The sequence below is a fragment of the Pseudophryne corroboree genome, chromosome 2, assembly GCF_028390025.1.
Source record: "Pseudophryne corroboree isolate aPseCor3 chromosome 2, aPseCor3.hap2, whole genome shotgun sequence".
NCBI classification, from domain to species: Eukaryota; Metazoa; Chordata; class Amphibia; order Anura; family Myobatrachidae; genus Pseudophryne; species Pseudophryne corroboree.
Window position 1 is genome coordinate 830196686 of NC_086445.1, and position 144179 is coordinate 830340864.

A 144179-nucleotide genomic window follows, 5' to 3' on the forward strand; every position below is an offset into this window, starting at 1 on the left:
CCACAACCAGGAAACAGCTTGGAAAACACAGGAGACACATGTGAGAGTGGCTTTATAAACGTTTAAACGGGAAAAACACGGAAAAAAATGGCGTGGGGTCCCCCCTCCAAAGCATAACCAGCCTCGGGCTCTTCGAGCTGGTCCTGGTTCTAAAAATGCGGGGAAAAAATTGACAGGGGATCCCCCGTATTTTTAAAACCAGCACCGGGCTCTGCGCCTGGTGCTGGTGCAAAAAATATGGGGGACAAAAAGAGTAGGGGTCCACCGTATTTTTTACACCAGCATCGGGCTCCACTAGCTGGACAGATAATGCCACAGCCGGGGGTCACTTTTATACAGTGCCCTGCGGCCGTGGCATTAAATATCCAACTAGTCACCCCTGGCCGGGGTACCCTGGGGGAGTGGGGACCCCTTCAATCAGTCCGCGTGTCAACATAGGTAAGTATGTGTGTGTCGGCAGTGTGTAATAAAGTTGTACTTGTCACGGTGTGTGTCTCCTGTTTTTATTTGGGTATTTTTCCCCCAGTAGTACTACAGGTACCAGCGGGCCCGGTTTTCCTCCGCATGCTGGTACTTGTGGTTCTCCAAGTACCAGCTTGCGGGGGAGGCTTGCTGGGACTTGTAGTACTATTGGAAAAAACAATATTCTGTCATTTTACTCAAGGCTATCAGCCTCCCATCCGCAGCCAATGGATGGGGGGGACAGCCTCGGGCTTCACCCCTGGCCCTTGGGTGGCTGGGGGGGGGGGCCTCTTGATTGAAGGGGTCCCCACTCCCCCAGGGTACCCCGGCCAGGGGTGACTAGTTGGATATTTAATGCCACGGCCGCAGGGCACTGTATAAAAGTGACCCCTGGCTGTGGCATTATCTGTCCAGCTAGTGGAGCCCGATGCTGGTGTAAAAAATACGGGGGACCCCTACTCTTTTTGTCCCCCGTATTTTTTGCACCAGCACCAGGCGCAGAGCCCGGTGCTGGTTTTAAAAATACAGGGGATCCCCTGTCAATTTTTTCCCCGCATTTTTAGAACCAGGACCAGCTCAAAGAGCCCGAGGCTGGTTATGCTTTGGAGGGGGGACCCCACGCCATTTTTTTTCTGAATTTTACCATTCCATCTAAAAAAAAATAATTTTAAAAAATATATAAATAATACTTGTGCCTTCAAAAAAGACAAACCAAGTACCTAATCCCTTCTAATATAAATAGATATGCTTTAAGCTGCTGGGTTCCATCGTACGACTATCCAAATTATTAATAATGAATTAATTAATAATTATTAATAATGTGTGGGCCAGAAAAGTCCATTTATAATGACAACCACTGTTTTCTATGGGTGAAACGGGTTCAGTGTGAAAGGTACCAAAACGGTAATGAAATGGTAATTTACTGGTTACAACATGAGATGTGAAAGGGGTTTAACTGCTCAGACCCGTTTTAAGAACCGTTTCAAATACCATTTCAAAAGCAGGTTTTGCGATGTGAAAGCAGCATGAGTTACATCTAGGCATATAGGTGCGCGTGCGGTGCTGCCCCAGCAGAGAACGCATGAGCCGGAGGTGCTCTCTGCAGGCAGGAATAGTTGCTGCTGGCTTCCAGGGCTGTAGTGTGCCACCGCCACTACTGTGCTGAGCCCCAGTTGACAGTCCTACGACTGCACCACGGTTATTGCCTTGGCTGTGTGTGGACAGGATAGCAGACGGCTGTGATGCTCGGCATTGGAGATGATGACAGGAGGAAAAAATATTCCTGTCATGTCATCATTGTCCCAGCACTTCATGCTATTGTGGGCCTATTTTGTGGATGGGCCTGGAGCTGCAGCTCCACCCACCCCATTGTTAATCCGGCCCTGGGGATCATTACAGCAACATTATTTGTCAGCAGATAATGCTATCAGTTATTTACATAACACATACATACAGAGAATATTTGGCCATTCACATCAGCTTCTTTCCCAGAAGAGCTTACAATTTATTTTCCTTTCTACATGTACACACACATACACACTAGGGTTAATTTTTGTCAGGAGCCAGTTAACATACCAGTATAACATTTGAATGTGGGAGGAAACTGGAGTACCATGCCAGTAGGTAGAATATATAAACTCCACACAGTTAGGGCTGGGGTGGGAATTAAACCCACAACCCCAGTGCTGAAAGTCAGTAATGCTAACCATTAAACCTGTTCAAAAGTGCTTTCTATTGAAAGTATAGCTCAGATGGAATTCTAATCAGTCTTTACTGCCATCTGGTGTCTGAGTGTTATACTTACACTAAAAATTTAAAAAGTGTTTATATTTTTCAAATTCTAAATGTCCAATCATATATATTTCAAAATATTTTGCAATATAATTCTTAAATAAAGCTATCCTTTTTTGTAATGATTTTATTTATAATGTTATACAAATAAGCAGATGCAGAGATAAGTGCATATGCATAAAAATTAATGACAAAGTACATGAATAACAGGTATAACTGTACACTTAAGTACGTGTTAACATAGATTACTCTGGTTACTATGGAATCAAGCTACGGCGTAGGGCATAAGATTCATAGAAAAAGAACGCTATGAATCAACACGCTTAGCCCAGGATATCAAGTCAAAACAATAATTAATGATAATTAACCTGAGAGCTTAAAAGAGGGGAGTAGAGTAAGCGTATAGAAATGAGAGAGTAGAGGGGCAGGGAGGAAAAGAAGAAGGAAAGAGTAGACAGAGAGAGTTAGGAAGTAAGGAATAGTAGAGAGAAGATGACGAAAGAAGAGAGAAAGCCGAGTCCTAATCCAGATCGGTATTATAGTTGTAAGAAATAATAAAGTGAAGGATAATAATAACTACTTCTAGGAGGGGTTTAAGAAAGAGAAATATCTATCAAAGCAAGAGGTCTGAGAAGCCAGAGGAGAGAGCTCCGTGTGAGGTAGGGTTATTGCATAGAAACCAATCACACTAAACCGTAAGGAATTTATGGGAGGTGTTGTGGAGATAGGCCGATATCTTCTCCATGGCTGCCACGTGCCAAATTTTGTTTATAAGTTGTTGACGAGAGGGGCATCACTACGAGCTGCATTCGACAACGAGCTGCATTCAAAATATGCAGAGAAAGTTTATCTGCATGTTTATTAAGACCTGCCATTGGGCAGCCAAGGCGAAAAGACCAAGATGACTTATTTAAAGGAAATTTGAGGATCTCACATAAGATATGGGTTACTCATTGCCAAACCGAGACATTTTGAGGTATGACCACCTCCAACATTGATTTGAAGCAGAACCATACATTATACGTAATCGTGTAGGTACTAAGTATCATCTATAGTAAATCCTGTAAGCATTTTCCTTACTTAAAGTGGAAATAGATGCTTTAGAGATCCTCTCACGAATTATGGTCCATGATTCCTCATCTGGTGGGTTTCCCAAATCCTTTTCCCACTGAAGCTCATGATTCAGAGTAGCTGGGAGCAAATAGTTGTATAGTGCTGAAATGACACTTTACGAAGGGGATGATTTTAATCTGATGTATTCTATCAAGGTTAATGGTCTAGTGATTGAGTTAAGGGGGAGACAATAAAAAAAATGGCAAATTTGAATATAAGTAATGCAATTAATAGTGGATAGACCATACTTGATCTGCAAAGAATCCAGAGAGGCGCAACTGTTTGAATCCAGTAAATCATATACAACTCTTATACCCCCTTCGAGCCATGGAGAGAAACGCCTGTGCTTGAGACCTGGAGGAAATGCTGGGTTGTGCCGAAGGGGAGTGATGGGGAAGGGGTAGGAAGTGATTTCAAAGTGGGTTTTGTAGTGATCCCAAATTCAACAGGTAAAGGCAATAACGGGATGTGTTTGTGTGAGTACAGGCCTATCTGAAGGAGCTAACCCTATGCTAGAGGACATTGAGGAAACATTACATGAGTTAGCCTCCACTGAAACCCATCTAGGTACTTGATGCGATTGCCTAGCTTAGGTGAATTGCGTAGTAGTAGAAAGTGATATCGGGGAACCCATTCCCGCCATTGGAAGTAGGACGACGAAGGGTTTTGAAGTTGGTACGAGGTGGTTTAAGCTTCCATACAAATTGTATAGACCATTTATTTAATTGTAGTAAGGAAGATCTAGGTACCTGGACTGGTAGAGTCTGGAAGAGGCAGAGTAGTCATCTTGATCGTCACAATTCTACCTAACCAGGAGATAATGAGGTCCCTCCATCGGAGAAGATCTAGCTTAATCACCTTAAATAGTGGGGTGAAGTTGGCTGCATAAAGAGTGTTATAATGGCTAGTAAGCTTGTAATATAGATCCGCAGATATTTAATTTTGGAAACATGCCATGCAAAATTATAGTTGTGATGTAGAAGATTTAGAACTGCTGGAAAAATATTAAGGGCTAGTGCCTTTGTTTTTTCCTTAATTTTTAACATTAAGTATAAAGATACACAAATGTATTTTCAAAGCTGTAATCCCTCTAACATCACAGGTCATGCTGATGACTCTGTCGGAGGCACGCAGTGGCGCATGCAGGGGGGGTTTCCGAGCACCCAGAAAAAACCCCTCCATTAAAAATAATAATAATATATATATATATATATATATATATATATTTTTGGCTGCATTTTGCGAGCCGAGTGTTATTAATGGCTGTCTAGTGTCCTCTGCAGCCTGCTGTCTTCCTGGTGGCACTTGTGAGTGCTTAATAAAAGTTTACTTTATTTTAATGATAGTACATATATATCCATGTGCATATATATATATATATATATATATATATACACACACACATGTATATACATACATATAAACACACACACATATGATATATATACATGTGTATTTATATACGTGCACTGTATGTGTATGTATATATATATATATATATATATATATATATATGTATGCATGTTTAATATGCTATGTGTGTATATATATATGTGTGTGTGTGTGTGTACATACAGTATATATATGTGTAGAAATGTATATGTGTGTGTGTGTTGAGACTTTGTGATAGTGTAGGACCTGCATGAAGGTGGGGTACCTTGGCGAGCGGTTTGCAGGCTTCCGTGCATTGGCCAATTCACTAACTAAACCCCCATCATTTATTTATTGATGTTGTGAGGATAAGTGAGCTTACTATGGTGAGTGCTGAACTTTCTGTCTATATATATATATATATATATATATATATATATATATATATACATATACATACATACATACATACACACACACACACACACACACACACACACACACACACACACACACACACACTAGTTTTACGGACCCAGCATTTACTGGGTCACCTCAGTCCCCACTCCTGTGCTTGGCTCCACCCAGTTCCGGAAACCCCCCCATGCAAATCCTGCGTTTGCCACTGGCACGGGTTTGGTATATTTTGTTGACAGCATGCCGACATTCATCATGACATTCATGCTGACAGTGTTAACAGTTAATAGTGTGGCAATGCAGCTGTTCCTGCGGTAAATACCCTAACCCTAATTTTAAGGCGATACCTGGAATAAAGCCTAATGGCCCATGGTAGCTAATATTCCGGCAGTCGCGGCTTTACTTGCAAGTTTCTCGCTAATTTTACAAACTGTGGTTGCGGAAATATAGTATGTCCCTAAACCTAACCCTATTTCTAATCCTAGCCCCAAACCTAATGTCAGCATTTTGCAGATTTATTTTATTTATTACCAGTTATTTATATAGCGCACACATATTCCACAGCGCTTTACAGAGAATATTTGGCCATTCACATCAGTCCCTGCCCCAGTGGAGCTTACAATCTATATTCCCTATCACATGTACACACAGACACATTCACACTAGGGTTAATTTTTGTTGGAAGAGGGGAGCTGCAATCCAGGTCAGCACTGATCCAGACTCCATAATCAACTATTGCGCATGCGCGAAAATATCTAGCCTAGGCAAATAAATATTTGCTTTTAAACAATGCTTATGCACACTAATTCCTTCAGCTGAATCACTGAGTCAGCTGCAGTAAAATAGCTTCTAGGGCTGCACAGTCTGCAGCCCCTGATGCACAGTACAGCGGTGAGTCAGTACAGAGGGGGCTTCCTGCTGGAAACTCTTACTGTGCTAATTACACTCTGGACTGTCAGTGCATGTTAAGGAAACTAAGTAGCTCTGGAGTTACGTTATCATCCATGTCTCAGTGGCTATATGTATTAAGCCTGAAGTTTGAGAGGTTGAGATAATTTGTGACTGTATGTCAGCTTTGCTGGGGATGTTTGTGGTTTAGATCAGGCTGGGGAGCCAGTGGAGTATGAGGAAGAGAGGTTTTCCAGCCTAAAGGACTCTGTGCAACCTGTGGTGTGTCTGGTTCCTGGCTTCTTTGTTCTGGAAAGTTCCTTCAGGAAAGTACTGTGATGACTTATTGTGACCGTGCCTGTTTCTTGCCTTTCTGCTACTGTGTTCCATTTCCTTTTCTCTCATTTATGTGTTTGTGTCTGCTCTTTTCTCTATTTTGCTTTCAGTGCTGCTGTTACTGTGTCTTTTTTTTTACATTTTTCTCTCTCCCCTGTCTCAGTTTGTTACCGTTGTTCTTGTTAAATGTGTGAGTATGTCAGTGCAGCCCTACCTGCAGTGTCTTGAAGAAGATGGCGTGCACAAGGAGCAATGTTATCTACATTTTACAATAGGAACTACTGTATGATAGATAAGACCTGGATACATTTATATATAATATGTCAGTACCCACCTGATGAAGTCACTGTGACAAGGTATTTCGGCTCTCATTGTGCCAAAAATTGTGCTAAGAACCTCAGTTTTTCTCTATGCTAAATTGTAGAGTTTATTACAATTGCTCTGATTACCAGCGTTCTTAGTTCTTGAAGTGTGCACCTGCATTTAAAATAGTAAAATGAAGTTGTGCAGTCAAGCCCCCTCACCCCTCTTTTATAACTAACAGGTCCAAGAAGGCAAGAAGGAATTGGTGGAGATTAAGGACAGAGACGATATGGGTGAGGATGCATATAAGTATATTATATCAACTAGCACAGAATACATGCATCATCTAAAGCGCTATGGCCAATTATTGCTTTGGATAACGACCTAAATGCTTTAAAACTAAAAAGACCTCTAGCCATTTTCACTAAAGGCAGACGCTTAAGAGATATGGTGATATATACAAATATAACCAGCTTGACAATGGACAATACTGCCAGGAAGCTATAGATGGCCAAACTGCATCACATGCAGACACATGGAAACAGGCAATACTTTTAAACATCCACACACAGGAAAAAATATAAAAATATACGGCATGTGTTGTCCTGTAATTCATCATGCGTGGTTTCAGTAATCATCTGTCCTGCAGTTTTTAGTACATAGGAAAATGAATGAGAACATTCAGAGAGCGCATGGTACTACATCATTTAGCCATTAGACCAGCAGCTGGAGGTAAAATCATAGCGCAGTCAGTAGCAAGAAATTTTCATGACATTAATCATAGTATAGCCTCTATGAATCAAACAATCATTGACTTTTTACCAATATCCATCAGGGATGGAGATCGGGCTGGAAAATGATTAAGACTGGAGTCCAGAAAAATTCATGAACTGAACATTATGACCCCCATGGCCTCAATGATAAAATTGCTTGGGTAGCTTTTCTATAACATACAGTAGCACTCCTTTCCTTGTCTACTCCTTAGTTCATTTCATATACAGCCTTTCTGCCAGTGTCTTCTGAGAACAGGGAAGTTGCAGGTGACTCGTGAGGCTACAATACAATGTGTGTTTCAGTGAAGGGTAAGGTGGTGGTGGGGCGGTAATTCTGAGTACGAAAATGAATTTATTGTCATCAGCAAAAACAAAATGAATTAGCAGATGAAATTACATTGTACAAAAGCACACCAGTGCAATAACCAGCAGGTCACAGAAAACAAAAAATGTAATAACCCCTCTAAAAACACACAGGCTAAGTTAATACATTCTTTCTATGCAACAACGTACAGCAGACGGGGAAAAAAACTGCAAACGCCCCGTACGTGCCATCAGTGTTGCATGGAAGTCTGAATGCCACTACATGCTTTGTGGGCTGCATATGCCTCTTTAAGTACTTAGGAGCGATACTGACTCGTATGCTGCTCAATCTTCCCTCTGCAGAATCCAGGAATATAGTAGCTCTGGAATTTCTTTTACGGTGGGTCTCCGAAACTGCCGTCACATTATGTGCACCTCAGAATCAGGCCCACTGTGTTTCTAGAACATAAATATGGTCTGCTCTTTATTATGTGACGCACAGTATCACATAACTGTAACCTCTGGGGGTTAGCCGCACAGTCCCATAGGTTCCACCAATATATGTATATGGCTGAATTGAGAGCAGTCATAAAGGGAGTTGTGTCACTCTAAAAAATTATGTGGTCTCATAAGAGGGACGGCCTGTTTCTTCTGCATGTCCAGCTGTCTTTTTTCCATAGATTGTGCTCATTGGGGGTCATTCTGAGATGATCGGAGCTGTGCTAAATTTAGCACAGCTACGATCAGTCACACTGACATGCGGGGGGACGCCCAGCCCAGGGCTATCCCGCCCCGCATGTCAGTGCCAGCCCCCCCGCAGAAGTGCAAAGGCATCGCACAGCGGCGATGCCTTTGCACTTCAAGAGTAGCTCCCGACCAGCGCAGCTTTAGCGTGCTGGCCGGGAGCTACTCATCGCTCCCCGGCCCGCAGCGGCTGCGTGTGACGTCACGCAGCCGCTGCGGCCTGCCCCCCGTTTGGTCCGGCCATGCCTGCGTTGGCCGGACCGCGCCCACAAAACGGCGGCCAAACTCCGCCGTTCCGCCCCCATCCAGCGACCGCCTCTGCCTGTCAATCAGGCAGAGGCGATCGTAGCGTCCCGATGGCCTTTAGCCGTTTGGCATGCGCCATCGCTCTGTGGCGCCAGCGCATGCGCAGTTCGGACCCGATCGCACCGCTGCGATAAACTGCAGCGTGCGATCGGGTCAGATCTGGTTTTAGAAAGTTACATCATTGGTCTCTTTAGCACATCATCTCAAACACCAGTCTCAAGATCACTTAACTATTCAAGGCTTGTATTTATAATTACATATTAGAAAATCCTAGTGCCATGAGAATTTTAAATAGAACATTGGGCCTAATTCAGACTAGATGTCTGCAGCGGCAGCGATCGTAGTCTGAAGCCCTTTGCGCGTACGCACCCTCGGGAGCCCTGTGAGATGCTAAAAGCAACTCAGGTCTGTGATCGCCTCTGCCTGATTGACAGGCAGAGGTGGTCGTGGGGTGGGAGGGGAAATTCCATCGGCGTTGTAATGCCGTTGGTGGGGAGTGGTCCAGACAACTCAGGCGTGTTCGGACTGTTGCAGGGGCTGGCCGCAGCGGCTGCATGATGTTACATGTATCCGCTGCAACCCGGGACGCAGCGGGTAGCCGCCTGCTAGTGCGCAGGAGCTTCACTGGCAGGAAGCTACTCGCCGGTTGCAAAAGCATCGCCGCCGTGCAGAGCCAGACATGCGGGGCGGACTAGCCCTGTGCTGGCAGTCCCCCCTGCATGTCCGAGAAACTGATTGTAGATGTGCTAAATTTAGCACATCTACAATCAGATCTGAATCACCCCCATTGTACAGAACATGTGAGCTATGTGTCTAAAATGTAGATAAATATTTTGTTTGTTGTGACCAATAAGCCTCAAAACAGTCCTAAATGATGGGGATATACATTTCTTATCAAACAGTTTATAGTCCTTATCTGACTCTCGATTGAGGTCTTAGCCAAACCTTGTGTGTGCTGGGTGTACTTTGAGTTCTTGGAAGCTATGCTATGAGTCAGACCATTCTGAGACTGAGTTTTACTTCACTAGTGTCATATATTTATCTTGCTTACACTTGTATTTATAGTAATTACCTGGGTAACAATCTTATTTTCCTCCTGTACTATGCACTGAACCTATTTCCTCAAACTGATTCAAACATACTCGCATTAGCCCTATGTATACTCGCATTATCCCTATGAATACTCACATGGGCCCTTGCTCGCTAGCTACTTTTCGCAGCCCTGCAAACGCATAGTTGCCGCCCACGGGGGAGTGTATTTTCGCTTTGCAAGAGTGCGAATGCCTGTGAAGCCGAACAGTACAAAAACATTTTGTGCAAAACAAGACCTGCCCTGTAGTCACTTATTCTGTGCGATGATCGCTGCGACGAAGGTCCCAGAATTGACGTCAGATACCCGCCATGCAGACGCCTGGACACGCCTGCGTTTTTTCAAGCGCACCCAGAAAATGGTCAGTTGACACCCATAAACTCCCACTTCCTGTCAATCTCCTTGTGATCGGCTGTGCGAATGGAATTGTCGCTAGAAGCAATGCAAAACAACGATGCTTTTTGTACCCGTACGCCGCGCATCGCGGCCCATACGTATGCATACTTTTGCCATTTTTTTAAACGATCGCTACGCAGCGAACAACGGCAGCTAGCGATCAACTCGGAATTAGGGCCATTATCTCTATGGATATTCACATTAGCCCTATGGATACTCACATTAGCCCTATGGATATTTACATTAGCCCTACGGATACTCGCATTAGCCCTGTGGATACTTGCATTAACCCAACAGATGCTTGCATTAGCCCTATGGACACTTGCATTAGCTCTAGTGATGGATACAAGCATTAGCCCTATGGATGGCTACTGTTATAAGCTTACAGATACTAGCATTAGCTATACAGATACTCACATTGTCCTTTACACACAGAGGTGTAGCTTGGTGCCATGGTGCCCAGATCAAGGGTATGTTTTGGCGCCCCCTCCCCTGTACTGAATTGGGGGTCAAGCCAACATGTGGTGGCATCTTACATTTGAAGAGAAACAATATTTAAAGTTCTAAATTGATGACAGGGCTGGTTCTAGACCTTGTGGAGCTCAGGGCGAAAGTTTACTTTGGGTGTCCCCATGTTTAAAATTGGGACAGTGCGCACCAAAGGCATGGCTTCTTTGAGAAGGGGCATGGCCACAGAATAGTACCAAATTAACATGACACTGCACAGTAGTGTCTATTATTCACATTACACAGCACAGTAGTGTCTATTATTCACATTACACAGCACAGTAGTGCCTGTTATTCACATTACACAGCACAGTAGTGTCTGTTATTCACATTACACAGCACAGTAGTGCCTGTTATTCACATTACACAGCACAGTAGTGCCTGTTATTCACATTACACAGCACAGTAGTGTCCATTATTCACATTACCCGGCACGGTAGTGTTTGTTATTCCCATTACACCGCACAGTAGTGTCTGTTATTCACATTACACCGCACAGTAGTGTCTGTTATTCACATTACACCGCACAGTAGTGTCTGTTATTCACATTACACGACACCGTAGTGTCTGTTATTCACATTACACAACACAGTAGTGTCTGTTATTCACATTACACAACACAGTAGTGTCTCTTATTCACATTACACAACACAACACAGTAGTGTCTGTTATTCACATTACACAGCACAGTAGGACCCCTTATATATGTTATGTCACACAGTCGAGCCCCTTATAGACATTATGCCACACAGTAGAGTCCCTTATACACATTACATTACACACTAAGTTGTTGTTTTTAATTATTTACCTGTTTAATTAAAATAAATTAAAAGCCCTATATATTCCCCCGACTAACCTGACCTCACAACCCCCAATCTCTCAATGAAAATAATGCCCTAAAACAGACCCCCCTCCCAAATCTGATAATCTTCTAATGCCTCAAAAATAATGACCAAAAAGGGACCCCCCAGACCGGAAACCCCCCAAACTCTCATTGAAAATAATGCACCAAACTGACCTCCCCGAGTTGATAATTCCCCAATGCCTCAATGAAACTAATACCCTAGAATTGCCATCCCAGACCTTATAATCCCGCTATGCCTCAAGGAAAATAATGTCCAAGAATTGTCTGAGAGGCAGAGAGGCTTGTGCCATAGCAGAGGAAGAGAGCTGCTGCAGAGAGAGGTGCTGCAGCAGCTAGGGCAGAGAGAACTGCTACAGCATCTGAAGTAGAGACATACGCTGCAGCTTCCAGGAAAGAGAAAGGTGCTGCAGCAGCGGGGGTAGAGAATGATGCTGCAGGACAGAAGTAACCCTGCTACACAGCTACAAGCAGACAGTGTGACACATGGGTGGTCATTCCGAGTTGTTCGCTCGCTAGCTGCTTTTAGCAGCATTGCACACGCTAGGCCGCCGCCCTCTGGGAGTGTATCTTATCTTAGCAGAATAGCGAACGAAAGATTAGCAGAACTGCTACTAAATATTTTCAAGCAGTTTCTGAGTAGCTCCAGACCTACTCCTAGATTGCGATCAGCTCAGTCCGTTTAGTTCCTGGTTTGACGTCACAAACACGCCCTGCGTTCGGCCAACCACTCCCCCTTTTCTCCAGACACTCCCGCGTTTTTCCCTGACACGCCTGTGTTTTTTAGCACACTCCCGGAAAACGCTCAGTTACCACCCAGAAATGCCCCTTTCCTGTCAATCATTTACCGATCAGCAGTGCAACTGAAAAGCGCCGCACGAACAACAGCAAAACTGCTAAGTTTTTAGTTAAATAACTTAGCACATGCACGCTGCGTACCATGCGCATTTAGCAACAAATCGCAGCATAGCGAAAGTCGGCAACGAGCGAACAACTCGGAATGACCACCATAGTAACATAGTAACATATTAATTTAGGTTGAAAAGAGGCAAAATGCCCATCGTGTTCAACCTGTATTCTGTATTAAGTTGAGTTGATTATAATGTACCTGCTGAAGTAATGTTTTATGACTAGTTAACAACTATAAATCCTGTTAGACCCGGATTAACAACGTCAATAACTTAAATCTTGTAACCTTGGATATCCTTTTCAATCAGAAATTCATCCAATCCTTTTTAAAATGCATTTACAGAGTCCACCATTACCACTTTCTTTGGCAAGGAATTCCAAATCTTGATTGCCCTAACGGTAAAGAACCCTTTTCCTCCGTTGCGTAGGGAATTTTTCTTTCTCCAGCCTCAGCGAGAGCCCACGTGTCCTAGACAGAGTTATTTTAATAAATAATTCCTCTGATAACTCTTTGTAGTGCCCCTTTACATATTTGAAGACATTAATAATGTCTCCTCTTAGACGCCTCTTTTCCAGTGTATACATATTCAACCTAGTAAGCCTTTCCTCGTAATCCAGTACCTCTAGCCCTTTAATCAATTTAGTAGCTCGACTTTGAACCCTTTCAAGTTCCCCAATATCTTTTTTATACAGTGGTGCCCAAAACTGAGCACAATATTCCAGGTGCGGACGTACCAATGATTTGTACAGCGGCAGGATGACATCCTCGTCCCTTGTCTCATTTCCCCGTTTTATGCACGCTAGCACCTTACTTGCCTTCTTTACTGTGCTTTGACATTGTATACGGTTATTAAGCTAGTTATCAATGAGTACCCCTAAATCGTTTTCCAAAACTGTTACCCCTAGACTTTCCCCGTTTAATATGTAGGATGCAAGTTTGTTTTTAGTCCCGAAATGCATAACCTTGCATTTTTCTATATTGAACCTCATTCCCCATTTAGACGACCAGATTTCAAGTTTAAATAAATCATTCTGCAGAGACTCCACATCTATTTCTGAATTAATTACCCTGAACAGTTTAGTATCATCTGCAAAGATTGAAACGTTGCTTTCCAGGCCTATTTCTAGGTCATTGATAAATATGTTGAACAGTAGTGGCCCGAGTACGGACCCCTGTGGTATTCCACTGATTACTGGTGTCCAGCTTGAATACTTCCCGTTGACCACTACTCGCTGTACCCTGTTGTCCAGCCAGTTACTTATCCATGTACAGTTTTTCTAGGCCAAGCTCTTTTAATTTGATGATTAGTCTCCTGTGAGGCACTGTATCGAAGGCTTTTGCAAAATCTAAGTAGACCACATCCACTGCTTTTCATTGGTCAAGATTGTCGCTCACTTCCTCATAGAAGTTAACTAAGTTAGTTTGACATGATCTGTCCCTCACAAACCTATGCTGGTTCTTGCTAATAATCTTAGTAGTCTGCAGATACTCCTGTATGCTATCCCTTAGAATTCCTTCCAATTTTTTCCCCACTATAGATGTCAAATTAACCGGTCTGTAGTTTTCCAGATGATTTTTTAATCCCTTTTTAAATAATGGCACTACATCTGCTATACGCCAATCCTTCGGTACCATGCCAGATCTAATTGAACTATTGAAAATCAAGTATAAGGGTCTTACTAGTTGTGACCTAAGCTCCATAAGAACCCTTGGATGAAGTCCGTCCGGGCCAGGTGATTTATTAATCTTTATTTTGCATAGTCTCTCTCTGACTACTTCTTCACTTAAACAAGTATCTAACCGAGAATCATTACTGTCACTATCGCTATGCACTTCTACCCCCATCAGTTCTTCTCTGGTGAACACTGATGAAAAAAAATGTATTCAGTATTTCCGCTTTTGATTCGTCATCATTTATTTATACTCCAAATTCATCTTTTATTGGACCTATGTTCTCCTTTTTTAATCTTTTGCTGTTTATTTAAAAAAAAATCAGGATTGGATTTACTCTCTATAGCAATTTGCTTTTCGTTTTAAATTTTAGCTGCTCTTATTGCTTTTTTGCATCTTTTATTGCATTCCTTTTTTGCATCTTTTATTGCATTCCTTTTAGTACTGGAATGTATCATCCTTTCTATTAGATTTAAATGCTTTGAAAGCACGCTTCTTTTTATCGATTTCTGCCTTGACCTACTTGTTAGGCCACATTGGTTTAAGTTTTGTATTCCTGCACTTACTGCCCATGGGAATAAATTTGTGAATATTGCTAAAAGGGGACTGTACCTGCCGTAATGAGTAAAAGGAGACTACCTGCCATAATGTGTAAAAGGGAGCTCTACCTGGCATAATGTGTAAAATGGAGCTCTACCTGGCGTAATGTGTGACAGGAGCTCTATCTGGCATAATGTGTGACAGGGGCTCTACCTGGAGTAATGTGTAAAATGGGGCTCTATCTGGCATAATGTGTAAAATGGGCTCTGCCTGGTGTAATGTGTGTAAGTGGCGTTACTGTGTGATGTAATTTGAATAATGGAGGCCACTGTTCAGCGTAATGTGAATTTGTCACACCCCTATATTTTTGGCACACGCCTATGGTGCGCACTGGTCCTATTTTGGATATGGGGTTGGGGGGGCGCCAATGCTGTTTCTTGCACACAGTGCCAAAATGTCTAGTTACGGCACTGAGTCTCTGCACCCCCTCTGCTCCTCCTCCTCCTGTTCTGCAGCTTCCTGTACAGTGGCCTGCGGTAAGGGGGGGGGGGGGGATGAGCAGCAGTGCGCTCTCTAACGTTTTTGGTGCCTGGAGCTTGCGCTCCACCGTAGCCACTCTCGCTGCACCCCTGCTTACAGATATTTGCATTAGCCTTATAGATATTTGCGTTAGCCTTATGGATACTCACATTAGTCCTCTGAAAGGATACTAGTATTAGCTATATAGATAGTTACTAGCATTAGCTATATGGATACTCGCAATAGACCTACATATACTTTCATTAGCATAAGTTAGTAAAAATCTGGCTTCCCCAGCTTCATGCATTTACAGCCAGTGACGTGCGGTCAGGGCAGGCAGGGTCTCACCTGTCTTACCCCACTGTACTCCCTAGTTTTAAGTATGGAAATGATTAGAATAATACAAAGAAAATATTTATAACTTATAAATATCATCTGTGTATTATTCTAATAATTTTTATAGTCACAACTCACCACCAAATTGTATACTGTATGTGTACATCTGGCTCTGATACTAGCCAGTGCCTCACCAGCTATTGACCTCACCGCACCGCACTGATAAAGCCACTTACAATCAGGCCCTATAAGTGAGCTATAAGTGAGCTGATCACAATTCTCTTTCTACTATGGAAGCAAACTAACGAAAAAGCCCAAATTATGTAGGGTGACAAAATACAGAACTGTGCTGTCTGCCTATTGGAAGTCTCCGCATGCTTTCACTAAGTCCAGACCAGAATGTTGAATGTTATAATGGCAACATGGCTAAAATATCAACAGCTGAAAAATACCGACTTTGGCAAAATGTCATATATATTGTAAACATTGTGTAGTCAACATAATGTATTTTGGCATTTTCCCCGCCAACATAACCTGTGTATCACTGGAACATGTAATTGTATATTGGAACATGTCAGAACACTGTGCTTCCAAACTTTATAATATTTTGAATAATCTTATTGCCCTGTATTTTTAAACAAAGATCCAAAAGGTGTTGCACTAGATATTTTTATTGTTATTTTTACATGATGGAAATGAAAATATGATACTGGAAGGTTCATGTAAAAATATTAAGGGGCCTTTTCATAATCACTTAAATGACACGTTACACATGTGGAAACACTGGTTTTCCCAATATTTTATGTAATGGGCCGCTCATCACTAGGGGTCCGGCAGGGCCCCCTATTATTCAGCATACTCCAAAAACTTGAGGTTTTTGGAGTTTGGCTGTGAGAACAAATGCTATCTTTAGAAGGCGCCTGTTCTCAGAGCCCTGTTCCTTCCTATGGGAAGGAGTTTCGGGGATGCTAATAGAGATCCGAGTGGATCCCTCCACTGCCTCATCACTGCCCACTGGTTCTATGCAGGGTTGGACTGGCCCACAGGGGTCCTGGGAAACCCCCGGTGGTCCCGCACCTCCACCTCTAGGGATCAGGTTCTGCACTGTGCACTTAAGTTATACATTACACCAGAGCCGGCCCTAACCAATATGATGCCCTAGGCAAGATTTTGGCTGGTGCCCCGTAGCGCCACTGCTGGTTCCGCCTCTGACCTTGCACCTCTTTCCCAGCACCATCACCCCTCATCTATAGCAGTCCTTATTTTGGTGTTTGTACCCCCTATATTTTAAATAGGAACAGTTCGCACATTTGGCGCACAGCCCAAAAAGGGGTGTGTTTTTGCTGGCAAGGGGCATGGTCACACAATAGTAACTCCAATTCCAATTACGCCACACAGTACTGCAACTTTACTCACATTTGATCATGCGATAGTGTCCATAATTCATATTACATCCCACAGTAGTATTACTTTACCTTATAAACATTACTCCTCACAGTAGAGCCCCTTATTCACATTACATCACACTGAATTGCTCCTTATTCACATTACACCACACCCTATTGCTCTTTATTCATATTAGACGACACAGTAATGCCCTTTCTATACGCAACGCCACATAGTAGAGCACCTTATACACATAATGCCACACATTAGTAATGCATTCATATACATAATTCCACATAGTAATGCCCCTTACACATTATTAATGTCCTTATAAACATAATGCGTCTTACACATTATGACAACCTTTATTAATGCCCTTTTACACATAATGTCCCTTACATATATGCTGCACATTATTAGTGCCCCTATACACATAATGACACACATACAGTAGTACCGTTACACATATGCCGCACATTACTGATGCCCTTATACACATAATGACACACATAGTGCCCCTTACACATATGTTGCACATTATTAATGCATTTTTACATGACACACATAATGCTCCTTACACATATTCCGAACACTACTGCACAACCAACCTACTCACATGCACACACCACTCACACTGCCACTAACACTGTGACCTCTGCTTGGATACAGATGTGTCCTCATAAACCTTGCCTCAATGCTAATGTCGGGCACCTTTTTTTATGAAAATGCATCTTATTTGCATTGCTATGTGGCTAGGATGCACAAGCAGATTCTGCTGATTAAAATGATATGCAGCATGCCTATATATTGTGTGAGACTGTGGCTGTATCTGCATAAGAATTACCACATACAGAATATAGGCATGTCGCATATCATTTTAATCAGCAGAAGCTGCTGATGCCCCTAGGCATATCAAATGCCCTAGGCAATTGCCTAGTTTGCCTATGGCCTGGCTCTGCATTACACGGTACACATATGTTACCTTATACTGTACAGGACTATGGTGTATTCCCTACAGTGCATAACTGTTATTAATGTATTAATGTTATTAATGTAGTACATTATCATGCATGCACTAGCAGTATTTACTATACAGTATATATTTAATAAGGAGCCAAAATCATGCACTCTTTAATGGTTAGTCACACCTGTGTGGTGGCTGGCCACACCCCCTCTGGAGGCTGACCACACCCCTAAACATGTGCCCCTACCACTACATCCCCACGGTGGGCCCTTCATCCCGCTGGTCCGACACTGGCTCTACGCATGCGTGACCTCAGGTCCCACATGCGCACAAGCCGACAACAGGGGTGGAAAGTAAAGCTGCTACTAAAGTAGCAGTGTTACTGATCTCAGGACAGCTGCATTGCAGAGCAACTGTCCTGCACCGGAGCAATGCTTCATTTCTCCGGTGAAAAGTATCATGGTTCACGTTTTTCTGGTTTATCCATGGATGTTATACTGTATACATGTTATTGAGTGTATTACACAATTGTGTCAATTGTCTTTTTTAAGCAATAATATACAAGATTGATAACGTCAAACATAAAATGGTATCCTGCTTAATTGTTTCCCTGAACCCTCTGGCATCTTTTCTTCATTAAATCTTTCTTCTCAGCTACCTCTCCTCTTTATCTTATACCCCCAAATCAGTCAAGCCCTCTCTCCTGTGCTCAACCTTAACCAAAATCTATCACCTCTCTCTCTCTCTCTCTCATATATGACTAGTGATTTTACATACAGATTTATATAAATCTATATACTATATGTGTTGCATTTATTCATGTTTTTTTGAGGGACAAATGTCTGTCTCTTATTGAGAAGTATAACTTGTGGATGTGTTAGAGCAGCTTTGCTTAAGTTAACACTATGTAAGAAGGATATTAAGCCATTTATAATGGGTAATCCTACGCAGTGCGCCTAAGATGGCTGCCGCACCTGGTGCCTTGTGAGGGTGGAATACACAACCCCTGGAGGTTATTACTCAAAATGCCTACACCAATCATGCATTATTCTTTCTGTGTGGTTTATCTTTTGATGTAATACTTAAATCTTCTGTATTATGTGCATTGTGTGAGTTCTAGTTGGCGCCGCGGATGGCTGCCTCGGTGCTGCTCTGCCAAGCAGCCTTAGTTTTTAGTCTTAAATGTATAATATGTCTACTGTACAGTTGCATATGTGCAGTATGAACTCATATGTGTAATGTTTGTAATGTATGCTACATTTTTCCTCCATGTTGCTGCTTGGCGATGCATTGTACCACAAAGAATTCCTAGTGTACGTGAGTACACCTGGCCAATAAAGCTGATTCTGATTCTGTACATCTTACCAGTAAAACTGAGATCTCAATTTTATCCATTACGCCACTGCAGTGAGTTATACAGTACATTCAAATTGATTGATTCATTGAGCAAACATCTAATGGCATACAGGATAATCCACAAAAGACCTGTCACTTACTTATTGATTGCTGTTGTCACAGCAAAGATAATTACATGTTCAGTATCCCATCTCCAAAATGCTTGGGACCAGAGGTATTTTGGATATTGGATTTCTGCATATCGGAAAATATTTGCATACCATAATGAGATAACGTGGGGATGGAACCCAAGTCTAAACACAGAATGCATTTATATTTCAAATACACCTTATACATATAGCCTAATGATAATTTTTTATACAATATTTTTAATTTTGTGCATTAAACAAAGTTTGCGTACATTGGGGCCTGATTCAGATGTGGTTGGAGCAGCTATTGCTGCTGCTTACATGTTACAGTTATCTAGCTGATCTATTGATATCGGGGCGGATCGGCCAGATAAGTGTACCATGTATGGCAAGCATTACTTATAATGAAGATAAATAAGAGAATGTCCATATGTTCTTGATAACGGTACAATCTCCACAGTAGATGGCAGGTTTGTGGTGTAAGATCTATCTAATTGCGATACTGTATACAGGTTGAGTATCCCTTATCCAAAATGCTTGGGACCAGCGGTATTTTGGATATGGGATTTTTCCGTAGTTTGGAATAATTGCATACCATAATGAGATATCATGGTGATGGGACCTAAATCTAAGCACAGAATGCATTTGTGTTTTATATACACCTTACACACACAGCCTGAAGGTAATTTTAGCCAATATTTTTTATAACTTTGTGCATTAAACAAAGTGTGTCTACATTCACACAATTCATTTATGTTCCATATACACCTTATGCACAGCCTGAAGGTCATTTAATACAATATTTTTAATAACTTTGTGTATTTAAACATAGTTTGTGTACATTGAGCCATCAAAAAACAAAGTTTTCACTATCTCACTCTCACTCAAAAAAGTCCGTATTTCGGAATATTCCGTATTTCGGAATATTTGGATATGGGATACTCAACCTGTATTTAATATACAATTATTCTGAAATTATCTCATGGGCCTTACTGCACACAACAATGATAACTGTTATACTGCAGTTCATTCATGTTTTGCATTTGTTATGCAAAAGCACCAAGTACATTAATTTTGGCAATAAACAAAACCAAAATTTTTTATCTTTAATATTTTATTAAAATGTTTTCATGTGTTATAATTTCTCGTTTTTGTATGGTATATTGGCATAGAAAAAAAATCAATAAAATATGGTTTTAAAATTTAGATGTATGGTTTGCTTTTCTTTAATACATATGTAATCGGGTGGACAGTAATTCTGTAGCATTTTTTACAATGGTGATTTAATACTAATTTTAAAAACAGACATACATACTGTACATAGATACATGTGGTAGCTATAATATATTAAAGATGGATAATGGATGGCTGACCACTTTGTCTAATACTTCATAGTACAGTATGACTTTCTGTTCTATTACATAACTATTACCGCTACATCCATAATTTATTTGAACTTTCAGGTGTATATTATCCAATGTTTACTGTGTCCAATAAATGCAATCAATGAATGCTCAGTTTGAGAATTGGCATACCTACATGAAGCTATATATGAAACAGACTATTATTTAGAAAACAGTATAGGTAATGCTATTATACCTTACTTTTGACTCATATTTAACACCAAGGTATATCAGGTTGCAGTAAGACAATTTTGAGGAAGATTTTATGCATAGTATCGATAATGAAATTGCTTTGTTCACAAAAATAAATAATACAATCTATCAACAACCACTAGACTGTAGCTATTACATTAGTAGGACACCTATATGGACAGCACACAAGTGGGAAAGTCTACAACAGGGGTTCTCAAATTATTTTGCTCTGAGAACCCCATCAGACAATAAAAATTATTACAGGAACCCGGCAAGTTACTGCAGAATGGCTGTCACACATGTATGGTCAGCAGACTGCACATGCACTGCAGCATTGCGGAGGCACAAAACAGAAGTGAAGTGACTGCTAATGTGATCACTTCATTTCTTACACAATCACAGGGACGAGCCAGGCGAGACAGTGAGTGACAGGGAGAGACACTGGATGGCAGAGGGTGATGGGAAGGCTGAGGGTGGCAAAGAGAGGGAGGGGGTGGCAGTGGAAGAGAGGTTGAGGCATTGGCTGGCAGGGAGATGCAGAGGGTGGCAGGTAGAGGCAGATGGTGACTGGGAGGCAGACAGTGACTGAGAGACAGAAGGTGGCAGAGGGTGACTAAGGAGAGGCAGTAGGTGACAGGGGGTAGAGGATGACAGGGTTGATGGGTGGGTGACTAGACAGAGGCAGTGGGTGATTATGGGGGAGGCAGAGGGAGGCACAGGATAATGGGGAGGCAGAGCGTGGGATGGCAGAAGTTCACAGGGGGGCCAGGGATATGCAGAGTATTGCAGTCGGAAACAGGTTGAGGCAGTGGCAACATGGAGATGCAGAGGATGATGGAGAGGCAGTGGGTGACAAGGATGGCAGTGGGGGAGAGGGGAAATGCAGCAGGTGATAGGGGATGACAACGTAGAGGCAGAGGGTGACAGGGGGAGACATAGGGTGGTGGGGGGTCAGTAGGTGACAGAAGATGGCAGGGGGGTAATATAAGATAGCAATGGGTGGCAGGGTGATGGGGATGGAAGATGGAGGCAGTGGGTGGCAGAGAGTGACTAGGGAGAGGCAGTTGGTGTTTAATTAATTAGTTTTTCCTTGTCCCACTCCACATCCTACACAGCTCGTCTGTTCCCCCACATCCACAGACACAGTCCATAAAGTCTGTGCTCAGTGCTCCCCTCTTTTCCCCTCATGCTCCCCTGCGTTTCTTCCCGGACCCCCCAATGCTGCACTTACATACAAGGGGTTCTTCACAGACTCGCTGAGAGCTGGCTCCTCTGAGTCTGACTGCGGTCCACTGCTGGCTGCCTGTTTCATCTGCAAGTTTCCTACAACTCTGAAACCCCAGGACACAGGTGCACCCTTGCGGCTAGCTGTGTGCCCCCTAAGAACATCTGCATGTGGATGAGGGAGCCAGGAGTGCAGCCAGCTGGTTGCAGCAGCTGCATCAACAGCGGCTGCTCGGTGGGACATGAGAGGCAGAGCTCTAGGGTGGGGGCAGAGATGCCGGATGACTCTTCAGATCTCTAAGTAAGTGATGCTGGGAGTCTAAAGTAACAGACAATTCAGCTGATTTTCAGACTCCTTGAGACTGACTGAGAGATCAGAGAAGTCATCAACCTGACGGTCAGCAATATGGAGTTGCGACCCCATGCTGAGATAGTCGTGACTCACTTTGGGGTTAGGAACCACAGTTTGAGAACAACTGGTCTAGATTATTCCCACTGCAAAATACAGAATTGATTTGAACTCCGATGTTAGGTGCCATTGCCCTGATATGACTCTTGCGTTCATTACACTGAATTGTTAGACAGAGATGAAAGTGAAAATGTAGAAAATATATCTATATCTATCTATTGTACTGACTATTATATACAAGAATATATATATATATATATTTATAGAGATGTATTTATAATCCATCCAATATAAGTTCAAAAAGGTGGAATGGTTTCTCAATACATCAAGTGAGAAAAGTTTGAGGTTCTATTGCTTTCAGCTAGTGCATCCTCTAAGCCTTTAGTAGGCCATCATCTGCTGCTTTCCCATTGAGACACATTGCGCTGTTATGCAGATTATCTTTAGCTGCCTCTTTGTCAATAGACTGCTCCTCATATCTCCTTCGATACAGCATTCGGCAGAGCATAGTAGTGATGAACATTTCCATGATCAGGAGCTGCTGATTCATGTCTGAAATAAACATGATATTCAACAAATACAATATTAATTGTAGCCATTTATGCTCGGACTTCTGTACAAAAGACAAACTGGAAAGCAAAACTGACAAAGTTCTCACATTTATGGTGATCATGCCATTTTGTATATAACTATATTATACAGTGCAAACACCAAGAGAGTGCTTATGGGAGCTGATTCAAAGGTGGACGTTATTGTTGTCACCAGGGGTGTAGCCAGAACTTTGTGGGCCCCATAGCACCATTTTTGAAATGACTCCTTCCCCCTTCTAAAGAGACACCTCTCTCTTCAGCAGTCGTTGATTTTATGCACCATAGTAGAGCCCTGGTTAATGTTATGCCCCGAAGCAGTGTCCTAGTTCACATTATACCACACAGTGCCTCCAGCTCATATATGCCACACTTAGCTTAGTGAGCAGTTGCGGGAACCTGGTAGACAACTTTATGACCTGGGTGCAGGGGAGTCAGGCCGCAGATAAGCCTCTGAGCAACGTACGTACGTACGTACGTACGTACGTACGTACGTACGTACGTACGTACAAAGCAGCTTTGCGACAATATACCCTAAGGTTACTCAGCTGCTAAGAGGAGCGGGCCCATCCGGAGCCTGCACATGTGCCCCCTCTTCTGTTGACACGCCCCTGCATTTAGGTTAGGGTTGCCATTAAGGTTAGAGTTGCCGTTAGGGTTAGCGTTAAGGTTAGGGATTCTGTTAGAATGTTGACATTCTGGTTTTCAGATTATTCTATCCCGAACCCTAACAATGTTGACTTGTTCACTGTCAACATCATGAACATATCGACATGTTCAATGTCAACATTACGACCAAGTCTGCAAAATAAATGTCCACATTGTGATTGTCTATCATATATAATCGTAGGCAGTAGTAAAATGAAAAGGAACTCACAAGATGCTCTGGATGGGCCGGGAAGCGGTGGAACACAGGATATCACACCAGTGGTGCCAAGAATGTTGATGATTGACGTTTGTAGCTGGCTCAGAATAACAATAAACTGCAAATACAGGACATAAAACAGTTGCACCGATTGTATATACAATGTACTTCCTACAGTATGTCACTGCTAGTGCTGTATAGGGTCATACATTATGAATACTGTATATAACGTGATCTAGGGCCTGATGCAGAGGTAATGGCAATATTTGTGGATCTGAGCAATGTTTTTTAAACTACGCATGCGCCACAGTCATACGCGGCGATCGACTCACAAAGTGATTGAAAAATAGTATTTGTGGGACTTAACGGGGGGTGGCTAGTCAAAAATAAACGTGACTATTCATGAAAGTATTCATACGCAAGGCTCCGGTGGCTTACTTGCCACCATAGGGTCACTCAGAGGTCCACTCTTGAGACCAATGTGCAAGCGATGGGTTACTCTATACAAATCCCTATAGCAGCGTCATTAGCATATTTTCGCAGATCCACGGAATACACAGGCCCTTAGATTCCACTGGGGAGAAGAACAGATGTGTGGTCATGGTATTTGCTGCTGCTACCTGTGAGTAATGAGTACTAGCATCAGTAATACTGCATATGTTATATTAGTTTTCATATAAAATCATAAAATAATAAAATAGAATAGAAAACAGAACTCCCTTAATACAGCCACTAATTCAGAACACAAGGGCATAGTAGCAGCAATTTTCTGCCAATTTTGTTTGTTTGTTAACAAACTATACTAAAAGATAACAGTCTGAAACTGGTTGGTTTTTATTGGTCACATTAGATTTCTACATATTGCACCATTGTATAACTAATTTTTATGTCTCAAGCCATTCATATTAATACATGCTTATATGTGTGCGTAATATGTTTTACAGAACATGACCTTACTATAAGACAAACCGAAGTCTGATTTAGAATAAGGGGCAAATCCAGCCTATTTGTACCTGGACAGACCACATTGCAATGCAAGGGCTCCATATGCATGAGGGAAAATGCTACTTACTTACTTACTTTTGCATGCTGTACACTAGTGGTTCTGGTTCGTGTTTTCCAGGTCACCTAGCAGTTGAACAGGTGTATTCATTACTCACTGACACATTATAAAAGACCCACAGGTGGAGCAAATTATTTCACTTGCAATCCTGTGAGGAGTCCTGGAAAACATGAACTGTTGGGGGTACTTGAAGACCGAGGTTGAGAACCACTGCTGTACACAATGGGCTTGATTCTGTGAAAATGGGTGCGTCTCCCATTTCTGAGTCGACTGTGTATGCATGCAAATAGCAAAACAAAGGCTGGCCATACGCGGTAAGATTTCCTGTCCAACCAATAATTTGCTGGTTGGAATTAAAATCTGGTAATGGATAGGAGCAAATGACAATCAACGATTTGCTCCCAAACAATGGAAAATTGACAAAAACGGTTGTTCAGACAAATTGGATTTAAAGTATTTGTTTAAAGGACAGTTTTTGTCAATTATCCAGCATTTGGGAGCAACTGATCATTTGTCCCATATATTACCAGATTTTCATTCCAACCAGCTAATTGGCTGGCTGATTGGACAGAAAATCTTAAGGTGTATGGCCAGTTTAAGTATGTGCATGCTTCGTGCGATGTGCCCAAAGTTGCAAATAGGGGTGTGCCTGCCGCCTTTTGTGTGAATGGAAACCAGCGTGTGTAGGCGTTCTGGACGGCAACTGGGCAGTGGATACCAAGCACACAGAGTAGCAATTTCTAAGGTGAGCCATGGGTGTTTATATGTATCTATGATACCTTTTTCAGCCAGAAATGTCTGAAAGTCCTGGCAATTACCCGGCATTTCAGTGCCGGGTAGTTTTGCCGGGACCTGCCTGACCCCCCCCTTTCACACAGACATGCAAATTACCAGGTCGAGAATTTCGACCCGGTAATTTGCAGATCAACACGGGTATTTTGTCTGTGTGACAGGGTCAACCCGTGTCATAATTCCCGTGTCTCCGACCCTGGTAAATTCCAGGGTCGAAGTCCCGGGAATTACAACACGGGTTGACCCTTTCACACATTAAAGGACCCGTGTGTTTCATGAAATTACCGGGTGGAACTGCTTCACCCGGTAATTTCATTTTCTGACTGAAAGGGGAATGAGTCATGTATATGGGTAAGGGACACTTTAATCAACTATTTAAAATATTGAGCAACAGTCCCTCCCCTTTTTGTTTCTGTCTGTAGTCCCCACCCTTTCTCTTATGTTTGTGTTTTTGTCAATAAAAACATTGCTGTTAACAAAATACTGAACAACTATAATGAAATATGTTTGTTTATTGTTCAATATCTTACCTGGTAAGCCGCAAATTTTGGAATAATATTCTTATCTGTTAAGGATGGTCTGACATGGTTAAACATAATTCCCACTGCCCAAAGTGCAGTAATGGTAATCACACCAACAGTCACATTGATCCAGATTGTAGCTGACTCTGCACGTGACTGCAAGAGAAAAGACAGCCCTAATTAAATTAATTGAACAGTGATGTTTCAACTGAAGCACAGAGGCCTTTGGCAAAACTAATTGTGTGATTGTGGACCAGGGACAGCACTGACATGTAGGCAAGGTTTGTAGCTGCTGTGGTTATCAGTTGGTTCTAGGGGCCATACGTAACCATCACCTTGTAGTCCAATCTGTTTCCAAAGCCTGTCCCTTTCTAACTACTTTTGGTGGCATACTGCCCTCTATCCCCGAACTCTACCTTGGATGTGTAAACATATAAAAGACCAGATCTACCATCAAACCAGTGCTGGGATGTGGAGGAGGTTAATACAGAAAACTGCCAGTGTCAAGCTGTTTTGGTATGCAGTGTTACTGTCATGCTAGTAAATTGAGGATCCTATGTTATCAGCTAGAATAGTTACTACCTCTGACAGATCTACTGGTCTTCACCAGTCACCCCGCAAGGGAATATTTGCTATGCTGTAAGTGACACAGAGATCATGGCCCCATGCCCAGGGTCCTTAAATACAGGCTGATAAGACAGAAGCCAACAGGGAGTATTAGTGAATCCAGCTTAGTAATTGTCAGGCAAAAAAATTACAAAATTGATAAGAGAATGAACGCACAATTTGATTCCGGGGTCACAAGTGAAGGTTCAGGAACAAAACTGAGCTCGGAGGTTCTTTGTACGGTAATGCAATTTCTATTAGGCAGATAAAGAATGTAGAGGTGTGTGGTGGTAATAGTTATGGCAGGTCTACCCAAGAACACAGGTCCAACCAATTATCTTGATAGCTGAAATAAAAATCCTCAGGAAGGTTTCCATATCCTGGTTGACTCTCTTTGTCAATTTGACTGTGGGTGATAAGCCTGGATTTTGAAGCTTTTACCCAGGGACCTCCAAAATTGGAAACGAGAGCTACCAAGGAAGGAGAAGATGGTAGGCCATTATGAAGGAATAAAACTAGTGAATCTGGAGACACAGTCCACAACAAACAAAATGATACAGTACCCTTTGCTGGAAGGTACTGTAAATTGTAGATGAAATCCATTGACATGTGGGACCAAAGACAGGTCTTTCTGGGATAGGTAGAGGTAGCAATGGACTGAGAGGAAACTACTAACAAGTCTTATGTTGTGCACAGCAATCGCAAATTGAAATAAATTCCACCACCGCAATTAAAACATGTAGGGAATGCACAGAGTTTATTCAACACCTGAACGTTTACTTAAAATGGGAGGCAGGGAAGACTCCAAATGTCCCAAGTGTAATTCATTGGATGCCACATTTTGGCACTTAATGTGGTCCTGTCCCGTTGTCAACGCATTCTGGAAAGAAGCTATTAAAATCATAGCTCAACGGGGATTCCATTAGATGCATGCACCCCTACAGTCTGTGTATTAGCATCCTTTGAAAATCATGCGCTTGATAAAAATACTCAACGGTATATAGTCAACTTATGCACCCTGGTAAAGGTATGCATAGCTAAATTGTGGTTGGCACCTACTGGGCCTAACATAGGTGCATGGATAGCATTAATTATTGAAGTTGTAAAACATGAAAAATTTGTATTTATATCCCGGCAGGCGGATAGTATGTACTACAAAATCTGGGACAGATGGCTGGAGTCTACTTTTATGCAATACCATGGGAACCAGGATTAAAGGTACCCTAACAAGTCTCTAAAGAAGTTCTCATGTTTGCAAATGAATATCATTCTGGGTTAGGTTGTGATTATAGTATGTACGTGATGGCCAATGTAGGGATGCTATTATTCGTGTATGAAGACAATGCATGTATGATAGCGTATGTATTGAATTGCAAGAGACCATAACTGAAGAAGTAATAGCAAATGTTTATTTCTCTTTTTGACAATGTGACAAAAATAGTATTGTTAACATATACAGTGACAAGTTATATTTGTTAAGAGGGTTTATTTTGGATTGTACTAGAAAATGCCAAAAAACGTTTTCTTTCAATAAAAATTATTGAATGAAAGAAAAAAATGTAGAGAAGTGTTTTGCCTACATACTAAATAGTGAATGACCCTTGTGATGAAGGTGGTTTTCCATTAGCAACCTTCCTTACCCAATTCAGGTTATATGGAGCTCAGAAATCTAATTTGAGTAGGATAGGATCCCTTTTTTGAGATTGTATAATTCTGAAGATAGCATTCCCTCACTTTGATGACATTAAGCCCATGATAACATACATGAGCACATTATAGGAAGATTTATGGATAAAGTCTTGCTTCAGCTTCTTCCTTATGTAATCGGACATTTCTAGAGAGCGACCAGGTAAACGAGACCTTGATGCTGCATATGTTGATTTCGATCTTTGTTTGACTTTTCCTATAAGATGTTGTAAGAGGTCTTGTGAAGAAATATTAGTAGAAGGATCAATTTTCAGCTTGCTAGTAATTATTATAATTCTTGGGCATTGTTATCTGCTGGTTATCTTCACATTTATTTACCATAGAGCAGTGAGTAGCAAAGTATACACAGGGAAATTGTCACTGGTCAATAAAATAAAATTGTAGTTCCAGCATTTAACCAGCAATGATGCAGAGGTGTAGATAAATACTTGTGATGGATGAGCAGTTCATATGCAGTTTGTAGTACCAATGTTTGGCCAGCAATAATCTGGCAGTGTAGTAGAGAAGTAGTGATAGTAATGTACTTAGAACTGGTAAACCAAAATTAGTTTGAAAAGCAGAATGCCAAGTAATGTCCAGCAAAGCAGGAGTTACCTGTTTGCCAAGGATCACCGCATGTGCAAACAAGCATCAGAAGATCTTGAGAAAGGTCCTATCAATAGACCACTACAACCCATTAATACCATGTGTCCTTTGGCGTGTGTCCTTTTTCTGTTGTTCATTGTTAAATTAAATTCTGTCATCATCAATAATATTTATAGTTGGACAGGCCTGTTTTAGTGCAATGCCCATGTTTTATCTGAGGTCATTTTACATCACTGTATTTTTAAAATATATTTGTTGTATTATTTGTTTACTCAGTGAGCAATACAATTGTATTGTTTTCATGTAAGTAATAGTGGGCCTAATTCGGGTCTTGTTGTAGTAGCAGCGCATGCCGCAAAGTACCAATGTTCGGAACTTTGCGCATTGCACCAGACCCGTAATGTTTATGAGCAGTATGGGTCTTCAGATCAGTATCAGAATGTTCCTCTCCCAGATGGTGTGAGAGAATAGGTACGTACTGAGCCACTTTCAGATCAGGATTTATTTTCTAGAAATTATGTGTTGAAGCTCCGGGTGCAGCACACGTGCCAGTGGTGATTGGGCAAGGCACTCTAGGGCAAGTGGTTACTTTGTACCAACCCCACAACACCCTTCAGCACTATTGGACGGCAACGGTCTCCGTTTCTCAAAACAGAGGTGTGACGCTGCTGCAGTGGGGTAGGAGTGAGGTCAGGATCTCCATCCGGGGATGGAGATTTCCCGGCCTCTTTGTTGCTGAAGCTGCCAGCTTGCATGACTCCATGGGTCATGCAGCCGGCCGATAGTGTCGCAGATAATTCAATGCTGCGTACTAGGGCACAGCTCGGATCAGTAACGCTTGAAGGAGGTGTGACACCTCCTGCTGCATTACCATTTTAGTGTTATCGTTGCTGTTTCCATGTAAGCAGCAGCTATAGCAACTCCAACCACATCTGAATAAAGCCAAGTGTTTTAGGAGGTCCTGACATGTTTTTTTAGCTTGAGGAACTCAAAATCCTAGCATCTACAGTACCCAATGGAAGTTTTACAAACTTTGAATATTCTGAAGTTGGTTTATTCAGACTTTACGGTATGTTTCACCAAATCTGTACTTCAAGATTGCGTTCTACAGTACACACATGCACACTATATAACTTACAAACATCAAGGAGACATAGCCTGTAAGGCACCAGTGCTCTAGAACAGTGCCACTACATTGCTCTGCAGTCCCAGCTGCACCACAGATGTATTTTGAATCATCATAGAAAGAAGTCTCTTGTATGTATCTCAACCAATTAAATATTTAAATACTCACATCGCCTATGGTGTAAGTTCCATTAGTCCAAAGGACAACTGCCAAAAACATGAGTATTGGTCTCAGGACTGCAAATTGAAAAGTTCCCAACTTCAGGATAAGTAAAGATCGACTGTACAAATAGAAACATCACAAAACATTTCTGTTATCGGTTATTTATCTACATATTTTGTATTTTCTAGAACATTTTATAGTAAGTCAATTTAGACTATCTTCCAATCACGTAGTGCCCAGTTTTTCAACTGTTACTGTTAGTATAGCAGGGATAATCATGTATAAATGTAAGGCTTTGGCCAGAACACGGATGACAATGTAAAAATTAGCTCTCACCAAAAAGACCATGGGGTGTATTTATGAAGTTTTAAAACCCGGCGCTTCTGATTGTGTTTATGCCTGATATTTAGAAGGGAGAATCTTTTACTAGCAAGACATCGACATGTAAAATAATTGCCCTTTTAAATACCATGCATAAGCACAATCAGAAGCGGCCGGTTTTACAACCCAATGCTTTGTAAATAAACCCAAATGTATGTAATATATCGAGAAATATACTGTAAAACAAATCATGGCACCCTAGAGAGTCAGCATATTTTCGCAGCACCCTTAGGCCAAACGATTCTTGTAGAGCTAATCAGTAAAACTGATTAAGTAACTTGTGCTTACCGGTCATCCTTACAGTAGGTTTAGTTATGCATTTATGCTTCTGTTGGTCTACGTAATTTATCATTGTTGTCTATCACACTAACCATAAATCATTTTGATTTGGGACTGGTCTACCAACCCTAGTGCCCTGTGGTGCCCAAGGGGTGCCCACAGCACCCAGTTTGGGAACCTTCGCTGCGAGGTGATTAAAAGGCATTCACAGCAATAGGGTAAAAAAGCTTATTAATTCAAGACGTCTCTCAACATGCTCCAAGCTAGTACAAAATGACCATACATAAGTCATTACCACACAACCATCAGATACCAAATACAAACACATGCAATGGAGTTGTTTATTACTTTAAAATCCACATAAAGACACAAAGCAGTTTCAAAGTTGCATTTTAAACAGCAAAAAGACAAAGGCTGGGTAGACATTAGACCATAGGTCTGCAAACTCGGTCCTCAGGACCCCACACAGTGCATGTTTTGCAGGTCTCCTCACAGAATCACAAGCGAAATAACTAACTCCACCTGTGGACCTTTTAAAATGTGTCTGTGAGTAATTAATACACCTGTGCACCTGCTGGGTTACCTGCAAAACATGCACTGTTTGAGGTAATGAGGACTGAGTTTGCAGACCTATGCATTAGACAATGTGTACCCTAGCCAACAGCATGACCGATATAATGATATATAAGCCGTGCCGTATACACTAAATTATATATATCGCGCGACCATACAATATATCGTTCGCGGTCACTTTTAGGATGCATGTTGTTGTTACCAGGATCGTCTCATTGGGCATGCAGCATGCCCTACGGGATGACCAGCAAATGACCCGCGGGGGAGCACAATCACGAGTACACACTAGATGATATGGCCGATATATACTGTTCTAATGTATATCCAGCCAAAGACAAACAAAGTACTTCACTGTGTATTTCTTTAGTTTTGTACTGAAATGTGTGAGCTGCCAGGTGCTTTGACCAACCTGTTTACATCCTTCAGTGGCAGGCACAAACAGCAACAGCAGAATGGACCGGTGCTGAGAGCGAGTTTTGTTTGTGCAAACTTCCTGAGGAATTCTCTCCTACCACCGCACTCCTTCACAAGCATCATCTGAAACTGGTGGATGAGCACAGCCAGAAACCTTGTACCGAGAAACAATAAGATGTGTATGAGATTTAAATATATTAGTGGCATATTGTATCAGAAAGTCAAAAATTGTAATGACATCAGATTATACTGGCTGGAAGGGACCATGCTATAGTCTTGTGAAATAGTCCATTGATATGCTATAGATAGAATCACCCTTGCGGAAGTATTTTTTATTATCATGGCCAATCCTCATCTGTTTTAGGATAACTGGGATTGTATTTTACCAAACAACAATTGGAAGATTTAACAGGCAGCCTCACATGGCTGAAGTAGCTATAGCTGACCTACAACTGGCTATTGATGTAACTGAGGTGGCATTGCCATCCAATCCATCTGACGTAGTTGGAAGGGTGGGAGTTCCAGGACAAAGATGAATGATGCTCTACTCAGTACTGTGAGGGGCGTCCTGCCTTAGGATGTCAGGCAAGGTGCGCAGGCAAGGCTGCCAAAAAGTTCCTAAACTGATTTACTTCTGCTATACCACTACCTTATGTATCAAGTGGTAACTGGGCCACTTAAACTGGGTACACACTATAATATGAGATGCGGATCAGAACGATATACAGGATTATACTGGCTCACAGGGTTACAGGGGAAACCCCTGGTGGCCCACACTACCTAGTCCATTATGCATGCACTGGCATTATTTACTGTATATATGTATCAAGGGGCCCGGCCCATGCACTCTCTAATGGTAAGTCAAACCAATGGCCACTGCATTACCCCAGTGTTCCCTTCATGCCCCAGTCCCACACTGGCAATATATCATACATATCGTATAATGTCTATGCCCGGTTGTGCGCTCACAGTGGTCGTTCATCACATCATTCCATCTGATGTGCTGTATGTCATATGGGACAATGCAATGAACAACGGTATACACTTACATGCATTCTGTAACAACACATCGCACCGCCGTACACCAGATTGTGTATTGTTACATTGCATCGCACCATCAGATGGATCACATATCTTGCAGTGTGTACCCAGCTTTAGATATAGGGCCATCTTTACCCTGTGTTTCATGCAGAGAGGATGTGCATGCTCACGGCACGGTTGATAGTAGGCTGAGTAAGAGGGAACTAGAATTACTGATGTGCACTATTACCAGGAAAGTATGTTTTCTGGAGCACTCAGTTAAAAATGTCTTAAGAAACAATGGGGTGTCATTCCGAGTTGATCGCTCGCTAGCAGTTTTTAGCAGCCGTGCAAACGCATAGTCGGGGAGTGTATTTGCACTTTGCAGAAGTGCTAACGCTTGTCCAGCAGAGCGCCTGCAAAATCGTTTTGTGCAAAACAAGACCAGCCCTGTAGTTACTCTTCGTGTGCGTTGATTCTAATGATGGAGGGACGGCTTTTGACGTCACACACCCGCCCAGCGAACGCCCAACCACATCTGCGTTTTTTCTGCCACGCCTGCGTTTTTCTAAGCACTCCCTGAAAACGGTCAGTTGACACCCAGAAACGCCCACTTCATGTCAATCTTCCTGCGTTTGGCCGTGCAACTGGAATGTCCATTACACTCTGTGCAAACCCACGATGCTCATTTGTACCCGTATGACGCGCCTGCGCATTGTGGTGCATATGCATGCGCAGAAATGCCGATTTTTAGCCTGATCGCTGCGCTGCGAACAACGGTAGCTAGCGATCAACTCGGAATGACCCCCAATGAAAGAAAGAAAATTATATAAATCATATATTATCACTCAGGGATAAGTTAACTACCAGCAACGTTGAAGTTAAAAAAAACAGAACAAGAATAACAAATATTAATATATGCATACATACACAGCGGCAGTAAAGTCTGTAAACATTGTACTCCTAGGAATCCACATCCCAACACAGGATGTTATAGCAATTATCTGTAAAATAATTAAAAACAATTAAAGTAAACTCATTAAAAACAGGGAGACATAAGTATGGTTCATATTGTGCTTCTAATTGCATCATGAGAACTAGATGGCAATTAAAATCATAATCAGTAAAATACTGTATTGTTATATTCTTGTATAAATAATGGTTTTAAATACATTTTATTTGACATTTATTACATCCCGGCACCTAGGGTATATTTACTTAAGTGCGGGTTTTCAGAAGTGGAGATGTTGCCCATAGCAACCTATCAGATTATAGCTTTTATCTTCTAGAAGGTGCTAGATAAATGATAGGATCTGATTGGTTGCTATGAGCAACATCTCCACTTCTGAAAACCTGCACTTTAATGAATATTCCCAGCGTCAGACTGGTTGACCGAGGAACCGGTCCCGGTCCATTTATGCCGGAACAATGTTTAGAAGCACCCGGCTCTTTACACACGTTACCTGCATCGCAGGTGATTGCAAGTGCGAGTTCAGAGAAGCGGGTGCTTCTAAACATTGTCCCGGTATAAATGGACCGGAAGCGGTTCCCGGGTCAGCCAGTCCGACACAGAATATACCCCCTACTCTCTAACGGCATAAGAAACTGTCGATAATACTGTACAGTGCAGACTCCAATAATGTACCCATCTCAATTATGTACTTTAGCAAAGTGATCTAGCCTTAGTGGTTGTATAATTATAATTTCTGTGGTGAAAGTTAAATTGTGATATTTTCACCCAAGACTGCCAAGTGTACTATCACCAGTCCCAAAACATCACAGGTAGCTTTGGGGGTTGCAACTGCATGCCCCTGAAATTTACATGTTCATTTTCGGCTTCCCACATACCTAAAGAAGAGTGTGACGCAATTGGTCTAAGCATCAACTTCCCATAGTTTTTTATGTTTATGTAGCATCTACAGATGGGTCCACGGTTATCTTGGCTAATTTGCTGCGCCTAGGCACAACATGGTTTATTAACATAAACCTTTCATCTATTATTCTCAGCTGCAATACAATACAGAGAACAATACAGCAGTGGATTAAGTCATTACAGCAGGTGATAAAGGTGGTCATTCCGAGTTGATCGCAGCCAGCAACTTTTTGCTGCTGCTGCGATCAACTAGTCCACGCCTATGGGGGAGTGTATTTTAGCTTAGCAGGGCTGCGACCGCTTGTGCAGCCCTGCTAAGCTAAAAAAAATGTCAAGTAAAAGACGACTAGCCCTGAACATACTTCTCCTGTGCGACGATCTCTGCGATGCTGGGGCCGGCTTTGACGTCCGACATCCGCACTCCGTTCTGCTGGAACGCCTGTGTTTCCTTCTCCACTCCCCGAAAACTGTCTCCAACAGTTCGGTGACGCCCGGGTACGCCTTCTTTCTGTCAATCTTCTTGCGGTCGGCTGTGCGACCACTTTCTTCGTACTCCTGGACGTAACCCGGCAAGCCATCATCGCGCACACGCAGTGCGGTCGCCGCGCATGCGCATTCCGGACCCGTTCGCACCGCAGCGACAAACCGACTGCCCAGTCTCAGTTAATCCTATTAAAGGTCAAGATAACCATGGACCCATCTGTATTAGCAGCCGCCCACCTGCAAGTTTATGCAAACGGCCTACCAACTTGTTCCACTGTGTACATATGTGTGGCTAATTGTGCAAGGACTGAAACACCCACTCTTATGGTATGTGCATGCTGTAATACTGATTTGTGTGTCCTTATATGCCACCATCAATCGCACCATAGAAAATTGCTCCAGCCCTATGACAGGTGCAGTTTATCCATCTCACCATGGCCTCCTATTTCTGTGGCTGTGCGTCTCTTAACACAGCCTCTTGTATCGACACTCCCATAATATGCGAACTGAAAAGACTAGTTTTGCACGCACAGTCACCACCCAGGAACGCCTCTCACTTTTTCACCACCTTTCTGATCTAAATTGATTGCAACAGCACCTTTGTGCATACACTCTGTGTAACACATGCGCTGTGTGGGTATTCAGAAATCTTCGCGCATGCAGAGTTGCAAATAATCGCTCGAGTTTGTGTGGATTGCGTGATGCTCTGAATCAGTCCCATAGGGTTTTGGATCCCCCTCACTATTATCTACCACTGTGGTCCCCCACGTGAGGGAGCCCCAGCCTGCTCCGCGGACTACCTCCTCCTCTTAATTCCCGTACGCAGCGGATCAGCAAAAAATATGCTAATCTCCCAGCCGTGGGCATTTGTGCATAGACGCCTACTGGCGGTTTCTTTGTTCTGCTGACTTAGTACATCATCCGTCGCACATCCGTTGCACCATCAGATGTCTGAGCCACCCTATGGTTGCTGAGAATGTCTGTCGCAAGTAAGCCTTTGGAGCCCTAACAACTGCAAACAAAGATACACTCAGACATGACTTCATTTGACTTGCCATCCTTCCCATTGTCTCCCAAATGCTCACTACTGTACCTGTCACTCACTTTGTAAATAAAACCTCACTGCCTCTGTCGTCGCTAATTAATCCCCGTAGGTGCACAGTGCGAATCTCTGACACATGAGCAGTACAAAATAATCGCTCAGTTGCGCAAACATTGGCATTACTCAACGGCCCATACTCAGAAAAATAACAGTAAATTAGAAGGAGACATTCTGTAGCTTTCCAGCATAATCAAATCCAAATTGCTGAAGTTTACTGCTTTCCCAATTATTTTTTTTCCCAATTAATGTAAAATACGCAATACTGTCCAATTTTTATGGAAAGTAGTGCATAACTGTGGACGTTATAAGTTCCTTTTTCATAAAAATCTATTGTGAGAGAGTAATCTACACATACTGTAGCTGTGGACAATGGATGAACAATGTATTGCCTTCATGTATTTGTTTTTCAATTGGATTATTGCATTGATTTTGCGGCAGTGCTACATTTGCATTCTGTCACTTAGGAATAATGCCTTGCATCTACACAAAATGCCTATCTGCTTGTATTGTAAATGATAGTAAGCAGGTTCTGTGTTGCACATACCGGAGCAGCGGCATTTACCCAGATGATAACTGTCTTTTTGGCGCCAGGTATTTTGTTGTACATGTAGTATGCTTCTTCTAAGAATACCAGTGTTGTGACTGCTGTCATAGTTGTTAAAATAGCAAACAGCAATATTCCGGTGATATCAAGCTCTAGAAGAACAAAGGACACAAAGTGATTGTTACTAGTGATGTGTCAATGTTATACAACCTGTTAAAGAACTGCACAGTGCTAAGTTATTGTTTTAAGAGCATTGAAGAGTTTACTGGATAGAATTAGATGCAAATCTTCAGTTGAAGACAGGTCATTTGCTATAGTAAACATTTTATTACCGGCAAAGGGTTCTTTACTGCAACAAACTTTGAGATTATTATACATACATGAAAACATGCACAAATATATACTGTGTATATGACTTGTCGGAAAAACTGCATTTTCCGACTTTTTTAGGTCGAATCTGGAGTTAGGTATTCCATCTTGTCGGAAAACACGTGGATCGGTGGATTAGCCGCGGATCCATGTATTTTGTTGAATTTGCGGGTGTTTCTGACAGGGTTTTGGCCCGATTCCGACAATGCCGATCCGACTTTAAAAAAGTCGGATCGGCATTGTCAAAAACAGGCAAAAACCTGCCGGAAAGGAGAGAGGATGTAACAATAATTGAATAGACCCCATAGTAAAAATACAAACTGTTAATTGCATAGTGTGCCAAAAAATAAGATTTTACTTACCGGTAAATCTATTTCTCGTAGTCCGTAGAGGATGCTGGGGACTCCGTAAGGACCATGGGGATAGACGGGCTCCGCAGGAGACATGGGCACTTTAAGAAAGAATTTAGTTCCTGGTGTGCACTGGCTCCTCCCTCTATGCCCCTCCTCCAGACCTCAGTTAGAGAAAGGATTTTGTTAATCCAGGGCAAGATTCATACCAGCCACACCAATCACACCGTATAACTTGTGATAACTACCCAGTCAACAGTATGAAAACAACATATCATCAGTTCAAGACCGATGCAACTATAACATAACCCTTATTGAAGCAATAACTATATACAAGTATTGCAGAAGAAGTCCGCACTTGGGACGGGCGCCCAGCATCCTCTACGGACTACGAGAAATAGATTTACTGGTAAGTAAAATCTTATTTTCTCTAACGTCCTAGAGGATGCTGGGGACTCCGTAAGGACCATGGGGATTATACCAAAGCTCCCAAACGGGCGGGGGAGTGCGGATGACTCTGCAGCACCGATTGAGCAAACATGAGGTCCTCCTCAGCCAGGGTATCAAACTTGTAGAATTTAGCAAAAGTGTTTGAACCCAACCAAGTAGCAGCTCGACACAGCTGTAGTGCCGAGACCCCCCGGGCAGTCGCCCAAGAAGAGCCCACCTTCCTAGTGGAATGGGCCTTGACCGATTTTGGTAACGGCAAACCAGCCGTAGAATGCACTTGCTTAATCGTGTTACAAATCCAGCGAGCAATAGTTTGCTTTGAAGCAAGGCACCAATCTTGTTGGATGCATACAGGACAAACAGCGCTTCAGTTTTCCTGACTCTAGCCGTTCAGGCCACGTAAATTTTCAAAGCCCTGACCACATCAAGTAACTCGGAATCCTCCAAGTCACGTGTAGCCACAGGCACCACAATAGGTTGGTTCATATGAAAAGATGATACCACTTTTGGCAGAAATTGCGAACGGGTACGCAATTCTGCTCAATCCATATGGAAAACCAAATAGGGGCTTTTACGTGACAAAGCCGCTAATTCAGACACTCGCCTAGCCGAAGCCAAGGCTAATAACATGACCACCTTCCACGTGAGATATTTCAACTCCACCGTTTTAAGTGGTTCAAACCAGTGTGACTTTAGGAAACTTAACACCACGTTAAGATCCCAAGGTGCCACCGGAGGCACAAAAGGAGGCTAAATATGCAGCACTCCCTTTACAAAAGTCTGAACTTCTGGGAGAGAAGCCAATTCTTTTTGAAAGAAAATGGATAGGGCCGAAATCTGGACCTTAATGGAACCTAATTTAAGGCCCAAATTCACTCCAGTTTGTAGGAAGTGAAGGAAACGGCCCAGATGGAATTCTTCCGTAGGAGCATGGTTGGTCTCACACCAAGAAACATATTTTTGCCATATACGGTGATAATGTTTTGCTGTTACTACCTTCCTAGCCTTTATCAGCGTAGGGATAACCTCAACCGGAATGCCTTTTTCTGCTAGGATCCGGCGTTCAACCGCCATGCCGTCAAACGCAGCCGTGGTAAGTCTTGGAACAGACAGGGTCCCTGTTGCAACAGGTCCTGTCTTAGAGGAAGAGGCCACGGATCTTCTGTGAGCATTTCCTGCAGATCTGGATACCAAGTCCGTCTTGGCCAATCTGGAACAATGAGGATTTTTCTCACTCCTTTTCTTCTTATTATCCTCAACACCTTTGGTATGAGAGGAAGATGAGGAAATACATAGACTGACCGGAACACCCACGGTGTCACTAGGGCGTCTACCGCTACTGCCTGAGGGTCTCTTGACCTGGCGCAATACCTCTGTAGCTTTTTGTTGAGGCGGGACGCCATCATGTCTATCTGTGGCAGTTCCCACCGACTCACAATTTGTGCGAAGACTTCTGGATGAAGTCCCCACTCTCCCGGGTGTAGGTCGTGTCTGCTGAGGAAGTCTGCTTCCCAGTTGTCCACTCCCGGAATACACACTGCTGACAGTGTGCTTACATGAATCTTCGCCCAGCGAAGAATTCTGGTGGCTTCCGCCATTGCCACTCTGCTGCTTGTGCCGCCTTGGCGGTTTACATGAGCCACTGCGGTAATGTTGTCTGACTGGATCAGAACTGGTTGGTCGCGAAGTAAGGTCTCCGCTTGACGTAGGGCGTTGTATATGGCCCTTAGCTCCAGGATGTTGATGTGAAGACAAGTCTCTTGACTTGACCAAAGACCCTGGAAATGTCTTCCCTGTGTGACTGCTCCCCAACCTCGGAGGCTTGCGTCCGTGGTCACCAGGATCCAATCCTGAATGCCGAATCTGCGGCCCTCGAGAAGGTGAGCACTCTGCAGCCACCACAGGAGTGACACCCTGGCCCTGGGGGACAGGGTGATCAACCGATGCATCTGAAGATGTGACCCGGACCACTTGTCCAGTAGGACTCGAGTGCAATGATGCACTGACACCTGTTTTGGTTTTAATAGGTTCTTGACCAGAGTCATGAGTTCCTGGGCCTTCTCTATCGGGAGATAAACCCTCTTCTGGTCCGTGTCCAGAATCATGCCCAAGAAGGGCAGACGAGTCGTAGGAACCAACTGCGACTTTGAAATATTGAGAATCCAGCCGTGTTGCTGTAACACTTTCAGTGAAAGAGATACGCTGTTCAGCAACTGCTCTCTTGATCTCGCTTTTATGAGGAGATCGTCCAAGTACGGGATAATTGTGACACCTTGCTTCCGCAGGAGCACCATCATTTCCGCCATTACCTTGGTGAAAATCCTTGGGGCCGTTGAGAGACCAAACGGCAACATCTGAAATTGGTAATGACAATCCTGTACCGCAAATCTTAGGTACGCCAGATGAGGTGGATAAATGGGGACATGAAGGTACGCATACTTTATGTCCAGTGACGCCATAAAATCCCCCCCTTCCAGGCTTGCGATGACCGCTCTTAGCGATTCCATCTTGAACTTGAACCTTTTCAAGTATAGGTTCAGAGATTTTAAATTCAATATGGGTCTGACCGAACCGTCCGGTTTCGGGACTACAAACATGGTCGATTAATAACCCCTTCCCTGTTGAAGGAGGGGAACCTTGACCACCACCTGCTGAAGATACAATTTTTGTATTGCGTTTAACACTATCTCCCTCTCTTGGGGGGAAGATGGTAGGGCCGATTTGAAATACCGGCGAGGAGGCACCTCTTCGAATTCCAGCTTGTAACCCTGAGATACAATTTCTATTGCCCAAGGATCCACCTGGGAGTGAACCCACATGTGGCTGAAATTCCGAAGACGTGCCCCCACCGGGCCCGACTCCGCCAGTGGAGCCCCAGCGTCATGCGGTGGATTTTGCAGAGGCCGGGGAGGACTTCTCTTCCTGGGAACTAGCTGCGTTGTGCAGCTTCTTTCCTCTGCCCCTACCTCTGGCAAGAAAGGACGCACCTCGGACTTTCTTGTTTCTTTGTGAACGAAAGGACTGCATTTGATAATGCGGTGCTCTCTTAGGCTGTGAGGGAACATAAGGCAAAAAATTTGACTTTCCAGCTGTAGCTGTGGAGACCAGGTCCGAGAGACCTTCCCCGAACAATTCCTCACCCCTGTAAGGTAAAACCTCCATATGCCTTTTTGAGTCGGCATCACCTGTCCATTGCCGAGTCCACAGGACCCTTCTTGCAGAAATCGACATAGCGTGTCCCAGTAGACTAATGTCTCTTTGAGCATCTCTCATATATAGGACAGCGTCTTTAATATGCCCCAGGGTCAATAATACAGTATCCTTATCTAGGGTATCCAATTGCTCAGATAAGGTATCCGTCCATGCCGCTACAGCACTACACACCCAGGCCGACGCAATTGCCGGTCTAAGTAAGGTACCCGAATGTGTATAAATGGACTTCAGGGTAACCTCCTGTTTGCGATCAGCAGCATCTTTGAGGGTAGCCGTATCCTGGGACGGGAGGGCTACCTTTTTGGATAAGCGTGTTAAAGCTTTATCCACCCTAGGGGAGGATTCCCATCGTAGCCTATCCGTTGGCGGGAAAGAATACGCCATAAGAATACGTTTGGAAATCTGCATTTTTTTATCTGGAGATTCCCAAGCTTTTTCACATAACTCATTCAGTTCGTGTGAGGGGGGAAAAGTGACCTCAGGCTTCTTTCCCTTATACATATACACCCTTGTGTCAGGGACAGGGGTTTCCTCTGTGATGTGCAAAACATCCTTTATTGCTATAATCATATATCGAAGGGATTTAGCCAATTTTGGCTGTAACTTTGCATCATCGTTATCGACACTGGAGTCAGAATCCATGTCTGTATCTGTGTCAACAATTTGGGATAGTGGGCGCTTATGAGACCCTGACGGTCCCTGCGACAGAGGGTCAGGCATGGGTTGAGACCCTGACTGTCCCAATGCATCAGCCTTGTCAAATCTTTTATGCAAGGAATTAACATTATCATTTAAAATCTTCAACATATCCATCCAATCAGGTGTCGGCGCCGTCGGCGGAGACACAACATTCATTTGCTCCCGCTCCTCTCCCACATAGCCTTCCTCATCAGACATGTCGACACAAGCGTACCGACACACCACACACACAGGGAATGTCCTTTCTGAAGACAGTTCCCCCACAAGGCCCTTTGGAGAGACAGAGAGAGAGTATGCCAGCACACACCCCAGCGCTATAATATCCCAGGAATAACACAGTAACTTAATGTTAACCCAGTAGCTGCTGTATGTATAGTTTTTGCGCCTAATTATGTGCCCCCCTCTCTTTTCAACCCTCTTCTACCGTGTATCAGCAGGGGAGAGTCCGGGGAGCTTCCTCTCAGCGGTACTGTGGAGAAAAAATGGCGCTGGTGAGTGCTGAGGGAGAAGCCCCGCCCCCTCGATGGCGGGCTTCTGTCCCGCTTATACAGTAATTTTGGCGGGGGCTCATACGTATATACAGTGCCCAGCTGTATATATGTGTACTTTTGCCAACATGAGGTCCCAAATGCTGCCCAGGGCGCCCTGCACCCTTACAGTGACCGGAGTATGTGAGGTGTGTGGAGCAATGGCGCACAGCTGCAGTGCTGTGCGTTACCTCTAGTGAAGATCATGAAGTCTTCTGCCGCCTGTGAAGTCTTCTTTTCTTCTCATACTCACCCGGCTTCTATCTTCCGGTTCTGCGAGGGGGGCGGCGGCGCGGCTCTGGGACGGACGGCGAGGGTGAGATCCTGCGTACCAATTCCTCTGGAGCTAATGGTGTCCAGTAGCCTAAGAAGCAGGACCTAGCTTCAGAGAGTATGGCTGCTTCTCTCCCCTCAGTCCCTCGAAGCAGGGAGTCTGTTGCCAGCAGAGCTCCCTGAAAATAAAAAACCTAACAAAATACTTTCTATCAGTAAACTCAGGAGAGCTCACTGAAAAGCACCCAGCTCCTCTGGGCACTGTATCAAACTGAGGTCTGGAGGAGGGGCATAGAGGGAGGAGCCAGTGCACACCAGGAACTAAATTCTTTCTTAAAGTGCCCATGTCTCCTGCGGAGCCCATCTATCCCCATGGTCCTTCCGGAGTCCCCAGCATCCTCTAGGACGTTACAAAAATACCAATTTTTAAATACAAAATTGAGATTTTACTTTCTGTTGCCCCTACAACATATACTTATTTCAATGTGCATGACTGACCTGCCCTGCACTGCTAACTTAGAGTATATCAAAGATTTATAGGCTACCAGAGTCCAGATAGCATGCAGTAATCCATTTGCAACCTAACACTTTGTCTACTACAGTATGTAACATTTCAAAAATTACAATAGATTGTTTAGAAATTCCTTGACCCACCGGCTTACAATGTCCCTGGGAAGTTCCCCAAAAATAATAAGCAATTGTGTCTTGCAGACTTGGGTTTCCTTATGGTGTCTCTCACTTCAGTAGCTATAGGCTGCTCAATTTCTGTGCTTCCAAGGAAGAACTCTGGGCAATCTCTTCACAGGATCACTTCTCCACTCTTTTCACTGCTTCATGAATAGACCCCATAATGTTCACTCGCTGTCTAATATATCCCAACCCTTGACAGGTGCCATTGTATGAGATAATCAATGTTATTCACTTCACCTGTCAGTGATTTTAATGTTATGGCTGTTCAGGTTACACATTTAGTTGAGAATGTTACCCAAAGACCATAGGTGTCTTATCAGTTATTATTCTTCTAAATTAGTGGTGAACAGCCTTTTTTTAGTTGAAACTCCAAGGGCGGAGTTTAATAAGGAGCGAGGTTTAGCAAGGTAGAAACCTTGCTTACCTTGTGCCCAATTTTCGATTAGTGCGGGTTTGCATGCCCCTGATACCTGCGATATCCAGTTTAAAAAGAAACGGTTGCAGGGTTTTCAAAGCTGAAAACCCTGCGGCACGTAAAAAAGAAAGGAAATGATAGTCACCTGTTCGGAGGTCTCCGGTGGTCTCCCTCCATCCTCCGACTGGGGAGGGGGCTGCTGGGCCGCTCCAGGGCCGCTGGGTAATGTAGATCTCCCAGTGGCTTGCTCCGGAGGAGGGTTCACACACACACAGGGGGGTCACACACACATTCATGCACACACTCACTCACAGACTCTCACACACACTAACTAACACTAACTAACTGTTGACTAACACAACACTACATACTCACCACTACTGCAGGAGACAGGCTCCAGACGCTAGAGGAGAGGACACTGCTTTGGAAGGTGAGTAAATGCTGACTAATTACGTTAATTGGAAACTTCCAATTGTATAATTAGTCCTCGATTGTCACCTGGATCCCAGAACAAGTCCCGGTGATTTTACCAAAAATTATAAATTTTAGGAATAATCATATTTGCTCTGGGGGTGTGAGAAAAAAATAAGAATTTACTTACCGATAATTCTATTTCTCATAGTCCGTAGTGGATGCTGGGGACTCCGAAAGGATCATGGGGGATAGCGGCTCCGCAGGAGACTGGGCACAAAAGTAAAAAGCTTTAGGACTACCTGGTGTGCACTGGCTCCTCCCCCTATGACCCTCCTCCAAGCCTCAGTTAGGATACTGTGCCCGGACGAGCGTACACAATAAGGAAGGATTTTGAATCCCGGGTAAGACTCATACCAGCCACACCAATCACACCGTACAACTTGTGATCTGAACCCAGTTAACAGCATGATAACAGAAGGAGCCTCTGAAAAGATGGCTCACAACAACAATAACCCGATTTTTGTAACAATAACTATGTACAAGTAATGCAGACAATCCGCACTTGGGATGGGCGCCCAGCATCCACTACGGACTATGAGAAATAGAATTATCGGTAAGTAAATTCTTATTTTCTCTAACGTCCTAGTGGATGCTGGGGACTCCGAAAGGACCATGGGGATTATACCAAAGCTCCCAAACGGGCGGGAGAGTGCGGATGACTCTGCAGCACCGAATGAGAGAACTCCAGGTCCTCCTCAGCCAGGGTATCAAATTTGTAGAATTTAGCAAACGTGTTTGCCCCTGACCAAGTAGCTGCTCGGCAAAGTTGTAAAGCCGAGACCCCTCGGGCAGCCGCCCAAGATGAGCCCACTTTCCGTGTGGAATGGGCTTTTACAGATTTTGGCTGTGGCAGGCCTGCCACAGAATGTGCAAGCTGAATTGTACTACAAATCCAACGAGCAATCGTCTGCTTAGAAGCAGGAGCACCCAGCTTGTTGGGTGCATACAGGATAAACAGCGAGTCAGATTTTCTGACTCCAGCCGTCCTGGAAACATATATTTTCAGGGCCCTGACTACGTCCAGCAACTTGGAATCCTCCAAGTCCCTAGTAGCCGCAGGCACCACAATAGGCTGGTTTAAGTGAAAAGCTGAAACCACTTTAGGGAGAAATTGAGGACGAGTCCTCAATTCTGTCCTGTCCGTATGAAAAATTAGGTAAGGGCTTTTATAGGATAAAGCCGCCAATTCTGAAACACGCCTGGCTGAAGCCAGGGCTAACAGCATTACCACTTTCCATGTGAGATATTTTAAGTCCACAGTGGTGAGTGGTTCAAACCAATGTGATTTTAGGAATCCCAACACTACATTGAGATCCCAAGGTGCCACTGGAGGCACAAAAGGAGGCTGTATATGCAGTACTCCCTTGACAAACGTCTGAACTTCAGGAACAGAAGCTAGTTCTTTTTGTAAGAATATTGACAGGGCCGAAATTTGAACCTTAATGGACCCTAATTTGAGGCCCACAGACAGTCCTGTTTGCAGGAAATGCAGGAATCGACCCAGTTGAAATTCCTCTGTAGGGGCCTTCCTGGCCTCGCACCACGCAACATATTTTCGCCAAATACGGTGATAATGTTGTACGGTCACATCCTTCCTGGCTTTGATCAGGGTAGGGATGACTTCATCCGGAATGCCTTTTTCCTTCAGGATCCGGCGTTCAACCGCCATGCCGTCAAACGCAGCCGCGGTAAGTCTTGGAACAGACATGGTCCCTGCTGGAGCAGGTCCTTTCTTAGAGGTAGAGGCCACGGGTCTTCCGTGAGCATCTCTTGAATTTCCGGGTACCAAGTCCTTCTTGGCCAATCCGGAGCCACGAGTATAGTCTTTACTCCTCTCCTTCTTATGATTCTCAGTACTTTTGGTATGAGAGGAAGAGGAGGGAACACATACACTGACTGGTACACCCACGGTGTTACCAGAGCGTCCACAGCTATTGCCTGAGGGTCCCTTGACCTGGCGCAATACCTGTCCAGTTTTTTGTTGAGGCGGGACGCCATCATGTCCACCTTTGGTTTTTCCCAACGGTTCACAATCATGTGGAAGACTTCTGGGTGAAGTCCCCACTCCCCCGGGTGAAGATCGTGCCTGCTGAGGAAGTCTGCTTCCCAGTTGTCCACTCCCGGGAATGAACACTGCTGACAGTGCTATCACATGATTTTCCGCCCAGCAAAGAATCCTTGCCACTTCCGTCATTGCCCTCCTGCTTCTTGTGCCGCCCTGTCTGTTTACGTGGGCGACTGCCGTGATGTTGTCCGACTGGATCAACACCGGCTGACCCTGAAGCAGAGGTCTCGCCTGACTTAGGGCATTGTAAATGGCCCTTAGTTCCAGGATATTTATGTGAAGTGACGTTTCCATGCTTGACCACAAGCCCTGGAAATTTCTTCCCTGTGTGACTGCTCCCCAGCCTCTCAGGCTGGCATCCGTGGTCACCAGGACCCAATCCTGAATGCCGAATCTGCGGCCCTCTAGGAGATGAGCACTCTGTAACCACCACAGGAGAGACACCCTTGTCCTTGGAGACAGGGTTATCCGCTGATGCATTTGAAGATGCGATCCGGACCATTTGTCCAGCAGATCCCACTGAAAAGTTCTTGCGTGGAATCTGCCGAATGGAATCGCTTCGTAAGAAGCCACCATCTTTCCCAGGACCCTTGTGCATTGATGTACTGACACTTGGCCTGGTCTTAGGAGGTTCCTGACTAGGTCGGAATACTCCCTGGCTTTCTCTTCCGGGAGAAACACCTTTTTCTGTACTGTGTCCAGAATCATTCCTAAGAACAGCAGACGTGTCGTCGGAATCAGCTGCGATTTTGGAATGTTTAGAATCCATCCGTGCTGTCGTAGTACTACTTGAGATAGTGCTACTCCGACCTCTAACTGTTCCCTGGACCTTGCCCTTATCAGGAGATCGTCAAAGTAAGGGATAATTAAGACGCCTTTTCTTCGAAGAAGAATCATCATTTCGGCCATTACCTTGGTAAAGACCCGGGGTGCCGTGGACAATCCAAACGGCAGCGTCTGAAACTGATAGTGACAGTTCTGTACCACAAACCTGAGGTACCCTTGGTGAGAAGGGCAAATTGGGACATGGAGGTAAGCATCCTTGATGTCCAGAGACACCATATAGTCCCCTTCTTCCAGGTTCGCTATCACTGCTCTGAGTGACTCCATCTTGAACTTGAACCTTTTTATGTAAGTGTTCAAGGATTTCAGATTTAAAATGGGTCTCACCGAGCCGTCCGGCTTCGGTACCACAAACAGCGTGGAATAATACCCCTTTCCCTGGTGAAGGAGGGGTACCTTGATTATCACTTGCTGGGAATACAGCTTGTGAATGGCTTCCAATACCGCCTCCCTGTCGGGGAGAGACGTTGGTAAAGCAGACTTCAGGAACCGGCGAGGGGGAGACGTCTCGAATTCCAATTTGTACCCCTGAGATACTACCTGCAGGATCCAGGGGTCCACTTGCGAGTGAGCCCACTGCGCGCTGAAATTCTTGAGACGGGCCCCCACCGTGCCTGAGTCCGCTTGTAAGGCCCCAGCGTCATGCTGAGGACTTGGCAGAAGCGGGGGAGGGCTTCTGTTCGTGGGAAGAGGCTGTCTGCTGCAGTCTTTTTCCCCTTCCTCTGCCCCGGGGCAGATATGAGTGGCCTTTTGCCCGCTTGCCCTTATGGGGACGAAAGGACTGAGCCTGAAAAGACGGTATCTTTTTCTGCTGCGAGGTGACTTGGGGTAAAAAGGTGGATTTCCCAGCCGTTGCCGTGGCCACCAGGTCCGATAGACCGACCCCAAATAACTCCTCCCCTTTATACAGCAATACTTCCATATGCCGTTTGGAATCCGCATCACCTGACCACTGTCGCGTCCATAACCCTCTTCTGGCAGAAATGGACATCGCACTTACTCTTGATGCCAGAGTGCAAATATCCCTCTGTGCATCACGCATATATAGAAATGCATCCTTTAAATGCTCTATAGTCAATAATATATTGTCCCTGTCCAGGGTATCAATATTTTCAGTCAGGGAATCCGACCAAGCCACCCCAGCACTGCACATCCAGGCTGAGGCGATTGCTGGTCGCAGTATAATACCAGTATGTGTGTATATACTTTTTAGGATATTTTCCAGCTTCCTATCAGCTGGTTCCTTGAGGGCGGCCGTATCTGGAGACGGTAACGCCACTTGTTTTGATAAGCGTGTGAGCGCCTTATCCACTCTAGGGGGTGTTTCCCAACGCGCCCTAACCTCTGGCGGGAAAGGGTATAATGCCAATAATTTTTTAGAAATTAGCAGTTTTTTATCGGGGGAAACCCACGCTTCATCACACACCTCATTTAATTCATCTGATTCAGGAAAAACTACGGGTAGTTTTTTCACACCCCACATAATACCCTTCTTTGTGGTATTTGTAGTATCAGAAATGTTCAAAACCTCCTTCATTGCCGTGATCATGTAACGTGTGGCCCTACTGGAAAATACGTTTGTTTCCTCACCGTCGACACTGGAGTCAGTGTCCGTGTCAGTGTCTGTATCGACCTGAGTTAACGGGCGTTTTATAGCCCCTGACGGTGTTTGAGACGCCTGTACAGGTATTAACTGATTTGCCGGCTGTCTCATGTCGTCAACAGTCTTTTGTAAAGTGCCGACACTATCACGTAATTCTTTCCATAAGACCATCCAGTCAGGTGTCGACTCCCTAGGGGGTGACATCACTAACAAAGGCAATTGCTCCGCCTCCACATCATTTTCCTCCTCATACATGTCGACACAGCGTACCGACACACAGCACACACACAGGGAATGCTCTGATAGAGGACAGGACCCCACTAGCCCTTTGGGGAGACAGAGGGAGAGTTTGCCAGCACACACCAGAGCGCTATATATATATATATATATAGGGATAACCTTATATAAGTGTTTTTCCCTAATATAGCTGCTGTATATATTACTATGCCAATTTAGTGCCCCCCCTCTCTTGTTTTACCCTGTTTCTGTAGTGCAGGACTGCAGGGGAGAGTCAGGGAGCCTTCCTCCAACGGAGCTGTGAGGAAAAAATGGCGCCAGTGTGCTGAGGAGATAGGCTCCGCCCCCTAATCGGCGGCCTTTCTCCCGCTTTTTAATGGAAAAATGGCAGGGGTTAAATGCATCCATATAGCCCAGGAGCTATATGTGATGTATTTTTTTTTTTGCCAAACAAAGGTTTTTTATTGCGTCTCAGGGCGCTCCCCCCAGCGCCCTGCACCCTCAGTGACCGGAGTGTGAAGTGTGCTGAGAGCAATGGCGCACAGCTGCGGTGCTGTGCGCTACCTTATTGAAGACAGGACGTCTTCTGCCGCCGATTTTCCGGACCTCTTCACTCTTCTGGCTCTGTAAGGGGGACGGCGGCGCGGCTCCGGGACCCATCCATGGCTGGGCCTGTGATCGTCCCTCTGGAGCTAATGTCCAGTAGCCTAAGAAGCCCAATCCACTCTGCACGCAGGTGAGTTCGCTTCTTCTCCCCTTAGTCCCTCGGTGCAGTGAGCCTGTTGCCAGCAGGTCTCACTGAAAATAAAAAACCTACTTTAAACTTTTACACTAAGCAGCTCAGGAGAGCCCCTTAGCCTGCACCCGTCTCGTTCGGGCACAAAAATCTAACTGAGGCTTGGAGGAGGGTCATAGGGGGAGGAGCCAGTGCACACCAGGTAGTCCTAAAGCTTTTTACTTTTGTGCCCAGTCTCCTGCGGAGCCGCTATCCCCCATGGTCCTTTCGGAGTCCCCAGCATCCACTAGGACGTTAGAGAAATATGCAGTGATTTCTATAGAAATAACTGCGTCCCATTTTCAGTCCTGCAATTGAATAGTAAAAGGTTTTTCAAATTTCTTGCAGTCAGTTGAATTCACCATACCCCCCCCCCTTTTGTGTGTTTGTCATTGTCATGGGATTCCAAATTTGATGATCCACAGTCAACAGAGGCAATTTACAATAACAATGAATGCATATATCACAACAAGGAGACCCCAAAACAGATTCCCAGAATAAATAAGATGCACGCGTCCGTTGTACAGCAGTACTTGAGTTTAATAGTGGAAAGCTTTGGAGAATTACATGCATTGATACAGTATACATTATTTACCAGTATTATGTGGACACTCATAGGTCAATTCTCTTGCAAACCATGTAAGAAGTTTTCTTCGTAGGGTACAGATACCCGACCATTCATTTGTGGCAGATGAGTAAAGGTGGACCGTGACTGTATGTCATTTGGACAACGTATACTCACACCTACTGCCAAGTTATTGGATGCAAAAATTCAAAGAGTGTATAATATGAGAATAAGGTATTTCATTAAGGCAGAAATAGCTATTGGAAATGCCTTATGTCAGAGAGTCATTATTGTGGAGTTCAGTGACAAGACTAGTAGACATATTGGTCTATATTCTATGGGATATATTCAATTGAAGTCGAAACTGCCGTCTTGTCGGAAAGACGGCAGTTCTCAACTTTTTCATTCAATCCCCGGCTTTTTTATCCGACAAGTCGGGGAATCCGACTTGTCGGAAAGCACAAGGATCGTCGGAATAGCTGCCGATCCGCGTGCTTCTGACGGAAAAGGGGACAAATCCGACAGGTGAAGGAGATGAGGGAGCTGAGAGTAGGAGAGGGGGGAGACCAGTGTGGAGATGGGGGAGAGCCACGAGGAGACGGAGGAGAGTAGCTGCTACAGCACAGCATGAGAATGTGGCACAGCCGCTGCTCACGGCAGCGTCCACCCAGATCCAGCAAGCGATGTCTCGCTTGCTGGAGCTGGGTGCACGCTGCCGTGAGGTTTGGCGGCGGTGCCACATCATCCTACAATGCTGCTGCAGCGGGGCACTCGCCTGTCTCCCCGCGGCTCTCCCCTGTCCCCCCCCCCCCCCCCCCCCTCGTTTCCTCGTCTCGGCTCCCTCATCTCAATTCGACTTTTTTCTTAAGTCGAATTGAGATGGCCATTGCATAGCCCATGTCGGATCCATTCCAACAAATGTATGTCGGAATGGATCCAACTTCAATTGAGTATACCCCTATGGCTCTCTAATTAATGGGAGAAAGCCGCAGTTGTCAGTGTTTTTTTCAATGGCTTCTTTTTCTTGATGCAAACATAGGGGCAGATGTATTAACCTGGAGAAGGCATAAGGAAGTGATAAACCAGTGATCAGTGCAAGGTGATAAACACACCAGCCAATCAGCTCTAATATGTTAATTAACAGTTAGGAACTGATTGGCTGGTGCGTTTATCACCTTGTACTGATCACTGGTTTATCACTTCCTTATGCCTTCTCCAGGTTAATACATCTGCCTCAAAAAAGTTCATCTTATAAATTACAAGACATACAGGCAAATCTGATGTTTGAGGGAAATGCTGGCACAAGATTGGCATGAAAGTACTCCAGATACATAAAGAAATTATTTTGTTCCAAAGATTGAGGTATTTTATTTGTGTCCATATCATGGGAACACATGGCCACAAGCTGTGCAGCCGACAGTGGAATCACTGCAATACGCAGTGTTCTAATAAGGTAACACAATCTCTGGTAGTTAAAACAATGGGCAGATGTATTAACCTGGAGAAGGCATAAGGAAGTGATAAACCAGTGAAAAATGCAAGGTGATAAATGCACCAGCCAATCAGCTCCCATATGTAAATTAACAGTTAGGAGTTTATTGGCTGGTGCGTTATCACCTTGCACTTATCACTGCTTTATCACTGGTTTATCACTTCCTTATGCCTTCTCCACGTTAATACATCTGCCCCTATATAACAATACAGCATGTCCTACCCATCTACAGCTGGAGCTCCAGCCGACAGGGAGGCTCCTTAGTTTAGCTCTAAGATCATAGATTTCCTTTGAAAAAATCTGCAGGATGGAAGAAAAGTGTTAGGAGGATTTAATTTTAGGAAACAGTAGCTCATATTCTACCACAAGACAACGCTATCTGGAGATGGCGTTACCTATTAACAAAGCTCACACTCTAGAGTTTGGTCAATCCAGCAGCACAGCAGCCCTCACAGAAATCTATGGGGGGCTGCATTTGTAGAGGAAACTGGAGGGACCACAGCAGATACTAGACATATCTGCTGCAGTTCCTCCATAGTACATCTGGTGGATACTTAATATTTATCGGTACCCCCTGAAAATGGCTGTTTGTTTTCATGGAACATCCCCGCAAATATTTAATGATAAATATATCGTCAACATTTCAGGAAAGAGCAAAAAAAAAGAGTTGTGCCTAAAAACTAGGTGAACCTTAACTTGTTAAACTATTACTATTTCTTAACATCACATCACCTTCATAGAAAGTACTGTAAGTTCCGATAACATTTACTTATGTGATAAATGAGGATCTTAATTTTGTGACAAGACATCAGTGAGGCTAAAGTTGAAGCTTACATGTGTCACTCACCTGCGGTGACTACCATAAAGGCATAATAGCACTGTAGGTGTGTCAGTCTGTAATTCTGTAATCGCAGGTTATTCACCTCTTGTCACCTTATTCTTTTCTAAGACTAAGGCATATTTATTACAATCAGGATGTGGTAATCATTTGTGGATGTGATTTAGAGTAAATTTGCAACATGAAAAAGAATATTTCATGCGAATGTGCTATGTTTCTTTTGCCAGGAGACGGGCTCAAAAAAGAGCCCATCCTGGTGACGAGCTGGAAGCAGTGTGATTGTGTAGCGACAACACACTGCTTCCTGGTTCGAGTCCTCAGAGCACACACACATGTGCAGCCATTGGCCGGCAAATGCATCACTAGGGGTCGACAGAGACCTGAGGTAAATGATAAACCAGGCTTGCTTAAGCATTTATAGCAACTGCCATTTTAAAATTATCAATCAAAGCGTCCGATGAGCAGCTTCTGTGAGAAACCACACCTTTGGTGTAGGGGCTGCCTAAAATACTGGATGGGTGACCTAAAATGTCATTTTATAGAATGTACTAGATAAATGATATTGTCACTAAGGGGGTAATTCCAAGTTGATCGCAGCAGGAAATTTTTTAGCAAAACCATGTGCACTGCAGGGGGGGGGGGGGGGGGGCAGATATAACATTTGCAGAGAGAGTTAGATTTGGGTGGGTTATTTTGTTTCTGTGCAGGGTAAATACTGGCTGCTTCATTTTTACACTGCAATTTAGATTGCAGATTGAACTCACCACACCCAAATCTAACTCTCTCTGCAAATGTTATATCTGCCCCTCCTGCAGTGCACATGGTTTTGCCCAACTGCTAACAAAATTGCTGCTACGATCAACTCAGAATTAGGCCCTATGTGCCTCCACACTGAGTGCTGGCCAATGACATGCAGGGGAAGAAGATGGCAGCTTCTTATTTGTAAAATTTTCTGGCTGCAGCTCCTCCTTGTTTTAATGGGCTGAGGGTTTAGTGTTGGGCTATAATGTAGCAGCTTAGTTCCAAACAACCATGAGTAGAAGATGCTGCCCTACCAAGGTAGGAGGGTGTCATTTGTGGAAGGGGTATAATGGACTACTAAGTGCGGGCAGGTGCACACCTATTGAGCCCCGTGGCAGCAGCTTCTTTCTTAGCAGTGTTTGTGGAAATTTTGCAATGTAGCCCCACTAGGTTTGGTTACAACCCTGGGCTGGTATGTGGTTGTGTATTTCTTAGAGATGAGCGGGTTCGGTTTCTCTGAATCCGAACCCGCACGAACTTCATGTTTTTTTTCACGGGTCCGAGCGACTCGGATCTTCCCGCCTTGCTCGGTTAACCCGAGCGCGCCCGAACGTCATCATGACGCTGTCGGATTCTCGCGAGACTCGGATTCTATATAAGGAGCCGCGCGTCGCCGCCATTTTCACACGTGCATTGAGATTGATAGGGAGAGGACGTGGCTGGCGTCCTCTCCATTTAGATTAGGAGAGAGAGAGAGAGATTGACCTGAGGCTGATGTAACCCTTATTTCACCTTATGGGGTTATTTATTACCTATAACAGAGTGCCTCCACCCAAGCTGTGATTGTTCCAACCCAGGCTTGCTTGGGAAAGCTATTGCCAGCAGTGTTATATTTAGTTGGTCTATGGTGGGTTGAATAAGATGTTTAATTTACCTTTTATGTGTTCATTTGTCTTTCAGGTACAGATAGTCAGATGACTGCCACAACGGTTCCCCTTCAACGGTAAGTATTTATTGACAGGACGTAAATACTTTCTTAGGTGAGATTGTTCACAAAATAAACGGTTATTAACTTTAGATTTACATTACATTACCACGTCTTATGAGCAATGGGAATCTTTACCCGAAGAACAGGTTTATAATTTAACAATAAATAGGTCTATACATACATTGCTAACTGTTATACCACACCACAACTTATTTCAACTAAGCTTATTATATATATTATCAATACATTTACTATAATATGATAAATCACAATAAAGTCTCAGTTTAATGTGTTGGGTATACCCGTAGAAAATCGTTGGTGCACTGTTGGGGCCCACTTTATCGTAGATACACTGGCCGTAGGGGTTAATAAAAGATGTATACCTGAATATAATAGTACCGTTCTAGTAGAGGTAAAGGTAATTACTCCTTCTGATATATCCTTTCTTTATTTTACTGTTGGGAGTATGATAACCATTTCCTTATCTTGACATATCGGAAAATGATCGATTTCCCAAATTCGCCTATCTCAGCTGAACAATAATGCAATGGCGGGCCTTCTCATAGACTTGTGAGGGTGTTCCTCTAGTGTGATCTAATTTATTCACTGGATTGTGTATTTCCCTCTCTCAAAGCTATCCTAGGTGGATAAAATTAGCCGATCCTCGTCACTGTATACCACTCATATCAACCCCTTAGAGGCATGGAAAGTCATCAGTAGATATATATTAGCAATGGGATTTATTTAAGAGAAATATCTGATATGTCTCCCCCAACTACGTACTTCAGAGATGTCCAAGGAGGATCTCCCCACTTCAATTTCCTTCCGATCCGTTATACTAATTCAAAATTAGTCAATTAATAGTCTTTACTGCTCATTCGATATATTCAATAAATATGTTAGAGCCCCTGAGTAATAAGCTCTGGTACTTGTATAATCCGAGTTATATTATATGATGCAAAGTCTATGATAATTTTCCCTGGAGCTTCACAATTATGGGTATATATCCGGAAATTCCACCCCTATCGGATCCCTTCACCTCAATGTCCAGTACTTGTGTCACTAATGAAGATATACACTACTGAATGTGCTTTTACGTATGCCTTCCTTTTCATGTCCTATAGAGGTTATTCAATTTCTGTTTGTGAATATAGGTATACTGGCCGTACTGTGTAACCCGAGGATGAATTGGGTGCCAGCTATATTCAAATACTTATAATTATAAGTTATTAAATAAGTATATATTTTGTCAATAAAGCGGTAACTTCATACTCTATACTTAGAGATATTGGTTCGTTTCACTACGCACAGTCACTGGTATAAATAGTTTACACAAATCCTTTTAATCATCCGTGCTTATTTGCTGATTAGGTGATGGTATATCCTCCCTTCACTGCCAGGCTCTGTACTAGGTGAAATTCCCTTCAGAGGGGGGCCCTTTTCTGTGAGGTAGTCTATGCAGAACAAGCCCTCTATGTCTATTCAATGGCTGACACCTCCTACTCCCCTCCCTTATCCTGTCACTCAAGGCTTAAGTGTCATAGCTGCCATGATGGGGTTGGTGGAGCACTGTTTAGCCCGGAGAAAAGGGTGTGTTTGGGGTTAGAGCTCGTTAATACCACTTTCTTACTCAGCCCCTTCGGTATGGATGCCTCAGCTCCTCCACTACTGTATCCTCCTGTATCAGCAATCAGCGGCTCCACTCGGCTCCCCCCAGCCGATCACCGCGGGTGAGTCACTTTCCTCCTGTCTCCGTGATCAGCGGATCCACTCGGCTTCCCCCAGCTGATCACCGCGGGTGAGTCACTTCTCCTCCCGGCTATCTGCAGCTAGTCACAAACGGGAGTGTCCGACCCACCGCTACTCGGTTTCCGCTGCTCCCCTGCAACAGGACTCGTCTCGTTTTCTCCCCTCACGGCTCTGCTTCCCGCTTCCCCCTCGTGCGTTCCTCACAGTCTCTCTCAAAATCCGGGCACCTCATAGTCAGCACGAGAGCTTCTGGACGATTCTATCTAGTCCTTCTCGTGCCACTGTACCACATTAAATATTAACAGCCTCAATGTACAAGGTCCCCGTTCACCAACATCAACCCTCCAATATATATATTATATATATACATGACAAGTGTTACATTAAACAATTAGAATATATTTCATATATGTACAAAGGCATTAATTACATAATATGTAGTTCATATATCTACACAGGCATTAAGTAACTAGTATATATATATATATATATATATATATATATATATATCTATATACCCAATGTAATCCTCAGGGAACAGAGATCCTCCTGTATCTCATCATGAGCATTTATTTATTTTTACGGGGCTACACTCTCCCCCTGGTGAGTACATTTACACTATTTTAAAGTTAATTGTATTTCACCATATACATATACATTCAAATGTTAATTCTAAGTATTATCCAATACACGCCATCCAAAATATGGCCATGACATCACCATATGGGGTTGTAATACCAAGGGAATTTCAGTTGGTGTTCCTAACTGGTCATAGGTGAGTATTCTAGGGGCCCTCCTAACCCTTTGAGGCCTAGGTGACATAGGTGGTGGTTCAGAAATAACTTCTACTCCCATATTATCCACATAGATTTGTTCAGGAACTTCGGTTATTTCACATAGAGATTCCCTTCCATTACCATCATGGCTTCCAATACTCTCCTGTTCTACCCCATTACATGAAAAGGGTATTTTTTCTTGTCCCCCGGGATATGAATCCAATTCATGGGTTTCGGATCCCCACGGTTCACTATCCCAAAAGTAATATCCGGCATTAGAGTCATCCTCAATCTCCTCAGCTTCTGTTCTCTGATTCTGAAGGTTAACTTCCTGTGTACTAATGCTTTCAACGTCAGTATCTTCCATAGGACACGATACAGTATTTTCCCATCTAATGTCCTGAGCAATAGGGAGTAAATGTTTTCTATGGTAAGTGACCATATTTCCCTGTCCATTTGCTGGGGCTAGTTGATATACCGGAATGTTAGGGAGCTGTTTCAATACTATATAAGGAGTGGATTTCCATTTATACTGTAACTTTTGCTTTCGCGGTAAACCCAGAGCTCTAATCAGCACTCTATCTCCAGGCTTTAAGATGTGTTCCTTAATATGTCGATCGAAATATTCTTTATTTCTGTCACACATTTTCCGAGCAGCACTTTCAGCGAGTTGATAGGCTTCTCGCAATTGTTGACGAAGTTGTCTAACATATTGGCTGTGAGATATCGTTGAACCAGAATTATTGCGAGTTCCTAAACAAATATCTATGGGCAATCTGGCCTCCCGACCGAACATGAGGTAATATGGGGTGTATCCTGTAGTGTCATTCCGAGTGCAATTATATGCATGCACTAAAGGAGCAATATATTTCCGCCAGTTGGATTTTCTTTTAGAGTCTAATGTGCCCAACATGTTTAATAACGTTCTGTTAAATCGCTCAGGCTGAGGGTCTCCTTGGGGATGATAGGGGGTAGTGCGTGATTTGGTTATACCACAGCAATGACACAGTTCTCGAATTACTTTACTCTCGAATTCTCGACCTTGATCTGAATGAATCCTTGCTGGCAACCCGTAATGTACAAAGAATTTCTCCCACAATGTTCTTGCAACAGTTAGGGCAGTCTGGTTCACAGTTACATAGGCTTGAGCATACCTTGTAAAATGGTCAGTTACTACCAGAATATGACAGTCTGATCTACCAGGGCCATCTAAGGTAAGGAAATCGATGCATACTAACTCCATAGGTCCCGTACTGGTGATATTAACTAATGGAACGGTAGATATAGGTAAAGTTTTTCGGAGAATGCAATTCCCACAGGTTCTACAGAATCGTTCTATATCCTGATTCATATGAGCCCAGAAAAAACGATCGGACACCAACCCCTGGGTTTTCTCATATCCAAGGTGGCCATGTTGATCATGCAAGGCTTCTAGCACCATCTGTTTATACTTGGTGGGTAATACTATTTGCATTTTAGTACCTCCGTCCTTCTTGATTGCTTTCCGAAATAATACCCCATTCAGTATAGTTAACTTCCGGTATTGCCTCATCAATATTTGTGCCTTCCTTGGTAATTGAGAGCGATGCAACTGATAATTATGATCTTCGATAATCCGAACAATAGGAAGAATATTGGGGTCATTTCGTTGTTCTTGAGCCAATTGTTCGGAGGTTATTATTCCTAACCCCTGCAGTTCAACCCGTCCTAACCTACAATAGGAAGGTGGAATAGCTATTTCAGAGGCTCCTATATCATATACCGCAGCCACTTCTTGATTTCTGGTGATACTAATATGTTGGCACAGTCCTTTTACTACTCCAGCGGGTACTTCAATCCAATCATAGTCACTTTCGGGAGCTTCAGAGTGTGGCATCCTAGATAAAGCATCCGCATCCTGGTTATTAATACCTGGCCTATATTTGAGAGTGAAGTCATAGTTGGTAAGGGCTGCAAGCCATCGGTGTCCAGTGGCATCAAGTTTAGCGGAGGTCTGTACATAAGTAAGTGGGTTGTTATCCGTCTGTACAATGAATTTCGCGCCATAAAGATAGTCATGTAATTTTTCGCTAACCACCCATTTTAATGCTAGAAATTCCAACTTGTGGACTGGATAATTTCTTTCACTACTAGAAATTCCTCTACTAACATAGGCAATGGGTCTCAACAATTGCTCTTGTTTTTGGTACAACACCCCTCCGAGCCCGTCTAATGAAGCATCTATGTGTACTTCGTAAGGCAAATCAGGTATAGCATATGCCAACACAGGAGATTTAGTGAGGCGATCTTTCAGAGTAACAAAGGCTTTCTCACACTGGTCAGTCCACCTGTTTCCAAACAATTCTCTGGGCTTATGGTAAGACATATCTACCTCTGATTTCTTTCTTCGGTCTTTATTGACGGGCGGATACCCTCTTGTTAAATCTGTCAATGGTTTAGCGATTTTAGAATAGTGCTCTACGAACTTCCTGTAGTATCCACAGAAACCCAGAAAAGACCTCAGTTCCTTAAGGTTGGTTGGTCGGGGCCATTTCTTCACCGTGGCTACTTTATCAGGATCAGTAGATATCCCTTGCCGACTCACCACATGTCCCAAGTATTTGACTGAAGATCTACACAATTTACATTTTTCTGCTGAAAGTTTTAACCCTCGAGCTCGTAGACGATCTAACACCTTCAGTAATCGTTCATTGTGTTCATCTAGATCTTTTCCGAACACGATGATATCGTCTAGATACACTAATACTTCCCGGTAACACATGTCACCTACAGTTTGTTCCATGGTTCGTTGGAAAGTAGCCGGTGCTCCCTTGATTCCTTGGGGCATCTTTAAGAACTCATAGAACCCAATAGGGCAGATGAAGGCGGTTTTGGCCCTATCCTCCTTACTCATGGGGATCTGATAGTACCCGCATCGTAGATCAAGAACGGAGAACCACTGGCTCCCTTGAAGGCAATCCAAAGCCTCGTCTACTTTAGGTACAGTGTACTGATCAGTCACGGTTCTGTTGTTAAGAGTACGATAGTCTATACATAGACGAATTTCTCCGGTCTTTTTCCGAGCAACCACAATAGGTGATGCATACTGACTCTCGGAATCGGCGATGACATTATTCTCCAACAAATTCCTAAGGTGACTCCTGACGTCTTCGAAATCAGCCGGAGCCAATCTCCTGGATCTCTCTCGGAATGGAGTATTATTTGTCAATCTGATATGATGTTCAACACCCGTTGCAGTCCCTAGGTCCCAATCACTTTTGGAAAAAACATCTTCCCTTAACATGAGTTGTTCCATTAGCAGTTGTTTTCGCATCTGATCAATATCACTCCCCTGAAAACACTCTTCCAGATTCAATTGGTTATAATTTCCCGGAGACCCAGTAGACAAAGGGGTAACCATTCGATCAGGATGACTTTCCAAGAAGTTACATTGAACTGTTTCTGATTCTATCGATGGTCTCATCCCTTCATTGTTTCCTCTGTCTTGTTTATCACACCATTGCTTTAAATTTCTAAACATATTGGTATTAGTACCCACTATAGCGGACAAGTGGCCATTATCCCCAGGGGAATCAGGGCAAATCAGGGCAATCAATGGAATAGACTCATTAGGGGTAATTAATCCAGGTTCCAAAGTAAGTTGTGTAACTATGTACCCCAAATATGGGTACTTCTGTTCACTGAGGCCCCATACTGTAAGACCGCTAAGAGCTTGAATGGGAACAGTTGACAGATTCTCCCGGTACCATGTTTCAAATACAATGGACACTTGTGACCCACTGTCCAACAACACCATACATTCCTGTCCATTTATAAGGGCTTTCACTAATGGTGCATGTCCCATAAGACTGTCTGGAATAGCATCGGACCATTGGGCACTCCCCATAGCATGTACAGTTATTGTTGGGGAGCCTGTGAGGGGTTCACAGAACTCCCGTTGGGGTTTTCCATCTGCTCATCTCTGGACCGGGGGTAAAACGGCATTCGTCCATTCCTCTCCATACCACTCACGGGGCATTCAAAAGATCTATGCCCTGGTTGTCCACAACTATAACAGAGTATATTCCCACGTCTACCACCTCCCCTGTTCCTTCCTCGGTTTGAGTCTGACGACCAGTAGGGCCTTGATGAAGCTGTACTCTGTAAAGCAATTAACTGGTCGATTTTTTTATTTTGATCTTCCAGTAACTTAATCAATCGGTCATCCATAACAGTGGAGGTGGGGGCAGGTATAGCCGGTAAGATAGCTTTGACTCTCTTAATAGTCTTGTCTCGATTCTCAATTTGTACTTCCTCTATCTTGACCTCCCTCACAAGTTCTGTGAGACTGGGTGCTGGTCCTGACAGTCGGGTACAACGTAGTCTTTGTGCAACTGGATTTAGAGTGAGAGCTCCTTTCAGAACCTGTCGCATTCGTTGGTCATCTACCGCCTCCCTAACTATCCCCCCTTTCTCTACAATTTGATAAATCAATCGATCCACTCTATAAATATACTGAGTGAGAGTCTCCCCCGGCTCCTGATAGGTGCGATGTAATCTTGACATCAGATCTCCTACATCTTCAATGGTGCCATAAGAAAAATCCAAAGCTTCTAGATAATCTTTCAGAGTGGCGGTAGATTTACTCCTTCTGGTGGCTTGGATCACTCTCATAGCAGGTCCCCGGAGACTTTCCACTATACGCTGTCGTTTGATATGCTCTGGACATTGCCACTCTTCAGAGTGCTGAATGGCAGCTTCTCTCCAAGTATCATAGGTTTCTTCACCAGCAGGTACAGGGGAAATACCAGAGAAAATCCTAAGTCTCCTATATCCCCCTTCATAATGTAATCTCTCCATCTGACTAACCATTTTATCCATCATGGTTTTCACCCCTTTTCCAGGAGATTCTTCCTTATCCTCTGTTCGATCTTCCCCACTGGGGATATGAAAACAGTCTCCTACAGCAGTGGTATCATTTCCTATATCTTCTCCTGGGGTGGCTGCTTCTTCCATGTTTTCAGGCCATACTAGTTGAACTTTTCGCCCAGGGACATCGTCAACCACCACCATACCGGGTAGTAATGTGTTATCCAAAGGAAGTCTATTACTAAGTAAGATAGCGAGAGTTTCTCCCTCTTGTCCTTTCCATCGATCAACAGTACAGGGTTGACTAATCCCATATAGTTGCACAACAGCCCGAATGACTGCATCATCACTGGCTAATGAAAGTTTTCCAACGAGCCCAAAGCTGCATAAGGGTTCCACGCCCTTTTCTTTACACCACCTATAGATATCAGCGTTGGTGATTTCTTCCATAATGTATAGTTTCGGTATCAACCACTGAATCTTGGAATCTCAGCAGTGCCTCCAAATGTAACCCTTATTTCACCTTATGGGGTTATTTATTACCTATAACAGAGTGCCTCCACCCAAGCTGTGATTGTTCCAACCCAGGCTTGCTTGGGAAAGCTATTGCCAGCAGTGTTATATTTAGTTGGTCTATGGTGGGTTGAATAAGATGTTTAATTTACCTTTTATGTGTTCATTTGTCTTTCAGGTACAGATAGTCAGATGACTGCCACAACGGTTCCCCTTCAACGGTAAGTATTTATTGACAGGACGTAAATACTTTCTTAGGTGAGATTGTTCACAAAATAAACGGTTATTAACTTTAGATTTACATTACATTACCACGTCTTATGAGCAATGGGAATCTTTACCCGAAGAACAGGTTTATAATTTAACAATAAATAGGTCTATACATACATTGCTAACTGTTATACCACACCACAACTTATTTCAACTAAGCTTATTATATATATTATCAATACATTTACTATAATATGATAAATCACAATAAAGTCTCAGTTTAATGTGTTGGGTATACCCGTAGAAAATCGTTGGTGCACTGTTGGGGCCCACTTTATCGTAGATACACTGGCCGTAGGGGTTAATAAAAGATGTATACCTGAATATAATAGTACCGTTCTAGTAGAGGTAAAGGTAATTACTCCTTCTGATATATCCTTTCTTTATTTTACTGTTGGGAGTATGATAACCATTTCCTTATCTTGACATATCGGAAAATGATCGATTTCCCAAATTCGCCTATCTCAGCTGAACAATAATGCAATGGCGGGCCTTCTCATAGACTTGTGAGGGTGTTCCTCTAGTGTGATCTAATTTATTCACTGGATTGTGTATTTCCCTCTCTCAAAGCTATCCTAGGTGGATAAAATTAGCCGATCCTCGTCACTGTATACCACTCATATCAACCCCTTAGAGGCATGGAAAGTCATCAGTAGATATATATTAGCAATGGGATTTATTTAAGAGAAATATCTGATATGTCTCCCCCAACTACGTACTTCAGAGATGTCCAAGGAGGATCTCCCCACTTCAATTTCCTTCCGATCCGTTATACTAATTCAAAATTAGTCAATTAATAGTCTTTACTGCTCATTCGATATATTCAATAAATATGTTAGAGCCCCTGAGTAATAAGCTCTGGTACTTGTATAATCCGAGTTATATTATATGATGCAAAGTCTATGATAATTTTCCCTGGAGCTTCACAATTATGGGTATATATCCGGAAATTCCACCCCTATCGGATCCCTTCACCTCAATGTCCAGTACTTGTGTCACTAATGAAGATATACACTACTGAATGTGCTTTTACGTATGCCTTCCTTTTCATGTCCTATAGAGGTTATTCAATTTCTGTTTGTGAATATAGGTATACTGGCCGTACTGTGTAACCCGAGGATGAATTGGGTGCCAGCTATATTCAAATACTTATAATTATAAGTTATTAAATAAGTATATATTTTGTCAATAAAGCGGTAACTTCATACTCTATACTTAGAGATATTGGTTCGTTTCACTACGCACAGTCACTGGTATAAATAGTTTACACAAATCCTTTTAATCATCCGTGCTTATTTGCTGATTAGGTGATGGTATATCCTCCCTTCACTGCCAGGCTCTGTACTAGGTGAAATTCCCTTCAGAGGGGGGCCCTTTTCTGTGAGGTAGTCTATGCAGAACAAGCCCTCTATGTCTATTCAATGGCTGACACCTCCTACTCCCCTCCCTTATCCTGTCACTCAAGGCTTAAGTGTCATAGCTGCCATGATGGGGTTGGTGGAGCACTGTTTAGCCCGGAGAAAAGGGTGTGTTTGGGGTTAGAGCTCGTTAATACCACTTTCTTACTCAGCCCCTTCGGTATGGATGCCTCAGCTCCTCCACTACTGTATCCTCCTGTATCAGCAATCAGCGGCTCCACTCGGCTCCCCCCAGCCGATCACCGCGGGTGAGTCACTTTCCTCCTGTCTCCGTGATCAGCGGATCCACTCGGCTTCCCCCAGCTGATCACCGCGGGTGAGTCACTTCTCCTCCCGGCTATCTGCAGCTAGTCACAAACGGGAGTGTCCGACCCACCGCTACTCGGTTTCCGCTGCTCCCCTGCAACAGGACTCGTCTCGTTTTCTCCCCTCACGGCTCTGCTTCCCGCTTCCCCCTCGTGCGTTCCTCACAGTCTCTCTCAAAATCCGGGCACCTCATAGTCAGCACGAGAGCTTCTGGACGATTCTATCTAGTCCTTCTCGTGCCACTGTACCACATTAAATATTAACAGCCTCAATGTACAAGGTCCCCGTTCACCAACATCAACCCTCCAATATATATATTATATATATACATGACAAGTGTTACATTAAACAATTAGAATATATTTCATATATGTACAAAGGCATTAATTACATAATATGTAGTTCATATATCTACACAGGCATTAAGTAACTAGTATATATATATATATATATATATATATATATATCTATATACCCAATGTAATCCTCAGGGAACAGAGATCCTCCTGTATCTCATCATGAGCATTTATTTATTTTTACGGGGCTACACTGATACTGTAGAAGAGAGTGCAGAGTTTAGTGACTGACCACAGTGACCACCAGCAGTGCAGTTGTTTTATTTAATATATCCGTTCTCTGCCTGAAAAAAACGGTACACACAGTGACTCAGTCACATACCATATCTGTGTGCACTGCTCAGCCCAGTGTGCTGCATGCCTGCATCATCTATGTATATATTATATATCTGACTGTGCTCAGCTCACACAGCTTATAATTGTGGGGGAGACTGGGGAGCACTGCAGTGCCAGTTATAGGTTATAGCAGGAGCCAGGAGTACATATTATATTAAAATTAAACAGTGCACACTTTTTCTGCAGGAGTGCCACTGCCAGTGTGACTGACCAGTGACCTGACCACACTGACCACCAGTATAGTTAGTAGTATACTATATTGTGATTGCCTGAAAAAGTTAAACACTCGTCGTGTGACTTCACTTGTGTGGTGTTTTTTTTTTTATTCTATAAAAAACTCATTCTGCTGACAGACAGTGTCCAGCAGGTCCGTCATTATATAATATATATACCTGTCCGGCTGCAGTAGTGATATATATATTTTTTATATCATTATTTATCATCCAGTCGCAGCAGACACAGTACGGTAGTTCACGGCTGTAGCTACCTCTGTGTCGGCACTCGGCAGTCCATCCATAATTGTATACCACCTACCCGTGGTTTTTTTTTCTTTCTTCTTTATACATACATACTACTACATCTCTTTATCAACCAGTCTATATTAGCAGCAGACACAGTACAGTACGGTAGTTCACGGCTGTGGCTACCTCTGTGTCGGCACTCGGCAGTCCGTCCATAATTGTATACCACCTAACCGTGGTTTTTTTTTCTTTCTTCTTTATACATACATACTACGACATCTCTTTATCAACCAGTCTATATTAGCAGCAGACACAGTACAGTACGGTAGTTCACGGCTGTGGCTACCTCTGTGTCGGCACTCGGCAGTCCGTCCATAATTGTATACCACCTAACCGTGGTTTTTTTTTCTTTCTTCTTCATACATACATACTACGACATCTCTTTATCAACCAGTCTATATTAGCAGCAGACACAGTACAGTACGGTAGTTCACGGCTGTGGCTACCTCTGTGTCGGCACTCGGCAGTCCGTCCATAATTGTATACTAGTATCCATCCATCTCCATTGTTTACCTGAGGTGCCTTTTAGTTGTGCCTATTAAAATATGGAGAACAAAAATGTTGAGGTTCCAAAATTAGGGAAAGATCAAGATCCACTTCCACCTCGTGCTGAAGCTGCTGCCACTAGTCATGGCCGAGACGATGAAATGCCAGCAACGTCGTCTGCCAAGGCCGATGCCCAATGTCATAGTACAGAGCATGTCAAATCCAAAACACCAAATATCAGTAAAAAAAGGACTCCAAAACCTAAAATAAAATTGTCGGAGGAGAAGCGTAAACTTGCCAATATGCCATTTACCACACGGAGTGGCAAGGAACGGCTGAGGCCCTGGCCTATGTTCATGGCTAGTGGTTCAGCTTCACATGAGGATGGAGGCACTCAGCCTCTCGCTAGAAAAATGAAAAGACTCAAGCTGGCAAAAGCAGTAGCACCGCAAAGAACTGTGCGTTCTTCGAAATCACAAATCCACAAGGAGAGTCCAATTGTGTCGGTTGCGATGCCTGACCTTCCCAACACTGGACGTGAAGAGCATGCACCTTCCACCATTTGCACGCCCCCTGCAAGTGCTGGAAGTAGCACCCGCAGTCCAGTTCCTGATAGTCAGATTGAAGATGTCAGTGTTGAAGTACACCAGGATGAGGAGGATATGGGTGTTGCTGGCGCTGGGGAGGAAATTGACCAGGAGGATTCTGATGGTGAGGTGGTTTGTTTAAGTCAGGCACCCGGGGAGACACCTGTTGTCCGTGGGAGGAATATGGCCGTTGACATGCCTGGTGAAAATACCAAAAAAATCAGCTCTTCGGTGTGGAACTATTTCAACAGAAATGCGGACAACAGGTGTCAAGCCGTGTGTTCCCTTTGTCAAGCTGTAATAAGTAGGGGTAAGGACGTTAACCACCTCGGAACATCCTCCCTTATACGTCACCTGCAGCGCATTCATAATAAGTCAGTGACAAGTTCAAAAACTTTGGGTGACAGCGGAAGCAGTCCACTGACCAGTAAATCCCTTCCTCTTGTAACCAAGCTCACGCAAACCACCCCACCAACTCCCTCAGTGTCAATTTCCTCCTTCCCCAGGAATGCCAATAGTCCTGCAGGCAATGTCACTGGCAATTCTGACGAGTCCTCTCCTGCCTGGGATTCCTCCGATGCATCCTTGCGTGCAACGCCTACTGCTGCTGGCGCTGCTGTTGTTGCTGCTGGGAGTCGATGGTCATCCCAGAGGGGAAGTCGTAAGCCCACTTGTACTACTTCCAGTAAGCAATTGACTGTTCAACAGTCCTTTGCGAGGAAGATGAAATATCACAGCAGTCATCCTGCTGCAAAGCGGATAACTGAGGCCTTGACAACTATGTTGGTGTTAGACGTGCGTCCGGTATCCGCCGTTAGTTCACAGGGAACTAGACAATGTATTGAGGCAGTGTGCCCCCGTTACCAAATACCATCTAGGTTCCACTTCTCTAGGCAGTCGATACCGAGAATGTACACGGACCTCAGAAAAAGACTCACCAGTGTCCTAAAAAATGCAGTTGTACCCAATGTCCACTTAACCATGGACATGTGGACAAGTGGAGCAGGGCAGGGTCAGGACTATATGACTGTGACAGCCCACTGGGTAGATGTATGGACTCCCGCCGCAAGAACAGCAGCGGCGGCACCAGTAGCAGCATCTCGCAAACGCCAACTCTTTCCTAGGCAGGCTACGCTTTGTATCACCGGTTTCCAGAATACGCACACAGCTGAAAACCTCTTACGGCAACTGAGGAAGATCATCGCGGAATGGCTTACCCCAATTGGACTCTCCTGTGGATTTGTGGCATCGGACAACGCCAGCAATATTGTGTGTGCATTAAATATGGGCAAATTCCAGCACGTCCCATGTTTTGCACATACCTTGAATTTGGTGGTGCAGAATTATTTAAAAAACGACAGGGGCGTGCAAGAGATGCTGTCGGTGGCCAGAAAAATTGCGGGACACTTTCGGCGTACAGGCACCACGTACAGAAGACTGGAGCACCACCAAAAACTACTGAACCTGCCCTGCCATCATCTGAAGCAAGAAGTGGTAACGAGGTGGAATTCAACCCTCTATATGCTTCAGAGGTTGGAGGAGCAGCAAAAGGCCATTCAAGCCTATACAATTGAGCACGATATAGGAGGTGGAATGCACCTGTCTCAAGCGCAGTGGAGAATGATTTCAACGTTGTGCAAGGTTCTGATGCCCTTTGAACTTGCCACACGTGAAGTCAGTTCAGACACTGCCAGCCTGAGTCAGGTCATTCCCCTCATCAGGCTTTTGCAGAAGAAGCTGGAGACATTGAAGGAGGAGCTAACACGGAGCGATTCCGCTAGGCATGTGGGACTTGTGGATGGAGCCCTTAATTCGCTTAACAAGGATTCACGGGTGGTCAATCTGTTGAAATCAGAGCACTACATTTTGGCCACCGTGCTCGATCCTAGATTTAAAGCCTACCTTGGATCTCTCTTTCCGGCAGACACAAGTCTGCTGGGGTTGAAAGACCTGCTGGTGAGAAAATTGTCAAGTCAAGCGGAACGCGACCTGTCAACATCTCCTCCTTCACATTCTCCCGCAACTGGGGGTGCGAGGAAAAGGCTCAGAATTCCGAGCCCACCCGCTGGCGGTGATGCAGGGCAGTCTGGAGCGACTGCTGATGCTGACATCTGGTCCGGACTGAAGGACCTGACAACGATTACGGACATGTCGTCTACTGTCACTGCATATGATTCTCTCACCATTGAAAGAATGGTGGAGGATTATATGAGTGACCGCATCCAAGTAGGCACGTCACACAGTCCATACTTATACTGGCAGGAAAAAGAGGCAATTTGGAGGCCATTGCACAAACTGGCTTTATTCTACCTAAGTTGCCCTCCCACAAGTGTGTACTCCGAAAGAGTGTTTAGTGCCGCCGCTCACCTTGTCAGCAATCGGCGTACGAGGTTACATCCAGAAAATGTGGAGAAGATGATGTTCATTAAAATGAATTATAATCAATTCCTCCGCGGAGACATTGACCAGCAGCAATTGCCTCCACAAAGTACACAGGGAGCTGAGATGGTGGATTCCAGTGGGGACGAATTGATAATCTGTGAGGAGGGGGATGTACACGGTGATATATCGGAGGGTGATGATGAGGTGGACATCTTGCCTCTGTAGAGCCAGTTTGTGCAAGGAGAGATTAATTGCTTCTTTTTTGGGGGGGGTCCAAACCAACCCGTCATATCAGTCACAGTCGTGTGGCAGACCCTGTCACTGAAATGATGGGTTGGTTAAAGTGTGCATGTCCTGTTTTGTTTATACAACATAAGGGTGGGTGGGAGGGCCCAAGGACAATTCCATCTTGCACCTCTTTTTTCTTTTATTTTTCTTTGCGTCATGTGCTGTTTGGGGAGGGTTTTTTGGAAGGGACATCCTGCGTGACACTGCAGTGCCACTCCTAAATGGGCCCGGTGTTTGTGTCGGCCACTAGGGTCGCTAATCTTACTCACACAGTCAGCTACCTCATTGTGCCTCTTTTTTTCTTTGCGTCATGTGCTGATTGGGGAGGGTTTTTTGGAAGGGACATCCTGCGTGACACTGCAGTGCCACTCCTAAATGGGCCCGGTGTTTGTGTCGGCCACTAGGGTCGCTAATCTTACTCACACAGTCAGCTACCTCATTGCGCCTCTTTTTTTCTTTGCGTCATGTGCTGATTGGGGAGGGTTTTTTGGAAGGGACATCCTGCGTGACACTGCAGTGCCACTCCTAAATGGGCCCGGTGTTTGTGTCGGCCACTAGGGTCGCTAATCTTACTCACACAGTCAGCTACCTCATTGCGCCTCTTTTTTTCTTTGCGTCATGTGCTGATTGGGGAGGGTTTTTTGGAAGGGACATCCTGCGTGACACTGCAGTGCCACTCCTAAATGGGCCCGGTGTTTGTGTCGGCCACTAGGGTCGCTAATCTTACTCACACAGTCAGCTACCTCATTGCGCCTCTTTTTTTCTTTGCGTCATGTGCTGATTGGGGAGGGTTTTTTGGAAGGGACATCCTGCGTGACACTGCAGTGCCACTCCTAAATGGGCCCGGTGTTTGTGTCGGCCACTAGGGTCGCTAATCTTACTCACACAGTCAGCTACCTCATTGCGCCTCTTTTTTTCTTTGCGTCATGTGCTGATTGGGGAGGGTTTTTTGGAAGGGACATCCTGCGTGACACTGCAGTGCCACTCCTAAATGGGCCCGGTGTTTGTGTCGGCCACTAGGGTCGCTAATCTTACTCACACAGTCAGCTACCTCATTGCGCCTCTTTTTTTCTTTGCGTCATGTGCTGATTGGGGAGGGTTTTTTGGAAGGGACATCCTGCGTGACACTGCAGTGCCACTCCTAAATGGGCCCGGTGTTTGTGTCGGCCACTAGGGTCGCTTATCTTACTCACACAGTCAGCTACCTCATTGCGCCTCTTTTTTTCTTTGCGTCATGTGCTGATTGGGGAGGGTTTTTTGGAAGGGACATCCTGCGTGACACTGCAGTGCCACTCCTAGATGGGCCAGGTGTTTGTGTCGGCCACTAGTGTCGCTTAGCTTAGTCATCCAGCGACCTTGGTGCAAATTTTAGGACTAAAAATAATATTGTGAGGTGTGAGGTATTCAGAATAGACTGAAAATGAGTGGAAATTATGGTTTTTGAGGTTAATAATAATATGGGATCAAAATGACCCCCAAATTCTATGATTTAAGCTGTTTTTTAGTGTTTTTTAAAAAAAACACCCGAATCCAAAACACACCCGAATCCGACAAAAAAAATTCGGTGAGGTTTTGCCAAAACGCGGTCGAACCCAAAACACGGCCGCGGAACCGAACCCAAAACCAAAACACAAAACCCGAAAAATTTCAGGCGCTCATCTCTAGTATTTCTCCAATACACCTACCTCTACAATGACAAATTCCTTTTGTTCCTTAGACTACTTTAGACTTACCTTAGACTACTTTGGGTGAACAGCAAACAGGTGTCACTACCTACATTCCCATATAGATATAGCAGGTGTAGTAGTAAACAATTACCAGTAATAAAATATATGGGAGCCATGCACTCTCATTTGTTGAAAATGAGGTAGGTCTTTATTTACTTAGGGGTATAGTCAATTGAAGTCATAAGCTGCCGTCTGTCGAAAAGACGGCAGTTTTCAACTTTTTTAGGTCGGAAGAGGTTCCGACCTATTCAATCTAACCCCAAATTATTCGACAAGTCCAGGAATTCGACTTGTCGATGAGCACGTGGATCGGTGGAATAGCTGCCGATCCGCGTGCTTGTGTTTCGACCATCTCAATTCGACTTTAAAAAAAGTCGAAGTGAGATGCGGGAGCAGAGACGAGGAGAGCCGCGGGCAGCCAGACGGGGAAAGCAGCGCCAGAGGATGTATCACAGCCGCCGCTCACAGCAGCATCCACTCGGCTCCAGCAAACGAGACCCGCTTGCTGGAGCTGGGTGGACGCTGCCATTAGCGGCGGCTGTGATGCGGGGACGGGGAGTGAAGGGACGGGGAGAGGCAGAGAGACGGGGGAGAGCCGCGGGCAGACGGGGGAGAGCAGCGCTACTGCAGCGGCTATTGTAGTTGCTGCTGTAGCGCTGCACTCCCGCGTCTCCCCGCGGCTCTCCCCCGTCTAAGCTCCCGCATCTCTATTCGGCTTTTTTTAAAGTCGAATTGAGAATTCATTGAATAGCCCAGGTCGGATCCATTCCGACAAATGGATCCGACTTCAATTGAATATACCCCATAAACTAATACACTTTATATATACTACATGTATCATCTGGGGCATATTTTGGAATCTAGTAAGATTGCCTCTTAAAGCAATTATCCATATTCAGACTAATCCACTTATATGCAGGACAGGAACCTGCCCTGACTGTGGTCTTGCAATGCCAATATTTCACAGCTTCACTCTCTACATTCAGGGGCCTCCATATAGTGGGCTGGACTTGAGCTCACGCCTCACACTCCAGTCAGGTTCACACAACAGTTCCATGGATAATGCACTTGGATTCAAACTTTCATCATTTGAAAGATTACACACAATTCTAAAATCTTAAGGTGCATACACACGGAGAGATTTTGACTATGAGAGATTTTGACTGAGCGATTTCCCTTGAACTGGCAGTGGGAGATTTTGACTAACTTTTCCAGCGATTTTGACTAACTTTACCAGCGATTTTGGCTATGGGCGATTTTGGCTAACTCATTCAAGCAAGGGGATGCTGTTTCTTTTCCAGCGACCTAGCCAAAATTGACTTGCCTGCACAATCTATTTTTAGCAGCGATAGCGACCTGGCGGGGACGCGCATCGCTATCGCTGGCTGTGTACACATGGAGAGATATGCACTAACTTTCTGAGCGATTTTGACTATATAGTCAAAATTGCTCAGTTATATCGCTCCGTGTGTATGCACCTTAAGTCTAGTAGAACACTCTGGTCACACAAACACTATGGACACATTCCATAAGGCTTCCCAAGGCCCATGACATTTGCTCACTGATTCTTATAGGAGTGTCTTATGCCAAGCATGAAAACAAAGTTCCACCCAATCATCACTCGCCCCAGGGAAAGCATTTTATTGACACACTCAGCAAGCGTCCCCGGCCTGCATAAACCTCCTATCGGCTGATGATTGCCCTGTTTTCAAATATATAACCAAAACTTAAAATACTTTATATATTAAATAAAAACACGGAGACATAGATTTTGGCAGAAATTGTCAGCTATTTATTTAAATGAACTAATGCAATCTAATGACTGCATGAGATAATAAGATTGAAAGTATGGTGGCACGAAAGAACGGCTAAAACCAACTTAACCCCCGACCAAATCAAACCATCTAAAACACCAAAGGTATCCACTCAACCTTCTTCTTGACTACCCCCCGTAAAGGTGGTGAGGCTGCCCCTGTAAAGGTGGTCTAGCAGATGTATACCAGTCAACGAAGGTGAGCGCACCTAAAAATCAACCACCAATCTAACTCCAATTAATTTCTTAACCAACAACAGGTAACTTGCCGTTCTTTCCCGCCAACAGCGAGGTTCTGACTACAGAAACACGCTCCGCCACCATACCCCTAACCTAAAGAACCCACAACCGAAAACAGATCCTCAATAAACAAATGCAATCCCTCCCTAGCTAAGTGAACGCCATCTGGCCTAAACAAGTGGCCAGAACGAAATTTGATCCCTTGGTGCCAAACCACAGCACCTCCTTTCGCTAAAACTGATTTAGCCACCGCTGAATTCACTTTCTTCCTGGCTCCATCAATCGCTCTACAATCAAACGCTCCACGCCAACACAAACGGGGCACCATACAGGACCACACCACTCTACAACCCGGCCAAGCCATCATAATCTCCTCCAAATCACGCACCATCAACAACCGTAGATCCACCGCTTTTCCATTCCCCAAATCATTTCCACCAAAGTGAATCACCAAAATCCTAGGCAAACCAAACCGACTAGCCTGTTCAAGAAGTTTGGCCTTCAACTCCTGCCAAAGCATACCCCTCACTCCTATCCACCTCACATCTGCCGACATTGGAAACTGCGGCGCCCCGTCTGAGGCCATAAGCCTAGCTGCCCAAAAAATATATGAGTGACCAATCACCCAAATGCTAAACCTATCATTCCGCAAACCTACAAGGAGGGAAAAGGCAAAAAAGATTAATTTCGTTTAAACCCACCAAATAACTGAACGTTGTGAATTAACTGTTCAAATACTGAGGATCTGCCAAAAAGAAAATTCTGTAAGGAATTCAATTTCCTGTGAAACAAGCTTCAGGCCAATCGAAGCAACATAAAGATACAGTAGGGTAAATCAAAATAATAAAAAGAGGGAAGGGAGGAGAAGGGGAGGGGGGGGGGGTGCATTAGTGAAGTAAAAAAGGGGGGGGGGAGAGGGGGTTAGGCTCACACAAAATAACTCGGCTGGAGGTGAAACTTAAAAACCTGCTGAGGGACTTATAATTAGAATCCAATTAGCCGAATTAAATATTAATAAGCCAAATTCAGTCCGTCAGTTCAGGCAAAAAATTGTAAAAAGCACTCCAGACCCCCACTGCCAACAGTGACGAGTAGCTAGCCATCCGAGTAGGGAGGACAGGGGAGACACACAAGACTGAAATGACAGAAACACATCTGAACAACCGAACTGTTAATAAAACAAACAAACTTATTCAGAAAACGGCCGAATGTAACGCTTATAACTAGCCGACTTCCATCGGCCCAAAGCCTTAATTTCGGCCACTGAAAACCCTGCTGATGCCGCGGAGGTGGCGGCCCCGATCCTAAATGAGTGCGAGCCGAAATCATGAGGGGAAAGGCCCAGGCCGGACAGGCAACGCCTAAGCATCCAATTAAATTGATACCTAGTCAAAGGCAAACCATCATAATGTAGAAGCCAAGAACCCTCTACCGAAGGTCTCACCCCCACATAACGATTAGCCAATGTCACCGGACAACACCTCCCAGCAACTGATGGCGCTAAAGTGACCCATCGGCCCTTACCTAACTGATCTGTTTTAGCACGGCGCAGCCTGCACATCAAAGACCCATCCCCCACTACCACATCGGAACGCAGCATAATAGAATCCGTTCGTTTGGAAGCCGCGACCAATTCAGACAACCTAAATGCCCCTTGAAACGCCATGGAAAATGCCAATTCAAACAGGAGTGCTTCAAAACTCGTGGCCGCCACCTCTGCAACTACCCCAATCAGTGAAGGAAGAAGGGACGCATCGATAGGGCGCCTTCTATCTGGCGGAGTCGGCGCTGAACACGCCCACCCCTTGATAGCCTTCGTTAAAAGGAAACTCTTCGTAAAATCTGGGAAACCCTTTAACTTTGAGAAAAAGGATATCCCTGCAAGGTACCGAGATACTACTGATCTCGATCTCCCTGTTACGAAGAGTTGCCAGACAAAAGCAAGCAGCAACCGTCGACTCCTCTTACCTCTAGGCCCTTGGTCACGGGAAAAATCTTCCCATTCCTTCCAGGCCTGCCGGTACACCTTGAGAGTGGCTGGGGCAAGAGATAGCTCAGCTAGCCCCTCCAGTCCGCCTCGATGATCTGCCAAACATAAGAGGGGCAGGGTACACCAACCGCATCAGCCTCTGGGGCTAATATTCGGAATCTATCCCACTGTCCTCTTGATAGCGCATCCGCAACGCCATTCTCAACCCCAGGAACATGCTGAGCCCGAAACAAAACGTTGAAACGCATGCATTGCAGCACTAGCTTTGACAACACTCGCAGAACACGCAGCGCCTTAGCTCTCTGATTGTTGACAGCATGTACGACTCCCAGATTGTCGCAACGGAAGAGAATACTGCGATTGCTAAGCCGCCCACCCCAAATCTCCGAGGCGACCATAATGGGGAAAAGTTCCAGCAATAGAAGGTCATTTGTCAGACCCCTCTGTGACCACCCCGCAGGCCAAGGCGCAACGCACCAAGAACCACGCAAAAAAACAACCAAAACCTGCCGAACCTGCCGCATCCGTGAAGAGCTGCAACTCGGTGTTGTCCACGACCGGGGCCATCCAAATCCGTACACCATTAAAATCCGCCAAAAACGAAACCCAAACTGAAAGGTCTCTCATAATTTCCGAAGATAAGCGAATAAAATGATGTGGCCTGGAAACCCCAGCCGTGGACCGCTCCAGCTTATGGCAAAAAAACCCTGCCCATGGGAATAACCCTACAGGCAAAGTTCAAAAGACCCAAAAGAGATTGGGCCTGCCGTAAAGTAACCTTACGACGCCCCACGCACTGTTGAATCGACTCCCGAAGCTTCTCGACCTTGTCCCGAGGAAGTCGGCAAGCGCCTGCAGCGGTATCAATTTCGATACCCAGGAATGACAAACACGAGGTAGGCCCCTCTGTTTTGTCCTCCGCCACAGGTACCCCAAAATGCCTAAATAGTGCTCGTAAGGAGAACAAAAGCTCACTACACCGCAAAGAATCTGCGGGCCCCACACACAGGAAATCGTCAAGATAATGTGCTATCCCACGACCCCCGCAAGAAAACTCCACGCACCAATGCAAAAATGTACTAAATTTCTCAAAAAACGCGCAAGAAATGGAACACCCCATAGGCAAGCACTTGTCCACGAAGTATTCCCCATTGATGCGGAAACCCATGAATCTGAATGACTCCGGGTGTAGCGGAAGTAAACGGAAGGCCGACTCAACATCAATCTTAGCCATGAGGGCCCCGAGGCCACATGTCCGTACCATACCCAGAGCATCATCAAAGGACTGATACACCACCGAACAATACTCCGGAGGAATAGCATCGTTAACTGATGACCCGGATGGATAAGACAAATGCTGAATGAGCCGAAACCTCCCTGGAGCTTTCTTGGGAACAACCCCCACTGGGGAAATTATTAAGTTCTCCACCGGCGGCTGCGCAAAGGGGCCCGCCATTCATCCTAGCTGCACTTCCAAGTCGACCTTACCCCGAAGAACTAAAGGAAACTCCCGAGCCGATTGCAGGTTCCTGGGAGCCCAAACAACAACATCGCCCTCAACCGGCAAACGAAAACCAAACTTAAAACCGCAAAAAAGAAAATCAGCGTCCACCCTATTTGGATACCACCCCAACCATTTGGACATGGCCTCCAAACGTATTGGGGTGGGCGCCCTAGTTAACGGCGGCACCCCCGGCTGCCTTATTGGCAGCGCCGCTGGCTGCCTTGGCCCCCTGTCGTCCGAATCTAAAACAATTGGCGGCAGGGTGGAAACCGTTGCATCGCAAACAAAGGTGTCGAAAACGACACCGCTGCCCCATATTGCAGGAAGAATTATTGAAAGCAAAGCATTTTCCTTTCGATGGAACTTGCCATGCTGAACGCCCGGCTACCCCAAAACGCCGCGCAGTGGAAGGCTCCGTGCCCGCACGCGCCGCAGAAACCCCCGCCTGCTGAGCGTCTGGCCCGCCCTTAGCGGCCTGCTTCGCATCCTGCGACCTCGTGACGTGAAGCCAAACCTCCACATTTTTGCATCCAAAGTCAATGACATGGAGGCAATCATGTTTCTGTCTGAACTCCTTGTCGTACGCCCTCCACGCCGTGTCTTTCGACTGACGGTGCATGTCGTGAACCAGGTGTATGTACCTGATCACGTTCATGTGTTCCTCCGGCCGATCCTCCAAGTAGCACGCAGCGAACACGCAAATCCCCGCCAACCAATTGTCGAAAGATCTAAAAGCCTCAACTCCTATGCCGCCTTTCGCTTGCGCCTCCTTAAACTCCTTCTTAGAATCCTCCGTCAGTGTGAAAACATCAACGTACTCCCCTTGCTGAATTCGTTTTCTAGAACTCTCGCGGAGCCCCCGCAAGACCGCAGTGTAGTCGCAATGAACTACGCCCGGAAAATTGCGACGCTTTCTGGCCCTACGCACTCTACCAGAAACCCTACGCCTTTTGCCCCGCCCATCTCGCCTTTGCGCCTCCCGCCGCGCATATTTTTGAGCTCTTCTCTTTTCCTCCGCCGCGCTACTAACCGCCGATCGCACAGAAGAGGAGGAAGAGGAAGCAGAACTGCTATACCCCCTGTATGAAGAGGAAGATGCAGTCCCCCAACTCACATCAGAATCCTCCTCCAACTCACCTGACGTCCCGGACACAGACGGCGATGTTTCCCTTTCAACTAGGCCGTCATCGAGGTCCTCCCCTTCTGGCGAATCTGAAAAAGATGGAAGAGCCACCCCAGAGGCCGCAGTCCCACTGGCGGGATGTGAAGACAACAAAATCCTCCTGGGGTCCCTAACACCTTCGGCCGCCGTACTCACTATTACACCCTGGTTCTCATGAAGCAGAGTTTCAGTGGAGTGGGTTTCATACACCTCACCAGTCGGTAAGTGTACAGTATACTGGAAATAGGTGCAGGGATGCTGGAACATCTTTATGGCAGGTAGTAATCAGGTCTCTCTGGAGCTAAGTGACAGACAATAAAAAGGAGATGGTCCCTAAACAATGCTTAATAGTGATCTTGGTGTCCATCTTGGGATAGTGCATACCCTCAAACTGTACCTTTTTGGCAGGTACAGTACCTTTTTTTATGGTCTGTACCGATTTTTGGCTCTCCAAACTTCCATTGAAAGTATAGGAAAAGGGTCGTGGTCATGCCCCCTTCACCGTGACCACACCCCCTTTTCGGATTTGTGCCGATTTTTTTGGCTAATTCAGTAGGATAGCAAATTCTGCTAATCAGCAGAATTTGCTATCCTTTTGCACGCATGCTGGGGGCCGCCCAGAATGCTGACCGGCGCCTCTCCACCTGCAACAAACAGAAATTGCGATCGCCTCGCAATTCTGCTTGTCAGCAGAAACTAAGGTTGACTAGCTGCGGCCGCAGGAGTCCCGGCGCCATCTTACCTGTCGCAGTGTCTGCGTGTGACGTCATGCAGCTGCCGTGGCCGCGCCCCCAACACGCCCCCATTCGCGCCGCACGGCCCACCGTTCGGGACGCCCCGCCCCCGCAACGCTCCGTTTCCTCCCTGAAAACGGAGCGTTGTCGCCCCATGACCGCCTCTACCTGACTGGTAGAGGCGAACGCATTTTCTGCGGCTACCCGCAGAAAGTGCGGACGCATGCGCTGTACGGCCCGCTGTGCATGCGCCCACCACCTCAAAAATTCTGGTTGGATCGCGATTTGCAACCCAACCTGAATTAGCCCCTGTATGTGTAAAATGTTGGATGGTATGATAGTGCATAAAACCTTGCTGAAGAACAGAAGACTGGAGTCTGCACAGTAGCACACTCTTCTTTCTACACCAGTAATGTTGGGAGCTATGTAATACACTTGCACTATAAATGATATACAGGTTGAGTATCCCTTATCCAAAATGCTTGGGACCTGAGGTATTTTGGATATGGGATTTTTCCGTATTTTGGAATAATTGCATACCATAATGAGATATCATGGTGATGGGACCCAAGTCTAAGCACAGAATGCATTTATGTTACATATACACCTTATACACACAGCCTGAAGGAAATTTTAGCCAATATTTTAATAACTTTGTGCACTGAACAAAGTGTTCGTACACTCACACAATTCATTTATGTTTCATATACACCTTATACACACAGCCTGAAGGTCATTTAATACAATATTTTTAATAACTGTGTGTGTTAAACAAAGTTTGTGTACATTGAGCCATCAAAAAACAAAGGTTTCACTATCTCAGTCTCACTCAAAAAAGTCCGTATTTCGGAATATTCCGTATTTCGGAATATTTGGATATGGGATACTCAACCTGTATTTTTATTTTGACCGGTAAACATTCTGACATACAATGATTTCGCTGGATGAATTAGAGCAACTTGTCTTTTCTTTTTTTTCAGGTATTTACTGAAAGCCAAACTGTATATACAGGAAACTGCTGGCAGGTTAAAAAGGAAGTCTCAGAACATCCCTTTCCAGCAGCCAGTTCATACAAGGCTGATGGAAATGCAAACAGCATAAGTAACTTTTGTTAAATACGTTTTTAAGAAACTTCCTAACAAATGAGTGGTTGGTATAAGATTCACTTTAATCTTAAAGGAATTTCAGAACTACTTCCTGCCACTGTTGATGGCCAGGAGTGTGAACTATTGCATTGCCTGGTTATCCTGGGTGTCGATCAGTGTTTCTGTTTGGGTAATGACTAGGAATTCTCATGTTAGCTGATGGCAAATGATGCATTAAGTAACAATCCAAATAGTTTGCCATCACAAAACATTATTAGCACTAGTTAAAAGCCCGTCAAAATGACGGACATCGAGTCCGGATTATACGGGGAGTGGTCGCTACTCACACAGGAGCTGCCGGGTCTCTGGAAGTGCTGCTGCTGGGAGCCGGGGATCTGTCATGCTGAGTGTGTGTGTGTGTGTGAGGGAGAGAGAGAGAAAGTGTGTGTGTGTAGGTGTGTGTGTGTGTGTGTGTAGGTGTGTGTATATATATATATATATATATATATATATATACACACACACACACACACACACACACACACACACACACATATATATATATATATATATATATATATACATACACACATACAGTACACACACCTCACTGTGCTAATTGGAGTAAACAATAATTTTAACAAATTTAAACGTCCGCACCTGGAATACTGATTCCGCACCTGGAATCAGTGAACTCGAAAGGGTTCAAAGGCAAGCTACTAAACTAATTAAAGGCCTAGAGGGACTGGATTATAAGGAAAGGCTTACTAGGTTGAATATTTTATACACTAGAAAAGAGGCGCCTAAGAGGAGATATTATTAATATCTTCAAATATGTAAAGGGAAATCACAAAGAGTTATCAGAGGAATTATTTATTAAAAGAACACAGTTTAGGACATGTGGGCACTCGCTGCGGCTGGAGGAGAGAAAGTTCCGAACGCAACGGAGGAAAGGGTTCTTCACTGTTAGGGAAATTAGGATGTGGAATTCCCTGCCAGGGAAGGTGGTAATGGCGGAATCTGTAATTGGATTTAAAAAAGGAATGGATACATTTCTGAATGAAAATGATATCCAAGGTTATAATATTTAAAATATCAATGTGGTTAATTCGGGGGTAACATGAGTTATAGTAGTTAACTAGGCATAAAACATTATTCAGCGGGTATGTAGAATCATCACAACTTAATACAGGTTGAACACGATGGGCAATTTGCCTCTATTCAACCTCAATTACTATATTACTATATTACTATATTATGTTCAGGCAGCGCTTTATTACTATCTTGTGGAGCTTGAGTTCTCACTAATTGTTTTATAAAGTAAGGTGAATACCTTATGTGCTAGATGAGTATGGTATTGATTCCTAAAAAGCTGTTTTTGAATATACCCAATAATTTCTTTGTACGTATGAATACATTTAAAACAATTTAATATCAATAAAACACATTAAAACAATTCACAATACTGTACACAGAGCTCTTTCTTACAGTTATAAAAAAAAAACACCCTTAGGTGACAATATACAACCAATTTGGCCAGTTCCTAAACAATTTTGTTTAAACGCCAATAATAACGTTTTTAACCAACGCGTTTGGTCTGTGGAAACTTCTTCAGGGGTGTTCAGTTGTAATTAGACTTTGTTTTGGGTATTTTCCAAATCATATAGCCAAGTTAAAATCATTGGTATTTGTGCTCTTGTGGGGTTCTAGGATTCCTGCATTTATTAGTCGTCACACATCAATTAACTGTCAGTATTGTAATAGATCTTTGTGCTTTTTCCTTACGGGATCTGATTACACCCACCGGAATTTGGTTAATGAGGCTTTATAGGGCCCGAATTAAGACCATTTGTACTTGAATTCTTGTATGTTGACTAGGACCCCTATATTTATTTATGACGCACAAATCTCAACCTCGTGCCTTATTTCGGTCCTTTAGGCCTTTTCGATCAAATGGTTCTACAGGGTCTGATTACAACTACCAGGAGTTGGTTTGAAGTTGCCCTTTATTGAAGTTCATATTGTTAGAATCGGGTGCTGCTAGGATATCTAATTGTATTGTTGGTAGTCTTTGTTCTCTCTTAAACCGTCTTGGCTCTTTTGCGCAGCCAGGAGTCCAAGTGGACTTTCACTTTCCTTTTCCTGGTTACTTCTGCTACTTGTTTCCGAGTCCCGGGATGGCAAGTAACCTGGGGTTACAGCATAGTATGTGGAGGAGGAGGTGCAGAGTATGTGGCGGGAGTAGTATATGGAAGGTGCCCTGTATATACACAGTAGGGGGCACTATATGGAAGGGTATGGGGGTGCAGTGTGTATATAGAGGCATTATATGGTGGGGGCTGCAGAATATGGAAGAGGATGGGGGTGCAGTGTATATAGGGCAATATATGGTGGGGGGTGCAGTGTACATAGGGTGTGTGTGTCCAGGTCCCGAACAGAGCTCCATCAGGCCATCAGCGGCATCACAGAGGTGAGGAGCAGCGTTAACCTGTTATATTTATAGATTTGTAATACTATATTTAAAAAATCTGCATCTCTCTCTCAGTTGTCTCTATATGCCCCTACCACTTTACTTTCTCCCTAGTCCCATTTTGCCCTTATTCCACTTTCCATCCCCCCACTAGTCCTTATCTGCCCCTACCCCCACTCTCTCATCAGCTCCCTCTCTCTGTATGCAGCAAGTGTGAAACAGTCAGATCAGTATTAAGCGGGTGTACACACTAAAGCGATGTTGGCATGATATGCCATTTCGTAACGACATATTGCCTACATTGCTCAGTGTGTATGGGGGATTGCACGCTCCCACTGTTGCTAGCAACGGACGCTTTGTCGCTAGTGCCCTGCTTTATGCTTATGAAGGATGGAACATGTTTGTTCCGTACTTCATTAGCATCACCCGAGTGTGTACACACGATCTGGGCTGACGGGGATTCGTTCCAACGACAGAACAAATCACGCTCTAGTGTGTCCCCGGGTTTAGTAATATTAGCAGCACTAGGTTAGGTGGCTCAGGCTGTAACATCTCCCTGCAGTATCACTTTCACCTGTGACAGCTTGCAGTACACAAAGGAGTCATTTGGTCTGTCCGACACCCTCTTGTGGCCTCCAGCACACATAACAGAGGTGAGGAGCAGCGTTAGATTTCTATTATCTGGTATTGTATGTGAGTAAAGACATATTTTGAAAGACACTAGGTGACATTTAACTTACAGGTTGCTGCCCTAGCTTTTACGTGTTGTACATTTCATGACATCAGTCTTGATTGTGATACTAGACCAGTGATCTCCATCAAAGTCAGGGCGGGATGTACTATGTCACATCGCCACCCATCGCTGCCGATCGTCACGATGCTAATTGCATATGTACTTACATATGCGATTAGCATTGCGAAGAACAGCTCTTCCGATAAGAGCTGTCCCTCGCGAATCCCGTCGGCTGCATGAATTCCGGGTTTCGGCCCCGGGAGTCATCCTGTACCACAGAGTACCTCCAGCGTCCCCAGCAGCAGGAGGCGAAGGAGAAGGAGTTGTCCTACCCGGAGTGGCTTAGCCGGAGTTGCGTGGAGCTGAAGCAGGCACTCTCCTGGAGCAAGCTCTACCTTAGCCGGGCCAAGCTCAAAGCCTCCAGCCGCACCTTGGCGCTGCTCTCCGAATTTGCCATGGTAAGAGGAGCCGGTGTTTCCGCTGCACATGTCTCCCGGCCGCTGCTCCACACCTACCAGTTACCAGGGCTCAGCAGCGCCCTGCATTAATATGCAGACTGAAGGGGCGGCCGCATGGCATGCTGGGAGAGAACCAATCGGATCTCTCTCACCAGCGCTGCGGAGAGATACCCTCCGCAGCAATAACCCGGCGGCCAGGGGCTAGTACATTCGAAAAATGCGGTAAACGGGGGTTTACTGCATTTTCCGTTTAGTACATCCCACCCTCAATGTTTTGGGACACAGACAGGGCCCTTTTTCAAGACACTTAACCACTTAACTGGTATGGTCGCATCAGATGCGACCACACCAGGCTGGGCTTTCCCTGACATGGTCGCATCTGATGCGACCAGCCAGAAACGCCCAGTGGGCTGTTGTGGTAAGAGATTCTTCCCACATACCTCCCGGCCCCTATGGAGCTTATGGCTCCTTCTCTAGACTGTCCCGATCACTGTAGCAACAGTGATCGGGAAGCCCGGCTTCACCCCCTCCCAACCGGCGGCTACTGAGAGCAGCAGCCGCCGATAGGTCAGCGCCGCTCGGCTGAATGTACCTGGCGGCTGCAGAGAGCAGCAGCCGCCGGAAAATCAGCGCCGCTTGATTGAATGTACCCGGCGGCTGCAGAGAGCAGCAGCCGCTGGGAACACACTTTGCATATTGGGAGGGGTGGGGTGGGGGAGTAATGCCTATGGTGGTGGTGTGTGTGGGGGGGGGGGGAATAGTAATATGACACTGGGGGGGTGTTTTAAAAAAAATAAAAAAAAAATACACTGGCGACAGGAGGAGGGCGGTGCAGAAAAAAAACGGGAATAGCAAGTCATTTTATTATGGGAGCCAATGGACAAGGGGTGGTGTAAGACACCCCATAAGCATATTAAAAATAAGAATTTACTCACCGGTAATTCTATTTCTCGTAGTCCGTAGTGGATGCTGGGAACTCCGTAAGGACCATGGGGAATAGACGGCTCCGCAGGAGACTGGGCACATCTAAAGAAAGATTTAGGACTATCTGGTGTGCACTGGCTCCTCCCCCCATGACCCTCCTCCAAGCCTCAGTTAGGACACTGTGCCCGGAAGAGCTGACACAATAAAGAAGGATTTTGAATCCCGGGTAAGACTCATACCAGCCACACCAATCACACCGTATAACTCGTGATAGGAACCCCGGTTAACAGTATGATAACAAAAGGAGCCTCTGAACAGATGGCTCGCAATAACAACCCGATTTGTGTAACAATAACTATTTACAAGTATTGCAGACAATCCGCACTTGGGATGGGCGCCCAGCATCCACTACGGACTACGAGAAATAGAATTACCGGTGAGTAAATTCTTATTTTCTCTGACGTCCTAGTGGATGCTGGGAACTCCGTAAGGACCATGGGGATTATACCAAAGCTCCCAAACGGGCGGGAGAGTGCGGATGACTCTGCAGCACCGAATGAGAGAACTCCAGGTCCTCCTCAGCCAGGGTATCAAATCTATAGAATTTTGCAAACGTGTTTGCCCCTGACCAAGTAGCAGCTCGGCAAAGTTGTAAAGCCGAGACCCCTCGGGCAGCCGCCCAAGATGAGCCCACCTTCCTTGTGGAATGGGCTTTTGCAGATTTAGGCTGCGGTAGTCCCACCGCAGAATGCGCCAGCTGAATAGTGCTACAAATCCAGCGCGCGATAGTCTGCTTAGAAGCAGGAGCACCCAGTTTGTTGGGTGCATACAGGATAAACAGCGAGTCAGTTTTCCTGACTCCAGCCGTCCTGGAAACATAAATTTTCAGGGCCCTGACTACGTCCAGTAACTTGGAATCCTCCAAGTCCCTAGTAGCCGCAGGCACCACAATAGGCTGGTTCAAGTGAAACGCTGATACGAGTCCTCAACTCTGCCCTATCCATATGGAAAATCAGATAAGGGCTTTTATAGGACAAAGCCGCCAATTCTGACACACGCCTGGCCGAAGCCAGGGCCAACAGCATGACCACTTTCCACGTGAGATATTTCAAATCCACAGTCTTAAGTGGTTCAAACCAATGTGATTTCAGGAACTCCAAAACCACATTGAGATCCCAAGGTGCCACTGGGGGCACAAAAGGAGGCTGAGTATGCAGAACTCCTTTGACAAAAGTCTGAACTTCAGGCAGTGAAGCCAGTTCTTTCTGGAAGAAAATCGACAGGGCCGAAATCTGGACCTTAATGGACCCCAATTTGAGGCCCCACGTCACCCCTGCTTGCAGGAAATGCAGGATTCGACCCAGTTGAAATTCCTCCGTTGGGGCCTTCCTGGCCTCACACCAAGCAACAGATTTCCGCCAAATGCGGTGATAATGTTTTGCGGTGACATCCTTCCTGGCTTTGATCAGGGTAGGGATGACTTCCTCCGGAATGCCCTTTTCCTTCAGGATCCGGTGTTCAACCGCCATGCCGTCAAACGTAGCCGCGGTAAGTCTTGGAACAGACAGGGCCCCTGCTGCAGCAGGTCCTGTCTGAGCGGCAGAGGCCAAGGGTCCTCTGAAAGCATCTCTTGAAGTTCCGGGTACCAAGCTCTTCTTGGCCAATCCGGAACCACGAGTATAGTTTTCACTCCTCGCCTTCGTATTATTCTCAGTACCTTGGGAATGAGAGGCAGAGGAGGAAACACATAAACCGACAGGTACACCCACGGTGTTACTAGAGCGTCCACAGCGATCGCCTGAGGGTCCCTTGACCTGGCGCAATATCTTTTTAGCTTTTTGTTGAGGCGGGACGCCATCATGTCCACCTGTGGTCTTTCCCAACGGTTTACCAGCATTTGGAAGACTTCTGGATGAAGTCCCCATTCTCCCGGGTGGAGGTCGTGCCTGCTGAGGAAGTCTGCTTCCCAGTTGTCCACTCCCGGAATGAACACTGCTGTCAGTGCTACACATGATTTTCCGCCCATCGGAGAATCCTTGTGGCTTCTGCCAATGCCCTCCTGCTTCTTGTGCCGCCCTGTCTGTTTACATGGGCGACCGCCGTGATGTTGTCTGATTGGATCAGTACCGGCTGGTTCTGAAGCAGGGACCTTGCTTGGCTTAGGGCATTGTAAATGGCCCTTAACTCCAGAATATTTATGTGAAGCGAAATCTCCTGATTTGACCACAGTCCTTGGAAATTTCTTCCCTGTGTGACTGCACCCCAGCCCCGAAGGCTGGCATCCGTGGTCACCAGGACCCAGTCCTGTATTCCGAATCTGCGGCCCTCTAGTAGATGAGCCCTCTGCAGCCACCACAGCAGCGACACCCTGGTCCCTGCCGACAGGGTTATCCGCTGTTGCATCTGGAGATGGGACCCGGACCATTTGTCCAACAGGTCCCACTGGAAAGTCCTTGCGTGGAACCTTCCGAATGGAATTGCTTCGTACGAAGCTACCATTTTTCCCAGGACTCGTGTGCATTGATGTACCGACACCTGTCCCGGTTTTAGGAGGTCTCTGACTAGAGATGACAACTCCTCGGCTTTTTCCACTGGAAGAAACACTTTTTTCTGGTCGGTGTCCAGAATCATTCCCAGGAACAGAAGACGTTTCGTCGGGACCAGCTGTGACTTTGGAATATTGAGAATCCAGCCGTGCTGTTGCAGCACTTCCCGAGAAAGTGCTACCCCCACTACCAACTGTTCCTTGGACCTCGCCTTTATCAGGAGATCGTCCAAGTACGGGATAATTAAAAACTCCCTTCTTGCGAAGGAGTATCATCATGTCAGCCATTACCTTGGTAAAGACCCTCGGTGCCGTGGATAACCCAAACGGCAGCGTCTGGAACTGATAGTGACAGTCCTGTACCACAAACCTGAGGTACTCCTGGTGAGGAGGGTAAATGGGGACATGCAGGTAAGCATCCTTGATGTCCAGAGAGACCCTGTAATCCCCCTCGTCCAGGTTCGCAATAACCGCCCTGAGCGATTCCATCTTGAACTTGAATCTTTTGATATATGTGTTCAAGGATTTTAAATTTAATATGGGTCTCACCGAACCTTCCGGTTTCGGTACCACAAACATTGTGGAATAGTAACCCTTTCCTTGTTGAAGGAGGGGTACCTTGACAATCACTTGCAGTGAATACAGTTTTTAGATAACCACCACACTGCCTCCCTGGCAGAGGGAGTTGCCGGTAAGGCAGATTTTAGGAAACGGCGGGGGGGGGGAAGACGTCTCGAATTCCAGCCTGTACCCCTGAGATACTGTTTGAAGAACCCCGGGATCCGCCTGTGAGAGAGCCCACTGTGCGCTGAAATTTTTGAGACGGGCCCCCACCGTACCCGGGTCCGCCTGAGCAGTCCCAGCGTCATGCTGTGGACTTACCGGACGCAGGGGAGGACTTCTGCTCTTGGGAACTAGCTGTGTGCTGCAGCTTTTTCCCTCTACCTTTTCCTCTTGGCAGAAAAGATGAGCCTCCAGCCCTCTTGCTTTTCTGGGGCCGAAAGGACTGTACCTGATAATACAGTGCTTTCTTTTGCTGTGGGGTAGCTTGTGGCAACCAGTTTGATTTCCCAGCAGTAGCTGTGGAAACTAGGTCTGAAAGACCATCCCCAAACAGTTCCACCCCCTTATAGGGCAAAACTTCCATGTGCCGTTTTGAATCGGCATCGCTTTTACATAGCGCTTATTTGTGATGCCAGCCGGCAAATATCCCTCTGTGCATCACGCATGTATAAGACAGCGTCTTTTATATGCTCTATTGTCAGCAAAATATTGTCCCTATCCATAGTATTATCCGACAGGGAATCTGACCACGCAGCTGCCGCACTGCACCTCCATGCCGAGGCAATAGCTGGTCTCAATATAATGCTCGTTTGTGTGTATATAGCTTTAAGGGTAGTTTCCTGCTTTCTATCAGCAGGTTCCTTTAGGGCGGCCGTATCCGGAGACGGTAGTGCCACCTTTTTTAATAAGCGTGTCAGCGCTTTATCTACCCTAGGGGGTATTTCCCAACGTGACCTATCCTCTGGCGGAAAAGGGTACGCTGCTTAGAAATTATCAATTTCTTATCGGGGGAAGTCCACGCTTCCTCACACACCTCATATTAATTTCTCAGATGCAGGAAAAACTACAGGTAGTTTTTTCTTACCAAACATAATACCCTTTTTTGTGGTACCTGGGGTATTATCAGAAATGTGTAATACATTTTTCATTGCCTCAATCATGTAACGGGTGGACCTATTGGAGGGTACACTAGTCTCATCGTCGTCGACACTGGAGTCGGTATCCGTGTCGACATCTGTGTCTGTCACCTGAGGTAGCGGGCGTTTTAAAGCCCCTGATGACATTTGAGACGCTGGAACAGGCACAAGCTGAGTAGCCGGCTGTCCTATGTCGTCAAACCTTTTGTGTAAGGAGTTGACACCTTCCATAAGTCCATCCACACAGGTGTCGACCCCGCAGGGGGTGACATCACATTCACAGGCATTTGCTCCGCCTCCACATCATTTTCCTCATCATACATGTCGACACAGCAGTACCGACACACAGCACACACACAGGGAATGCTCTGACAGAGGACAGGACCCCGCAAAGCCCTTTAGGGAGACAGAGGGAGAGTATGCCAGCACACACCAGAGCGCTATATATCACAGGGATATCACCTATAGAGAGTGTTTTCCCTTATAGCTGCATTATTATAATATACTGCGCCTAATTTTTGTGCCCCCCTCTCTTTTTAACCCTTTCTGTAGTGCAGGACTGCAGGGGAGAGCCAGGGAGCGATCCTTCCAGCTGAGCTGTGAGGGAAAATGGCGCCAGTGTGCTGAGGGAGATGGCTCCGCCCCTTTTTCGGCGGGCTTTCTCCCGCTATTTTAATAATTCTGGCAGGGGTTAATATACACCTATATAGCCCCTGGGGCTATATGTGGTGTCAGTTTGCCAGCCAAGGTGCTATTTATTGCTGCTCAGAGCGCCCCCCCCCCAGCGCCCTGCACCCATCAGTGACCGCAGTGTGTGGTGTGCATGAGGAGCAATGGCGCACAGCTGCAGTGCTGTGCGCTACCTTGGAGAAGACAGAAGTCTTCAGCCGCCGATTTTCCGGACCTTCTTGCTTCTGGCTCTGTAAGGGGGACGGCGGCGCGGCTCCGGGAACGGACGACGAGGTCGGGTCCTGTGTTCGATCCCTCTGGAGCTAATGGTGTCCAGTAGCCTAAGAAGCCCAAGCTACCACCACTTAGGTAGGTTCGCTTCTTCTCCCCTTAGTCCCTCGGTGCAGTGAGCCTGTTGCCAGCAGGTCTCACTGTAAAATAAAAAACCTAAACTATACTTTCTTTCTAGGAGCTCAGGAGAGCCCCTAGTGTGCATCCAGCTCGGCCGGGCACAGAAATCTAACTGAGGCTTGGAGGAGGGTCATGGGGGGAGGAGCCAGTGCACACCAGATAGTCCTAAATCTTTCTTTAGATGTGCCCAGTCTCCTGCGGAGCCGTCTATTCCCCATGGTCCTTACGGAGTTCCCAGCATCCACTAGGACGTCAGAGAAAAATAATAATAAAATGAAATATAGTTTTAAAAGTGCTTTTTAAACTATATTACATAAAAAAAACCTGTCAATTTCTGACCGGTTTTGCTGGCAAAAAAAGTGTCAGTTAAGTGGTTAAGGGTACGACATAGATAATTAAATCCACCAGATAGCAATGCATCTCAGATATCATGATCACAAAATGCTGTTCCTGTCATTGTAGTAACTGCGGTCGCAACTTTGATGGTGTCACAAATTAATGATTATCGGTAGACTGTGCATGCATTTTGGCTGCAGTGCGCACTTGCCAAGCTACATTTGCGATGTTGCTGGCAGTGAGGAATCAGTCACAGAGTGACTTGAAGAGGCCGTTTGGTGGGGGGTAACAGGATGTGTCTGCAAAAATGCAGGCATGTCATGACCATTTTTGGGTGTGTCTCAGTGTGCAACTGCAATCTCGTACACATAAGACATGGCACCAGCATCGCAACTCCCGCCCCATTCTACACAGCCAAGGAGACACTTAGGGAGTCGATGTTCCTTGCATATGCATCATAGTTGCAATGGAGTATGCAGTTGCTGATCATGTTGCGATGACTCCAGTGGGTGTCTCATTTGTAGGCAGCCGCTACACTTGCGATACCTTACAGTTCCGTCACTGAAAAGGATCGCTGCTGCCTCGGCATTTGCGACTGCATCTGAATCAGGCCCCATGACCATACATACAACAAGCTACAACCTCTCTCTCTTTGACTGTGAAAATTACAAAAGCTGCACTTTTTTCAAATGATCATGTGTATTCTTTTGTTTTTTTCTACAATGGATGGATGACCCCATGTGGTCACATACCCTGACAATTGCAGGTTTGTAATCCCTAGCCTGGAAAAATTAAATCTATGCAAAGCTTTTGTATCAGCTGCATATATCCATAATTTACTCTGCCTCCCAAGCCTTAACCGGGTATACACTAGTGATGAGCGGGTTCGGTTCCTCGGAATCCGAACCCCCCCGAACTTCAGCCTTTTTACACGGGTCCGAGGCAGACTCGGATCTTCCCGCCTTGCTCGGTTAACCCGAGCGCGCCCGAACGTCATCATCCCGCTGTTGGATTCTATCGCGAGACTCGGATTCTATATAAGGAGCCGCGCGTCGCCGCCATTTTCACACGTGCATTGAGATTGATAGGGAGAGGACGTGGCTGGCGTCCTCTCCGTTTAGAATAGAAATAGATAGAGAGCGAGAGTGAGACACTTGATTTACTGGAGCTTAGGAGTACTCAGAGAGTGCAGAGTTTACTAGTGACTGACCAGTGACCACCAGTGCAGTTTTATTATTATTTAATATAATCCGTTCTCTGCCTGAAAAAAAAAACGATACACAGTGACACAGTATACCATATCTGTGCTCAGCCTCAGTGTGCTGCATCATCTATGTATATCTGACTGTGCTGAGTGCTCACTGCTCACACAGCTTAATTGTGGGGGAGACTGGGGAGCAGTTATAGCAGGAGTACATTAACAGTGCACACTTTTGCTGCCAGAGTGCCACTGCCAGTGTGACTGACCAGTGACCACTGACCACCAGTATATTGTGATTGTCTGCCTGAAAAAGTTAAACACTCGTCGTGTGGTGTTTTTATTCTATAAACGCATTCTGCTGACAGTGTCCAGCAGGTCCGTCATTATATAATATATACCTGTCCTGCAGTAGTGATATATATATATTTTTTATATCATTATCATCCAGTCTATATTAGCAGCAGACGCAGTACGGTAGTCCACGGCTATAGCTACCTCTGTGTCGGCAGTCGCTCGTCCATCCATAATTGTATACCACCTACCTGTGGTGTTTTTTTTTCTTTCTATCTTCTTGATACTAGTAGCTTACTTTAGGAGTCTGCAGTGCTGACAGTGTCCAGCAGGTCCGTCATTATATAATATATACCTGTCCGGCTGCAGTAGTGATATATATATATTTTTTATATCATTATCATCCAGTCTATATTAGCAGCAGACGCAGTACGGTAGTCCACGGCTGTAGCTACCTCTGTGTCGGCAGTCGCTCGTCCATCCATAATTGTATACCACCTACCTGTGGTGTTTTTTTTTTTTCTATCTTCTTGATACTAGTAGCTTACTTTAGGAGTCTGCAGTGCTGACAGTGTCCAGCAGGTCCGTAATTATATAATATATACCTGTCCGGCTGCAGTAGTGATATATATATATATTTTTTATATCATTATCATCCAGTCTATATTAGCAGCAGACGCAGTACGGTAGTCCACGGCTGTAGCTACCTCTGTGTCGGCAGTCGCTCGTCCATCCATAAGTATACTAGTATCCATCCATCTCCATTGTTTACCTGAGGTGCCTTTTAGTTGTGCCTATTAAAATATGGAGAACAAAAATGTTGAGGTTCCAAAAATAGGGAAAGATCAAGATCGACTTCCACCTCGTGCTGAAGCTGCTGCCACTAGTCATGGCCGAGACGATGAAATGCCATCAACGTCGTCTGCCAAGGCCGATGCCCAATGTCATAGTACAGAGCATATAAAATCCAAAACACCAAATATCAGTAAAAAAAGGACTCAAAAATCTAAAATAAAATTGTCGGAGGAGAAGCGTAAACTTGCCAATATGCCATTTACCACACGGAGTGGCAAGGAACGGCTGAGGCCCTGGCCTATGTTCATGGCTAGTGGTTCAGCTTCACATGAGGATGGAAGCACTCAGCCTCTCGCTAGAAAAATGAAAAGACTCAAGCTGGCAAAAGCACAGCAAAGAACTGTGCGTTCTTCGAAATCACAAATCCACAAGGAGAGTCCAATTGTGTCGTTTGCGATGCCTGACCTTCCCAACACTGGACGTGAAGAGCATGCGCCTTCCACCATTTGCACGCCCCCTGCAAGTGCTGGAAGGAGCACCCGCAGTCCAGTTCCTGATAGTCAGATTGAAGATGTCAGTGTTGAAGTACACCAAGATGAGGAGGATATGGGTGTTGCTGGCGCTGGGGAGGAAATTGACCAGGAGGATTCTGATGGTGAGGTGGTTTGTTTAAGTCAGGCACCCGGGGAGACACCTGTTGTCCGTGGGAGGAATAGGGCCATTGACATGCCTGGTGAAAATACCAAAAAAATCAGCTCTTCGGTGTGGAAGTATTTCAACAGAAATGCGGACAACATTTGTCAAGCCGTGTGTTGCCTTTGTCAAGCTGTAATAAGTAGGGGTAAGGACGTTAACCACCTCGGAACATCCTCCCTTATACGTCACCTGCAGCGCATTCATCATAAGTCAGTGACAAGTTCAAAAACTTTGGGCGACAGCGGAAGCAGTCCACTGACCAGTAAATCCCTTCCTCTTGTAACCAAGCTCACGCAAACCACCCCACCAACTCCCTCAGTGTCAATTTCCTCCTTCCCCAGGAATGCCAATAGTCCTGCAGGCCATGTCACTGGCAATTCTGACGAGTCCTCTCCTGCCTGGGATTCCTCCGATGCATCCTTGCGTGTAACGCCTACTGCTGCTGGCGCTGCTGTTGTTGCTGCTGGGAGTCGATGGTCATCCCAGAGGGGAAGTCGTAAGACCACTTTTACTACTTCCACCAAGCAATTGACTGTCCAACAGTCCTTTGCGAGGAAGATGAAATATCACAGCAGTCATCCTGCTGCAAAGCGGATAACTGAGGCCTTGGCATCCTGGGCGGTGAGAAACGTGGTTCCGGTATCCATCATTACTGCAGAGCCAACTAGAGACTTGTTGGAGGTACTGTGTCCCCGGTACCAAATACCATCTAGGTTCCATTTCTCTAGGCAGGCGATACCGAAAATGTACACAGACCTCAGAAAAAGACTCACCAGTGTCCTAAAAAATGCAGTTGTACCCAATGTCCACTTAACCACGGACATGTGGACAAGTGGAGCAGGGCAGGCTCAGGACTATATGACTGTGACAGCCCACTGGGTAGATGTATGGACTCCCGCCGCAAGAACAGCAGCGGCGGCACCAGTAGCAGCATCTCGCAAACGCCAACTCTTTCCTAGGCAGGCTACGCTTTGTATCACCGCTTTCCAGAATACGCACACAGCTGAAAACCTCTTACGGCAACTGAGGAAGATCATCGCGGAATGGCTTACCCCAATTAGACTCTCCTGTGGATTTGTGGCATCGGACAACGCCAGCAATATTGTGTGTGCATTAAATCTGGGCAAATTCCAGCACGTCCCATGTTTTGCACATACCTTGAATTTGGTGGTGCAGAATTATTTAAAAAACGAGAGGGGCGTGCAAGAGATGCTGTCGGTGGCCAGAAGAATTGCGGGACACTTTCGGCGTACAGGCACCACGTACAGAAGACTGGAGCACCACCAAAAACGCCTGAACCTGCCCTGCCATCATCTGAAGCAAGAAGTGGTAACGAGGTGGAATTCAACCCTCTATATGCTTCAGAGGTTGGAGGAGCAGCAAAAGGCCATTCAAGCCTATACAACTGAGCACGATATAGGAGGTGGAATGCACCTGTCTCAAGCGCAGTGGAGAATGATTTCAACGTTGTGCAAGGTTCTGCAACCTTTTGAACTTGCCACACGTGAAGTCAGTTCAGACACTGCCAGCCTGAGTCAGGTCATTCCCCTCATCAGGCTTTTGCAGAAGAAGCTGGAGACATTGAAGGAGGAGCTAACACAGAGCGATTCCGCTAGGCATGTGGGACTTGTGGACGGAGCCCTTAATTCGCTTAACAAGGATTCACGGGTGGTCAATCTGTTGAAATCAGAGCACTACATTTTGGCCACCGTGCTCGATCCTAGATTTAAAACCTACCTTGGATCTCTCTTTCCGGCAGACACAAGTCTGCTGGGGTTCAAAGAACTGCTGGTGACAAAATTGTCAAGTCAAGCGGAACGCGACCTGTCAACATCTCTTCCTTCACATTCTCCCGCAACTGGGGGTGCGAGGAAAAGGCTCAGAATTCCGAGCCCACCCGCTGGCGGTGATGCAGGGCAGTCTGGAGCGACTGCTGATGCTGACATCTGGTCCGGACTGAAGGACCTGACAACGATTACGGACATGTCGTCTACTGTCACTGCATATGATTCTCTCCCCATTGAAAGAATGGTGGAGGATTATATGAGTGACCGCATCCAAGTAGGCACGTCAGACAGTCCGTACTTATACTGGCAGGAAAAAGAGGCAATTTGGAGGCCCTTGCACAAACTGGCTTTATTCTACCTAAGTTGCCCTCCCACAAGTGTGTACTCCGAAAGAGTGTTTAGTGCCGCCGCTCACCTTGTCAGCAATCGGCGTACGAGGTTACATCCAGAAAATGTGGAGAAGATGATGTTCATTAAAATGAATTATAATCAATTCCTCCGTGGAGACATTCACCAGCAGCAATTGCCTCCACAAAGTACACAGGGAGCTGAGATGGTGGATTCCAGTGGGGACGAATTGATAATCTGTGAGGAGGGGGATGTACACGGTGATATATCGGAGGATGATGATGAGGTGGACATCTTGCCTCTGTAGAGCCAGTTTGTGCAAGGAGAGATTAATTGCTTCTTTTTTGGTGGGGGTCCAAACCAACCCGTCATTTCAGTCACAGTCGTGTGGCAGACCCTGTCACTGAAATGATGGGTTGGTTAAAGTGTGCATGTCCTGTTTATACAACATAAGGGTGGGTGGGAGGGCCCAAGGACAATTCCATCTTGCACCTCTTTTTTCTTTCATTTTTCTTTGCGTTATGTGCTGTTTGGGGAGTAGTTTTTGGAAGGGCCATCCTGCGTGACACTGCAGTGCAACTCCTAGATGGGCCAGGTGTTTGTGTCGGCCACTTGGGTCGCTTATCTTAGTCACACAGCTACCTCATTGCGCATCTTTTTTTTCTTCTTTGCGTCATGTGCTGTTTGGGGAGTAGTTTTTTGAAGGGCCATCCTGCGTGACACTGCAGTGCCACTCCTAGATGGGCCAGGTGTTTGTGTCGGCCACTAGGGTCGCTTAGCTTAGTCACACAGCTACCTCATTGCGCCTCTTTTTTTCTTTGCGTCATGTGCTGTTTGGGGGGTGTTTTTTGGAAGGGCCATCCTGCGTGACACTGCAGTGCCACTCCTAGATGGGCCAGGTGCTTGTGTCGGCCACTAGGGTCGCTTATCTTAGTCACACAGCTACCTCATTGCGCATCTTTTTTTTCTTCTTTGCGTCATGTGCTGTTTGGGGAGTAGTTTTTTGAAGGGCCATCCTGCGTGACACTGCAGTGCCACTCCTAGATGGGCCAGGTGTTTGTGTCGGCCACTAGGGTCGCTTAGCTTAGTCACACAGCTACCTCATTGCGCCTCTTTTTTTCTTTGCGTCATGTGCTGTTTGGGGGCTGTTTTTTGGAAGGGCCATCCTGCGTGACACTGCAGTGCCACTCCTAGATGGGCCAGGTGTTTGTGTCGGCCACTAGGGTCGCTTAGCTTACTCACACAGCTACCTCATTGCGCCTCTTTTTTTTCTTCTTTGCGTCATGTGCTGTTTGGGGAGTAGTTTTTTGAAGGGCCATCCTGCGTGACACTGCAGTGCCACTCCTAGATGGGCCAGGTGTTTGTGTCGGCCACTTGGGTCGCTGAGCTTAGTCATCCAGCGACCTCGGTGCAAATTTTAGGACTAAAAATAATATTGTGAGGTGTGAGGTGTTCAGAATAGACTGAAAATGAGTGGAAATTATGGTTATTGAGGTTAATAATACTTTGGGATCAAAATGACCCCCAAGTTCTATGATTTAAGCTGTTTTTTAGGGTTTTTTGAAAAAAAAACACCTGAATCCAAAACACACCCGAATCCGACAAAAAAAATTCGGTGAGGTTTTGCCAAAACGCGTTCGAACCCAAAACACGGCCGCGGAACCGAACCCAAAACCAAAACCCGAAAAATTTCCGGTGCTCATCACTAGTATACACTAGACGATATTGTGGATCAGGCATTCCCAACCACAGTCCTAAAGGCACACCAACAGTGCAGGTTTTTTTTTTTTAATTCAATAATTTTTTATTGGTTTTCCACTTTGCAATTAAACAATACAACAAAACTACTAAACATACAGTGTTCCAGATAAGGGAATGCGCAGATTCCCATCCAAAAAGTTCCAATCACAGCATGTGAGATGTGCAGGCTCCACTCATGCATATACATTTATAAATCAGGAGAAGTGACAGATATGGAGACACCTTATTCAGCTATAATAATCATATATATCTCAAAAACTAATCAACCAACTATATTTGTACAACACATAACCTCAAACCCGGGCAAGTGGGTGGCCGGCCGCGGCCCCATGGGCGATACACGAAAGGGAAAACAACGCCATCAGTACAGACCCACCTACACACCTCCACAGAATCCCCATGGTACATGGCCCATCCCTCCATCCCGTCAACATATTGGTCACATTGTGGCAAGTAATCAGTCACTATGGTTCGTTGAATTAGGAGAGCTGAGCCATCTGCCCCATAGGTCGTGATACTTTTTCCTTGTTTTTCTAGCCATGTATACATATTTTTCGTGAGCAGCTGTTTCATTAACAAGCGAAACCCATGACTGTACTGTGGGAGCATCCTTAGCCAACCATAATCTAGCGACACACACCTTGGCTAAAGCACACAGATTAATCAGATATCGTCTGCTAGGAGCATCCAGGGTCTCTTCCTCCAAAGCCGACAACACACATACCACCGGAGTACACACATCCAATGGAATACCAGTCGACACCATAATACTAATAACACCAGACCAAAACACTGCCATCCTGGGGCAAAGCCAAATAATGTGCCAAAAATCAGCATCCAGACTGCCACATTTAGGACATCTGGTAGTATGAGTACCGCCCATGCGGGCCAATCTCACTGGTGTCATGTACACTCTGTGTATAATAAACAATTGGATTTGCTGATATCTAGTGGTGGTGGTGGTAGATAACCGTGGGGAGCAAAGAGCATTCTCCCATACCTCGTCAGAAATTGTTCCCAGGTCCGATTCCCATTTATTTCTAAGAGAGGATAATGGGTCAGAGTAGTGAGACCGGAGCATACTTGTATAAATACTGGATACCAAATGCCCGTTACCCAGATTCTGTAAGAGCAACTTGACTGGGGAGGCCAGAATCTTCGGAGGGGTATTAGAAAACTGTACATTAATCGCATGTCTCAGTTGCAAATAACGATAAAAATAAGAGGAGGGTAAATTATAGTCCTGTTGGAGCTGCTGGAAAGATTTCAATATATCACCATTATACAATTGCCCCAGGGATGTAACCCCCCACCTACGCCACACCGCCCTAGTATGCAGCGAGGCCAGTTCTGGGAGACCAAGGACATTATCTAACGGAGTGTCTGGGTCTATACCCTGGCCCAGCAATATAGTATGTACCCGCTTCCACACAAGAGTGGCCTGCCTTATTATAGGGACCTCAGACAATTTAGCGTTCCCACAGAGTAACAACTGCAACGGCGTGCCATCAGGATACTCCTGCAGAAACATTTGTGAGTGTAAGGTGAGTCTGTCGAAGTCAGACATCCACTCCCAGATATGCCCCAACTGCGCTGCATAATAGTAGAATTTAAAGACAGGGAGGGCCAGTCCTCCAGTCAGTCTTGGTCTAGACAGGGTGTCAATCTTCAACCGTGCTCTCCTGCTAGCCCAAATCAAGGAAGACAGTAGGCTGTCAATTTGCCTGAATATTTTTAAGCCAATATATATAGGTGACTGCTGAAGAACATAGAGGAGCTTAGGGAGGTACACCATTTTCACTAAGTTGACCCTACCAGTAATAGTCAGAGGCAAAGCCCCCCAAACCTTAATTTTCGAGCGGAGAAAAACAATCTGCGGCGTAATATTAAGAGAAACATAAGTACAAGGGTCATTCGATACCCAGATACTTAAAGGAGTCTACCCACTTAAGCGGGATATGGATCAATGGGGCTACCGGGATTGGACCCTTAAGTGGAGTGATGTTGGATTTATCCCAATTAATTTTGAACCCGGAGAATTGTCCATGGGTGTTGATCATATCCAGAATTATTGGCATAGAGGAGACATAATCCTGAACAAATAGCAGGAGATCATCAGCATATAATGCTATTCTATCTTCTCTTGCGCCCACCTTAATACCCATAATATCGGGACTAGCTCTAATCAAACATGCCAATGGTTCAATAGCGATGGCGAACAATGTGGGGGAGAGCGGGCAACCCTGTCTCGTTCCCCTGGACAAGGGGAAGGAATGTGATACGTATCCATTCACCGAGACCCTGGCCATGGGCAGAGAATAAAGCAATCTAACATATTTGATAAAATTGGGACCCATGCCAAATCTACTCATGGTTTCCCACAAGAAGGCCCACTCCACCGAATCAAAGGCCTTTGCGGCATCTAAGGAGGCTACAACAGAAGAGCAGGCCTCCCCATGAGAAACCTGAAAATGGGTGAACAAGCGCCTTAAATTAACAGCAGTGGACTTACCAGGCATAAAGCCTGTTTGGTCCGGGTGAATGATTTGGGTTATAACCCGATTGAGTCTAGAAGCCAGGACCTTGGCCAGGATTTTAATATCCGTGGGTAGCAGAGAGATAGGTCGATATGACTCAACCCTCTTGGGGTCCTTATCTGGCTTGGGAATCACTATAATCAATGCCTCCGCCATAGAAAGGGGAAGCCTATTTTGTTCAAATATAGTATTAAATAGAGTAAGCAACTGAGGGGCGAAAAATCTAACGTGTTTCTTATACAACTCCGATGGGATACCATCAAGGCCAGAGGCCTTGCCATCTGGAGATGCGGTGATCGCAGCCTCTACCTCCTCCAACGACAGAGGAGCGTCAAGAAGAGCTCTAGCCTCACTGGAGATACAGGGCAACTGGATTCGATCCAAGTAATTACACAATTCTATCGGGGAACATGTTAGTGTGGAGCTATATAACGCTTGATAATATGATACAAATTCCGTGACAATTTGGGGGGTGCGGTCTAATACCGTCCCGGCCGAGTTCACAACCTCTAGTACCGTATGAGAGGAACGGTCCCCCCTTGCAAGATTAGCCAAATAAGAGCCCGGTCTATCCCCTGTAGCGTAGTGAACATGCGAGGAGAATAGAAGCCTGTGCTGGGTTTTCCCCCATAGATACTCCTTCCATTCTTTCTGAGCATGGAGCCAGTCTAATTTAGAGTTGTCCAAGCCATCCCGTATGTATATCATCTCAGAAGCAATAACTCGAGCCTCCAGCTCAGCCTCATGTTTCTTAAAGGAGGATTTAAGACTACCCACTCTTTTGATCAAAGTCCCTCTCATGAAAGCTTTAAAGGTATCCCACAATAAGGAGATGTCGGTAGTGTCCGCATGTGAATTAAAAAATTCTAGCCAGCTAGCTTCCAATTCGGATCCCGCACCCATATGCGTGAGCCAAAAGAGGTGTAAAATTTCCATACTGCTTGGCCCCTCTGAGAGCTTAAGTCAATATGTACCGATACAGGGGAGTGGTCCGAAATACCCCTAGTCTCATATTTAACACCATGTATCATAGGCAGGAGCTCCCGAGTGAGGAGAGCCAAGTCTATCCTAGAGAAGGAAGTGTGGGAGTGTGAGAAACATGAATATTGCCTCAGGTCAGGATATTTCAATCTCCAAGGATCGACCAAGCCCAGCTCAGAGACAGTGTCTGCAAATGGAGACCGCTTCGGCTGTGGGTTGGAGGATGCCATGGAGAACCTATCCAGTTCATGGTTTAAGACATTGTTAAAGTCACCCATACATACGGCAGCCTCCCCCGGGGACGCAGCCATGAAGGTAGACACCTTTTTAAGAACGTCAGGCGAGTAAGGAGGGGGCACATACACAGCTAGCAACAGTAAAGGAACGGAGTTGATTTTACATTTTAGAAACACATACCTCCCCCACTGATCTGTTTGTACACCATCAAGCAAGAAAGGAACAGACTTTCTAATCAGAATCGACACTCCCCGGGATGCCGAGGTATGCGTGGAATGAAAAGCCCACCCCACCCACGGCTTTTTAAGGGACAGAAGTCTAGTGCCTACCAAGTGGGTCTCCATTAAACAGATTACATCTGATGCATATTGTTTGATCTGCCTAAGTACCAAGGAACGCTTGATTTTGTCATTGATCCCCCTCACATTCCAGGACAGTAACCTGACCAGAGCCATAACAGAGCACTTTTAACGATGAAGCAGATGACCCGCGACCAGCCACCCAAGCACATATCCACTCACCCATACCCGTGTGCAGCTGCAAGGGAAGCACATCTGAAACAAGCACACTGCATATCAGAGAATAAAAACAAAACAATACTTTCGTAACATAACCCCCACCCCCACCCCGTATACCACTAAAAACTTGCAGCATACCTGATTCCCTAACAAACAACTCTCCCAAAAAGCGAACACTAACAACTAAGGCAAGAAATACCCTTACACATTTTACAAAGTCAAATAAAACAAAAGAAAGACCCAAAAAGGGGGGCCAAGAATTCAATGACCTTGCGGCAGGAGTAACCTCCAGCAAAACTCAAGTCCCCCCTAGGGCCGTCAGAACAGCCCCATCTAAAGAACCACTTAGGACCATACATCCGGACAGGGATATACCCAGGTGGCCCTGAGAGTAATCTATAGAGCTGAACAGGATGCTAGTTCAGGGCAATATGAGGCAGATATAAGGGCATAAGTAAGCACCGCAACATTTTAGTGAAAGTAGAATAACAGTTTTAAAGATATCCCAGCATTTACCCCTACAACAATGAGCACACATCCCTCCCAGAAACCCAATGCTTGGGTTCAGTCAGCGGCCATCGCCCGCCGTGCCGGAAAGTGTCTATCCAGCCACACCGAAGCCTCACAAGGAGTCAAGAAGAATTTAGTTTCTCCATCCGAAACCACCCGCAGTTTAGACGGAAAGAGCATGGCATAGGGGATGTTCAGGTCACGCAGCCTGCGTTTCACAGGGACAAACTGAGCTCTATCTTTTTGCACGTCAATTGCGAAATCCGGAAAAACTGAAATCGGAGAACCGTTCCACTTGAGGGGGCCCCTAGTGCGGGCCAATTTCAGAATCACATCCCTATCCCGGTAATGAAGCAGCTTGGCAATGAACGTACGGGGGGGTGGCACTGGAGGTAAAGGACGCATCGGAACTCTGTGAGCGCGTTCCACCGCAAAATGTGGGGTGAATTCCTCCGCTCCAAACGCGTCCAACAGCCACTTCTCAATAAATTTTTCAGGGGAGGCACCCTCCTCTTTCTCAGGGAGGCCGACGAAGCGCACGTTGTTCCGCCTCAATCTCCCCTCCATATCGGTCATCTTTTTATTTACCTCCAACATCTGCGACTCCAGGGCAGAAGTACGTCTGCCGATTGGCGTAATCGTGTCTTCCAACGTGGATACGCGCGTCTCAACTTCACCGACTCTCGCACCCGCTGAAGGTCCTGATGAATAATGGATAAGTCCGCCTGGACCTGACCGATCCTATCGGCCAAGCGGACTTCGCTGGCTGTGACCGCATCCAGCACCTTTTGCAATGCCGCATCCGTAGCCTCCGCAGAAGAGGAGCCAGCCGACGGAGAAGGCGGCGATGAGGTCGACTGTAACTCCCCCCCCTGTTGGGACCGTGTCGGAGGGTTTCTAGCAAATTTCTCTAACTTCGCCGCAGCCGCGGCAGATTGATGTGGTTTAACCATTGCAGCCAAGCCGGTAATAGAGAGCCAGAAATTATAGTATATCAGAACTGTCCAGGTGCTACGTGTGTAACTGCGAAGTATATCAAAACTGCCCAGCTGCCGCCTATGGACACATAGTATATCAAAACTGTCCAGTGGGTGTGTATGGAGAGGGCAGTATAGCAAATCTGTCCAGGGACAGCCTGTCTAGATGCTGCCCGGAAGCATCTGCTGAGGGCCAACAGGATAATGTATCAATTGTCTCACACTGTGTCCCAGTATATATCAATAAACCACAGGGGCAGCCCAGCCAAGGAGCCACTATTAGTTTATATATAGTGTAGGGAGATCTGCAGACACAGATGCTCCCACACGTCTCCCTCCAAGGCCAGCTCCGTCCCCCCAGCAGTGTAAGTGCCTCTCCGAGAGGCAGATAGGGGAGTAGAGCAGAAGCCGCAGTGGTGATCAGGGGATCGGCGGCGGGATCCGCGGCAGTGCCGTAGCAGGGGTCAGGCAGAGTCTCCTCGTCTCGGCTCCACACAGCGGCAGCAGGAGCGGAGACGGACAGCAGTCTCCAGCGCGGGGAAAGGAGAGCGGGTCACGTGGTGTAGCTGGCCCCAGCACCCGGCTCGCACAGACAGTCCGGCTGCAGCGGGAATCGAGGGTACAGCTCCCTGTCCGACACGGCGGCTCCACCAAGAGTTCCCACAGGTATGGGGCTATTTTCGGGCCCAGGGGGGGACACAGGATCTAGTTATAGGATGATGAAGCTGGAGAGCCACAGAGCCTGTGTGCTGCTCCATGTCCGCCTTGGCCACGCCCCCCAGTGCAGGTTTTAGTGATATCAAGGCTGCAGCACAGATGGGTAAATCAAAATAACTGAGCTACTAATTAAGTCATCTCTGCTGAAGCCTGGATATCACTAAAACCTGCACTGTTGGTGTGCCTCGAGGACCGTGGTTGGGAATGCCTGTTGTGGATGATGTGCCCGACTCCTACACATTGTTCACTATGTCGCAGACGATGCATGCTCCCACGCGTTGTCAGCAACATCCTCCATTGGACCTGCGTGGTCCGACGGGCGACATAGCCAGCGAGGGCCTTGCTGCCGAATGGTCAGACGGGCGACATAGCCAGCGAGGGCCTTGCTGCTGAATGCAGCATGGCTCCTGCTCCCGTTTAATGTGCACCCAGCTTTGGTGTCGTACTTCACCTCTGCCTCTAATTCATTTCATCCACCAGACTCTCTTTAAGTCTTGTTCACTCCACCCTACAAATCTTGTCACAAAAAAACCCTTTTCTTATCCACTCATTGTCTGAAATAACTCTTCTGGTAAATACCCCAGATACTCCATAATGCAGCAAGAATTTACAGTATTTTTGAACTGAATAAATAGACATCTGAATTAGAAACAATCAACGCTGTGTATTCACTGAAGTCATCAGTTAATGAACTTGGTGGCTAATTCAGACCTGATCGCTGCTGTGCGTTTTCGCACAGCAGCGATTAGGTCTGAACTGCACCGGCGCCGTAGTGCGCCGGTGCATGCCAGACGACGGCTGTCTCAGCCCTGAGATCGTCTATGCCTGATTGACAGGCAGAGGCGGTCGCTGGGCGGGTGAGGGCGGGCCGGCGGCATTTGCCCGCCGTTTAGGGGGCGCGGTCTGGGCAACGCAGGCGTGCAGGGACCGTTGGGGGACGGGCTGCGGCGACTGCATGACATCACACGCAGCCGCTGTGACCGAGCAGCGACGAGTAGCTCCCTGCCAGCGTGCAGGAGCTACGCTGGTAGGGAGCTACTCTTCCAGTACCAAAGCATTGCCGCTGTGCCATGCTTTTGTACTTGTGCGGGGGGGGGGGGGGGGTCGGCCCTAACATGCGGGGCGGACTAGCCCTGTGCTGGGCGTTCCCCCTCATGTCAGGGAAGCTGATCGTAGATGTGCTAAATTTAGCACATCTACGATCAGGTCTGAATCACCCCCTTGATTTGGCACGTGTGCAAATTGAAGGGGAACTGGGAAATCTTTAGTATCTGTGATGGACTGCTGTCTTCTATAGATGTGTCTACATACACCTATACTCAGATGGCACCATTTAGCCTTGTTTGGCGCAACAAGGACGATTAAGCAGCACAATACACCCCACCACACATATTTCTACTGAATTTGCATCTTATTCACATCAGTAATGCAATAAAAGTACTATGTATGGGTACCCTGTACACTGACATTGCATGCAGTTGCCGTGTGCAACTCTGATGCTAACCTGGGTTAGACAAAAGTCTGAGGACCGATACAAGTGAGCCATATCAAGCATCGCACTACACAGCACTGTGCTTCATTTGTGATTTTATACCAACTTATTTGCAACAAAAATACAAATCCTAAGTGCCCAGGACACTATAAGTAAGTTTGGATGGCGCTGTGATGCAATAAAGATTCTAAATTCCGAAATAAGTACAAAAGTCCAAGAATCGCGACCGATGGAGGAGCACCTACGTTGTGCTATGTGGTGCAAAAAGGCTAGGTGTACCAGGATGCATATGTCCATCAGGAGCACAGTTCCGGCTCAGGCTGATGAATACATTGATATGCTAAATATTTTATTCTTGTTGAAAACAGACTGGTACTTTAGGGCACGTTTCACAAATAGTGATAAATACAGGATTCATAATGAGATGAGAAAATATAGAAAATGTGATCTCTGGCATTAAAACAATGTGCACTAAAACTCATACAACATACATATTAACCCTAATAATCTGTTTTTGACTAATTATTTCCATACAACGGGTGTACTCAAAACTAAGATAACCCAATAATAGAGAGGATGAAACATATAATAACTTATAACTGTGTGGGGTAAGGATGTGTTTGATAAAACTTCTAAAAAGTAGAAACAATTGCACTTACTTTCAATGATTTGATAGGAGTATGGAGCTTGTCTGGTAGTACAGATTGGATTATATAGAGCAGTAGTTCCATTAGTAGTAGCTTGTGTCACCTCCATACTGTCCTTTTCTGGAGAATTCTCCCCTTTCCCTCCTGCTCTCTGCCTTCCCCCTGCTCTCTCTGACAGTACACGGCTCTTGGCTTCTCAGTTACAGGGTGCAGTTCCAGTTTCTGTGTCCCCAGAGGGAGTCAGAGTTCTTTAAAGACTTTTCAGAGGCTGAGAAAACACTGACAGGGAAAAGAAAGTTCTGCAGGACGTAACTTCGGCTCATCTGAGCTTCTTATAGTTGCTGCATAAGTATTAAAGCCAAGGCAAGTTCTGCTAAACATCAACCAGGGGCTGTAAAACAGGCTGTAAATCAGTTATCCAGTGCTCCTTAATATGAGCCAAGCTGGGCTGTAAGTACCTGACTCACATCACTATCACTGATATGAGGAGATATTTTACCTACATTTTCCCAGGGGTTGCTGTTCTGTGTAATCTAATGCTCAGAGGGATTCCTTTTGTAATATAGTATGAGGGTAATTCTGAGTTGATCGCAGCAGGAATTTTGTTAGCAGTTGGGCAAAACCAAGTACACTGCAGGGGAGGCAGATTTAACGTGCAGAGAGAGTTAGATTTGGGTGTGGTGTGTTCAATCTGCAATCTAAATTGCAGTGTAAAAATAAAGCAGCCAGTATTTACCCTGCACAGAAAATAACCCACCCAAATCTAACTCTCTCTGCAAATGTTATATCTGCCTCCCCTGCAGTGCACATGGTTTTGCCCAACTGCTAACAAAATTCCTGCTGTGAACAACTCAGAATTACCCCCTATATGCGTACTGTACAGTGGCGCACGCAGGGGGGGGTTTTTCCAAGTACCTGGAAACCCCCCCCACCCCCACCCTGAAGAGTTGAATCTTCTGTTCCTGAGATGGAGACACAGCTGTCTCCATCTCAGGTAAAAGCCGCGTTCGCGACCGCGGAGCCGCTGCACTGCAGCGGCAGCAGAGAGCTACCATAGCTCTCTACTATAAACAGTCCGGAGGGGTGAAGGGGGAGCTGCTGGCTGCGCAAGTTCCCTCCGTCCTCACAGTGCTGCTAGCGCCTGGTGGAAGGGTAATCACATACTGTAACTGTGTGTATGTTTGTATTTGTAGTAATTTATGTATGTGTGTATGTATGTGATTGTTTGTGTATGTATGTTTGGGTGTGTGTTTGTGTATATGTGTTTGTGTGTCACTCTGTGTGTATATGGTGCAATACAGCACGTCCCTAGTGCAGTAGTTCCCTGGGTGGAGACTGGCATGCACCCCTCCGTGCAGTGGAAACCAGGTGGCACTTAGTAGTCTTTGTGAGTAAATCGATGTATTAAAGTACAAAAGGCATAGTGTACCGATGTTTCAATGGGCGTTTTTTTCAAGGTGCTTTACTGTAGGCTTGAAGGGAAAAAAAAACACTTTATGTGGCGTTAAAACGTCGGTACACTATGCCTTTTGTACTGTAATACATTGATTTACTCACAGAGACCGCTGAGTGCCGCCTGGTTTCTACTGCATGGGAAGGGGGGGGGGGGGGCATGCCACCTATTACATATAAGGAGGGCACCTCGGTATTAAGCAACATCTACAGTGAGTGCCTACTTTTTGTCATTAGATATATATATATATATATATATATATATATATACATACACACACACACACACACATATATATATATATATATACACACACACATATATACACACACACGTACGTGCACACATACATACATACACACACACATACACACACCCCCACATGGAAACCCCCCTCACTAAATCCTGCGTTTGCCCCTGCTGTAGGTAACAATGTGGTGGTGCCAGAGGGGGCATTCAGTACAGAACCTGCAACCCTCCTAGACCAAACATTCTAAGATGATAACCTGATGCTCTGACATCCATAGAGTTTATTAAAACGTTTTGGGAGACAAGTGTGCTATGTAATCTTTTTAGCTATTATGTTGAATGTGGGGGTGATTCAGACCTGATCGTAGTTGTGCTAAATTTAGCACATCTACATTCAGATTCTCTGACATGCGGGCGACGCCCAGCACAGAGCAAGTCCGCCCCACATGTCAGGCCTAATTCCCCCACACACAGGTGCAAAAGCTTTTGCACCGGCCGAGTAGCTCCCTGCCTGCGCAGCCTAGCTGTGTTGGCAGGTGGCTAACCGCCATGTTCTGGGTCGCAGCAGCTGCGTGTGACATCCCGCAGCTGCCGCGGCCCTCCCCAGCAACGGTCCGGACACACCTGCGTTGTCCGGACCATGCCCACCCAACGGTGTTCTGGTGCTGTTGGCACACCCCCTCCCACCCCGTGACCGCTTCTGCCTGTCAATCGAGCGCACTCCCCAAAAGGCTTCAGAGTGCGATCGCGTCCGTTGCAGTGATCGCCTCTGAATTAGACCCTTAGTACAATAGTAACAAAAGAATGATAAACAAACAAATGTCTGAGAAATACATTATCCATGTCCTGTATACCTTCTTTGTCTAGGGCAGTGGTTCTCAAACTCGGTCCTCAGGACCCCACACAGTGCATGTTTTGCAGGTCACCCAGCAAGTGCACAGGTGTATTAATTACTCACTGACACATTTTAAAAGGTCCACAGGTGGAGCTAATTATTTCACTTGCGATTCTGTGAGGAGAACTGCAAAACATGCACTGTGTGGGGTCCTGAGGACCGAGTTTGAGAACCTGTGGTCTAGGGCTTCACCAAAAAGCTCTTCTACATTTCTGAATAATAAAAGGGAGATGGTTCACTGTTAAAATTGCTTAGACTTCCGATTAAACACATCTCCTGTATAAGAAATATATGAGATGAAACACATTGATGTTCAATGGAGGAGAGGAAACTCTTTGTACTTTACTTGGGCACCACTTGATTAGTGTATTGGCTCTTTACAGAGGACGCGCTGACAGGGCCGTCTTAACAGCAGTGTAGGCCCCTGGGCAAAGCATTGCACTGGGGCCCCTACCCATCCTCCAGCGGTAAGAGTGGGGGGTGCTATCAGCAGCAGCTTTGATGTCCCGCGGGCGGTAGTGGGAGTTCTATCTTCCACTCAGCTGGTAGGACCTGGAGCAGTAATTTCTCCTAATTACTCCTTTACTGCACAGATTAGGTGGGAGGCAGAGGCAAACGCAGGATTTCTAGAGGGGGGTTTCCAACTGCAATCCACAATCTCCCACTCTGGAGAACATTGGAGCAAGTGTGGGTCTGGGAGAGTGGTAGAAGAACCTAGTAACGACCCTTGACATTAATGTAAATATTGGTCTTTTTATACGCTGAATGCTATATGGAATACAATATTAATATTTAACACAATATAGATGATCTATAGTATACGCTGTATCAAACATTTAAATAATAAATACACAAACATAAAAGAACCAGTACTGCACACATTCTCCCACCTTGTGGTAAAGGCTCCTGTCTCTTCTTCCTGGTAGCTACTCCCTGGTCCAGTGTACGGATTGAGGACTCAGATCCACACACACAGCAAACCTGGTAGAAGATGCTGCTACCACGGGGCATGTGCAGCAGCTCTGCTCTTCCATTAAACTGCATGATGTAATGGCAGCTACAGTAATTGTTTTATATAGTATTGCTATTGTCATAATTTAAGCCACTGGCCAAGAGAGGGGGGCTGTCTGGGCAACCAGAACCCCCCCTGCGTTTGCCTATGGGAGCTAAACTATAGGAGGGGGCATTGGGCTGAATGAAGGGGCCCTGGTACATAACTTCCAGGGTGGAGTTCAGGAGCCAGAGCAATCCACCAACAAAAATACAAAACTGCATATTAGGCGTATGGAGCTGGAGCAGGGACCAGCTGCTTGAAGGCTGATATCTCTGGTTCTGGACATAGTAGAGACAAGCTGCCAGTGTCCACCAAAAAGGGTGAGTCACAGCTTTTGGAGCATACTTAGAAAAACTTTAAGTCAGACAGAACCCGAGATATCTGGCTGGGATCAGTACTAAATCCCGCTAGACGGGATCCCGGCGGTCGAAATACCGACGCCGGAATCCCGACCACACAATCCCGTCAGGGGTGGCGAGCGGAACGCAGCCCCTTGCGGGCTTGCTTCGCTCGCCACGCTGCGGTCACGGTGCCTCGCTACGCTCTGCACACTATTATATTTTCCCTCTATGGGTGTCGTGGACACCCACGGAGGGAGAATATGTCGGGATTGTGCCGGTCGGGATTCCGGTGTCGGTATTTCGACCGCCGGGATTCTGTCCGGCGGGATCTTGACCACCTCCCATCTGGCTGGGAAGAGCAATTAACAGGCTTGGATGGGGAACACTGCTTTGAAGTTGGATTTTTCTAGTTCCCCAGGGCCTATTTTCAAAAATCTGGTACCCCTGGAAAGAGGGGACCCTCAGCTATCAGTCTAGGGCCCCTATACTCCTGGGGTCCTTGGGCAAGCAGTGGCGGATATAGCGGGGGGCGATTAGGGCGAACGCCCCCCCTACACATACCGGCACCGAGATAGAGGCCGGGTCCCACCGCGGTGTTGGGAACGGGGTGGAGAGCGGTGCAGCGCGGCGGGGGAAGGGGAGAGAGAGAGCGTCCTGGCGCGCGTACAGGTAGGAGGGGCGTGGTCAGAACAGAGGCCGGCGGGGGACAGGCTACAGTGATTGTATACACTGCTGCCTCTGCCGTCCGTTCTGACCACGCCCCCTTCTCCCTGTACGCGCGTCAGGACGCTCTCTCTCTCTCTCCCCTTCCCCCGCCGCGCTGCACCGCTCTCCACCCCGTTCCCAACACCGCAGCGGGACCCGGCCTCCATCCCGACTCCTCATGCTGCTGCGGACAAAATATGAGTAGGTGTCAGTGTATGCCATGTCTCCTCCCCTCCAAGCTAAAGTGTGTGTGTGTGTGTGTGTGTGTGTGTGTGTGTGTGTCATATCTTCCACCCCCCTTCTCCTCCTAGCTTGCTAGCTAAAGTGTGTGTGTGTGTCATATCTTCCACCCCCCCTTCTCCTCCTAGCTTGCTAGCTAAAAGGTGTGTGTGCCATGTCTCCCATCCTAACTAAAGCGTCTGTGTTCCATGTCTCCCCCCTCCCCTCCTAGCTAAAGTGTCTGTGTGCCATTTCTCCCCCCTCTTCTCCTAACTAAAGTGTATGATATGTCCCCCCTCCTAGCTAAAGTGTGTGTGTGCCACGTCTCCCCCCTGTGTTTTTTTCCTCGCTGCCCCAGTGTAAGTTAATATGGGGGTAGGATTCCCCTTGCCCCCAGTGCCTGCATTATTTTGGCTCATTCAGTGTACTGTAATGTGAATTTCGGCTCATTCAGTGTGCTACAATGTGAATGTCGGCTCATTCGGTGTGCTATAATGTGAATTTCGGCTCATTCGGTGTGCTATAATGTGAATTTCGGCTCATTCAGTGAGCTACAATGTGAATGTCGGCTCATTCAGTGTGCTATAATGTGAATTTCGGCTCATTCAGTGTGCTATAATGTGAATTTCGGCTCATTCAGTGTGCCACAATGTGAGTTTCGGCTCATTCAGTGTGCTACAATGTGAGTTTCGGCTCATTCAGTGTGCTACAATGTGAATTTCGGCTCATTCAGTGTGCTTTAATGTGAATTTCGGCTCATTCAGTGTGCTACAATGTGAATTTCGGCTCATTCAGTGTGCTACAATGTGAATTTCGGCTCATTCAGTGTGCTGTAATCTGAATTTCTCTGACGTCCTAGTGGATGCTGGGGACTCCGTAAGGACCATGGGGAATAGCGGCTCCGCAGGAGACTGGGCACAGCTAAGAAAGATTTAGGACTACCTGGTGTGCACTGGCTCCTCCCACTATGACCCTCCTCCAGACCTCAGTTAGAATCCTGTGCCCGGCTGAGCTGGATGCACACTAGGGGCTCTCCTGAGCTCCTAGAGAGAAAGTATATTTTAGGTTTTTTATTTTACAGTGAGATCTACTGGCAACAGACTCACTGCAGCGAGGGACTAAGGGGAGAAGAAGCGAACCTACCTAACTGGTGGTAGCTTGGGCTTCTTAGGCTACTGGACACCATTAGCTCCAGAGGGATCGACCGCATGGAACCGGCCATTGATGTTCGGTCCCGGAGCCGCGCCGCCGGCCCCCTTACAGAGCCAGAAGCAAGAAGAGTCCGGAAAATCGGCGGCAGAAGACATCAGTCTTCACCAAGGTAGCGCACAGCACTGCAGCTGTGCGCCATTGCTCCTCATACACACTTCACACTCCGGTCACTGAGGGTGCAGGGCGCTGGGGGGGGGCGCCCTGAGCAGCAATAAAAACACCTTGGCTGGCAAATATATCACAATATATAGCCCCAGAGGCTATATATGTGATAAATACCCCTGCCAGAATCCATAAAAAAGCGGGAGAAAAGTCAGCGAAAAAGGGGCGGAGCTATCTCCCTCAGCACACTGGTGCCATTTTCTCTTCACAGTGCAGCTGGAAGACAGCTCCCCAGGCTCTCCCCTGTAGTTTTCAGGCTCAAAGGGTTAAAAAGAGAGGGGGGGGGGCACTAAATTTAGGCGCAATATTGTTTATACAAGCAGCTATTGGGGGAAAAATCACTCAGTTATAGTGTTAATCCCTGCATTATATAGCGCTCTGGTGTGTGCTGGCATACTCTCTCTCTGTCTCCCCAAAGGACTTTGTGGGGTCCTGTCCTCAGTCAGAGCATTCCCTGTGTGTGTGCTGTGTGTCGGTACGGCTGTGTCGACATGTGGGATGAGGAAGGTTACGTGGAGGTGGAGCAGAGGCCGATAAATGGGATGTCGTCCCCTGTGGGGCCGACACCAGAGTGGATGGATAGGTGGAAGGTATTAACCGACAATGTCAACTCCTTACAAGGCTGGATGACGTAAAACAGCTGTGGGACAGCCGGCTTCTCAGCCCGCGCCTGCCCAGGCGTCTCAAAGGCCATCAGGGGCTCAAAAAAGCGCCCGTTACCTCAGATGGCAGACACAGATGTCGACACGGAGTCTGACTCCAGTGTCGACGAGGTTGAGACATATACACAATCCACTAGGAACATCCGTTACATGATCTCGGCAATGAAAAATGTGTTACGCATTTCTGACATGAACCCAAGTACCACATAAAAGGGGTTTTATTTTTGGGGAGAAAAAGCAGCCAGTGTTTTGTTCCCCCATCAGATGAATGAATGAAGTGTGTAAAGTAGCGTGGGTTCCCCCTATAAGAAACTGGTAATTTCTAAAAAGGTTACTGATGGCGTACCCTTTCCCGCCAGAGGATAGGTCACGTTGGGAGATATCCCTTAGGGTGGATAAGGCGCTCACACGTTTGTCAAAAAAGGTGGCACTGCCGTCTTAGGATACGGCCACCTTGAAGGAGCCTGCTGATAAAAAGCAGGAGGCTATCCTGAAGTCTGTATATACACACTCAGGTTATATACTGAGACCTGCAATTGCCTCAGCATAAATAGTGCTGCTGCAGCGTGGTCTGATACCCTGTCAGATAATATTAATACTCTAAGACAGGGATAATAGTTTGCTAACATAGAGCATATTAAAGACGTCGTCTTATATATAAAGGATGCACAGAGGGATATTTGCCGGCTGGCATCCAGAATTAATGCAATGTCCATTCTGCCAGGAGGGTATTAGAAACCCGGCAGTGGACAGGTGATGCTGCCTATAAAAGGCACATGGAGATTCTGCCTTATAAGAGTGAGGAATTGTTTGGGGATGGTCTCTGGGACCTCGTATCCACAGCAACAGCTGGGAAGAATTTTTTTTTACCTCAGGTTTCCTCACAGCCTAAGAAAGCACCGTATTTTCAGGTACAGTCCTTTCGGCTTCAGAAAAGCAAGCGGGTCAAAGGCGCTTCCTTTCTGCACAGAGACAAGGGAAGAAGGAAAAAGCTGCACCAGCAGCCAGTTCCCAGGATCAAAAATCTACCCCCGCTTCCTCTGAGTCCACCGCTTGACGTTGGGGCTCCACAGGTGGAGACAGGTGCGGTAGGGGCGCGTCTCGGGAACTTCAGGGACCAGTGGGTTTGCCCACAGGTGGATCCCTAGGTTCTGCAAATAGTATCACAGGGATACAGGCTGGAGTTCGAGGCGACTCCCCCTCGCCGTTACCTCACCTCAGCCTTGCCTGCTGCCCTCGGAGAAAGGTAGTACTGGCGGCAATTCACAAGCTGCACTTCCAGCAGGTGAAATCACCTTCAACAAGGCCGGGGTTACTATTCCAAAATGTTGTGGTACCGAAACCAGACGGTTCGGTGAGACCCATTCTAAAATTGAAAGCCTTGAACACTTATATACGAAGGTTCAAGTTCGAAATGGAATCGCTCAGGGCGATTATTGCAAGCCTGGAGAATTTCATGGTATCACTGGACATCAAGGATGCTTACCTGCATGTCCCTATTTACCCTTTTCACCAGGAGTACCTCAAAATTGTGGTACAGGATTGTCATTACCAATTCCAGACGTTGCCGTTGGTCTGTCCCCGGCACCGAGGTATTTACAAGGTAATGGCCGAAATAATTATCCCGTACTTAGACGATCTCCTTATAAAGGCGAGGTTCAGGGAGCAGTTGTTCGGCGGAGTAGCACTATCTCGGGAAGTGCTACAACAGCACGGCTGGATTCTGAATATTCCAAAGTCGCAGCTGGTTCCTACGACGCGTCTACTGTTCCTGAGTATGGTTCTGGACACAGAACAGGATAAAAAGGGTTTCTCCCGGAGGAGAAGTCCAAGGAGTTGTCGTCTCTAGACAGAGACCTCCTAATACGTATACAGGTGTCGGTGCATCAATGCACGCAAGCCCTGGGAAGGATGGTAGCTTCTTACGAAGAAATTCCATTCGCCAGGTCCCATACAAGGATTTTCCAGTGGGATCTGTTGGACATGTGGTCCAGGTCGCATCTACAGATGCATCGGCGGATAACCCTGTCTCCAAGGGCCAGGGTGTCGCTGTTGTGGTGGCTGCAGAGTGCTCATCTTCTAGGGGGCCGCAGATTCGGCATACAGGACTGGGTCCTGGTGACCACGGATGCCAGCCTTCGAGGCTGGGGGGGCAGTCACACAGGGAAGAAACTTCCAAGGCTATGGAAAAGTCAGGAGACTTCCCTACACATAAATATTCTGGAACTAAGGGCCATTTACAATGCCCTAAGTCAGGCTAGACCCCTGCTTCAACACCGGCCGGTGCTGATCCAGTCAGACAACATCACGGCGGTCGCTCATGTAAACGACAGGGCGGCACAAGAAGCAGGATGGTGATGGCAGAAGCCACAAGGATTCTCCGATGGGCGGAAAATCATGTGTTAGCACTGTCAGCAGTGTTCATTCCCGGAGTGGACAACTGAGAAGCAGACTTTCTCAGAAGACACGACCTCCACCCGGGAGAGTGGGGACTTCATCCAGAAGTCTTCCAAATGATTGTACACCGTTGGGAAAGGCCACAGGTGGACATGATGGCGTCCCGCCTCAACTAAAAGTTACAAAGATATTGCGCCAGGTCAAGGACCCTCAGGCGATAGCTGTGGACGCTCTGGTAACACCGTGGGTGTACCAGTCGGTGTATGTGTTCCCTTCTCTGCCTCTCTTACCCAGGGTAATGAGAATAATATGAAGGAGAGGAGTAAGAACTATACTCATTGTTCCGGGTGGGCCAAGAAGAGCTTGGTAACCAGAACTCCAAGAAATGATCTCAGAGGACCCATGGCCTCTGCCGCTCAGACAGGATCTGCTGCAGCAGGGGGCCTGTCTGTTCCAAGACGTACCGCGGCTGCGTTGGACGGCATGGCGGTTGAACGCCGGATCCTGAAGGAAAAGGGAATTCCGGAGGAAGTTATCCCTACGCTATTTAAAGCTAGGAAAGAAGTGAACGCTAACCATTATCACCGCATATGGCGGAAATATGTTGCGTACTGTGAGGCCAGGAAGGCCCCAAAGGAGAAATTTCAGCTAGGTCAATTTCTGCACTTCCTACAGTCAGAGGTGACTATGGGCCTACAATTGGGTTCCATTAAGGTCCAGATTTCGGCTCTATCGATTTTCTTCCAAAATGGAACTGGCTTCACTGCCTGAAGTTCAGACTTTTGTTAAGGGAGGGCTGCATAGTCAGCCCCCATTTGTGCCTCCAGTGGCACCGTGGGATCTCAACGTGGTGTTGGATTTCCTGAAGTCGCATTGGGTTGAGCCACTTAAATCCGTGGAGCTATAATACCTCATGTGGAAAGTGGTCATTCTGTGGGCCTTGGCGTCGGCCAGGCGTGTATCAGAATTGACAAAAGCCCTTATCTGTATTTTATATGGGAAAGGCGAAATTGAGGACTCGTTCCCAATTCCTTCCTAAGGTGGTATCAGTTTTTCATGTGAACCAACCTATTGTGGTGCCTGCGGCTACTTGGGACTTGGAGGATTCCAAGTTACTGGACGTAGTCAGGGCCCTGAAAAGTATATGTTTCCAGGACAGCTGGAGTCAGGAAGACTGACTCGCTATTTATCCTGTATGCACCCAACAAGCTGGGTGCTCCTGCTTCTAAGCAGACGATTGCTCGCTGGATCTGTAGCACGATTCAACTTGCACATTCTGCGGCTGGACTGCCGCACCCTAAATCTGTAAAAGCCCATTCCACGAGGAAAGTGGGCTCTTCTTGGGCGGCTGCCCGAGGGGTCTCGGCTTTACAACTTTGCCGAGCTGCTACTTGGTCAGGGGCAAACACGTTTGCAAAATTCTACAAATTTGATACCCTGGCTGAGGAGGACCTTGAGTTCTCTCATTCGGTGCTGCAGAGTCATCCGCACTCTCCCGCCCGTTTGGGAGCTTTGGTATAATCCCCATGGTCCTTACGGAGTCCCCAGCATCCACTAGGACGTCAGAGAAAATAAGATTTTACTCACCGGTAAATCTATTTCTCGTAGTCCGTAGTGGATGCTGGGCGCCCGTCCCAAGTGCGGACTGTCTGCAATACTTGTATATAGTTATCTTTAACTAAAAGGGTTATTGTTGAGCCATCTGTTGAGAGGCTCTGTTATGTTCATACTGTTAACTGGGTATCATATCACGAGTTATACGGTGTGATTGGTGTGGCTGGTATGAGTCTTACCCGGGATTCAAAATCCTTCCTTATTGTGTCAGCTCTTCCGGGCACAGTATCCTAACTGAGGTCTGGAGGAGGGTCATAGTGGGAGGAGCCAGTGCACACCAGGTAGTCCTAAATCTTTCTTAGCTGTGCCCAGTCTCCTGCGGAGCCGCTATTCCCCATGGTCCTTACGGAGTCCCCAGCATCCACTACGGACTACGAGAAATAGATTTACCGGTGAGTAAAATCTTATTTTCGGCTCATTCAGTGTGCTGTAATCTGAATTTCGGCTCATTCAGTGTGCTGTAATCTGAATTTCGGCTCATTCAGTGTGCTACAATGTGAATTTCAGCTCATTCAGTGTGCTACAATGTGAATTTCAGCTCATACAGTGTGCTATAATGTGAATTTCGGCTCATACAGTGTGCTATAATGTGAATTTCTGCTCATTCAGTGTGCTATAATGTGAATTTCGGCTCATTCAGTGTGCTATAATGTGAATTTCGGCTCATTCAGTGTGCTACAATGTGAATTTCAGCTCATTCAGTGTGCTATAATGTGAATTTCGGCTCATACAGTGTGCTATAATGTGAATTTCGGCTCATTCAGTGTGCTATAATGTGAATTTCGGCTCATTCAGTGTGCTACAATGTGAATGTCGGCTCATTCAGTGTGCTATAATGTGAATTTCGGCTCATTCAGTGTGCTATAATGTGAATTTCGGCTCATTCAGTGTGCTACAATGTGAATTTCGGCTCATTCGGTGTGCTATAATGTGAATTTCGGCTCATTCAGTGTGCTACAATGTGAATTTCAGCTCATACAGTGTGCTACAATGTGAATTTCGGCTCATACAGTGTGCTATAATGTGAATTTCGGCTCATTCAGTGTGCCACAATGTGAGTTTCGGCTCATTCAGTGTGCTACAATGTGAGTTTCGGCTTATTCAGTGTGCTACAATGTGAATTTCGGCTCATTCAGTGTGCTACAATGTGAATTTCGGCTCATTCAGTGTGCTACAATGTGAATTTCGGCTCATTCAGTGTGCTGTAATCTGAATTTCGGCTCATTCAGTGTGCTGTAATCTGAATTTCGGCTCATTCGGTGTGCTGTAATCTGAATTTCGGCTCATTCAGTGTGCTACAATGTGAATTTCAGCTCATTCAGTGTGCTACAATGTGAATTTCAGCTCATACAGTGTGCTATAATGTGAATTTCGGCTCATACAGTGTGCTATAATGTGAATTTCGGCTCATTCAGTGTGCTATAATGTGAATTTCGGCTCATTCAGTGTGCTACAATGTGAATTTCAGCTCATTCAGTGTGCTATAATGTGAATTTCGGCTCATACAGTGTGCTATAATGTGAATTTCTGCTCATTCAGTGTGCTATAATGTGAATTTCGGCTCATTCTGTGTGCTATAGAAACATAGAATTTGTCGGCAGATAAGAACCACTTGGCCCATCTAGTCTGCCCCTTTTTTTTTTTACATTATTTTTATCTCTAACCTTATTTGATCCTTATTTCTTTGTAATGAGATCCTTATGTCTATTCCATGCATGTTTAAATTGCCCTACTGTCTTAGCCTCTACCACCCCTGATGGAAGGAATGGCGAATCGCCAGTCTGTATCACCAGTGCGCAGGGTTCTCTCCACTAACTGGCAACATTTTATTAGTAATGGCAACAATAGGACATTTTAAAAGCGAACGGGAAGGGCATTACTAAGTGGGAGGGGCTATGATTAGGGGGAGGAGTCATCATTCTTAAACCGCCCCCCCTAAAAGTTAAGTCTAGATCCGCCACTGTGGGCAAGTGCCCATTGAGCCCATACGAAAAGACAGCCCTGTGCGCTGAGAATCTGGACAGCTCCCACTGGACGGTATAGCTTCACTGGATTAGGTAAAAATGGAACAGTCCGGACCACGGAATGCCGGACTGGACCAGCTGCCTGCAGCAGACGCTGCCACTCTGGATACAACTACACCTGCCTTGACGCTTACCCGCTGACTTTTGTAGTGTTTCTCGTTGGAGGTTCCAGATCTATTGGCAGCATTGATTAATATACAGAACTGTTTCTAGATAATTTGGCTCTCAGTGCAAGCATTGACATTCAAAAATCCACCCCCCCCTCCCCCTATAGACATAAAAAAACTATTTTGCGCGTGCACACCCGGCACAATAATGCCCCTTGCACCATATTATGCCACACACTGCAATGCCTGTGACACATTATGCCCTACAGTAAGGCTTCTAATTACTTTTAAATTACCTGCTTGTTGCCAGGGGTTTCATGCTCTGGTTGTTATGCTTATTGCCAGGGTTTCATGCGCTGGGTGTCATGCTCGTTGCCAGGGGTTTCATTCGCTGGGTGTCATGCTTGTTGTCAGGGGTTTCATGCACTGGATGTCATGCTCGTAACCAAGGGTTTCATGCACTGGGAGCATTAGCTGCTCCTCCCATCCATTAGCTGCTCCCCCTCTTCCTGTCCATTAGCTGCTCCCCCTCTTCCTGCTCTGCTCGGGGGTGGGGGCAGAGTTTCATGAAATTAAGCATTTGTGTCGTGACATAATGATGCAACCGTGTAATTTTATGAAATTCCACCCCCCCAGCGGAGCACTATGGACAGGAGGAGGGGGAGCAGCTAATGCAGTCAGCAGGAGTCACGGTGGGTGCCCGGTTCACCCACCGCAAGAAACAGCATTGTAAATACATTACAACTGATTTTGTGGAATTAGAAAGAAACAGAGTTCCTTCTAAAAGTTTTTTTTTTTTTACTGGATGGATAGGGGCAGTGCCTGATCAAGTTTAGACTGCAGCCTAGGGCACCACAACTTGACCCAACACAGTTGGGAGCTGGGATTAAAATAAATTCTAATTAATTTCATACAGCTTGTAGGACCAAGACGCTTGTTCGTTATCTAACATCCCAAGGTGGTGTTGAGGGAAGTTCTTAAAATTACTAATAGATGGCTGTGGCAATGTGACCATGTAACTTACTGTAAAAGCCTTGACTTTATGCAGGACTGTAACTAGGGAGGTGCAGACAGTGCTTTGCACACAGCGCATTTGCCCTGTGGGCGCACAGTCCGCATCCACCCTGAAGGGAAGCCCACTGTTACAAGGATCAGGATCCGGCCTGAGTCCAGCGAGAGGAAGATACTGGAGTGATCCCCAGGGAAGGTGGGAGAGGTCAGAGCGGGTACAGAGTAGAGATGAGCGGGTTCGGTTTCTCTGAATCCGAACCCGCACGAACTTCATGTTTTTTTCACGGGTCCGAGCAGACTCGGATCCTCCCGCCTTGCTCGGTTAACCCGAGCGCGCCCGAACGTCATCATGACGCTGTCGGATTCTCGCGAGACTCGGATTCTATATAAGGAGCCGCGCGTCGCCGCCATTTTCACACGTGCATTGAGATTGATAGGGAGAGGACGTGGCTGGCGTCCTCTCCATTTAGATTAGGGTTGAGAGAGAGAGAGAGAGAGATTGACCTGAGGCTGTGATACTGTAGAAGAGAGTGCAGAGTTTAGTGACTGACGACCACAGTGACCACCAGACAGTGCAGTTGTTTGTTTTATTTAATATATCCGTTCTCTGCCTGAAAAAAACGATACACACAGTGACTCAGTCACATACCATATCTGTGTGCACTGCTCAGCCCAGTGTGCTGCATCAATGTATATATATATCTGACTGTGCTCAGCTCACACAGCTTATAATTGTGGGGGAGACTGGGGAGCACTGCAGTGCCAGTTATAGGTTATAGCAGAAGCCAGGAGTACATAATATTATATTAAAATTAAACAGTGCACACTTTTGCTGCAGGAGTGCCACTGCCAGTGTGACTAGTGACCAGTGACCTGACCACCAGTATATATAATATTAGTAGTATACTATCTCTTTATCAACCAGTCTATATTAGCAGCAGACACAGTACAGTGCGGTAGTTCACGGCTGTGGCTACCTCTGTGTCGGCACTCGGCAGCCCGTCCATAATTGTATATACCACCTAACCGTGGTTTTTTTTTCTTTCTTTCTAGTCATACTAGTTACGAGTATACTATCTCTTTATCAACCAGTCTATATTAGCAGCAGACACAGTACAGTGCGGTAGTTCACGGCTGTGGCTACCTCTGTGTCGGCACTCGGCAGCCCGTCCATAATTGTATATACCACCTAACCGTGGTTTTTTTTTCTTTCTTTATACATACATACTAGTTACGAGTATACTATCTCTTTATCAACCAGTCTATATTAGCAGCAGACACAGTACAGTGCGGTAGTTCACGGCTGTGGCTACCTCTGTGTCGGCACTCGGCAGCCCGTCCATAATTGTATATACCACCTAACCGTGGTTTTTTTTTCTTTCTTTATACATACATACTAGTTACGAGTATACTATCTCTTTATCAACCAGTCTATATTAGCAGCAGACACAGTACAGTGCGGTAGTTCACGGCTGTGGCTACCTCTGTGTCGGCACTCGGCAGCCCGTCCATAATTGTATATACCACCTAACCGTGGTTTTTCTTTCTTTCTTTATACATACATACTAGTTACGAGTATACTATCTCTTTATCAACCAGTCTATATATTAGCAGCAGACACAGTACAGTGCGGTAGTTCACGGCTGTGGCTACCTCTGTGTCGGCACTCGGCAGCCCGTCCATAATTGTATATACCACCTAACCGTGGTTTTTTTTTCTTTCTTTATACATACATACTAGTTACGAGTATACTATCTCTTTATCAACCAGTCTATATATTAGCAGCAGACACAGTACAGTGCGGTAGTTCACGGCTGTGGCTACCTCTGTGTCGGCACTCGGCAGCCCGTCCATAATTGTATATACCACCTAACCGTGTTTTTTTTTTCTTTCTTTATACATACATACTAGTTACGAGTATACTATCTCTTTATCAACCAGTCTATATTAGCAGCAGACACAGTACAGTGCGGTAGTTCACGGCTGTGGCTACCTCTGTGTCGGCACTCGGCAGCCCGTCCATAATTGTATATACCACCTAACCGTGGTTTTTTTTTCTTTCTTTATACATACATACTAGTTACGAGTATACTATCTCTTTATCAACCAGTCTATATATTAGCAGCAGACACAGTACAGTGCGGTAGTTCACGGCTGTGGCTACCTCTGTGTCGGCACTCGGCAGCCCGTCCATAATTGTATATACCACCTAACCGTGGTTTTTTTTTCTTTCTTTATACATACATACTAGTTACGAGTATACTATCTCTTTATCAACCAGTCTATATATTAGCAGCAGACACAGTACAGTGCGGTAGTTCACGGCTGTGGCTACCTCTGTGTCGGCACTCGGCAGCCCGTCCATAATTGTATATACCACCTAACCGTGGTTTTTTTTTCTTTCTTTATACATACATACTAGTTACGAGTATACTATCTCTTTATCAACCAGTCTATATTAGCAGCAGACACAGTACAGTGCGGTAGTTCACGGCTGTGGCTACCTCTGTGTCGGCACTCGGCAGCCCGTCCATAATTGTATATACCACCTAACCGTGGTTTTTTTTTCTTTCTTTATACATACATACTAGTTACGAGTATACTATCTCTTTATCAACCAGTCTATATATTAGCAGCAGACACAGTACAGTGCGGTAGTTCACGGCTGTGGCTACCTCTGTGTCGGCACTCGGCAGCCCGTCCATAATTGTATATACCACCTAACCGTGGTTTTTCTTTCTTTCTTTATACATACATACTAGTTACGAGTATACTATCTCTTTATCAACCAGTCTATATTAGCAGCAGACACAGTACAGTACGGTAGTTCACGGCTGTGGCTACCTCTGTGTCTGCACTCGGCAGGCAGTCCATAATTGTATACTAGTATCCATCTCCATTGTTTACCTGAGGTGCCTTTTAGTTGTGCCTATTAAAATATGGAGAACAAAAATGTTGAGGTTCCAAAATTAGGGAAAGATCAAGATCCACTTCCACCTCGTGCTGAAGCTGCTGCCACTAGTCATGGCCGAGACGATGAAATGCCAGCAACGTCGTCTGCCAAGGCCGATGCCCAATGTCATAGTACAGAGTATGTCAAATCCAAAACACCAAATATCAGAAAAAAAAGGACTCCAAAACCTAAAATAAAATTGTCGGAGGAGAAGCGTAAACTTGCCAATATGCCATTTACGACACGGAGTGGCAAGGAACGGCTGAGGCCCTGGCCTATGTTCATGGCTAGTGGTTCAGCTTCACATGAGGATGGAAGCACTCAGCCTCTCGCTAGAAAAATGAAAAGACTCAAGCTGGCAAAAGCAGCACAGCAAAGAACTGTGCATTCTTCGAAATCCCAAATCCACAAGGAGAGTCCAATTGTGTCGGTTGCGATGCCTGACCTTCCCAACACTGGACGTGAAGAGCATGCGCCTTCCACCATTTGCACGCCCCCTGCAAGTGCTGGAAGGAGCACCCGCAGTCCAGTTCCTGATAGTCAGATTGAAGATGTCAGTGTTGAAGTACACCAGGATGAGGAGGATATGGGTGTTGCTGGCGCTGGGGAGGAAATTGACCAGGAGGATTCTGATGGTGAGGTGGTTTGTTTAAGTCAGGCACCCGGGGAGACACCTGTTGTCCGTGGGAGGAATATGGCCGTTGACATGCCAGGTGAAAATACCAAAAAAATCAGCTCTTCGGTGTGGAGGTATTTCACCAGAAATGCGGACAACAGGTGTCAAGCCGTGTGTTCCCTTTGTCAAGCTGTAATAAGTAGGGGTAAGGACGTTAACCACCTCGGAACATCCTCCCTTATACGTCACCTGCAGCGCATTCATAATAAGTCAGTGACAAGTTCAAAAACTTTGGGTGACAGCGGAAGCAGTCCACTGACCAGTAAATCCCTTCCTCTTGTAACCAAGCTCACGCAAACCACCCCACCAACTCCCTCAGTGTCAATTTCCTCCTTCCCCAGGAATGCCAATAGTCCTGCAGGCCATGTCACTGGCAATTCTGACGAGTCCTCTCCTGCCTGGGATTCCTCCGATGCATCCTTGCGTGTAACGCCTACTGCTGCTGGCGCTGCTGTTGTTGCCGCTGGGAGTCGATGGTCATCCCAGAGGGGAAGTCGTAAGCCCACTTGTACTACTTCCAGTAAGCAATTGACTGTTCAACAGTCCTTTGCGAGGAAGATGAAATATCACAGCAGTCATCCTACTGCAAAGCGGATAACTGAGGCCTTGACAACTATGTTGGTGTTAGACGTGCGTCCGGTATCCGCCGTTAGTTCACAGGGAACTAGACAATTTATTGAGGCAGTGTGCCCCCGTTACCAAATACCATCTAGGTTCCACTTCTCTAGGCAGGCGATACCGAGAATGTACACGGACGTCAGAAAAAGACTCACCAGTGTCCTAAAAAATGCAGTTGTACCCAATGTCCACTTAACCACGGACATGTGGACAAGTGGAGCAGGGCAGGGTCAGGACTATATGACTGTGACAGCCCACTGGGTAGATGTATGGACTCCCGCCGCAAGAACAGCAGCGGCGGCACCAGTAGCAGCATCTCGCAAACGCCAACTCTTTCCTAGGCAGGCTACGCTTTGTATCACCGCTTTCCAGAATACGCACACAGCTGAAAACCTCTTACGGCAACTGAGGAAGATCATCGCGGAATGGCTTACCCCAATTGGACTCTCCTGTGGATTTGTGGCATCGGACAACGCCAGCAATATTGTGTGTGCATTAAATATGGGCAAATTCCAGCACGTCCCATGTTTTGCACATACCTTGAATTTGGTGGTGCAGAATTTTTTAAAAAACGACAGGGGCGTGCAAGAGATGCTGTCGGTGGCCAGAAGAATTGCGGGACACTTTCGGCGTACAGGCACCACGTACAGAAGACTGGAGCACCACCAAAAACTACTGAACCTGCCCTGCCATCATCTGAAGCAAGAAGTGGTAACGAGGTGGAATTCAACCCTCTATATGCTTCAGAGGTTGGAGGAGCAGCAAAAGGCCATTCAAGCCTATACAATTGAGCACGATATAGTAGGTGGAATGCACCTGTCTCAAGCGCAGTGGAGAATGATTTCAACGTTGTGCAAGGTTCTGATGCCCTTTGAACTTGCCACACGTGAAGTCAGTTCAGACACTGCCAGCCTGAGTCAGGTCATTCCCCTCATCAGGCTTTTGCAGAAGAAGCTGGAGACATTGAAGGAGGAGCTAACACGGAGCGATTCCGCTAGGCATGTGGGACTTGTGGATGGAGCCCTTAATTCGCTTAACAAGGATTCACGGGTGGTCAATCTGTTGAAATCAGAGCACTACATTTTGGCCACCGTGCTCGATCCTAGATTTAAAGCCTACCTTGGATCTCTCTTTCCGGCAGACACAAGTCTGCTGGGGTTGAAAGACCTGCTGGTGACAAAATTGTCAAGTCAAGCGGAACGCGACCTGTCAACATCTCCTCCTTCACATTCTCCCGCAACTGGGGGTGCGAGGAAAAGGCTCAGAATTCCGAGCCCACCCGCTGGCGGTGATGCAGGGCAGTCTGGAGCGACTGCTGATGCTGACATCTGGTCCGGACTGAAGGACCTGACAACGATTACGGACATGTCGTCTACTGTCACTGCATATGATTCTCTCAACATTGATAGAATGGTGGAGGATTATATGAGTGACCGCATCCAAGTAGGCACGTCACACAGTCCGTACTTATACTGGCAGGAAAAAGAGGCAATTTGGAGGCCCTTGCACAAACTGGCTTTATTCTACCTAAGTTGCCCTCCCACAAGTGTGTACTCCGAAAGAGTGTTTAGTGCCGCCGCTCACCTTGTCAGCAATCGGCGTACGAGGTTACATCCAGAAAATGTGGAGAAGATGATGTTCATTAAAATGAATTATAATCAATTCCTCCGCGGAGACATTGACCAGCAGCAATTGCCTCCACAAAGTACACAGGGAGCTGAGATGGTGGATTCCAGTGGGGACGAATTGATAATCTGTGAGGAGGGGGATGTACACGGTGATATATCGGAGGGTGATGATGAGGTGGACATCTTGCCTCTGTAGAGCCAGTTTGTGCAAGGAGAGATTAATTGCTTCTTTTTTGGGGGGGTCCAAACCAACCCGTCATATCAGTCACAGTCGTGTGGCAGACCCTGTCACTGAAATGATGGGTTGGTTAAAGTGTGCATGTCCTGTTTTGTTTATACAACATAAGGGTGGGTGGGAGGGCCCAAGGACAATTCCATCTTGCACCTCTTTTTTCTTTTCTTTTTCTTTGCATCATGTGCTGATTGGGGAGGGTTTTTTGGAAGGGACATCCTGCGTGACACTGCAGTGCCACTCCTAAATGGGCCCGGTGTTTGTGTCGGCCACTAGGGTCGCTAATCTTACTCACACAGTCAGCTACCTCATTGCGCCTCTTTTTTTCTTTGCGTCATGTGCTGTTTGGGGAGGGTTTTTTGGAAGGGACATCCTGCGTGACACTGCAGTGCCACTCCTAGATGGGCCCGGTGTTTGTGTCGGCCACTAGGGTCGCTAATCTTACTCACACAGCTACCTCATTGCGCCTCTTTTTTTCTTTGCGTCATGTGCTGTTTGGGGAGGGTTTTTTGGAAGGGACATCCTGCGTGACACTGCAGTGCCACTCCTAGATGGGCCCGGTGTTTGTGTCGGCCACTAGGGTCGCTAATCTTACTCACACAGCTACCTCATTGCGCCTCTTTTTTTCTTTGCGTCATGTGCTGTTTGGGGAGGGTTTTTTGGAAGGGCCATCCTGCGTGACACTGCAGTGCCACTCCTAGATGGGCCCGGTGTTTGTGTCGGCCACTAGGGTCGCTAATCTTACTCACACAGCTACCTCATTGCGCCTCTTTTTTTCTTTGCGTCATGTGCTGTTTGGGGAGGGATTTTTGGAAGGGACATCCTGCGTGACACTGCAGTGCCACTCCTAGATGGGCCCGGTGTTTGTGTCGGCCACTAGGGTCGCTTATCTTACTCACACAGCGACCTCGGTGCAAATTTTAGGACTAAAAATAATATTGTGAGGTGTGAGGTATTCAGAATAGACTGAAAATGAGTGTAAATTATGGTTTTTGAGGTTAATAATACTTTGGGATCAAAATGACCCCCAAATTCTATGATTTAAGCTGTTTTTTGAAAAAAACACCCGAATCCAAAACACACCCGAATCCGACAAAAAAAATTCGGTGAGGTTTTGCCAAAACGCGTTCGAACCCAAAACACGGCCGCGGAACCGAACCCAAAACCAAAACACAAAACCCGAAAAATTTCAGGCGCTCATCTCTAGTACAGAGTCCCACTATGATTGCCTGCATGTGAGTCAGCCATCTCCGGTGGTGCTGCATCTGTGGGATCAACTGGCAGCCAGGACACTGGAGGGAGAGACAGTAGGCACCGGCTAGACTCCGGAGCAGTTGTGGGGTGAGCATTGACAGCACTGGGAGCTGTGAACGCTACAGGCCAGCTGATTGTGGCAGCCGGGGGAAGGGGGAGCGGGGTGCTCATACATACATACATACATACATACACACACTACACCTTGCTCACACACACACACACACTGTACCTTGCTCTCACACCGAAACTACAACTTGCTTACATACACACACACTACACCTAGCTCACACACACACACACACACACACACACACACACACACACACACACACACACACACACACACACACACACTACACCTTGACCACACACGACCACACACATACTGCTCACTGACAGTTCACCCAGCTTACACACACACACTGCTCACTGGCAGTACACCCTGTGGGAGGAAAGCTGGGAGGAGAGGTGTGATATCCAAGAGAAAAGAGAAGGAGGAATAAAGTACAGATCTGTCCACATGCACCTTTCCTTTTTCATGCCATTTATGGCACTGCTTGGAATGCCATAGGCTATGAGATTTAGCCATGCTTTGTAATTTTTCTAAATTAGCTTCTTTAATATGTTACTTTATACATATTCTATTATGGCAAACAAAAATGTTCAAATTCATTCACCCGCTAATTGTAGAAAAAAGCTTAGCCATTCTATGCATCGCATGCCATGGCTTGCCAAATTGAATAACATAGAAAAGTTGTATGTGGACACATCTGTATAAGGGGCTCTACCAGGCATAATGTGTATAAGGGACTTTACTGTGATGTAACATATATAAGGGGCTCTACTGTGATGTAACGTGTATAAGGGGCTCTACTGTGATATAACGTGTATAAGGGGCTCTACTATGATATAACATGTATCATAGGCTCTACTGTGATGCACAGTAACATGTATAAGGTTGTCTACTGTGACTTAACTTGTATATGGTGCTCTATTGTGATGTAACATGTATAAGGGGCTCCACTGTGGTGTGCCATGTATACCCTGTGGTGTACCATATATAAGTAGTAATTCTGTGACGTAATGTGTATTAGTAGCTCTGCTGTGACATAACATGTATAGGGGACTAAACTGTGACATTACATTTATAAAGGGATCTACTGTGGTGTAATGTGTATAAGGGGCTCTACTGTGTTACAACGTGTATAAAGGGGTCTACTGTGATGTAAAATGTATAAGGAGATGTACTGTCATGCAACATGTATAAGGGGCTCTACTGTGGTCTAACATGAATAAGTAGTTCTACTGTGAAGTAACATGTATAAGGGGCTCTACTGTAACGTAACGTGTTAAGGGGCTCTACTGTAATGCAGCGTGTATAAGGGGCTAAACTGTGACGTAATGTTAAGTCGCTGTACTGTGGTGTAATGTGTATAAGGGGCTCTACTGTGTCACAATGTGTATAAGGGGTACTACTGTAAAGTGTAACGTGTATAAGGGGTACTACTGTGCTGTGTCATTTGAATTGACACTATTTTGTGGCCACACCCCTTCCCCATGAAGCCACGTCCCTATATTTTTGGTGTGCACCTTCATCACGCACTGTGCATGTTTCACATATGGGGGGGGGGGACAGCAATTCTCTTTCTGGCACAGGGCGCCAAAATGTCTAGTTATGGCTCTGGCTGCAGGCAATTATCTTAACAGTCTTCATAGCATTCCCCAGAAGCCAAAGTCTGCTTTACTCTCCACAGACATTATTAGATGCCAAACATGTCAGTGGCACTTAAATAATCTTCGTGAAGTGCACACATACAGTGTGGCGAGCGCAAATGAGCCCCTTGCGGGCTCGCTGCGCTTGCCACGCTACGGGCAAGGTGGCGCGCTATACGCGCCACGCTATTTTATTCTCCCTCCAGGGGGGTCGTGGACCCCCACGAGGGAGAATAAGTGTCGGTATGCCGGCTGTCGGGATCCCGGCGCCGGTATACTGTGCGCCGGGATCCCGACAGCCGGCATACTGAAGACCACCCATGCAGTATGAATGGTGATTTCCTGTATACAGTATGCAAGTGTATTAACACTGGGTGACTTTAATAAGGCCCTGGATAGGGGTGAGATTATTGCTGATTGTCTAAATCTTGGCAGGTAAGATGCAACATAGTTTTGTGGAGGTGCAAAATTGCACTTTCTACTTTGGCCTTATTGTGTTAGCAAAAAAAACAACAACACTGTTCAGCAAAAGGGTTGTAAGGTATAGAGAAACCTGGCACACAAGCTAGCATACAACCTGACTGTTTTGCTCCTGGACAACATTTCTCTATACTTTACAGCTCTCCTCTCGAATCCGATAGAAGAAGTTGGCCAAAAAAAGAAAGTACAAAAGTGACACTGTTTTGGACAAACAGGGATACAAAGGTGTGGCCGTAGACCAATCCCACATGATAAACTTGTGGCGCATTCGCCATTATCTAAATGGAGAATCAGCACTAGGCGCCATGTACTGTAAATGTTTGTTTAATATGTTTTAACATGTTACACGTATAGCTCTATGCATGGTTGTAGAATTGCACATTTAAAATGCAGCACTTATGGTAAATGTATAATGTATCTTGGTTTTAAAATGCATTGACATTTGGAAACAGTTCATGGGACATTCTCATATAGGTACTAATATGCTAATTAACGTCCTAGTGTGATAACAAGACCTTTTGATGTTGGTCAGTGCACTCTAGGCGACGTCCTGGATCTTGGCAGTATCCTCTTGAAAGATGAAGTGAAAGACTTCTGTGTGATGTTTGAAAGCATGGAACAGAGGCAATGCTTTTGCACCTGCCGCATAGGCAGGCGGCTACCTGCCATGTTTAGGGTCGCAGCGGCTGTGCATGACATCACACACTTACCGCGGCCTGCCCTGCAAATGGTCCGGACACACCTGCATTGTCCAGGCCGCGTCCCGAAAACGCGTCCACAACACCGCCGACACGCCCCGTGACCGGGACTGTCAATCAGGCAGAGGCGATTGCAAAAGTGAGATGCCATCGCATCTCACATGTGAGATGTGCGTGCACACACAGCACAGTGCTTCAGCCTGCGTACGCTGCCGCTGCAGCGACCAGGTCTGAATTAGGCCCTATATAAAGAGGGCTATGAGCCGTGAGTTAGAGAGAGAGATTCTTCTGACTAAGAAGAGAGTATGCTGCTGTAAACATCTTGTACTGTATGTGGTGAATGGTTTTTTAGCCACTGATTTAGTCTTTTTAAAGACTTTTTGAGCAATAAGCATCTTGTCTTTAGGACAACTGCCTTTTAACTTGCAACCAAAATAAATGCAACAATCGCAGTCCCATTCTCCGAATGTTCTGGGTTGAGCCAAGTGTCTCCAGCTCCGCCTTTTGCAAGCTACTGTACATGGCCTGGTCCAGGTCAGTGACCTGTGGGGGTCAACTGACACCAGTCATGAGGTGTGTCAGCAGAGTGTCGTCGTATACACAGCAATGGCCCTCATTCCGAGTTGATCGCTCGCTAGCTGCTTTAAGCAGCAGTGCAAACGCTAAGCCGCTGCCCTCTGGGAGTGTATCTTAGCTTAGCAGAAGTGCGAACGAAAGAATCGCAGAACGGCGGCAAAATATTTTCAAGCAGTTTCAGAGTAGCTGCAGACCTACTCCTACCTTGCGATCACTTCAGTCTATTTCGTTCCTGTTTTGACGTCACAAACACGCCATGCGTTCGGCCAGCCACTCCCCCGTTTCACCAGCCACTCCTGCGTTTTTATCTGCCACGCCTGCGTTTTTACACACACTCCCCAAAAACGGTCAGTTACCACCCAGAAACACCCACTTCCTGTCAATCACTCAACGATCAGCAGTGCGACTGAAAAGCGTCGCTAGAGCTTGTGTAAAACTGCATCAGATTTGTGAAAGTTAACATTTGGAAACTCTTTGGGAAATCACCCCAGAGCCCTCAGCCCCACACATTGGCCATCGGTATATATTCTCTCCGGGCAAAGTAAGATGTCGGTAGCTATGAATCAAGCTGAACAAACAGTTATTTGTCACATTTTATGCACATAACATTATAACACATTAAAATGAACGTCTTACCTAGGGTTTGCCGATTGCCTAACCTCGTGCATGGTTTGTTGCCCTTCAACGAAAACTCAGGGATTATGTTTGGGCAGGCCATAAACCTAGGTTTAAGCACAAAGTATTATTAAGACGGAAACATCAAGGTGGCCTTCACTTACCGCATTTTCTCTTTTACCATCGAGCAGTGCTTCTCACCAGAGTGATGGAATGGAGGCGCGGGGTGGACAGGAAACAGAGGGGTGGATATTGAAATGAACTCGCTTTCCTCCTTGTGTCCTGCCCTTCCCTGGCTTCCAAAATTTCCCCCAGCTTCTCACCATCTGATAGGCCTGACGTTTGCATGCTGGGGGCGTCTATGAGCTCATCCTCTGCTCTCATCCTCCCCTTCCCCACTTATGCCACTGTTTGGAAATCTTGCTCTCCTGCCAGGTCTCTCTGATTCATCATTTCAGATATGGCGTCCTAGAGGTATACATAGGGTTGAATAGCTTTTGGATTCCACTGGTATTTGAGTTTTCCAGTAGTCCAGTCCAGCTGGGATTTACCCAACTGGGAGATATAGAGGTACTTGCAGATTAAGCATTTCTTGATGAGCTTACATTTGACTGCCACACATGGGCAATCGACCACTCCTTTTGAGAATTTGTGTCCCTCCCAATCCTATCCATGTCATCTATAAGATAATAATTTTTAAATTCAATAAGTTTTTATTGATTTTTGCGGACATACAAACAGAGTGGCAGACAGTAACACAGTATGCCAAATCTATACAGAATATAGTGAACAGATACTGTATGCATAACCAGACAATACAAAAGAAAACAGAATAAACAAATTGCAAACAATCATATAATTTACACAAGAGTGATATGATTTCCTAACAGCGAATTTGATAATATTACCATGAAATGGTGACTAAGTGTCAGCGCGGCACAGACACACGTGTACATTGACTGAGTGGGGACGACAGCCACCTATCCCATACCTTATAAAACTTGTCCGGGGCTTTCCTAGAAATGTAAACAAACTTTTCATGGGACACCACCGAATTCACTAACGGGATCCATTTATTTATATCAGGGCCTGAGGACGCCATCCAGGAGCGTGCTATCAGCACTTTGGCCAAAGCGCATAAGTTAAGGATGTATTTTCTAGAGTATGCATCCAGCACTTCCTCATCAATGACACCAAGGCTACACACAAGGGGGGTAAACACGTCAGATGGGATTCCCGTGGAAGTAATTATCCGAATCACCGCCTGCCAGAAGGTCTGTACCACCTGACAAGCCCACAATAAATGCCAGAAAGTACCATCTAAAGAAGCGCATTTCGGGCACCTGGAGTCACTCCGTCCCCCTATACTAGCGAGACGGGTGGGGGTAATGTATACACGGTGGAGAATAAATAAATGTATCTGCTGAAAGCGAGCCGATGTGGTGGCCGTACGTGAGGCCCCCAAAGCCTCTTCCCACATATCTAAGGAAACAGGACCCAAATCTACTTCCCATTTAGACTTAAGGTGAGGCAGTGGCGTAACTACTGCCCCCGCAGTCCTCGCGGTGGCTTGGGGGCGAGGGGCTGCGGGGGCGCCACTGACTTTGCACAGATTGACATGCGGACGAGCGTCCGCATGTCAATCTGCGGTCTCTCCCTCCTTCCCTCCGCTGCTGCCGCCTGCCTCCTGTGTTGGAGGGACACGGAGCGCACATCACGCGCCCCCCTGTGTCCCTCCTGGCTCTCCCCCGGCCGGTCTAATAAAGGAAGTGCCGTTCGTGAGCTCTGATTGGCTCACGAACCGGCACTTCCTTTATTAGACCGGCCGGGGGAGAGCCAGGAGGGACACTGGAGAGGCGCGCTATGCGCTCCGTGTCCCTCCAACACAAGGGGGGGGGAGCAGGCACTGGGGGGCATATACCTGGCACTGGGGGCATATACCTGGCACTGGGGGGGCATATACCTGGCACTGGGGGCATATACCTGGCACTGGGGGGGCATATACCTGGCACTGGGGGGGAATATCTGGCACTGGGGGCATATACCTGGCACTGGGGGGGAATATCTGGCACTGGGGGGGAAGCAGGCACTGTGGGGGAATATCTGGCACTGGGGGGGCATATACCTGGCACTGTGGGGGAATATCTGGCACTGGGGGCATATACCTGGCACTGAGGGGGAATATCTGGCACTGGGGGGGGAAGCAGGCACTGTGGGGGAATATCTGGCACTGGGGGGACATATACCTGGCACTGGGGGCATATACCTGGCACTGGGGGCATATACCTGGCACTGTGGGGGAAGATCTGGCACTGGGGGCATATACTTGGCACTGGGGGGGAATATCTGGCACTGGGGGGAATATTTGGCACTGGGGGGGGAAGCAGGCACTGTGGGGGAATATCTGGCACTGGGGGGCATATACCTGGCACTGTGGGGGAATATCTGGCACTGGGGGCATATACCTGGCACTGGGGGGAATATCTGGCACTGGGGGGGAAGCAGGCACTGTGGGGGAATATCTGGCACTGGGGCCATATACCTGGCACTGGGGGGGAATATCTGGCACTGGGGGGAAGCAGGCACTGTGGGGGAATATCTGGCACTGGGGGGCATATACCTGGCACTGTGAGGGAATATCTGGCACTGGGGGCATATACCTGGCACTGGGGGGAATATCTGACACTGGGGGGGAAGCAGGCACTGTGGGGGAATATCTGGCACTGGGGGCATATACCTGGCACTGGGGGGGAATATCTGGCACTGGGGGGGAAGCAGGCACTGTGGGGGAATATCTGGCACTGGGGGGACATATACCTGGCACTGGGGGCATATACCTGGCACTGGGGGGGGGATATCTGGCACTGGGGGCATATACCTGGCACTGGGGGGGAATATCTGGCACTGAGGGGGGGGAAAGCAGGCACTGTGGGGGAATATCTGGCACTGGGGGGGGGGGCATATACCTGGCACTGGGGGCATATACCTGGCACTGTGGGGGAAGATCTGGCACTGGGGGCATATACCTGGCACTGGGGGGGGGGAATATCTGGCACTTGGGGCATATACCTGGCACTGGTGGGAATATCTGGCACTGGGGGCATATACCTGGTACTGTGGGGGAAGATCTGGCACTGGGGGCATATACCTGGCACTGTGGGGGAAGATCTGGCACTGGGGGCATATACCTGGCACTGTGGGGGAAGATATGGCACTGGGGGCATATACCTGGCACTGTGGGGGAAGATCTGGCACTGGGGGGCATATACCTGGCACTGTGGGGGAAGATCTGGCACTGGGGGCATATACCTGGCACTGGGGGGGGAATATCTGGCACTGGGGGGCATATACCTGGCTCTGGGGAGGAATATTTGGCACTGGGGGGAGCAGGCACTGAGGGGGCATATGTGGCACTGTGGGGGAATATCTGGCACTGGGGGCATATACCTGGCACTGTGGGGGAATATCTGGCACTGGGTGCATATACCTGGCACTGTGGGGGAATATCTGGCACTGGGGGCATATGTGGCACTGGGAGCACGGCCCTAGCAACAAGCACTACCCCCTAGCAACGAGCATGACACCCAGTGCATGAAACCCCTGGCAACGAGCATGACACCCTGAGCATGAAAACCCCTGGCACCGTGCATGGAACCAAGAGCATGAAACCCCTGGCAACGAGCAGGTAATTTAAAAGTAATTGGAAGCCTTACTGTAGAACTTAATGTGTAATGGGCATTACGGTGTGTGGTATACTATATCACGGGCATTGTGTGGTATGTGGTATAATGTCTCAGGGTCACTGCAGTGTTTGGCATAATGTATCACGGACATTGCGGTGTGTGTCATAATGTGTCAGGCATTACGGTGTGTTGTATACTATATCACGGGCATTGTGGTATGTGGTATAATGTCTCAGGATCATTGTGGTGTGTGTCATACTGTGTCACAGACATTGTATGTGCTATAATGTATCAGGGGCATTGCAGTGTGTAGCATAATGTATAACGCGCATTGCGATTCCTGTCATAATGTGTCACAGGCATTACGGTGTGTGGCATAATGTGTCGGGGGCATTACAGTGTGTGCATATTGTGTCATGTGCATTATTGTGTGTGGAATAATGTCTAAGGGCCATTGCAGTATGTGACATAATGTATACTGGGCATTACTATAAGGAGGAAAAATGACAAATAATGTAAGGGGCATGAATCAGGATTATTTTTCTTTCCTGTGGTGGCTAACGTCTGGGCGTGCAGGTTGCAAAACTGGGGTATAGGGTAGTCTTTTCCTGCAATGCCACGCCCCTTTATGCGAAGCCACGCCCATTTCAACGAAGCCACACCCCTTTTTGGCATAGAACCACCATTTTAATTAAATTAATTCTTCCTGTAACAGTAAATGGCAGCTTACCCCACACCCTAATACGAGACCGCAGATAGTCCAGCTGTGGACGTATATTTAAATCAATAAATTGTGAGGACCGATTAGTAATCCACACCCCCAGGTATTTAAAAGAATCCACCCAGCGTAGCGGCAAGCCCCTGGGAGGGCAAGCAGGACAGGGGCCTCTAAGTGGGAGGATATAGGATTTATCCCAATTGATGGATAACCCAGAGAATCCACCAAACGTGTAAATTATATCCAGAACATGAGGCATAGTAGTGGGATAATCAGATATGAATAACAGAATATCATCTGCATAGAGAGCAATTTTGACGGTCCTGCCACCCGACCGGAAACCCGCCACCCGCGGGGAGGATCTAACAATACAGGCTAAAGGCTCTATGGCCAGCGCAAAAAGAATCGGGCACAACGGGCACCCCTGTCTCGTCCCTCGCTGTAAGGGAAAACTAGAGGATATATGGCCATTAACCGAAACACTAGCCGTGGGAGCAGAATAAAGGAGTTGGACCCATCTTTTAAAATTAGGTCCAATACCAAACCGGTCCAGTGCCCCCCGCAAGAAGGCCCACTCCACTGAATCAAACGCCTTAGCAGCGTCCAAAGAAACAATAACCGAGGAGCAGGCGTTCTCTTGAGGGGCCTGGATGTGAGTATAAAGTCTGCGTAAATTTGACAAAGTGGACCGGCCTGGCATGAACCCTGACTGGTCATCATGAATCAACTGTAGAATCACAGAGTTCAGCCTTGTCACCAGCATTTTAGCCAGAATCTTAACGTCAGTCGTCAATAAGGAGATTGGACAATAAGATTCAACCCGTGTCGGATCTTTATCTGGCTTCAGGAGAACAATAATTAGGGCCTCCGCCAAAGAATCAGGCAACCTTCCCTGCACAAATAAATTGTTATACATATTAAGGAGTTTAGGGCTATAAAAGGACAGATGCTTCTTATAGAGCTCTAGGGGTATCCCGTCTAGTCCTGGGGTTTTTCCTCCAGGAAAAGACTTGATCGCGGATTCCAACTCAGTCAATGTCAGGGGAGAGTCTAAAAAGTCAATGGCATCAAGAGACAGTGTTGGTATCGAGATTGCAGCCAAGTACATGTCTATTTCTGGTGCAGTGTGAACTAGTTTGGAACTATACAGCCATCTGTAGTAATCTACAAAATCCCCTACAATGTCGGGAGTGTTATAATGAGTCGCATCATCTCCAGTACAGACAGCAGGCACCGTAGTAGAGGCCCTATCCGCACCTGCCAATGTCACCATAAAACTACCAGGTCTATCACCCGTTGCATAGTACGTATGTTGGTTATAAAGCAGCCGATATTTAGCTTTATCAGCCAAATAGTCGCGCCAGGCAGCCTGCGCAAGCAACCACCTCTCCCTCGTGGTCTCCAGACTATCCGCCAGATATTGGAGCTCCAACCGTCTACAACTAGCCTCAAGATCTCTTTCCCCCTGTGCATAACCAGACTTCAAAACAGCTACTGATTTAATTAGGGTACCACGCACATATGCCTTAAAGGCATCCCATAGAACTGTATCGGATGTCGAGCCCTGATTTTCCAACAAAAAGGCCCCCCACATCTCCTCCAACTCCGCTCCAGTGCCCATCTGAGTGAGCCAGAAGGAGTTAAACCGCCAGAACCGTGCACCCCTAACATCTCCCAAATCCAAACTCAGAATTATCGGGGAATGATCGGAGATGTCCCTAGTAGCATACTGAACATCAACCAATCTCGGCAGCAAATCTTTAGAGGTGAGAGCCAGGTCTATTCTAGAAAAGGATGAATAAGCAGGAGTAAAGCAAGAATATTGACGTACGCCAGGGTGGCGGACCCTCCACGCATCTACTAGGCCCAGACTTTCCACCAATAGTGCAAAGTCCCTCCTACGCACCACAGGAGCGTCAGACGATATTCTAGTTCTATCCAAGGCATAGTCTATGACATTGTTAAAATCGCCAAGACAAACAATGGAGTCATTAGGATACAATGTGATAAATTCAGCAGCCTTCTTAAGAACCTCTGGGGAGTAAGGGGGCGGCACATAAACGGCAAGGACAAGCAATGACATGGAGTACACTTGACATTTCAGGAAAACATAACGGCCCCACTGGTCCAGTTGGACCTGATCAAGGACAAACGGGACTGACCGTCGAACTAAAACTGACACACCCCGTGAGTAAGCCCAGCCCATCCACGGTTTTTTGAGAGCCAGGACCTTTGCCCCCACCAGGTGGGTCTCCATAAGGCATATTATGTCCGCACCATATTGTTTAAAGTGCCGGAGCACAAGGGAACGTTTAACTTTATCGTTCAGTCCCCGGACATTCCAGGACAGAACTTTAAGGTGATCAGAAGCCATAAGTCAGGACAAAACAAATACAACGATCAGTCCCGTGTATCCCGCACTCTATAAGCTAATAATTGATCAGGCTTTTCCCTCTAGACTTAAATTTATGTAGAATTGGGAAAAGGACTTAAATGGTTTGTTAGGAGGAAGATGATTGGCCGGAGATATTCAGTAATACGTTTGCTTCTTCTTCAAGCGTATTAGTGGTGGAAACACACTACACGGTGCTCTCATGATGGTATTGTTGCCCTAATCTGCTGGCTAAAATGTACCCTGTGGTCCTAAACACCTGCTGGAGATGCATGTCGGCAGTGGGAACTCCACTACATATCAGATGGGAATGTCCTCTCCTTAAACCTTACTGGCAGAAAGTAGTAGAAACTGTCTGATTTTCCAGGAGGACGTACAGTATCTTTTTGCTCTAGTTTCTGGTTGCTGAATCTTCTGCGAAGACCTCAGTCCTTGTAGAGTCATTCCATGTCAGTTCAACCAGGCGTGTCCCCCACCCATCTCAGATTTTTATGAACAAATTTTAGTTAAGAGAGGATGTCAAAAAAACTATTTCTGCCAAATATCTCGACTGTCTGACAATTTGTTTATTATATATTGATTTTTCAATTTATTAAATTATTTACTAATCGCGGCTTCTTTATCCAGTTTATTTGAAGTATGATTGTTCTTTATTAAGGAATCACCACAAAATCACTTTTGTGGTGCCTTCCAGTACTTCCTTGGACAGTGGGCACTTCCGTTACACAGGGGATGTGAACACATTTGTTGATTGGTGTCGTTTCATAAAGTGTGCCAGAACATCTATTTCCTCCTCATTACATCTATATATATATATATATATATATATAAATGGATGTATTTATGTGTGTATGTATGTTCCAGTATAACTCTGGAATGCCTGGAGCAATTTACACCAACTTGGTACACATATGACATACAATCTGGAAGAAAATACTGTGGGGTAAGACACCCCTAGCACCCCTAGGGGTGGGGGTGACATGTAAAAATCCATAGTTTTTGGGGTCGCGGAGATGACTAAGCCCTGGTATGGCCAGCATCCAGCCTGTCACACGGCCACGGCTCGCCACCTCCTGTAACCTCACCCCACCGCACGTCACTGCCACTCCCCCCTTTAATCATGCCGGGCCACCTGTGTGAGGTGTAGGTAGGACCTGATTACCCCTCGCCTTCGCGGAGTGCTGAGGCTGCATGTGAATGAACTGTTGGCAGCAAGGAGCCTCCATCTACCTACTACCAAGGAGTCCCCGATGACTACCCCGGGAGCTGCCATGCTGGGCATGATCATCAGGAGCACCGACCTCCTGGCCAAGAGCCGCTCCAACGGCACCAAGAGCCCGACGGACACTGCTCGGAGGAGAGCGGCAGCGATGACGAGCATGGTGGTAGCCTCGAACTGAGTGAATGAGCCTCCCCCATCCCCCCTCTCCTGCCTGAGTGTGAGTGTGTGGCCGGGTCCGGCCAGCCTTCTCCGCTATAGTCGTCTCCTATTTTAATTTGCAGATGTGGCCATGATCCCTGTGTTCGTGACCGGTACGTACCCCATTGTATTTCTCTCCCTGGCTGCGGCTGTGGTGGTAACCTCAGTGTAGTGGGAGGGTCCCTGGCCAGCCAGAGGGTCCTTCTACCCTAATATTCTATATTTTATGCCTCCCCAGATGGTCCATGAGCTAGAACATAAAGCCCTTTATCCCACTATGATCCTATATATCAGTATTACATGCAGCATTGTGTCTGTAGGGCTATCCTCCATTATATATATATATATATATATATAAAAATGGAAAATGTATGTATGTATGTATGTATGTATGTGTGTATGCATGTATGTTCCAGCATAAATCTGGAATGCCTGGAGAAATTTACACCAATCTTGGTACACATATGACTTACAATTTGGACAAAAATACTGTGGGGTTAAGACACCCCTAGCACCCCTAGGGGTGGGGGTGGGAAGGGGGTGACATGTAAAAATCCATTGTTTTGGGGGTCATGGAGATGAATAGTGGGAGGTGAGACAGAGGCGGGACGGGGCAGAGAAGGAGGCGGATTATTCTCAGCGCCAGCCTTTTGACAGCATCAGTCCGGGGAAGGCCCTCCTGGAGGTGCGGCCTGACAAAGATTGGCAGCGGTGGGCGGAGCATGTCCTGTTGTAAGTCTAATTACTTTACCAGAAAGTCCTTCAAAATTAAAGTTATACGCACAAAAATACTTGAACTTCTGTAGCGAAGCACGGGTATTCAGCTAGTAGGTTATAAAACATCCATGTGTTGCTGCCCTGTAATTAGCAATCTAATTGGATCTAACCAGAAACAATGTGAGAATTGTAGTTTGTTCCTTTTGGGTCTCCGTATTGGCTCATTATGTGGTGGATTGTTTCACATATTATGTTACTATTTTCTCCTCATCTGTCTGTGTACAGGGTGTTGAGCGTTCACTTTTGGATGGGGAGTGTTTTTAAGACAAGTTGGTGTCATTTTGTAACTTTATATCCTGATGAATAGATCTAAATAAATGATCCTGAAACATTGAAAAATCCATATTGATGGTGATTTACCTTTTTTGAAAGTTGTAGCTGAGTGCCACTGCTGTGAATTATGTATTACTTATCCCTTATGGCAGTGGTTCCCAAACTTTTTTGAATCACGGCGCCCTAGAGTATCAGAATTTTTTTCACGGCAACCCTAGGCTCTAAAGGTGGGTACACACTGATAGATATATCTGCCGATCAATTGATCGGCAGAAAAATCTATGGACGGATCGGGCAGTGTGCTGTGCATACACACTGCCCGACCCATCGGGGACTGACGTCATGAACTGGGCGGACGTGTACACACGCCTGCCCAGTTCAGCTGTCAATCACCGCCGGCTGCCGCAGCATGTAAGTGAGAATGTCGATTTGATTACCTTATTAAACACTCTAAGAGGTTAAGAGACTTTGTACGCTATTGGAGTATGTAGTACCGTAATGGTACGCTCTTAGCGTAGCGGACGCTGTATCGGGAGTGAGCCGCTCGAGCGACACAAACGCTCGCGAGAATACGCTGTTGGTATCGGGCACACAATAGTTGAGCGAACACCGTAATGCTACGCTATCAGCGTAGCGGACGCTCGAGACCACGAGGAGATCACGAGCGGCGCATACGCTCACAAGATAACTATCATTAAACCTTGTATGTAACACACAGAAAAGATATTCTTATGCTGTAAACCTTGTACTAGAACCAATGTAGCGATATAACGCTGTTTGACCTTGTTAATACTAAAGCTGTTTGAGCGATTGAGACGCTCTTATTACCCCTTGCAATATAATGAATACACACTACCGTGTTAAGGGTCCAAAACCTTTTACTAACAAGAGTCTTAAGTTATTTCAAAAAGGGGAAACAATTCACAAGTCATACGCTACAAACTAACATATAAATCTAACCGAATATCTAGACAGAAATATACAATAACGTTACAATCTTAAACTAAACCGAAAGAGAGAGAGAATGTGGCAAATACAAAGAAAGAGCAATGATTACAGAGAATTACTTACATACACACACTGGGAACGATCGCAGCGCAGCCTGGTACCAGACCCCAAGTTTGTCAATATGATAACCCTTTGTGGAGAGAGTCTGATCCCTGTTCAGGCTGGCTGACCTTATATACACTACACACAATACAGTACAATGGTCCCTACATTCTTATTGTTCATTGGACACAGGAATTCGTCTTCGCATTATAACAAAAGGTGATAGGTTGATTCTTACAGGTGGGCTGTGGCTATTTCCAACTGCTCAGGTGGGTGGGATACTAGGTTTCCCGCCGCATGGCTAAGTAAGTGCAAATAATAGTAAATGGACATAAACTTCTTATGTCCATAACTATTCGCACGAGCGATTAATCCGCTCCAAACCAACACCGGAATATTGCTAATTAAATACTCTTCCGATGGATACTAAACATCACTGTATGACTCCTGTTGGACCCTTCGTACAATACAAAGAGGGATCTCTCCGTCCAGGAACATGCTACATTAACTAAACTTTCAGAATCTATCAAAGGGACCATGATCTTTAAAATACATTATATAGTGAAAATATGTAACGAACAAGTCGCCCGCTAGACGCATACAATCTCTACCGTAAATGCGCATACCGTGCGCCTGCGGGTGCCCGCAACAGCGAGTATGCGCACGCACGGGAGAGCGCACGCATGCGCAGCAGGGACACATATGAGGTGCAAATATGGCAGTGTGCATAGTGATATTTTTCTGACTTTGACAGTCCACCCTTTGGCAGTCAACAACAACTGCCACTTCCTAAAACATTTCAAAACGAGAAAAATATATGTCAGGGGTTAATACATTTCCATGGTTGGGTAAGGGAGGAGAGAGGAGAAGGTGTGAAGAGGGTATGACCTAGTGGGATAGTAGAAGCATGTGTGTATGAATCCATGTTTGGGGGGTCATGTATCATCGTGCCGTACGTGTTTTAAATCAAGCTTCGAGGTATTGCGAAGTATACATTTGAATTCCTTCTTATCCCGTGGTACGGGTCTGTGGATGGGCTGTCAAACTTTACCGAGCTCTTTTCGGATTTTGGTTGCAACAAAATGGGGAGCACATTTTAGTTGATGATACATGAATGGGGGAATATGTGATTGCTGATATCTGTGCCTGTATTCCCTATCGACTATGTGTGTAATTACCTGAAGGTTGTAGAGATGAAGAAAAGACATAATTACGGTAAATGCAGTGGTATTCTATGTCAGGTTAATGAACATTTGTCGGTTGAAGTCTTGTTCGGTGTCTGTTGAATGCAGTCTTCTTTGTGCTTTTGCCCATAAGGTGCGAGCAAAAAGCTTTGTCAATGTCCATAGGCTTACAAAAGTGTTGGGCTAGCGTAATTTAAAATTTCTAGGGAAACTGGGGGTCTATGGCATTGTTCATCAAAAATCTGTGTATAAGGTTGTCAAAACTTCTTCTTTAATCCATCAGTTGTCTGCATACCGGATCATCAAATTCCTCGTCAAAAGTGGGTCTTTTTACCTTGGAAAAAAACCAGAAAAACAGGTGAAAGAAACGGACCGTAGAAATCGCATTTTCATCACATCATTGTTTCTACATTTGGGTCATAAATCAAATCCATTGGAATTACAATTTCCTCACTCCTTAAACTCATCACCCTGGTACTTCGTTTGCACTTCATTAAAGCCTGACCGCATCTAAATATCAAGCCAATGGATATGACAACACCTAAGATACATAGAAGAAACTTCCCAACATCCATTATGACTCCTTGAGCCCATTCTCCTAAACCAGAGAACCAATTTCGCGGGTTCAACCATGACACCCAACCAGTCAGCTTATTACCTACAGCAGCAAGAGTGAGATTGTGTCTCCTGCGAAATTCCCACTTCAATTGGAGAATATCGTCCATCTTTTGGTCTATGACCTCGACGGGGTCCTCGGTACTATTCGTAATATATGTGCAGCATTTCACGCCGTACTGCGTTGCCAGTGTGACACAATATCCGCCTGTCACTGCTGTGAGATAATTAAGAACCATTCTATGCTGGACCAGTTCTGTTTTATAAGCTTGAAGTTCTCTTCCAGTATACCTAAACATGTCATCATACATTTCTGTGATATTATCTAACAAATTTGCGAGCGCAGATATGTATTTATAATTCAACACTCCTCTGGCGGTGCGAGTGATGTCTAACGCGATTAGAAACTGAATCCCGGTGGATTCATGGATCATGTCAGAGGCCGGATGCTCTGTTCTTTCTATCAGGTGCCGTTTAACTACGTGCTCGTAATGAGTATGAGTATAAGGAGCTTGGGCAACACGGTGTATATCTTTCATTTTGGCATGTGATACAGTCATTACCTCAGGCAGTACTTTTCCAATATAACACAATCCTTCAGAGTTTGGGGCAAGCCACTTATACGCCTTCCTCCCGCATATGAAATATGCATCATCGGGGAGAACATATGGGACGGAGTAGGACATAACAATAT

The 144179-nt window shown here is 45.9% G+C and overlaps 1 protein-coding gene across 2 annotated transcripts; it reads right to left on the reverse strand.

Annotated features, from left to right (window-relative positions):
- Positions 1–20582: 20582 nt before the first annotated feature.
- On the reverse strand, positions 20583–106421 carry LOC135049817 (organic solute transporter subunit alpha-like). Of its 2 annotated transcripts, none has more exons than XM_063955711.1 (8): positions 105835–106421; positions 37384–37535; positions 34312–34385; positions 32357–32515; positions 30721–30832; positions 26538–26684; positions 24165–24270; positions 20583–23252 (listed from the first exon to the last, which is right to left on the reverse strand). In XM_063955711.1, exons 1-8 carry the CDS (start codon positions 105929–105931, stop codon positions 23074–23076), a joined length of 1026 nt encoding a protein of 341 aa, XP_063811781.1. In that variant the 5' UTR covers positions 105932–106421; the 3' UTR covers positions 20583–23073. The 2 variants fall into 2 exon arrangements, with proteins under 2 accessions (XP_063811781.1, XP_063811782.1); XM_063955712.1 differs by lacking the exon at positions 105835–106421 and adding an exon at positions 44004–44087.
- Between the last annotated feature and the right edge of the window lie 37758 nt (positions 106422–144179).

Excerpts from the sequence above, each read along its gene's own strand:
- LOC135049817 (XM_063955711.1), bottom strand. The coding sequence starts at position 105,931 with ATGGAGGTGACACAAGCTACTACTAATGGAACTACTGCTCTATATAAT. Across the intron at positions 37,536-105,834 it reads CTCCTATCAAATCATTGAAA|AGCTTGATATCACCGGAATA; the intron begins GTAAGTGCAATT and ends TTGTTCTTCTAG. Across the intron at positions 34,386-37,383 it reads GGGTAAATGCCGCTGCTCCG|ATAATTGCTATAACATCCTG; the intron begins GTATGTGCAACA and ends ATTATTTTACAG.